Raw genomic sequence first — 144,179 nt, 5'->3', positions numbered from 1 at the left:
TGAGAAAAATAGATTCACATTAGTTAGCAGGCTGACTAGAGAAATGTAACTGGCACTAATTCATTAAAAATACTATATGAGTGTCTACTCTATGCCAAGCTCTTTGATAATCCCATGATACCATTAGAGAATGATTTATTTGAGCTTAAATGCTAGTTGTTCCAAAATGTACTATTAGCTTATAACAACTGTATGAGAGCAAGAGCAATGGACCATGGTGACTATAGTTTCTTGGAGGATGAATATTGGATTATTAGAAAAGGGTCTACCTTGGGGCACCTGGGTGGCTCAGTCATTAAGAAAAGGGCCTACCAGTAGGAAGGGTGTGTGTTTGTATGTGTGTACATGCATCCAAAAGAGAGGGAAAGAGACAGAGACAGACACACACACACAGAGTGTATACAAAGAATGGGCTTATGCAATTGTGGGGGTTGGCTACGCAAATACGAAATCCATAGGACAGGTAGTCAGGAAGAGAAAATCATGAGCAGACTGTACCTCATGGGCAAAAGCTAAATAAAGTCTCCAAATACAGGAAAGGTCTGTCATCTTCAGTAGGACTCACCTGATTAGGTCAGGTCCATGTAGGATAACATCCTAATTAGAGAACTTAATCACATTTGCAGAATCCCTCCACAACAGCACCTAAGTTGTTTTCTTTTTTTTTTTTTTGAATAAGTGGGGCCCTAGTGGTGCCTAGCCACATTAACATGCCATAAAGTTGTCACAGTATTATAGACTTCTTCTGTCAGTTTAGTTATTTGAGGACTATTCCACAAAAATGTAATTATTCTAAAGTAGAATGGGCATCTCAGAAAATTTATTATTATTTTAAAGTTTCGCTGATAGGGACACTTGGGTGGCTCAGTCATTTAAGCAGCTGCCTTTGGCTCAGGTCATGATCCCAGAGTCCTGAGATCGAGCCCCCCATGGGGCTCCATTCTCAGTGGGGAACCAGTTTCTCCTTCTCCCTGTGCCTGCTGCTCTCCCTGCTTGTGCACGTCTCTCTCTCTCTCTGTGTCAAATAAAGAAATAAAATCTTTAAATAAATAAAGTTTCACTTGTAATATTAAAAGTTCGTATTTATTGAATACTTAATATATGTTAGGTAATTACCAAAGTATTTTACATAAATCAATTACTTAATACAAGAACAACTTTATGAGGAAGTATTATTAAATTTCCATTTGAAGAAATCAGGACTCAGAAAAATTAATTGCTTATTTTTAAGTAGCATAGCCATGTTTCATAATGAATACCCTGTATGACACAAAGAATGGGTACATATGAAGAAAGAAAAAGATCTGATCTAATAGCTTTGAGGCAGTGACATAAACAGAATTAGAGACATGAATATGAAAAAAATATATATTTGGATAAATATAATGGGTAAACAAGAGAAATGGATCAAAATCAATTCAAAATAGAGAAATAGGGAAACTATACAGTGTTAGTATCAATATAAGCAAGAGATTTTCTGAAGAAGATTAAAGAATGATGAGTGTTTATAGTTAGTTGAGATGAATCTTTCTAAAAATAGATTATAAAATTATAACAAGAAGTATTGGTAATTGTTTACAATTTAAGAATAGAGGAGTGGGGTGCCTGGGTGACTAAGTGGGTTAAGCCTCTGCCTTTGGCTCGTCTCTGCTCTGCAGGGGGCTTCTCCCCCTCTCTCTCTGCCTGCCTCTCTGCCTACTTGTGAGCTCTGTCAAATAAATAAATAAAATCTTAAAAAAAAAAAAAAGAATAGAGGAGTAACATAGACAAGTAAACAAGAGAAATAAGGTAAGGACTTAGTAAGATAAAATACATAGTATGAAGAAGGAGGGATGATTAATATTGTTAAATAAATTTGAGAGTTTGAGTAGGATTCTCTTTGAATTTAGCTAGGAGAAAATCATTAGTGATATTTAAGAAGAGGAACTCAATAATGTAGGTTAGAATGCTGGCCACAGAAGATAAACAAGGGGCGGTGATATGAGGAGATGAGAATATTAGATGAGTTACTTACTCATGTGAGGATTACTGCTCTAAGAACAGAGAAATGACTGAGTTATAATCAGGGGAATATTGGATCAATTGAATGCTATGCCTGAAATATAATTTAAAGACAGAAGAAGAAGGGGGTCTATAAAGAGTATATGTGACAGAAAGAGGTATGAGAACAAACAACATGTAATACTAAATATATTCATGGGATATGTCTCTAACATAGCTTTTTTTTTTTTTTTTTTTAAAGTAAGCTCCAATACTGCCATGGGGCTTTAACTTATGACCCTGAGATTAAAAATTACATCCTCTACCAACTGAGCCTCTAATACATCCCTTGGATTATATCTCTAAGCACTATTCTGATATCAGACCCATACTAAAGTCTTAAGTATTAATTAATTCAGAGACCATCAGATTTAATCTGGCACATTGAAATTTCACAATAAACTGAGAACTTAGAACATTTATGAAAATGATTTTGTGATACAACAGAGAAATTTAAAAGAAGGATTTAAGGAAAATCATTTGAAGAAAGGCCCAGGGAAATTTTTTAAATTGCCAGTGTTAAAATACTCAAAGTTGGAGAAAGGATACAATCTCTTTTATAGATGCAGAATACAAAGGAAAAGAATTTTCTAAATCTGACTTCTTTCTCTTCCAAGTGCTAAGTCATTAGAGTTTGCATACCAGTACTGAAATGGAAGGTTTATGCTGTTAAAAATCACATTAAAGGACTTTCTTTTCTTAATCAATTGCTAACTTTCAGCTTGGACTGCAATGCCATGCCTTTTTATTTTCTTCACCCGTTGCAGTTCAGGTCCAATTCGAACTTTAATAACATAAGGACTACAAAATAAATAATGCATATTTTATACACACTAAAGTCTTCAGATATTTAAATGTGTATAGCTCCAATTTGCATTAAGAAGATTTGCTCACATGGAAATAGGTTAGTTCATGATGGAAAAGCCTCAAAAAAATACATTTTCCAGAGACAGACTAATTATTTTCAAGACAATACCTTACTATCTTCTCTAGCCTTGTATTCAGTGACATTTATTTTGATTTGGTAATGGGTTATTTGTTAGACAGCTATGTCTTTTATTTCAAATCACCTTAACATAGAATCTATCTATATCAATAGACATCACTGAACATGAACCTGCATCAAAGAAAAAGATGGAGAAAATAATAAATAAAAGAAAATAGGAAACCTGGAGTTGGAATATGATGAGACCATGTGAGATATGGGATTTCATCTGATAATGAAAAATGGAAAAAAATAAAGATATAAGTAGTTTATTGGTGACTAACCTCTTCTGTAATTTTAGTATTAACTTGTCATTTCTTTTTGCAAAATGATGAAGGCACTGAAGATACTGAATTAAAAAAAAAAAAAAGGAAACACATTATTAATTCCTGTGGAGGCCAAGAAAAACAAGGCTGTACCCACCTCGATTCTAGCCCTAACATTGCCCTCCCCTCCATAAAACTGAAGGAAGCTGAGGCTGAGGCGGAAGAAAATGGAAACAAAGTTAAACCTAAAGCTCACTAACAAGAACACTTGATAGGAGAAATGTGACATTCCGCCAGGAAACTCCCAACTCTCATCATGTTAGTACCTCATCAGAGGGAGAAACGGCCTTGACTTGATAACAACCAGGCCTCCAATATCCTGATAGTCTTTTTTTACCCTGATAGCACGTCTGAACTTCCCCTTTGTCCTCACCTACTCCAGAGCCAGCAGTCATGGCCCAATTATCTACTGCCAAGTCCACCTCTACTCTGCCTTTAAAAATTCTGACTGTAATCTGGTTTGGGGCCCAAGTCCCTACTCCGCTGTGTCGGGTATACTTGGGCTCAAGCTTAAGCTTGTCAAATAAACCCTTGTGTGGTTGCATCGGTGTTGGCTCCTTGGTGGTCTCTCGGACACGAAAATTTGGGCATAATAATTCCCACTAAAAATACCAATTCTTACAAACTAGAATATTAACATTACTTAAATAGTACAATGCTAATTAATCCTTCTTTCTTTCATGTGCTTTACTCACTGAACTGCTAATAAAATGATCTAGTTTTCAGATGTTTCCTCCTGAAACTTCACTATAAATTATTTCATAGGCTGTGCATGTCAATAATTTTTTAAGAAAAAGAAACAGTAAATGTATAAATGCATTTGGATTATTCAATGCCATTCGTGCGCATTGTAGCAATGCTCAACCCTATGAGCTAGATGGATGTTTGAATTCTAGACCAAAATGTTTAGGAAGCAGAGATCTGGTGATACCTTACTAATCAAATCACATAGAATTCCATCCAGACCTGCACACCTGCATCTGCCAACGGCTTTTATCTTACTGGAACAGAGGTCTACTGACATGACAGAAATTGTCCTTTAGGCTCTCCTTTTTATGTTATGAAGAATCTTTTGTAGTTAGCATTCTGTTCTTCCATATTTCTTCTGTCCCTCTACAAAATTATGTTAATTCTTCCTATGTTATAAAAGGTAAAGATGCATGTCAGAAATGCACCTGAATACTGTTTGAAAATAAATCTTGCTTTCCTATATTTATTATCACCAGAGTCTAATTGAAGAATAGAATAGAAGTGCCTGTCTCAGTACAACTGGCTACAAGTAACTAAATCATGTACTGGAGTAAAGCTTTAGAGGCATCAGTCATGTACCCATGTTATAAAAAGGACTGATAGCCATCCAATCCAATCCTAACTGGATATTGCTGTGGAATTAATCTCACTTATTCCCTGATAATGTTCTCTCCTCTGTTTGCAGTTTATTTTTAATTCCTCATTAACCTCTCCATATACTCCAGTGTACTCTAGAAAAATTATGTTTTCCAGGCTACATTATGTAATTTGATCCGAGACAAACCCATACCTGTCACACTAGGAAATAAATGACATTCCCAAACTGCAAACTGACACAAATTTTAAGTCTATTCTATTATAAATATGCTTTCTCTCTTACCTTCACAAGAGCTACACTACAGCAAACCCCATCTTTCTTGCCTCATTTTTATATAGTTATCACATACATGCTTGTTTATAGTTTTATATTAATATACTCCTTATAAAACTTGATTTTTGCCTCTGATACTATGAAAAACTGAGAACATATGGGAAATATCTTTTTTTGAGAGAATTAATGCATTATTTGATAATTATGGAAATTGTCTTATTATGTCACTTTATTCACTTAGAAAATACAAATAAAGACATAAAATCCACAGTATCTTCATAATAAAATCCTCTGAATAAAATCCCTTGCCATTTATTTATGTTAAGTCTTCACTTACTGGTTAGTTTATAAATTGCATAATACTTTTATATTAATTTTTATTAGTTATTACTTGTTAATTACAGGGGAAACTAAAGAAGCACAAAAATGAGGGTGATAATAAAATTTAAAGCATTTTTGCTATTATAAGAAGAGTTGAAATTAATTTTTTAACATGAAGATTGGAATTTTCTACCTGGATGCAGTTCAAGTGTCCAATAATGGGAAATATTCATAAAATACTTATATTCAGAAAATATAACACTCTGTAGGAATTAGCCATAATGATATAATTCACATTTATTGACACTAAATCTTATTGAAATAAAAATTACAGCTATGTTACAGGAAAAAAAATGCATGTGCATGTATGTGTGTTTTTTTAAACAGTAATGTACTGAAGTATTCATTTAAGGGATAATTTCCTTTCTATCTTTTAAGTATTTCCTAAATTAATTAATTAATTAATTTTAAAATTTTAAATAAACATATAATGTAAGTATTTTCTAAATTTCTAACATGAGTATCATTTTTTAAATTATTTTTATTAACATATAATGTATTATTTGCCCCAGCAGTACAGGTCTGTGAAATATTAGGCTTACACATTTCATAGCACTCACCATAGCACATACTCAATGGCCATAACACAACCACCCTCTCCCTACCCCCACCACCCCCCCAGCAACCCTAAGTTTGTTTTCTGAGATTAAGAGTCTCTTATGGTTTGTCTCCCTCCTAATCTCATCTTGTTTCATTTTTTCCTTCCCTATTTCCCAAACCCTCACCGGGCCTCTCAAATTCCTCATATCAGAGATCATATGGTAACTGTCTTTCTCTGATTGACTTAGTTCCCTCAGCATAATACCCTCTAGTTCCATCCATATCATTGCAAATGGCAAGATTTCATTTATTTTGATGGCTGCATAGTATTCCATTGTCTATATATACCACATCTTCTTTATCCATTCATCTGTTAATGGGCATCTAGGTTCTTTCCATAGTTTAGCTATTGTGGACATTGCTGCTATAAACATTTAGGTGCATGTGCCCCTTTGGATCACTACGTTTGTATCTTTAGGGTAAATACCCGGTAGTGGATTGCTGGGTCGTAGGGGAGCTCTATTTTCAACTTTTTGAGGAAACTCCATGCTGTTTTCCAGAGTGGCTGCACCAGCTTGCATTCCCACAAACAGTGCACATCCTCGTCAACAATAATAAAATAATAAAACAAAATTAAATTGAATTGACTAAAATATTTCTGCTAGTCTATTATAGTATTTAATTTTTTGTTTTTATTATTAATGATTTAGTATTTTGTCATAATTGATGTGATATTTATGACAATGTATATCTATTATGCCTATTTATAATATAAACTTAATTTAATAGGCATAGCCATTTCTCAGGACCCCCAAAGGCATGTCCTGTTTCACTACAGCAACACAGAGAATAAGCATGCTTTGGGCTGGGATGGAGATACTTGTAGAAAGAAATGAAGCCAAAAGCAGTCGCAGATCTTATAAGGACTTAGAAAGACTTAGAAGGACTGTGACAATGTATTATCCAAAGAAATGTGCTAATAAGCAATATTTATATTGGAGTACAAAGACACAATGCTACAAAATTGTAAAACGGTATTAAAAAGTATGCTAATAGCAATAGAACAGGCTGATAGATAAAAGAAGAAAAAGTCATCTAGGAGATTTTAATATATGGAAATATTATCAGCAAGTTTTGACATTTTAGAAGTCTGTTTAGAAATGAAGGAGTCTTGCAAATATAATTTGAAATAAAGAACCAGATAACACTTTTTGAGTGGAACATTTTATGAGTGAAACGGATATCAGAATGCTAACTAGAATGATGCTCAGATGCAGAGACATAATGGATGTTAGAAAAATGACCCAAAACATGTTACAGAAGCAGGTGAAGTAAAGCCAGACTAGAAGTAACTGTAACAAAGTAAACAAAATATAATTACTATATACAAAAACAAAAAAATAAAAGTAACATTTGTTAAATCCATAAATGTATTTTGGGAAATATAAATTAAAATTTATGCCTATATGATATTCTGTTACAGCTACAAAAATTAAAATTTGAGACTTCATTTTTAAATTTGGGAAACTTTTAACACAAATAGAAACTAAATTTGATCACAAAAAAAAGTGAAGTCAAAGTAACATAGTGCTATTATTATTAAATTTGCTGTTTAATTTACTGTTTAATTGCAGGATTACATAGTGCCAGGTGGGAGAAATAAATTTAGCCCAAAATTATTGCTTGAATTATTCCAAACTGTTATAAAGTTTCTTTTTAAATAAGCATGTATAGCTAAGTAAACATGTGTTTACTATATAATTGGAAATTTAACAAATAAACTTCCAAGTAAAGTACAATGTTTACTAAAGAATAAGAATATTGTGCTAATTTATGGTGCCTAGCTGAATCAGTTGGTTAAGTGGCTGACTCTTGATTTTGGCTCAGATCATGATCTCAGGGTTGTGAAATCAAGCCTGGTGTGGAGCTTCATGCTCAGCAAGGAGTCTACTTGAGAGCTTTCCTCTAACTCTTTCTGTCACTACCCCCAATTTTCTCTCTCAAATAAGTAAACAAATCTTTAAAAATATGATATTGTGCTACTTCGATAGGTGTGTGTAAAGTTGGTCGTCCCTTTGCATAGTAGTCTAGACAGAAAAATAACTGTACAAGTTAAAATCGTGAAGTGATTTTAATTATCAGCTGGAAAATTTATAATTATTCCATGACATTTAAAATTTTGTTTCAAAATGTTAATAACTCATTCACTATTGGTTATAAACGTATACGACAGTGCAAAATGGTAAAACTATTTTTTAACTATAATTTAGAACATTGAAATTAAAATATTGTATTTCTTAGTAAATATGTATCTTCTTGTTATATAATTAGTAATATAAAGCAAGCGTCTTTTCTATAGATTGAGGAATTATCATTCTCCATTCTAATTTTAAATCAGTTTTCAATATTTTAATTTCTTTCAATTATTTTCAATATCTCAAAGCATCCTCTAATGTAAAGGATTTTACTGGAGTTACTTCCTTTGGGAAATCTTTTTCATTGCAAACAATTTCTTGATTATGTCTTAAAATTTGGTTTCATTGAGATATTCTGGCATAATTACAGTACCAACCTTCACATGGTCAGTTATTTCTTCAAATATGCATTTGAATTTAATTCATATTTCACCTTTTTTCAGCATTACCTCTTTTCCTTTCTTGTTGCATTTTCATCTTTATTAGCCAATTGCTTCATTTTGTTATTTGATTTTGTAAATACCACTATGCCAATCCCTGTGAGACAAGAAAACAGCATAGCTAACAGGCTTTGCTGTCTGTGCCTAATCTGAATAACAGATGCAGTGACAAATCACTGTCAGACTTTGACAGAAATGAAAAGATTAGCCACTAATGATGATGTGCATTTGTTATTTAAATAATTTGTGGACTGAAAAATTAAGACTGAAGTTTATACTTTTCTACTCACACTTACCATAGTGTGATAACTAAAATTCGAGCCGTGTTGATGGACAGTGTTATGTTTTTAAGATGTGTCAACTGAATTTGTGTATAACAAAAACATGCATATGGAATACCGCCTTATTAAAAATCAGTAATTGCAGCAGTTGTTTAGAACTTAGGCCAAATATTTATGTTTCAGGGAGGAGTATTTGATTATGGATATTTTAGACTTGCCAATGCATAAACTGTATTTGGATTTTTTTTATTATTTTTAAATCCTTTACAGAAAATATATTCTTTTATTGGCAGCATCAGAAACAGATAGCTTTCCAGATAGCTTTCCAGATAGCTTTCACTGCCCCACCATTGGTTAGCCACTTAGGAAAGATCATTAAGATAATGATTCCATTGGAAACTAGAACACTCTAGAGCACTCACTTCTAACATTGCCATAAAAAAAAAAAAAAAAATGGCTGGATGGTGTGATTAAACAATAAAGTTAAGTAAGGTCCATTAAAGAGAATCTTGGACCAACTAAGGAAAGAAGCATGAAAGAATTTCTGGAATTGTGGGAAAAGCTATACAGAAACAATGAATGTCTCATTGTAAACCTTGTTTATTTCAAATAGCTAAATATCTCACAGATGACTCTGGGTGAAATTATCAGTTCCTTTAGTTTTTTTTTTTTTTTACATTTATTAAAAAGCAGTCTCAGCTAAATTAATTTTCTTAATATAGTACATTATTGGTATTGCTAAAATCTATTCAAAATTTTATGCCTCTTCTACCTAGAGTGAATTATGTTGTTAAAACCTTACTTAATAAAGAGTCTATTTAATTTTTTAAGGAAATTAAGCACATAATTGGTATACTTATTATTGGATTGATATTGCTTTAGTGCCATATCCATGTATGTATGTGTGTGTGTGTGTGTGTGTATAGATAGATAGATAGATAGATAGATGATGTCCATAGCCCATATATATATATATATATATATAGTTTTTCCTATTCACTTGGAGGGAAAAAAAGCCCAATTTAAAATATGCAGTGTTCAAATGATCTTCCCTTTCTTTTCCTAGAAAATTCTTTATACATTGGCTCTCATTCTGCTCTGATGCATTTACTTTTTCCTTGTACAAAGACTATCTGCACAGCTCCAAAACATGGCTCATTCTTTCACCCTAGTCATACCCTTATGTTAAGTTTTCCATCCTTGAATCTTAAACACTGAATAAATCTAAATATTCACTTTCTCTGTCCCATAATTAAACTGTTGAATGTTTTGGATAGAATCATCCAGATGGTTATAGTGACACTGCATGAAATTCACTGTTAGAAATCTCATCTAGTGACTAAACAATGCCCAGAAATCTTTTACTATTGTCCCACTTAAGCATTTTACAATTTTGATAATAATAATTTAAAAATATTTTCCCTTTCTGAAAACTTTTGCAAAGTCCCAACACCCACAATGGTTTTCAGCAAATGACCTTGACTTCTAATTCACAGAGAAAATATATCAACAGATGTTCACTAACATAACTTCCTGACATCAAATCTGAAAAAAAAAAAAAAGGATATTTGCACTATGTACATGTTTTATACGTTTTCTTTTCTCTTGCTATAAGGAAAATTTTATCACAATCTAAGTGCTGATCTTATAGTTGCATACTCAACCTCAGCTTCTATTTCTTTTCCAAGGATATTTCATTATCACTTATCCTCCTTCTCTTTTATATCTTCAACCCCTCCCTCTTATGTTAGCTTTTAAACAGGATCAAGTTTATTTCATATTTCAGGACATTTTGTTCTTCTCATCTTCTCCACTTACTGCCCTTTTTCTCCTCTTTGTAGCTTAATGTCATGTATGAGTTGTTTATACACTTTTCTTATAATACCCTCCACCCCATGAATCCTTAAACTGTTGTGATCTGGGGTTTGCCTGGACCAGCTAATCAATATGATGACAAAGGACAGACATATTACCCAATCTCCTAAGGTCTTGTGGACATCAATACTACATTTGGAACTGTTGGCAACAGTCTCTTCAAAGCATGCAATTGTCTTAAAATCTTGTATCATTATAGGTATCAAAGCCATATCCTCAAAAATAATATACATAAAGCAAAAATATTTAACAAATATACATACACATACACAGATTCAAAAGCTGAGCAAACTAAGAAAATAAATTCAAAGAAAACAACATTTAACTACATCTTAGTCAAATTCCTGATTATGAAAACAAACAAAAAATTCTTAAAAGTGTTCAGAGTTTTAAAAAAGACATATTTATTTAAAATTCTAGGAAATATTAAAACAGAGCTGATTTTTAATCTTTTCAAAAAAGATGGTGAAAGCCAAACAAAGTCAACAGAATGACAAATTTAACGTAATGAAAGAAACAAATAGACAGACAAAACCAACTTTCAATCTAGAATTTATACACAGAAAAATCACCTATCAAAACCTAGCAGTAAATAAATTAGTTTTCCATCATTGAAAATGTAAGGGAATTTGTCACCAAGGAGTATTGCACTAAAAGAAATCCTAAAGGAAACTGTTGAAGCAGAGGAAAAATATTCTTATTTCAAAACATAAAAATTTATGAGGGGATAGAAAAATACCTGGAAGGGCAAATATATGTTAAATTAAATGAATATTGACTGTAAGAATAATGAATTTTGTTCCCTTTTGAAGTTTAAGATATGTAAAATGAAATTGAATGCTAACAATACTGAAAAAGAAGTTATTAATGCTAACAATTTGTTACAATGCATTGATAAAGGTTCAGATTATAAACATTGAAATAAGAGTAAAATCATGTATGATTAATAGTTATTACCAAAAAAGGAAAAAAAAAAAAAAAAAACCTCCCCAAAAGGGAAAAGAGAAACATAATACTGGTGAGTCATATAAAACTCAAATAATTAGATGGTTAATTTTAAAGTCATATATATTAGCAATCATACTACATGTTAATGAATAAAATACTCTAAAAAATTATATTTTGATCCTGCTTAAAAAACAAACATAACTCTTATTAGAAATGAAGAGGAATATTTCACAGTGTTAATATATAATCTAACAGCAATGTATTATCTTCTAAATCTTAAATCCAAATAATCTAGCTGTATAATCTATAAAGATTATAAAAGACAAAATTATAAACATACAAATTCACAATAATACATTCAGATAGTGTGTTTAGCAAGGCAGAAATAAAATACCTCAGAGATAAAAATATTTGTAATACAGAACATTTAAAAAATCACAAATTTAACCTAATTGATGTATATTGAATCCTGGACCTCAGAATAATCCAATCCACCCAATATTATCAAATGCACTTACATATTTTCCAAAATATGTTGAGCCATGGAGAAATCCCATGTATAGGCATAACTGGGAGATATTTTAGATTCACTTTTGGACCACCATAATTAAGCAAATACCACAAAATAAAGTGAGTCAAATGAAAGATTTGGTTTCCCAGCACATATAAAATTTATGTTTGTACTACACTGTATAGGTTATTAAGTATGTGATAACATTATATCTACAAAAACAATGTACATAGCTTAATTAAAAATATTTTACTACTAAAAAATGCTAACTATAATATGAGCTTTCAGAAAGCTGTAATCACTGACCACAGATCAACATAACAAATAAAGATAAAGTTTGAAATATTTTGAGAATTACCAAAATGTGACAGAGACATGTGAAATGCTCTTGAAAAAAAGGTGCTGATTGACTTGCTCAAAACAAGGTTGCCACAAACTTTCAGTCTGTAAAAAAAGCAATTACCTGCAAAGCACAATGAAGTGAAGCACAAGAAAATGAGCTACATCTTTATTTCAAAAAGTTCAACTTACTCAGTTTATATGTTTGAAAACAATGCAATTATCCTAAAGATAAATAACAAGAGAATCACCAACCTGCTATTATTTAAGCATTACATTTTTTTTAAAATTTTGTTTATTCTATTACTATTTTTTATTAACATATAATGTATTATTTTTTCAGGGGTATAGGTCTGTGATTCATCAGTCTTACACAATTCACAGAGTTTATCATAGCAAATATCCTCCCCAAAGTCCATCACCCAACCACCCCATCTCTCCCGCCCTCTCCAGTGCAGCAACCCTCAGTTTGTTTCCTGAGATTAAGAGTCTCTTATGGTTAGTCTCCCTCTCTGGTTTCATCTTGTTTCATTTTTAACTCCTTTCCTCTATGATCCTCTGTCTTGTTTCTCAAATTCCACGTATCAGTGAGATCCTATGATAATTGTCTTTATCTGATTGACTTGTTTCACTTAGCATACTACCCTCTAGTTCCATCCGTGTCATCATTGCAAATGGCAAGATTTCATTTTTTGATGGTTTCATATTTTATTTTATACACACACACACACACACACACATATATATCTTCTTTATCCATTCTCCTGACGATGGACATCCAGGCTCTTTCCATAAAGACATTGCTGCTATAAACATTGGGGTGCATGTGCTCCTTCAGATCACTACATTTTTATCTTTGGGGTAAATACCCAGTAGCAATTCCTGGGTCATAGGGTAGGTCTATTTTCAACTTTTTGAGGAATCTCCATATGGTTTTCCAGAGTAGCTGCACCAGCTTTCATTCCCATCAACAGTGTAAGAAAGTTCCCCTTTCTCTGCATCCTCACCAACATCTGTTATTTCCTGATTTATTAATTTTAGCTATTCTTATTAGTGTGAGGTGGCATTTCATTGTGGTTTTGATTTGTATTTACCTGATGCCGAGTGTTGTTGGGCACTTTTTCATGTGTCTATTGGCCATTTGGATGTCTTTGCAGAGAGGTCTGTGCATGTCTTCTGCTCATTTCTTGATTTAATTATTTTTTCTTTGGGTGTTGAGCTTGATAAGTTAGTTTTAGATTTTTGGATACTAGACCTTTATTTAATACGTCATTTTCAAATATCTTCTCCCATTCTGTCGACTGTCTTTTGGTTTTGTTGACTGTTTATTTTGAAGCATTATGTTTTCAATCCAGAATTGAAAGAAAAAATTATCAAAGTGTGAAGACAAATGTATTTAGAACAAAAAAATAATAAAATATCCTCAGTTATATAATGCAAAAACATCTGTGTTTAAGGGAAAATGTTTAGATGTAAATACATATATTAGGAAAAATAAAAAGTGCATATAAAATAATTTACCCTCCCATCTAAATAACTAAAAAAAAAAAAAAAAGAAAAATCAAACAAAAGAAAATAGAACAGAAATAATATACACAACAGTAGAATTTAATAAGAGATAAAACAAATTGAATAGCAAAGAACAATAAAGATTTGGTTCTGAAATTATGTATAAAATTAATAAATCCCTCTCAAAACCAATCAATGAAAAGAAAAAATTTATATTTTTAGTTAAGAAAATGAAAAAGTATGTAAAAATAGAAGATATAAAATTGTCATTATTTGCACATGACAGGATTACATTAAAATTTCAAAAAAGATTTATAATCTATTCAATTAATAAATTATCATAGCAAGACACTTGAGGGAATACCTACATACAGAAATCAATTGTATTTCTGTACATTAGTAAAAAATAGGAAATAAACTTTAAAATCATATCAATTTCCTTTTTTTAAACATTTATTTATTTATTTGACAGAGATCACAGGTAGGCAGAGAGGCAGGCAGAAAGAGAGGAGGAAGCAGACTCCCCACTGGGCAGGGAGCCCGACCAGGGGCTCGATCCCAGGACCCTGAGATCATCACCTGAGCAGAAGGAAGAGGCTTTAACCCACTGAGCCACCCAGGTGCCCCCAAATCATAACAATTTCAATAGCATCAACAAATTATAAAATTCCCATGAACAAACCTAAAAAGTTCTACAAACCTCTACACTGAAAACTCCCTAAAAATATTAAAAGAAATTTTTAAAACCTTAAATAAATGTAATGTAAATACAGCAACTCATCTCAAATTAATCTGTATATTTACAGTAATATCAATCAACATCCTGGCATTATTTTCCAAAAATTAAAAGTCAATTTTGAAATTTGAATTCATAGGATTAAGTAACTAAATTAATATTGGAGGCAAAGTTGGCAGAATTATATTCCCTGGTATCAGGATCTATTCTAAACTGTAAACTATTAAGACAATGTGATATTATTTGGAGGAAAAATCAAATAAACCAACAGAGCAGAATGAAAGTCCAGAAGGAGACCCTCATATATACACTCTCCTATGTTATGATAGAGGTGACATGCAGTACAGTGAGAAAAGAATTTTTAATAATAATTTATTTGCAGCTCTTCTTGTTGAGGGTTTTATCTTTTTCCCCAGCCCTGAATCTGGCAGACCTTGTGACTTGCCTCGATCTCAATTGAAGTTGCCATGCAACTTCCCCTAGATAAAAGCATTCCAATGGTGGAAGCATTTGGAGACAACTATGTAAGAAAGCCAGTCACATTTACTATTGGATTCAAAGCAAAGTTGAGAAGTAGCATAATTGCTACATATGTCAGGGAAGCCATCTGAGACCTTCCAACCAGCTGAGTGGTGCTGCATGAATAGGATCAGCTGAAAACAAACAAAAAGCTGAACAGAATATGAGAAATAATAAATGATTATTATAGTATATATAACTTTTGCAGTGACTTGTAATGTAGTAATAGATATTTGATACAATTAACAATAAGGGAAATGACACTTAAAACACACCAAAAACAGAATGATTAATTTTTTAAAGATTTTTTTTTATTTGACAGAGACAGAGAGATCACAAGTAGGCAAAGAGGCAGGCAGAGAGAGAGGGGAGGAAGCTTGCTCCCTGCGGAGCAGAGAGCCCAACACGGGGCTCGTTCCCAGGACCCTGGGATCATGACCTGAGTCAAAGGCGGAGGCTTTAACCCACTGAGCCACCCAGGCGCCCCCAGAATGATTAAAATTTAAAGAAAGATACATACAAATGTTGGCTGGAAGAGTGTAAATAATTTCAGTCACTTTAGAAATGCCTTTGGTAGTATCTACTGAAGTCACTCTTATGTGTACATTGTAACCATTCATTCCATTCTCAGATATACACCTATCAGAAATGACATATATGTTCACAAATATATATGTACTATAATAATGTTCATACCAGCACTCCTCATGATTGTCAATAATTGGAAGCTATCCATCAATGATAGAATAAATAACTTTGATGTATTATACAATAGAGTACAGTAATAAAAAGAAAGCACTATAGGTACATAAAAAGAATGGATGAATCATTATAATGTTAAAGAAGCCAGTCACCAAAGAGTATATACTGCATGCTACTATTTATCAGAAGTAGAAATATAAAATTAACGTATGCTATTAGAAGTCAGAATAGTGGTTAACACCCTGACGTGGTATGAGTAGGAAATGGGCACGAAAGGGGATTTTAAGTTATAAGACATTTTGTTGTTTCTGGATATGGTCACTTTCTTAATCATAGACAACTTAATAAGTGTATGGTTTTAATTGACATTTTCATAATGATTATTTCAGTATTCTTTCAGTATTCTTTATGTGCAACTCTTTAGATCTACAAAGCTTATTTCCATTTTTTAGTGGGCTATTTGATTTCATATTACTGATACTTAAAATTTCATTAAATATTCTGGGTATAAGTTCCTTATCAGATAAAAGTTCCTTGTCAGGTATTATCTCCTAATCATTCTCCTGCTGGTGTCTTTCAAAGAGAAATTCTTAAACAAGACTGCCACCTGTTTTCAGAAATAAGGCTTTGTTTTACTAGAATAAAGCCACACGCATGTTACATATTATCTATAGCTGTTTTAGTGCTACAGTGAAACAGTTAAGGAATAGCAATGGAGAGACCATATGACTAAAATTACTCTCTGTCCTGATAGAAATAAAGTTTGCAACTCCCTGCCAAAATATACAGTACATTGTTAATATTGCTTTAAGTCTGTTATCTCTTAGAGGAGTTGAAATTAAAAGTTGAATTATTGTCATTTATCAAATTTTGAAATATTTTTATGTTGGAAACATCCAAGAATTTTTATTAATGTTATATCCCCTTTGCCTGAAGAACTTCTTTAAGAATTAGGCCTGCTCAGAGAACATTAATTTGTTTTTATCTGAGAGTCTTTAATTTTCATTCATTTTTGGGGATGATTTCTACAGTCACTGATACCGGGGTTTGACTTTTTTTTTTCAGCCATTGAAAAATACAATCATTTTGTTTTTACTTGTTCTTACTTACATTGTTTCCGAGATAAAAGCTACTTTAATTGTTTTCCTTCATGTTCTGTAGGTAATGTATCATTTTCCCCTGGTTGAAGATTTTGATTTCATCTTTGGTTTCAGCAATTTGAATGGAAAAGGTATGGGTGCATATATGTGTGTGTGGGCATGTATACGGACTATTTTGGTATGCCTCCTGATTGATGTTTTCAGAGGTTTGATTGATGTTTTCAGACCTATGAAAATCATTTGACTTATTATTACTCTTTCTTCTTTAGTAGCATAAATATTTAATGCAATTTTTTCTTATATTTTCATTTGTACCACATCCCACATATTTGGATATGTGATATTTCTAATGTTAAGTTTTTATCAAAATTCCATTATTAATTGATGTAAGTTTTAAAAAGTGATAGTTCTAAAATTTCAAAATGAATGAATATCTTAATTATTTTTATTATCAAATTCCAAATTAATATTGTATGGGATATATAATATCCATTATCTAAAATTTGTTATAAAATATCAAAATGTGGAGTAGGAAATAAATGTTATTATATTTCTGATGTGAAGGGCATAATTTCTTAAACTAGATCCAGAAATACCATCTCTACAAAATTTTATTAATTTTTGGTAAACAAAAATTAATATTTCTGTTTACCACTCTAAAATAAAAAGATAAAAAATGATCTTGGTGAATATATTTATAACCAATAAGAGGGAATAATGTCAAGAAGAGCACACTAACACACCCACCACACACACACACACACACACACACACACACACTTTCCTAAAAATCAATTAACAAAGACAAACAATCCCATAGAAATATGGACACACTCAAACCATTAATTTTACAAACATTTGATTACAACATGTTAGAGCGCTGATGATACCAAATGTTACAGTATACATCTATCAGTACTTTTCCTCATAAATCTCTGGTTGGAATGTTAATCAGCACAACCAAATTTTTGGTTTGTTTGTTTCAAGTTTTTATTTAAGGTCTAATTAATATATAGTCTAATATTAGTTTCAGGGATAGAATTTAGTGATTCAATACTTAATATAATACCCAGTGCTCATGAGAAGTGTCCTCCTTAATACCCATTACCCATTTAACCCATCCCCCTGCCTACCTCCCCTTTCAGAAACCCTCAGTGTGTTCTCTGTAGATAAGAGATGTTTTATGTTTTGCCTCTCTCTCTTTTCTCCTCACTATGTTCATCTGTTTTGTTTCCTAAATTCCACATATGAGTAAAATCATATGGTATTTGTCTTATTTCTTTTACCATAATAAAGTCTAGCTTCATCCTTGTTGCAAATGGCAAGATTTCATTCTCTCCTATGGCTGTATAATATTCCATTGTATATATATATATATATATCACTTCTTTACCCATTCACCAGACAATGAACAATTTGGGCTCTTTCCATAATTTGGCTATTGTTGATAATATTGTTATCATCAGTGTCCCTCTAAATCAGTAATTTTGAGTCCTTTGGGTGAATACTAATTTATCACAATCCTGGATTGTAGAAGTTCCATTTTTAACTTTTTGAGGAACCTCCATACTGTTTTACACATGGCTATACCAGTTTGCATTCCCACCAGCAGTGTAAGAGAGTTTTCCTTTCTCTTCATTCTCACCAACATCTGTTATTTCTTGTATTGTTCATTTCAGCCATTCTCACAGGTGTGAGATGATATATCATTGCAGTTTTGATTTGTATTTCCCTGATGATGAGTGATGTTGAGTAATTTTTCATATGTCTGTTAGCCATCTGGATGTCTTCTTGGGGAAAATGTCTGTTCATGTCTTCTGCCCATTTCTTATCTGAATTATTCGTTCTTTGGATGTTGAGTTTGACAAGTTCTTTATAGATTTTGCACACTAACGTTTTTCAATATGACCTTTGCAAAAATCTTCTCCCATTCCAAATCTGACTTTTAATTTTGTGGATTATTTCCTTCACTGTGCAGAAACATTTTATCTTGATGAAGTCCCAGGAGTTGATTTTTGCTTTTGTTTTCTTTGTTTCAGAAGACATGCCTAGTAAGAAGTTGCTATAGGCAAGATCAGAGAGGTTGGTGGCTGTGTTCTTTTCTAAGATTTTCATAGTTTCTGATGGTTTTAGGATATTTCATCCATTTTGAACACCATTTGTTGAAAAGATTATTGTGCTTTGTTTGCTTTTATTTTTTTTTTCTTCCATTGGATATTCTTTCCTGCTTTGTTGAAGACTAGTTGACCATAGAGTTGTTGGGTCCATTTTTGGGTTTTCTATTCTGTTCCATTGATCTATGTATCTGTTTTCATGCAAGTACCATATTGTCTTGATGACTACAGCTTTGTGATAGAGCATGACATCTTTGTGATGGAGCATGATGAATTGTGATGCTTCCAGCTTTGTTTTCTTTATCAAGTTTGCTTTGGCTATTCAGGTACTTTTCTAGTTTCATAAAAATTTTAGGATTGTTTTAGCTCTGTGAAAAATGCTGGTGGTATTTTGCTAGGGATTTCTTTAAATGTTTGGATTGCTTTGAGTAGTATATGTTAACAATATTCTTTCTTCCAGCGGATGAGCATGGAATGTTTTTCCATTTCCTTGTGTCATCCTCAATTACTTTCATATGTCTTCTATAGTTTTCAGAGTACAGATCTTTTACCTCTTTGGATAAGTTTATTTGTAGGTCCATTATGGTTTGGTGCAATGGTAAATGTAACCAATTCCTTGATTTCTTTTTCTGCTGCTTCATTATTGGTGTATAGAAAAGTAACAGAATTCTGTACATTAATTTTGTATCTTGCAACTTTGCTAAATTCATATATTAGTTCCATTAACTTTTTGATGGAGTCTTTCAAGTTTTCTACATGGCATATTGTCATGTCGTCTGCAAATAGTGAACATTTGGCTTACTCCATTCTGATGTGGATGCCTTTTATTTCTTTTGTTGTCTGATGACTGAAGCTAGATCTTCAATACGATGTTAAATAACAATGGTCAGAGTGAACATCCCTCTCCTATTCCTGGGCCATAGGGAAAAATCTCCAAGTTTTTCCACATTGAGAATGATATTAGCTGTGGGTCTTTTGTATACAGCCTTTATGATGTTGAGGTATGTTCCTTGTATCCCTACTTTGTTGAGCATTTTTAGAAAGGATGCTGTATTTTGTCAGATGCTTTTTTTTGCACCTATTGAGAGGATCATGTGGTTATCTTTTTTTCTATATTTTTTTGCAGATTTTTTATTAACATTTAATGTATTATTTGTGGAGGGGTACAGGTCTGTGATTCATCAGATTACACAATTCACAGTGCTCACCCTAACACATACCCTCCCCAATATCCATAACTAAGCCACCTCATTATCCTTTCTTATATTACTGTGATGTATCATGTTGATTGTTTTGTAAATATTGAACCACCTCTGTAGCCCAGAAATAATCCCACTTGATTTTGGTGAATGATTCTTTTAATGTACTGTAGGATTCAATTTCAAAACCCCTGAAAAAAGGGTTTTCAATTTTTTTTTAAATTTTTATTTCTTTCCAGTGTAACAGTATTCATTGTTTTTGCACCACACCCAGTGCTCCATGCAATACGTGCCTTCCCTAATACCCACCACATGGTTCCCCCAAACCCCCACCCCCCGCCCCTTCAAAATCCTCAGGTTGTTTTTCAGGATTCATAGTCTCTCATGGTTCACCTCCCCTTCCAATTTCCCTCAGCTCCCTTCTCCTCTCCATCTCCCCTTGTCCTCCATGCTATTTGTTATGCGCCACAAATAAGTGAAACCATATGATAATTGACTCTCTCTGCTTGACTTATTTCACTGAGCATAATCTCTTCCAGTCCCATCCATGTTGCCACAAAAGTTGGGTATTCATCCTCTCTGATGGAGGCATAATACTCCATAGTGTATATGGACCACATCTTCCTTATCCATTCATCTGTTGAAGGGCACCTTGGTTCTTTCCACAATTTGGCGACCGTGGCCATTGCTGCTATAAACATTGGGGTACAGAGGGCTCTTCTTTTCACTACATCTGCATCTTCAGGGTAAATATCCAGTAGTGCAATTGCGGGGTCATAGGGAAGCTCTATTTTTAATTTCTTGAGGAATCTCCACACTGTTCTCCAAAGTGGTTGCACCAACTTGCATTCCCACCAACAGTGTAAGAGGGTTCCCCTTTCTCCACATCCTCTCCAACACATGTTGTTTCCTGTCTTGCTAATTTTGGCCATTCTAACTAGTGTAAGGTGGTATCTCAATGTGGTTTTAATTTGAATCTCCTGATGGCTAGTGATGATGAACATTTTTTCATGTGTCTGATAGCCATTGGTATGTCTTCATTGGAGAAATGTCTGTTCATGTCTTCTGCCCATTTTTTGATATGATTGCCTGTTTTGTGTGTGTTGAGTTTGAGGAGTTCTTTATAGATCCTGGATATCAACCTTTTGTCTGTACTGTCATTTGCAAATATCTTTTCCCATTCCGTGGGTTGCCTCTTTGTTTTTTTGACTGTTTCCTTTGCTGTGCAGAAGCTTTTGATCTTGATGAGGTCCCAAAAGTTCATCTTTGCTTTTGTTTCCTTTGCCTTTGGAGACATATCTTGAAAGAAGTTGCTGTGGCTGATATTGAAGAGGTTACTGCCTATATGCTCCTCTAGGATTCTGACGGATTCCTGTCTCACGTTGAGGTCTTTTATCCATTTTGAGTTTATCCTTGTTTACGGTGTATTATTATCAATGACTTTCTCTATGTTTGTTATTAATTGATGTGTATATTCAAGTGTTCCCAAATTGGGGGCATAATTTTTTTTTTAAGATCTATTTATTTATTTGAGAAAGAGAGCATGTGCACATGTGAATGAGGGAGGGGCAGAGGTAGAGAAAATCTTCAAGCCGACTTCCCACTGAGCAGGAACTCTCCAACATGGGGCTCTATCTCAGGACCCATGAGATAATGATCTGAGCCAAAACCAAGAGTCAGAGGCTTAAATGAGGCTTAAATGATTGAGCTAACATGTGCCCTGGGAGGCATACATATTTACAATTGTTAGTTCTTCTTGTTGGGTGAACCCTTTTACTATGGTATAATACCCTTCTTCATTTCTTTTTACAGTCTTTGGTTTAAAATCTAGCTTTCCTAATATATGTATGGCTACATGGCTTTCTTTTAATGTCCATTAGCATGATAAAGTTTTCTCCATCCCCTCATTTCCAATTTACAAGTGTGTTTAAGTTTAAAATGAGTCTCTTCTGGGCAGCATATAGACAGGTTTTGTATTTTTATCCATGGTGAAAACCTATATCTTTTGAGCGCAGCATTTAGTCCATTTACTTTCAGAATTATTATTGCTACACATGAATTGAGTGACATAGCATTACCTGTTAAGTCATTATTTCTGGAGATTTTCTCTGTACCTTTCTAGTCTTTGTTGCTGTTGGTCTTCCCATTCAAAGAGTTTTCTTTAGTGTTTCCTGCAAGGGTGGTTCAGTAGTCACAAACTCCTTTCATTTTTGTTTGTCTGGGAAATTCTATCTTTCCTTCTATTCTGACAGCCTTGATGGAAAGAATATTTTTTTGGCGCAGATTTTTCCCATTCATCATGCTAAATATATCAGGCCACTGTCTTCTGACCTGTCAAGTTTCTGTGGGTAGATCTGCTGCTAAACTTATTTTTTTTTTTTAATCTTTATTTTGAAAAGGGGATCAGTAGGCCAATACCACAAATCACATGGATCACTATCTTTCCCATTAGTGAAAATCAGACTTTTACTCTTCAGAGTAGACTCTGGCTGTATATGGAGGGCAGCCTGAATTAAAGGCCCCCCTGCTAGAGCTGGGACTTATATAACATGAATTATATCTTAATATTAAAATTCAATCACTGTAAAACTCCAAACAATTAAATTTGGATGACCAATGACAAAAGGTTTTTGCATCTACTAATATAACAGAATTGGAATAATTTAGGAGTCTTATTTGCAATCATCAGTTTGACTTGAAAGCCAAAACTGATGGTGAAGAGTTTAGGAAGAGGAGTAAACTAATGCATTATACAGACTCATCTGGTTTTTATCCTTTTTCTCACGATTTTGATCTTTAGTGGGCCCTGCATGAATACAGATATAAGAGATGGTGAGGAAGAGAATTTACTACATTGTGATAATTACATATAAGTCCTATTCATCTTCCTTATGGAATCCATTAATATCACAGATATTTATATTCCATGAATTAATATATTTGAGAGCATAAACATATTTATTTATTAAATTTTTGTTTAGAGATTGAAATACAAGATATATCAAATACAGCATGTATTAAGCACATTATTTGATTAAGCAACAATAGTGGAAAAATCATTCCAAACTGGTACATGTATATCTTTAAATCTGATCAAAATGAATATGTTGTACTTGTAATTTAGGCAGACAGTCAGTAGTCAGTACAGTTCTGTGTGATACCCTGAAGCCTCCTCTCCTTTGAATCTTTCTCACTGAATTCCAGTTACTTGAGTGTCCTATCATTCCCTTGAACACAGTATACCATTTCTCATCACACAACATTCATGTTTTTTGTTTGTTTATCTTATAACTGAAACAAAGAGCTCAAATTTTTGTAATAACATTTAACATTTAACATTAGGACATCATATTTATTTTTATTTTCTTTAATAACAATCTCTAATTATTGTTTTTAGTTATTTCTTATATTTTATGTTGGTTCTTTTATCCTCTACCATAATATGTGGTTCAGAGTGCAGGAACTTGCCTGTCATGTTTTCTCTTTTGTAACCATGTCAGAGAAACAAACAGCACAGTTTATCTTCTCCTTTGTATTTGTTGAATGAATAAATATGTTACCATAACCATTGATGGTGTTTATATTTCTGATCACATTACATTTCACAAGCTCTCATCTGATTTCCAGAAAAGGTAATCTAACTTGCTCTAATATTGGATTTTGGATCAGTCTGTGGACCTTAAAATTTTTTTCATATTTACCATTCTACTCTTATTCTCTCTTCTCTATTACATTTTGAACATTGTTTCTTGTGTGAAAAATTACTATTTTTCAAATCCTGGGTATTTTTAGAAATTTTCTTTATTTATTTTTTAAATGATAATAGTTATTCATTGTTCTTAAAATTGCCTGACATATTACTCTAACATTTTATGCCAAATAATAGTCTATTCATAAATTAAACTTAAAACTTTTGAATATCTTATCTGTATCTAAAATGTAGCAATGATACAAAGAGTGACATAATTTGCACCATCTCTAATTATTTACTATGCTTTTAAAGTGTTTTTTTGTTTGTTTGTTTGCTGCTAATTAGCTTTTCACTATTAGAAACTATGTTTCTAAGCTGCTGTTCTCTTCTTGAGGAATTGAGTGATTGAGGTTGAAATTAGAAATATGTGGGTTCTTACCATGATGCACAATATGAAGGGTTTTAGAAATCCATTTTAGGCCAGATTTCTGGCATAACTAACTAAATACTTTATATATAAAACCTAATATACTGAAAAATACCCAAGATATGTACTATTTATGTAAATGATTACACATCAAAGTCTTGATATTTTAAATATTACAAGAGTTTCAGTATGATTCATTAAGGCATTGAGCAATTTGTTTGGAGTATTTTAGAAAAAAAAATTAGATTGTCCTTTCAGGATTATAATATTAATAAAATGCTGCATTTAATAAGGAATAAGTTTAGTGAAAAGTATTAACTTTAGGAGTGGAATGACTCCCTGTATAATCACTAAAAAAGCCTAGTAAAAATAGTTACTACTCTGAGTTACAATTCTGAGAAATCTATTCTCTGTATGATATACCTCAATAGAAATAATATCTAAATAATTTTCATTCAAGTAATAGCTTATTTTAACTCAAGACAGTACTGAATATTCTTTTTTTTACTTTTTTTTTTTTATTTTCCAAAATTCATTGTTTATGCACTTCACCCAGTGTTCCAGGCAATACATACCCTCCTTAATATCCACGACTATTCTCACCTAACTCCCCACTCCCTTCCCCTCCAAAACCCTCAGTTTGTTTCTCAGAGTCCACAGTCCCTCATGGTCGGTCGCCCCTCTGATATCCCCCCACTCGCTTCTCCTCGCCTTCTCCCAATGTCCTCTGTGTTATTCCTTATGCTCCACAAGTAAGTGAAATTATATGATAATTGACTTTCTCTGCTTAATTTATTTCATTCAGCCTAATCTCCTCCAGTCCCATCCACATTGATACAAAAGTTGGGTATTCATCCTTTCTGATGGAGGCGTAATACTCCACTGTATATATGGATCATATCTTCTTTATCCATTTGTCTGTTGAAGGGCATCTTGGTTCTTTCCACAGTTTGGAGACAGTGGTCATTACTGCTATGAACATTGGAGTACAGATGGCCCTTCTTTTCACTACATCTATATCTTTTCACTACATCTATATCAGCAGTGTAATTGCAGAGTCATACGGTAGCTCTGTTTTTAATTTATTAAGGAATCTCCACACTGTTCTCCAAAGTGGCTGCACCAACTTGCATTCCCAAAAATAGTGTAAGAGGGTTCCCCTTTCTCCACATCCTCTCCAACACTTGTTGTTTACTGTCTTGTTGGTTTGGCCATTCTAAAAGGTATAAGGTTATATCTCAATGTGGTTTTGATTTGAATCTCCCTGATGGCTAATGATGATGAGCATTTTTTCATGTGTCTGATAGCCATTGGTATGTCTTCATTGGATAAGTGTCTGTTCATGTCTTCTGCCCATTTTTTTTAATGTGATTATCTGTTTTGTGTGTGTTGGGTTTGAGAAGTTCTTTATAGATCTTGGATATCAGACCTTAGTCTGTAGTGTCATTGCAAATATCTTCTCCCATTCCATGGGTTGCTTCTTTTTTTGTTGTTGTTGACTGTTTCCTTTGCAGTGCAGAAACTTTTGACCTTGATGAAGCAGTAATCAAAAACCTCCCACAAAATAAAAGCACAGGACCTGACAGATTCCTTATTCTATCAAACATTTAAAGAAGAAATAATGCTTATTCTCCTGAAGCTGTTCCAAAAAAAATAGAAACAGAAGGAAAACTTTCAGACTCTTTATGAACCTAGAATTACCTTGATTCCCAAATCAGACAAAGACCCCACCAAAAAGGAGAATTTTAGAACAATATCTCTGATGAATATGGATGCCAAGATTCTCAATAAGATCCTAGCTAATAGGATCCAACAGTACATTAAAAAGGTTATCCACCATGACCAGGTGAGATTTACCCATGGGATGCAAGGGTGGTTCAACATTAGCAAATCAGTCAATGTGGTAGAACAAATCAGTAAGAGAAAAGAGAAGAACAACATGGTCCTTTCAATTGATACAGAAAAAAGATTTGACAAGATACAGCATCCATTGCTGGTTAAAACCCTTCAAAGTATAGAGATAGAGGGAATATTCCTCAACTTAATAAGATCCATCCATGAAAAACCCACAGCGAATATCATCCTCAATGGGGAAAAGCTGACAGCCTTCCCGTTGAGATCAGGAACATTAAAAGGATATCCACTCTCTCCACTGTTGTTCCTAGTACTAGAAGTCCTAGCAACAGCAATCAGACAACAAAAAGAAATAAAAGCTATTCAAATTGACAAAGAAGTAGTCAAACTCTCTTCAAAGATGACATAATACCTTATATGGAAAACCCAAAAGACTCCACCCCCAAACTACTAGAACTCATATTCAATTCAGTAATGTGGCAGGATACAAAATCAATGTACAGGAATCAGTTGCTTTCTTATACACTAACACTGAAAATATAGAAAGGGAAATTAGAGAATCTATTCCACTTACTATAGCACCAAAAACTATAAGATACCTGGGAATAAACCTAAGAGGTATAAGATCTTTTACAAAAAGATCCTCTTTTACCAAAGAGATAGAGGATCTGTACTTGAGGAACTACAGAACACTTATGAAAGAAATTGAAGAAGACACAAAAAGATGGAAGACTATTCCATGCTCATGGATTGGAAGAATAAATATTGTTAAAATGTCTATACTGCCTAGAGCAATCTATACTTTCAATGCCATCCTGATCAAAATTCCACTGGCATTTTTCAAAGAGTTGGAACAAATAATCATAAAATTTATATGGAAACAGAAGAGACCCAGAATTGCTAAGGACATGTTGAACAAGAAAAACAAAACTGGGGGTATCACGTTGCCTAATTTCAAGCTTTACTACAAAGCTGTGATCACCAAGACAGCATGGTACTGACACAAAAACAGACATATAAACCAGTGGAACACAGTAGAGAGCCCAGATACGGACTCTCAACTATGGTCAAATAATCTTCAGCAAAGTAGGAAAAAATACACAGTGGAAAAAAGACAGTCTCTTCAATAAATGGTGCTGGGAAAATTGCACAGCTATGTATAGGAGAATGGAACTTGACCATTCTCTTAGACAATACACAAAGATAAACTCAAAATGGATAAAAGACCTCAAAGTGAGGCAGGAATCTATCAAAATCGTAGAGAACATAGGCAGTAACATCTTTGACATTGGCCACAGCAACTTCTTTCAAGACATGTCCCCAAAGGCAAAGGAAACAAAAGTAAAAATGTACTTTTGGGACTTCATCAAGTACTGAATTTTCTTCTCTTATTTCACGTGTATGTCAAGGAGTCAATAACAAAGAAGTAGCTGAGAAATCATAAGGTACTTGGAGATTAAACAACACACTACTAAATAACACATGAGTCAAACAAGAAATCTCATGAGAAATTAATGTTTTGAAAAAATAAAACAAAACACTACTTATAAAATTTGTGGGTGTAATGTAAGAAGTATTTACAGGGAATTTTTCACCACTGGATTCATATATTAGAAACAAAGGTATCAAAACTTAAAAAAAAAAAAAAATCCAAGCTTCTAGGTTTGTCAAATAGAGAAAAAAATGAAAAGAAAAATCCATTCAAGCAGAAGAAAATTAATGATATAAAATAGAGCAGAAATAAATTAAACTGAAAATGGGACAACCACAGAGAAGAGTCAACAAATCAAAAGCTGAGAGAAGGCACAAATTACTAATATCAGAAATAAAAGAGGGATCATCACTAGTGATCTTTAGGAGATCAAAAGGGTTATAAAGGAACATTATAAAAACTCTATACTCACAAAATTGATAATTAAGATGAAATAGGCCAATTCCTTGAAAGACATAATCTAGCAAAGCTCACACAAATGGAAACAGATAATCAGAATAAAATTATATCTATTTTAAAAATTAAATAATCAACAATTTTCCAAAACAGAAAGCATCAGACCCACATGGATCCACTGATAAATTTACTAAATATTTAAGGAATAAATGATACCAATTCCCTAAATCACTTCCAGATAATAAAAGCAGAGAAAATAGTACTTATCTCATTCCATGGTATCTAATACCAAAATAAGTAAACATATTACAAGAAGGAAAAATACACACCAGTATCTTTCATGAACATAACTGCAAAAATCCTCAATAAAATATTAACAAGGCAAATCCAGCACTGCATAAAAATAATAATATACCACATTCAAGTGAGATTTATTCTAGGTACATAAGGCCGAATCAATATTCAAAAATCAATAAATGTAATTCATTAAAGGAACAGGATAATGGAGAGAAGTCATATAATCATATCATTAGCTACAAAGAAATCATTGTATAAAACCCAATACTCATTCATAATAATAATAAAAATAACTAAACAAGTTAGAAATGGAACATCCACAACTTGACACACAACATCTATGAAAAACCTACACCTACCATCATACTTAATGGAGAGAAACTTAAAGCTTTCCCCTAAAAATGGAAACAAGACCAGTAGGTCCCTTTCACAACTCCTATTGAACATCATATCAGAAGCTTAGGTGATGTAATTTTAAAAATAAATAAAAGATATACTGATTAAGAAAGAAGAAATAAAGCTATCTTTGCAGATAGCATCCTTATGTAGAAAATTTCAAAGAATGAAAATAATTTTTGTAGCTAATCAGTGAGTTGAGCAAGACTGCAAGACACAATGTTAGCATACAAAAGTTCAGTGTTTTCTTATGTACCAGCAATGAATAATTGGAATTTTAAATTAATACTATATATATGAAAAACCCCCAATGAAATACTTGGGTGTAAATCTACCAATGTATATGCTAAAACTGTAGAGGAAAACTAGAAACCTCTGATCAAAGAAATCAAGGAAGAGCTAAATCAGTGGAGGGATATTCCTTATTGGTGGATAGTGAATAGTTACTCAACAAGCAATGATGACAATTCTTCCCAAATTGTTTTATAGATTCAGTACAATCCCATTCAAAATCCCAGCATGTTACTTTCTGGTTATTGAATAACTGATTTTGAAGATTACGTTTAAAGTCATAAAACTCAGAGTAGCCAAAACAAAATTGAAAACAAACAAATAAAGCTTTAGAACTGACCCTACTGAACTTTGAGACTTGCTATAATAATCAAGACAGACAGGTATTGGCAAAAGAATAGAGAAATAAATTACTGCAACAGACACAGAGTGCCCAGAAATAGACCCACACAATATAGTCGACTGACTTTGACAAAGGAGTAAAGGCATTTTTATCAGGAAAAGGTATTCTTCTGAAAAAATGGTAATAGGATACCTGGATAGCCACACGTATTAAAAAAGAAAATCTAGACACAGAATTTACATCTTTTATAAAATTAAATCCATTTTAGTATACATTTTATAGCATATCTAAATGGAAAATACAAAATTATAAAATTCATAGAAGATAACATAGGAGAAATCTAGGTGACCTTGTTTTGGTGATGACATTTTTTCCAAAATAGACTTTACTTTTGGAACAATTTTAATTTCACAGTAAAGTGTGTATAAAGTACAGAGAGTTTCCATAAACTCCCTGGTCCCATACATGTCTCGCCCACTATCAACATCTTGTTTCAGACTGGTACACTTATCACAATTGGTGAAACTGCTTTGACAAATCATTATCAAAGTCTTTAGTTTTCATTAATGTTCAGACTTGGTGTGTTGTACATTCTATGTACATAGACAAAAGTGAAAATAGCATGTTTCATTGCCCTAAAAATCCTCTGTACTCTGTCTGTACACCTGTCCTTCACTCTAACCCTTACAACCATTGATCTTTTTGTTGTGCCTATAGTTTTGCTTTTTCCAGAATACTATAGAGTTGGACTATATATAATACTATAGAGTTGACTTCTTTCACTTAGTAATACACATTTAATGTCCCTCCCTGTCTTTTCCTGACTTGTCAGCTCATTTCATTTTAACACTGAGTAACATTCTATTTTATGGATGTACTACTAGTTTATGTATATGCTTACTTAGAAGATAGCGAGCTTGGTTTTTTGCCCCACATTTTTGCAATTATAAATGAGGCTGATATAAAACAGACACATAGACTAGTGGAACAGAGTAGAGAGCCCATATAGGGACCCTCAACTCTATGGTCAAATAATCTTCGACAAAACAGGAAAAAATATACAGTGGAAAAAAGACAGTCTCTTTAATAAATGGTGCTGGGAAAACTGGACAGCTATATGTAGAATGAAACTCAACCATTCTCTTACACCGTACACAATGGATATTAAATGGATAAAAGACCTCAACATGAGACAGTAATCTGTCAGAATCCTAGAGGAGAACATAGGCAGTAACCTCTTCAATATCAGCCACAGCAACTTCTTTCAAGATATGTCTCCAAAGGCAAAGGAAACAAAAGCAAAGATGAACTTTTGGGACCTCATCAAGATCAAAGCTTCTGCACAGCAAAGGAAACAGTCAAAAAAACAAAGAGGCAACCCACGGAATGGGAAAAGATATTTGCAAATGACAGTACAGACAAAAGGTTGATATCCAGGATCTATAAAGAACTCCTCAAACTCAACACACACAAAACAGGCAATCATATCAAAAAATGGGCAGAAGACATGAACAGACATTTCTCCAATGAAGACATACCAATGGCTATCAGACACATGAAAAAATGTTCATCATCACTAGCCATCAGGAGATTCAAATTAAAACCACATTGAGATACCACCTTACACTAGTTAGAATGGCCAAAATTAGCAAGACAGGAAACAACATGTGTTGGAGAGGATGTGGAGAAAGGGGAACCCTCTTACACTGTTGGTGGGAATGCAAGTTGGTGCAACCACTTTGGAGAACAGTGTGGAGATTCCTCAAGAAATTAAAAATAGAGCTTCCCTATGACCCCGCAATTGCACTACTGGATATTTACCCTGAAGATGCAGATGTAGTGAAAAGAAGAGCCCTCTGTACCCCAATGTTTATAGCAGCAATGGCCACGGTCGCCAAATTGTGGAAAGAACCAAGGTGCCCTTCAACAGATGAATGGATAAGGAAGATGTGGTCCATATACACTATGGAGTATTATGCCTCCATCAGAGAGGATGAATACCCAACTTTTGTGGCAACATGGATGGGACTGGAAGAGATTATGCTCAGTGAAATAAGTCAAGCAGAGAGAGTCAATTATCATATGGTTTCACTTATTTGTGGCGCATAACAAATAGCATGGAGGACAAGGGGAGATGGAGAGGAGAAGGGAGCTGAGGGAAATTGGAAGGGGAGGTGAACCATGAGAGACTATGAATCCTGAAAAACAACCTGAGGATTTTGAAGTGGCGGGGGGTGGGGGTTTGGGGGAACCATGTGGTGGGTATTAGGGAAGGCACGTATTGCGTGGAGCACTGGGTGTGGTGCAAAAACAATGAATACTGTGACGCTGAAAATAAATAAATAAATAAATAAATAAATAAATAAATAAATAAATGAGGCTGATAAAAACATTTGTGGGCAGGTTTTTGGAAGGTAGCTATGCTCACAAATATGCCACCAATACTGTCTGCAGGTATTTGGCTAAACAAATTTTTCTGCTTATCTGGGTAAATATAAAAGAGTGTAATTGCTGGGTCAACAGTAAGAAAATGGTTAATTTTGAAAGAAATTGCCAAACTGTCTTCCAAAGTGACTGCATCATTTTGGATTCCCATAATCAATTAATGTGTAAAGGTATCTCCTTGCCGTTTTAATTTGCAGTTTCCTAATGATGATGATGATTTCTTTAGATACAACAAAAGCATGATCCATGAAAGAAAAATACTGGTAAGTAGGACTAGTACTTTGGTACTAGTACTACTTTGGGTAATACAAAACTAAAAATTGTCACATAAAGTTAATACAAAACTTTGGGTGCCTGGGTGGTTCAGTGGTTTAAGTCGTTGCCTTCAGCTTGGTCATGATCCCAGAGTCCTGGGATCGAGTCCCACTCGGATTCTCTGCCCAGAGCCTGCTTCTCCCCCCACCACACACCCTTCTCTGCCTGCTTCTCTGACTATTAGTGATCTCTGCCTGTCAAATAAATAAATAAATAAAATCTTTTAAAGAAATAAAACCAAATTAAATACAAAACTTCTGCTCTGCAAAAGTCACTGTTAAGAGAATAAAAAGTGTCACAAACTAGAACTATTTGCAAAATACATATCTAATAAAAGATTAGTATCCAAAATATACAAAGAACTCTGAAAACTCAATAATAATGTAAAATGTTAACAAGAGATTTGAACAATCACCTCACCAAAGAAAATACATATGTGGTAAATATGCATAGAAAAGATGCTCCACATTACACATATAGGGCTAATATCTGAAAATAACAAATACTAGCAATGATGTGGAGCAATAAGAACTCTCACTCTGCTGGTGGAATGCAAAATGTAACAACCACTTTGGAAGATGTTAGTTTCTTATAGAGCCAAGCATAGTTTTTTTATATCACCTAGCAGTCATGCTCCTAGGTGTTTACCCAAATGATTTGAAAACTATGTCCACACAAAATGGATAGGTGATTGTTCATACTATATTAATGATAAAAAAATTTATGTTATACGCTTGAGACAGAATTCCTTTATATCTAGGAAAACTTGTTTTTTACTATTAAAGCCTTCAATTGATTGAATGAGGAACACACATATTATGGAGGATAATTTGTTTTACTCTAAGTCAAAAGATTGTACATATTAATCACATCCACAGACTATGTTCATAGTAATATCTAGACTAATGTTTGACCAAAGAACTAGGTGTTATAGACTAAAAATTGTCACATAAAGTTAACTACCACAACCAGTGAGGAATGTACAGGAACTCCCTGTAATATCTGGAATTTTTCTAAGTCTAAATTGTTCCAAAATGAAAGTTTCTTTTTAAAGAATAAACATAACATGTATTTCCATATAATAAAAGCAACATTAAAATAGCTTAATATTGATTATCTGAATAATAGAAATTAACACATGAAAATAATTGCTTTGAGTATTTTTTGAGGTAATTTAATTCATTTCTTAAACATCTCTCTCTGATACTAAGTTACAGCTTTTTTTTGTTGTTGTTAAAAGAATGTACTTTAAAAAATACACTCTTGCATTTTTAATCTTTTCACAAAAGTGCTTACAATTCTTTAAAGGTATATCTAACAATTAATTAATTTGAAATTGTTGGCATTGTCAGCTGATGCTTAAACATACTACATTAACCATATTACCCTTTTCTTAAGATTTTATTTATTCATTTAAGAGAGAGAAACAGAGAGAGCACAAGCAGGCACAAAGGGAGAGGGAAAAGCAGACTTCTCACTGAGCCAGGTGCCTGACATTGGGCTTGATCCCTGGACCCTGGGATCATAACTTGAGCCACAAAGGCTGATGCTTAACCATCCGAGCCACTCAGGTGCCCCCACAATATCATGTTCTAACTCTAAAGTATACTATTACATCCAAACTTTTTAAGTTCCTTTTACTTCCATTTCTTGAGGTAGAAATATTCATGGGGAATATGATATAAAATTTGTTTCCTTGGCTTTAATTTTATTACCAAAGATTGTTGCCATATTTTCTCCTTCACTTCTGATTGTCTTTTGCTTTAGTTCCCTACTCTTTAACACCCACCCAAAAAAGCAAGGAATAAAAGGAGATTAAATTCATCAGAAAATGTTACTTTATTTTTCTAACCCTCAAACTATACTTTAAAAATCTATTACTCATGTCATATCCTTGTTTCCTCTCCTCACCTCCAATGGACTCCAACCATATCAAGTACAGAAAGGGAAGCTAACTGAATGGCCCATGTTTGGACACTACTAAATTGCTATCTCATATACTAAGAGTGGTGGGCAGAGATTTGTTTTTCCACTTTACAATTAATATTTTCTAAGGACTTTGGAAAAATCATAAAAATATGAATGTCATTTCCAAATTAGAATAGAATTCCAGCAGTAGTCCTTTTCTTTTCTATTTTTTAGATTTTTATTTTATTTATTTGACAGAGAGAGACATGGAAAGAGAGGGAACACAAGCAAGGGGAGTGGGAAAAAGGGAAGCAGGCTTCCCACTGAGCAGGGAGCTCAAAATGCAGGACTCCATCCCAGGATCCTGGGATCATGACCTGAGCCAAAGGCAGATGCTTAACTATAGAACCACTCAGGAGCCCCAACAGTAGTCCTTTTCAGACAAATTTTTTTTTAATTTCAAATGAAACAATAAAATCTCCACATGGACTAAGTTGATTATATTTTAGTCTTTGTCTATTGTTCTGCACTGAGCAGCCCAATCTTTATATACATTGTATTGCTTTAAATAAAATAAACATTTAAAATCATTATAATGTTAATTTCATAATTAATTGTGACATTGAAATATTCATGATAGTCATATAAATCAATTTGTTAGGTAATTTTTTTCAGAGATTTAAACAAATTTTTTCCAGCATTTTTAATCTCTAAAATTGAAATTAATAGAACGAGTCTTAGAATAATTACCAGATACTTCAGAATATACAAAGTGCAATCACATTTTATGTTTTAAGAGCAAGTGCAATGTCAAGAGACAACTAAAACCAGAAGATGAGAGAAACTTTAGTAAATGAATAAAAAGGTTGCAGTTTGCACTTACTACTTTGTTATGTGCTACTAATTACTGGAAACTTCATTAAATACATATAATGTGAAAGATATCACTAGCTACTGAAATTAATTTATTCTAGAATAAAAATATATTTTTAAGTCCTATGCCTAATTTTAATAAGGAAAAGGCATTTATATTCACCCCTTTAGGGAAAATGACAGGAAAGCAACTACAGAGGGGTATGCTATGGAAATTTATGCAAATCTATTGAATATGTGAAAAGCATGCTATTAATCTTAGGTAATGAAAAGACAGGTAAAAGTTAAAATTCTCAATGATTTGTGCATTGGGAATTGTACACCTTCCTGATTACATTAATTGAGGACTAGATGAGGTAGCAATTGTGCAAATGTCACTATGAATACTGCACAGATATGCATAACTGTCAGCAGCAGGTATACCACTATTGTGTTTAATTTCTATATTATAGGGATGTGACAGTTTCAGTAATGAGGTACTAGTGTGAGGTGGACAAACAATAAAATCTACTCTTGTCCTAAAAAAATTAAATAGGTTCTAAAACACCTGAATGAAGCCCATAAAAAACAATTCTACATCTGCAACATGGGTTTATAGTAAAGTAAGAATTTTCTAGATTAAAAAACAAGAGATTAAATCTCATATTTAAAAAATAATTTTACACTAAAATAGGTGGCTGGTATTTTAAAGTCATATCACAATTATACTTGAGATAATTCATTATCCTGATAAGAAAAAAATTCGTAATATGTTAGCTTGGAACATTTATAACAATAGAGAATTTTGTAAGAAACTTTAATTTAAAAACTAGTAGTATGGATCATCTCCTTTCAAGGGCTTAAAATCATTCAATGACAAAAATTTCTTTTGTGCTCCTGTTATTCCCTGCTTTCTCTTAAAAGGTCAGTAGGAGAAAAGTTATTTTTTAAGTTACAATTTGGATACTTTTTTAAACTTTAGATCGGATATAATTCATGAGTTGCTACTTAAATACTGATTTTCAATAGTCATAACAAAATGGACATAACAGCATTTTGTTACCATGAGATATAATTGAATGACAAAGAAAATTTGGCAACACAATTATAAAACTGATTCTGATATAAAATTTGCATTATTTGAACTTATGCCTTTTACCAAGTCTTAAGGATAATATGAAAATTCTAAGTAATAAAAATGAATATTAAGTACTTTACTTTCTTGCAAGAAAAATATAGCATTTTTATTTACTTAATAAATATATACTTCAGGGACTCCTGGGTGACTCAGTTGGTTAAGCGTCTACCTTCAGCTCAGGTCATGATCCCAGCGTCCTGGGATAGAGTCCCACATTGGGCTCTTTGCTCCGCAGGGAGACTGCTTCTCTCTCTTCCACTCTGTCTGCCTGTGCGCTTGCTCTCTCTTTCTCTCTCTCTCTCTCTCTCTCTCGATCTCTGACAAATAAATAAATAAAATCTTAAAATAATATATGTATATATATACTTCAAAATGTTTTTTCAAAGATAACAGGATATTTCTATTGATCAATTTGTATCATCTTTTCCAACTTATTATTGTCCAGGCTGTTGCACATTTGTAAGGTATTTGCCGGGGGGAGAGGGATGGCTAGTGATGTCATCAGTGGCTATGGACGAGAAGGAAATTCCCTGACCAATATTACCCACAAACCCCAAGTTTACTATTTGTTGTTCAAATCAGTTAATTACTTCATAAACTACTGGTGTTAAGAAAGGGCATATATCCAACAGAAATCACAGTTCTGTACAAGTCCACTATGGGATTTGTGACCAGAATAATGGCAGAATGGGTAGAGTACTTTGAAGGTCTTACAAAATTTTTCCATATCATGAGGATAAATGCTTATTCTCTACTCTTCAAACTTTAAAAGAGTGAAACAAAAGTATTACACATCAATTATTTTGTCTGATCCATTCAGTCGTGCTATTTGAATGTGATAGATAGATGATCATATTAGAAGGATAGATAGATGATAGGTTAGATAGGTAAATGGGCTTTCAATCAGTAAGGATATTTTATAAGAATAAGTGCATTTATGTAAGAGTTTATTGCAGGATAATAATGAAAGGTCAAATACACTTATTCATAATACTTTTAGGCAATAATGATATTTTAGATTTGTTTACATTATTATGCATGTATATAGTTAACTTACATATTGTAAATATAAGATATCTTATAGATCTTAAAAAGATATATAAAAAGATTTAGATTTTTAATACTTATGGAAATTGGGTATTGGAGTACAATGTGTCATTTGTCTTAATTTCGTGTGTTTTGAAGGAGAAAAAGTTGCAATACAATTTTTTCCTAATTTAGACACTTGACAAACTTCTTTAGAAAAAAATTAAGTGTTCTTAAAAGATGGTTTTTAAAGCCATGAGCTCAAAATAAATTAAAATTATGACTTCATAAAGGCACAAAACAAAATTATGAGTCATGGAGTGGTCCTAAATCAAGGTTCTCCTGTTTCCCTTTTTGTCTTTTTTTTTTTTTATTGTTTTGCTTTGTTTTATGGAAACTCCAATATTGTCTAAAAAAGGACAATAAACCAGAGTTAAATATCCAAAAATACAGGGTTGAGAGGAAGTCCTTTCAATGAAAAAGGAATATCCAGTGGCTTATAAAATCTGAACTCAGTATTGTATTCCAGCATTTTTCTCTAAAGTTGGAAGCAAAAATTAAAAAGGAATAAAACTTTCTTAATGTCAGGATCACATAGATAGGCTGTCAGAGATCTTACAAACTGAAATTTATTATTTTGTTAAATTAACACAGCTCGGATTCTTGTCATTCTAGCTTGCACATTCAGAAAAGTCTGGCATTGTAAGTGCAGTCAGATAGACTCACATAACTAACATTCATGAAATTGTTTAATTAATAGACATGTTAATTTATTAATTTTTATTGTAAATATAACAAATCTATCAGAATATTCTTCTCATTATAGTCGTTGTAATCTCTTCCTATACCTAGATTAGATGAGAAGCCAATCCCTGTTCCTAAAGCTTTATGTGGGCATGTCATAAAAATAAAGCAAGCTAAGTAGATCAATGTATGTTTGATAGTATGCACACAAATATACTTTGGCTTAGAATAATGGACCTGCATAATTTGAAGACAGTTGGTCAAGACCTCATTTTCACTGGTCAGGGCTTGGGTGGATAGTGTTAAAGTTTCTGTGGGTGAGAATACTTTTGAAGTTATCTTTTATATCTTTTATATCTGAATACTGTTTCTACAGTAATGTAAATGTATTCAATCTGGCTATCATCAAATCCAGTAAGCTGTGCCTTTCTGGTGGCTTTCCTGGTCTCCTTACTCACAACCTTTGGAAAGGTCACATTGCAACATTCAAGTACTGACAATACTCATATTTCTTATTTGAAAAAGTATCTATAAATTTTCCTTAAGTCCAATTTTCCTTAATCTAATTATATGAAAGCAAAGGTAATAGGCATATTGGAACATTTAATGCAGATTTTCTCCATCAAATATAAATTTCCCAGCTAAAAAATTCTTGATAACTATTTATAAAATTGAATGTTAATTAAGTCTGTACTTGATTCCATTATCTTGGAGGTAGAAAAACTGGAATTTAGTAATATAGTTTTATCTATCTGCAGTCCATCACTACTACTTACCTTTTGTCTAGTATCCTCCACTATATGTTATTAAGAAATGTGTTTCATCCCAGGATCCTTTGTTAAAATAATATCGGATTTAAACTAACATAATCCACAGACTATACATACAGTAATCATATATTCAAAGGATTCTGATATTTACCTCAGCAAATAATTCAGGGCAATTTAATTTACACTCCTGAAGAATAACTTCGCTATTCTCTAGTGGTTATTTTCTGCTTCAGAATCTTTTTTAAATCCTCAATGCCCCACAACAGGGGTCTCTTCTTCCTCACTCACTTTTTTCGCTGTCATTTATCACCCTAAAATTAGAACAACCACCAAGCAAAGATTCTATTCCTTGAAATCCCTTTCTCCAATCGGCTTATTTCTGCGATGTAAAGTTAAACAAAGGACAGCTGTTTCTTAAGATTTACTGAAAATTATTATTTAAAACTACTCTGCCAAATTGGTTGGCATAATTAAAGTAATCCCCCCCATCATTTTTTAGTCGTTCTCCCAGAACTGAAAATCCTAATTCTACCAGGTAAATATTTACTTCTAGGGAAAAAGAATGTGTTTCTATATCCAAATAGTTCTATAAAAATATCATAAAATAAATTTTGTTTGCAAGGAAAATTTTGACTTAGAAGACACATCTCAAAGTAGATATGACTATAGTAAAGCACTTGATTTTGGATATTGCTTCCCAAAATTATACAAAAATTGTTTAAAAATTAGAATAATTTGAATTAGAATAATTTCTGGTATACTAAACTTTACATCTAATACTAAATGACAGTTCTAATTTGATGTGAAAAGTAAAACTGCTAATTTAACATTTTAGACAATAAAACTGGACTAATGTTGCTAAGTTTTAAAACATACAAGGTAGGTACTGAAATCCATTCAGTCATCATTGGTTATGAAAAGCAGAGTAGTGTTTTGGTGTCAAAATACAGAGAAAACTGACACTTCCGTTTATAGAAAAAAATTAATAACACCAAAAAAAGCTATACAAAATAGACAGTGAGTAGGTTTTTATTCAGCATTAATTTTTTGTTTCATTATGAATTAAATTCTATGATTTAAAAAAATAAAACATGGACTTTAAAAAGTTTTTTAAATCTAATATTGAGTCAAGCTTGTCACTTTTTTAATTTGAGGAATAACTGATATTTTATTTTTATAATATATTAAAACTATTGTATTAGTTGTAGGTATACAATATAGTGATTTGAATTTATACATTATGAAATGGTAATGACAATAAATCTAATTACCATGCCACCATACAAAGTTATAATATTATTGACAATATTCCCCATGTCACATTCCCTATTTTACATTCCTTTGTCTTATTTATTTTATAATGGGAAGATTACACTTCTTAGTACCTTTCATCTATTTTGTTTATCCTCCCACCCCTCTCTCTTCTGGTAACCATTAGCTCTTTCTCTGTATACGAATCTATTTCTGTTTTGTTTGTTTGTTTGTTCATTTGTTTTGTTTGTTTAGATTCCACATATAAGTGAAATCATATGGTATTTGTCTCTAATTTATTTCACTTAGCATAATACCATCTAGGTCCATCCATGTGCTGGCAAGTGGCCAGATTTCATTCTTTTTATGGCTGAGTAATATTCCATTCCATCTTTGTCCCTTCACTTGGTGAAGAGGTGTTTTGTTTTGTTTTTAAGATTTTTATTTATTTGACAGAGAGACACAGCGAGAGAGGGAACACAAGCAGGAGGAGTGGGAGAGGGAGAAGGGTGCTTCCTGCTGAGGAGAGAGCCCAATGTGGGGCTTGATCCCAGGACCCTGGGATCATGACCTGAGCCTAAGGCAGACACTAATGACTGAGCCACCCAGGTGCCCAGTGGTATTCCATTTCAAAGAAGATACACAGATGGTCACAAGACACACAGAAAGATGTTCAGCACCATGGAAATGATAGTCAAGACATACAATGAGGTATTACCTCACAACTGTCAGAAAGGCTATTATCAAAAAGATAAGAAATGACAAGTATTGTTGAGGATGTGGAGAAAAAGGAAACCTCACATACTGCTGTGGAAATGTAAATCCATGCAGCCAATATGGAAAACAGTACGGAGATTCCTCAAAAAATTAAAAATAGAACTACCATAAAATCCACTGATTCATTCCACTACAGATACTTATCTGAAAAAAACAAGAACATTAATTCAAAAAGAATATATACCCCTATATTCATTGCAACATCATTTACAATGACAAAGATGTGGAACCAATCTAAATGTCCATAGATAGATTTGCAATAGTGTCTATTCATGTCCTCTGCCCATTTTTTAAATTGGATTTTGGTATTGAGTTGTATAAATTCTTCATTTACAAATATCTTCTCCCATTTCATTTTGATAATGGTTTCCTTCACAGTGCATTTTTTTTTTAAATTCGATCCAGTCCTATTATTTATTTTTGCCTTTCTTGTCCTTGCCTAAAGAGACAGATCTAAACAAATATAGCTGGGACTGATGTCGAAGAGCTTACTGCCTATCTTTTGTTCCAGAAATTTATGGTTTCAGGTTTTATTTCAGTCTTAAATCTATTTTGAGTTTATTTTTTAAATGGTATAAGAAAATGATCCAATTTTATCCCTTTGCATGTAGTTGTCCAATTTTCCCAGCACCATTTATTGACAAGACTATCTTTTATCCATTGCACATTATAGCCTCCATTATTATGGGTTTACTTCTTTGATCTCTATTCTGTCCCACTGACCTATTTCTATTATTGTTTGAATACCAAATTATTTTGATTACTATAGCTTTGTAATATAGTTTGATATCTGGGAGCATGATACCTCCAGCTTTATCTTTCTTTCTCTAGATCTCTTTGCCTGGTCAGGGTCTTTTGTGGATCTGTACAAATTTTAGGATATTTTTGTTTCAGTTCTGTGAAAAATACCATTTGTATATTTTTTTTCTAATAAAAGTATAATTGACATACAATGTTATATTAGTTTCAAGTGCATAACATAGTTATTCAACAATTCTATACATTAAGCGATGCTCACCATAAGTTTAGTTACCACCATACAATCTTACTACAATATTAATGAATGTATTCTCCGTGCTGTACTTTCCATGCTGGTGATGCCATTGGTATTTTGATAAGGATTGCATTGAATCTGTAGATTGCTTTGTAGTATGGATATTTTTTAAATATTTTATTTATTTATTTATTTATTTATTTATTTGACAGAGGGAGAGAAAGCAAGCAGAAGCAGGGGGAATGACAGAGAAAGAGAGAGAGGCAGATGCCACACTGAGCAGGGAGCCTGATGCAGGGCTGGATCCCAGGACTCTGAGATCATGACCTGAGGTGAAGGCAGATGCTTCACTGACTAACCCATGCAGGTGCCCGTGGGTAGTATGGACATATTTAGGATATACTGGAAGTTCAAAATAGCAAAAATATAAAAACTGTGTGTCATCTAGTTCTATCTGCTAGAATTTTTTAATCAACACATTTATAGAAAATCCTTTCTAGTAAGCAATTTTAAAAATGTTAATTATTTATCATCAAGTATAATTTTATAAGCTCTTAAATTATTATTTCTTTCTTCATCCCCTTAATATAGCATAATTTTCTATCTCTTATATTTTGGACATATGGATGAGCACAGGAACAGCACTCCATCTTATCACCCATAAGAGATTATGTATTCTTCATACAATGGAATATAATGGGTTTCCTCCAGATTAGACCTCCAAATGTACTTCTTCTTGTCTTCCAGTGACTCCCATGGACTCCATCATAGGATCAACATCAATTCTTTGCATATTTTTTTGAAATGATGAATACAGATGATCCTTATCAATAGGACCAATGCAAAGGGTCATATTTTAATAGCTGTTATTTAGATAAGAAATTTAGAGTAGCAAATAACTTAGGTTTCTATTATCTTGGGAGCTATAAGAAGCAAAAATCATAAGTTTATTTAAAGTTAAAGGTTTATACACATCAATAAAAAAAATACATGAAAGAGATTTGGAAAAGAGCATGGAAGATGATTGGTTCATCCTTTAATGTTGATTTGAGAAATTTTAGGGACTCTAAAAGTGGAGTCTCAAAGATCTGTTGATATCAATCTGGAGGTCAGAAGTTCACAAGTGGCACTTCAAACAAGAGCTGGATTAACTTAAAAAAAATACCAATTTAGAATGAAAATAGCACAAGACCAACAGGATAGAGTAAAAATCAACATATTTAGATGATTGGAAGAGGAAAATTATAAGAAGCGAGACGCAATGAGAGAAAAGCAAAAGAGAAGAAAGTTCAAGAAAAAACTACTAATAATAAATACCAAAGAGAAGTAATATGAGAAGCAAAATGAAAATTTACTTTCAATTTATTCTTTGTTGTGGTTGATTGTTCAGAGTAGTTTTGGTGAAACTGTGAGGGTAGAAACTGAATAGCAATGAGATGAGGGAAAAATGGGAAAGAGATGACCAATTGGATTAGTAGGCATAGACCTTCCTTACTTTTAAGGACCCCAGCTGTTAAGAATGGCAGAGATGATAGGACTATGGCCTGTAAATAACTTGAGGTAAAGAACTTTAAAAAAGTAATCAAGAAAATGCTAAAATGCATAAAATTTATAAAGAAAAATTTGAAGATTAAAAAAAAAGCATAGTTGAGTGATACAGTCAAAGTTACTGTGAAGATAGTAAGAGTAGAGACAATTTATCAATGTCCTAGGAAAAAAAGGAAACAATGGTATTTTAGGGAATGGAGGATTGGATTAAAACATTTCTTCTTTTATATTTTCTAATACTCAGTGCCTCAGAATGCAACTTTATTTGGACATAAGTTCTTTGCAGAGGAAATCAAATAAAGTGAGATCATTAAAATAGTTATAATACAGAGTGCCTGGTATCTTTATAAAAAGGGTAAATCTGGACACAGAAACATACATATAGGAGAGAGAAGCTGTAAAGAGACACAGGAAGAAAACAGCCATCGACAAGACAAAGACAGAGTCATACAACAAATCTTAGTCGTCAGTCCTCAAAAGGAACCAAATCTGCCAATACCTTGATTTTGGACTTCTGGCCTCCAAAACTGTGAGGGAATAATATTCTGCCATTTAGCCACCTATACTTTGTTGCAACAGTCCCAGCAAACCATTACAGAGGGATAATAATATACAGATAAAGAAAAATAAAAGATTCTGTTTAAATAATTTATGAAGATGACCAACACATTTTCTCTCCTCCTACTCCCAAAAGGCTAAAATTTTTCTATGTATATGAAAAATTGCTCCAAATTTTTCATTTTATTTATTTTATGAATATATAATATAATAAATGTGCTTTCAATTGAATTTATATAATGTCAGGAAAGTGTAATATGATGTACTCTGAACTATATTGGAAAGATTCTGGGAAATAGTTCTGGCTCTACCACTCAATGTCTAAACAATAATAACAAACTAAAAATAAATAGAATTTTTTTTTCTCATGAATTTGCTGTATATAATTGTATCTGGTTCTCCATTTCATCTGACTGCCACCACAATAATGCAAACATGATTTATTTGTCAAAACTGTAGATTGCAAAGTTGTAATAAATATTGATTACATTGTAAAGAATTTGACAAATAAAAAACAGAAAATATAACTTGGTATATTAAAAATATAGACTACTAGTGACATCTGTAATCATTTAAAGTGCTATCTAAAAGGGAAAAGTTTTAAATGGTAAATTTTAGTTTTATTTTCATATTCATTCCACTTAAATGGCTATAAATAGAAAATAAATGTCATTTAAATTCTGTACACTCTTAAAGCAGAGAGCATCTGTCAGCGTAATAGACCCTTTAGCCTCCTGCTGGGCAAGCTCAGCTAGCAGACATTTTAAAATTGACTGAATTTGAGAAGAAGCAATTTTTCATACAAAAGCTGGCAGTTAAGGAGGAAAATGTTTTTATCCTAATTGGATTGGATTTGGCCACTGGGATCTTTTCTATTCACCACAATAAATTTAGATACCTTTTGTAAATTTATACCACTCAGGACTTTCCTAGTTACCTGATAAGTTGCCCAACTCAGCTGCTGATGCTGAGTCGGCTTTTTGCTTTCTAATAATTGCCTGCACTTCTTTCTTTGTGGATTCCTGAAGAATATAAGGAGGGATCTAGGTTTATTTACCAGCTGATTGTCTCCTACTAATGGCTGATGAATGAGCACCTCTTGAAAATACTATTTGTTTTGCTTCTCTCTTAACTCATCCTGTTTATTTGAAGGTGTGGTTTGTTCCTTGAAGCTCTCAGGAAAATAACACACAATCTCAAAGAGTTACAATTAACATCCATTATAATGTTATGTCAATTGCATATTCTTAAATTTACATTTTTTAAAGCAACTGGAATAATGTGTTGCAAACATTATAGGCTGATTAAATTAGTACTAGTATGTAAACTTATTCATTTTTAAGCTGGCACTGAAAATGATCATACTTGTATCTACACTTGGTTTTATAGTTACCATTACTTGATTTCCCTTAAAGTGCAAACATACTTATGCACAAACAAGATCACATAGACAAATACATGATTATTTCCATTAGTTTCATTTTCTAATTAAAATAATTACTGTAGAATACATTTGAATGCATTTAATGTTGATTTCTCATTTGTTACTAATTATATTTTAAATTTTAAGTTTCTTATATACCCTCAAAAATAATGCTAAGTTATCTAAAAAATCCATACTCTAATAACTAATGTATTTCATATAATTTTAAAGGATATTTTTCTATTAATTTGGATTGGAAATCAGCACTTGAATCGGGCAAAAAATGCTGTATCTACCAAAAAGACACACAATCCCCTGAAGCTGAATATATAGAATTCTAGAGAAGGAGGGAGAGAAAACTTTCAGAATTCTCCAAAGGATAGGTTACCACCAAAACAAAACAATAAAGACAAAAACAACAAAAAACTACCAAAAACATTACAGAGACAGACACGAAGGAATAGCCGTAAATCGTTCTTGAATTAGATATCAGCCTACTTAGGGAACAAAATTGCTGACCAGACTGTACCTATCTGATGAAGGAAATGGAGAGAAGACAGGGTGAGAGTAAGAGCCTCCAGGGATCTGAGTCCATCCCCAGCATCTGCTTTGGCAAGACTATGTATTTTCTGTGAATCAAGTAGGCAGAGTGGCTAGTAGCAAGGGATCAGCAATGTTGCTGATACTGTGGATGGCTATATAATTTATTGTCCTACATGGGGCAGTTTTGAGAGCAAAATGGGTCACCACTAATAATTACTCAGACAAAAGACACAAGCTGGGAGAGAACTAAGTGAACTACCATGTATGGTTCCCTGACTACTAGCCCACCTGACCAGTGTTCATAATTGCCCATTTTTAATCTGCTTTCTCTAGACAAAACTTTTAGTCGGGCCTCTGTCCTCCCTGGAGTCCCCTGAAGTCTGCTTACCCTGAAGCCTGAGCTAGCATAAAAAAGCTGAACTTGCCAGCTTATCAGCTATCCTGAGAACTGCCTTATAGAGCCAGATGCTAGTCCTACCATACCTGCTTGTAATTTCCCCTTAATTGCTCATCTTCCCCTTACTTACTGCTTACTGTTTCCCATTAAAGGAAATACCTTTTTCTGTTTGATTTTGAGATACTTCCTATATCCAAAGGATTCTCCCTATTGCAATAGTCTTTCCAAATAAACTCTTTTTATCTAAATCTGGATTTGTTTTCATTTGACATGACCAACAATAGCCTCCAAAAAAGCTGCTTCCTCTTATAATGGAGTGCAGTAGCTTTAGCGCACTCAGTAGAACACATTTCCTTGCTCTTATAGGGAACACTAGCGGAAAGATGGTAGCCTAAATGGTTGTAGGTTCATATTTAAAACCAAACTATGTGAAAAATACCTCTGCCCTTTTAACAAAGTTGGCCCAGGCCTTACCTCCAGGCTTGTTGGAAGGAAAGATGGAGGAATAAAGGACAAGTCCGGGGCGCCTGGGTGACTCGGTGGATTAAAGCCTCTGCCTTTGGCTCAGGTCATGATCCCAGGGTCCTGGGATCCAGCCCAGCATTGGGCTCTCTGCTCAGCGGGGAGCCTGCCTCCTCCTCCCTCTCTGTCTGCCTCTCTGCCTATTTGTGATCTCTGTCTGTCAAACAAACAAATAAATAAATAAATAAATAAAATCTTTAAGAGAAAAAAAAAAAGACAAGTCCACACCTTCCAACTCCATGGAACTAGTATTCATTCTTGAAATTTGGCCTCTATTTGGGGAGATAGGTGAGGGAAATAAGAGCTGCAATAAATAAGAACATGAGCTTTTAAATTGAACTAAAATGAATTGGACTTCATAAATATTCAAAGTGGCAACAGAGCTATGGGTCTGCCCAAGATACTCCTAAGAGATTTGGAATGTAAATTCAACATCATTCGGTTCAATGCAGTATTTAGAAATCATTAAAATTATTTTTTGTTTTTACTCCACTAAGTTAAGACTCTTTGGTAGTTATATTTACTTGCTATATTAACTAGAATGCTTCCAGCACAAAGTAGAAGAATGCCTGACTCATACAGAGTGGCTTAGATAAGAATGACATTTAGTTAACTGATGTAAGAAGTCTGTAGGAAGATAATTGTAAGGTTGGATCAGAGGCTCAATGTTATTACCAAGGATAGAGTTCTTTCTTCTTTTTGTTTTGCCATTCATAGCCTGGTGTCCATAACTTCACTTTTGATCTTACTAGGGCTACAAAACCTACAAATAATGCACTTCTATAACGATATACAAAAAATAAAAGAGAAAGGACTAATTGTTGGGAGTATACTTTTTAGGTACCTATGTATTTTTATCTGGGAAAAAACCTTTTACCAGAAGTCTCCCTACTTGATTCGGTTTTTTCTTCTCAAAATCTTTTCTCAAGATTTGTCCCAAATTTCATGACTAATGAAAAAGAAATTTCTAGCTTCTGACTTTGGAGGCAGTATTTGCCAGCTTAGAAGAGGCAAGAGGTAGTAATGTTTGTTATTAATAAACTAATAACTAATAAGCTAATAGTGTTTGTCTTACAAACTTTTCAATTTTGCCAAAAACAATCTAATCTATTCAAGAATAAGTGAGACACAGTGGCATCAATTTTTAGGAGATTCCATGTGAAAAGAATTGGGTATATCTACATTTATTGATTTAAATAAAAATAATATTTTACCTGAGCAAAATATCTTTAATGATGACTGGTTATACTTTTCTTTACAATCTTGGTCTACTTGCAGTAGACATTACTACTGCGCAACTACCTAAAATTTCTTCAATGATAGTAATTACATTATTCAGATACTCAAGCCAAAAATCATCATGGACTCTTCTTATATTGCCTTTATAGGCAATCAGATGTTTCTGCAAAATTTATTCCAACTAGTTCTATAATACCTGTGCCTTCTCCTCAAAGCACTTTTTTTTTTTTTTTAATCTTGATTTGGGATCTTACATTCTTTTACCAGAATTATTGCAAAAAGTGCTCACAACAAGCTTCAGACTCAAGTCAGACAACTTTCATTCTACCTTTCTTGCAATTCCAATTTTAGTTTATCTCAAATCAAATATAGGCCATTCAGTCTTAACCCCTAAATTTTGAAGTCTCTTAATTGACCATCATATACAACCCAAGATCAAAAAAAAAAAAAAAAAAAAAATCCCAAGCTCCTTGTCATAGCAATCCTTAATGCTAACTCCAGCAATTACAGATTTTGACTCACTTAATGCTATTTATTATCTTGTAAGTTTGCTGTGCCTTTAATCATTTGCCTAATTTTTTTTTCACTTGAAATGAATGCATTTTACTACTCTCTTCACTCATTTGATTGCTTCTACAAGTTGTCTAAGCTTTAGACTGGGTTAACTGACACATATTTCTATATTTCTATCATTACATTACTGCATTTTATTGTAAATATGTGTTAATAAACTTTTAGTTCCCATAACAGATGATAGCCTATTAGAGTAGACATTCTTCTTTTATTCAGTAAAGGGTCAACACAGAGCTTAATACCTTCCCATGAAAGAATGAATGATGAAAATTTTCTAGAATCCTCACATGCACAGCTAGTTTGACTGTAAAGATAATTAATTTAATCAAAATGATTTGCAATCAATAGCTATGAAATGGTTTAATAATTAATCATATATTTTTCTTTTCTTTCTTCTCCTTTTTTTAATAAGAAAGCTTCTGTGAGGTCACAGTATAATATTATGGTCTATTTTTTTTTTCAAATTTACCTTCTTTGAATCAGTTTCCTCTATTCTGACCTTAATATTGAAGTGTTCTGGAGCTTGCACTCCCCTGCACTTATCAATCAAACATTGTCCTTACATAATCACAACCCATCTAATGCCATTACATCATTATGTGCCATATGTGTATATGTGTAAGTCATTCACTGATATTTAAGCCTTGTCCAGAATCCTACTTTAAGTTCCAATTTTTTTTCCTATTGATATTTCAGTTTGATTTCTAATAAATGTCAAACTTAACTCATGCAAAATGTTATCAGTTCTCACACACTAGAAATGTTCTTCATTCAATGGACCCCACCTAAGAAACAAACCACCAATCGCATTGACTTAAATAAATTATTGTTTTTAGCCTTGATTCTTCTATTTCCCTTATAGTCCATATTCAGTAAATCACTATATTAAGTCGATCTTCACAGTCTATTTTAATCTACTCACTTTAATTTGTTTTTATCTCCACTCTATCATGCTAAACTTGTTACTTTATCTCTTTTCATAGCTAATAAAATAGCTCATCTCCTTGATTCCAATTTTACTTCTACTTTTCAAATCCATTCTATATACAACAGTAGAATGATCTCTTTTAAACTATAAAGCAAATCACATAATTCCCTCACCTAGAACTGTTTAATAGCTTTCTAATGCACATTTAGTAACACTGAATCTTGTTATCATAGCTTTTACACCCTACATTATTTTTACTACCTACATATTTGATCTCTTCTCCCGATACCTTGTTCTCTCATACACCAAGCATCTGGGTGTTCTTTGGGTTCTTCAAACTAGCCAAGTTAGCTCCTTTCTCAGGACCTCTGGAATTCTTTATCCAGCTAAAACATCACCTCTATAAATAGGGTCTCCCTTTGTTATCATGACTTATCTCTCTCAAGCCATTTTCACATTACAGATTTTTTGCTTTCATCTCTTTTCTGTCTAGAAAAGTCTTTTTAAATATTATATTTCTAATTCTTCCTACTTTTATGTAAGTTCCCTGTCAATTAGATACTGTATGACATATTCACCTCTTCACCTCCTAATGCCCAGTGTCTAAGAATGCCTTTTCCACATTAAATAGATAACAGTTTATAGTAGAGTAACCCCTGAAAATGGAATTAAGTATATAAAAACCCTGAGTATATCTACCCTCTAACATTTAACCTGTGAGTGATGTTTAAAAATACTTGTTTTTCTAGAGTAATTAACATATTTGTAAACTAGTAGCAAAATTCTTGTTTACCTGAAATGATTGCTATGAAAATCTTATAAATTATATATGAAAGAAAGTAATCTACAGAGTTTAAAATACTATATAAATGCAAGTTTTTTGTAGTTATTTTCTACCTGGATACATCTACTGAAGCTACAAAGATCCAAAACAGATCTCCACCATTTACATAACTACTATGTATTTACCCCAAAGATACAAATGCAGTGATCTGAATGCACCCCTATGTTCATAGCAGCAATGTCCACAACAGCCAAAGTGTGGAAGGAGCCAAGATGCCCTTCCACAGATGAATGGATAAAGATGATGTGGTACATACATATAATGGACTATTACTCAGTCATCAGAAAGGATGAATACCCACCATTTCATAAACATCATGGAACTGGAGGAATTAAGGAAGTGGAAATAAATTAAACAGAGAAAGACAATTATATCGTTTCACTTTTTGTGGAACATAAGGAATAGTGAGGAAGACCATAGGGGAAAGGGAGGGAAAATTGAATGGGAAGAAATCAAAGAAGGAGACAAACCATGAGATACTCTGGACTCTGGGAAACAAACAGAGGGTTACAGAAGGGGTGGAGGAATAGGATAACTTTTTTTTTTTAAGATTTTATTTATTTGACACAGAGAGAGAGAGAGAGAGCTAGAGCAGGAACACACGTAGGGGGAATAGGAGAGGGAGAAGCAGGCTTCCTGCTGAGCAGGGAGCCCAATGGAGTGCTGGATCCCAGGACCCTGGGATCATGACCTGAGGACTAATGCAGATGCTTAACCATGACCTGAGGCCGAAGACAGACGCTTAACAACTGAGCCACCCAGGCACCCCAAGAATTTGATCTTTCCTAAACAAATTGAACTCAGAATCTTGGTCATCCAGACTTTCAGTGACAATTTTCCAGAAGTTGTAGAATAGTAAACAATGCACATTCTGCATTTTAAGTCTGATTTTTAATAATCAATTTTACTGTAATGAAGGAGAATATTATCTGATCAGGAGGATTGTTTAAATGACTAAACTTTAAAAAGCATTGTCTTTAAAGGTTGGCAACCATTTATACAGTTGCACACAGGTAGGTGTATATATAATTATTTTATGGGCTGAGAAAAAGTAGCAAGATATTAGAAATCAATGGCCATTGAAAATAGCTAGAAAATAAAAATAAAGTGATTTTAAAATTGGTATACAAATCAATGTGAACATGAGTCAACTGACAGAAATTGAATTTTTAGAATGCATCTGTTCCAGAAAGTGTGCTGCAGTTGTGGATATTTGGCTAATGATCTAGAGTACTAAAAGAAATGTCGTAGCCAAATTCAGGGTAGAAAATTTTAGCTCTGCCCACAAAACTTATGCTGTGTGTGTATGAGTGTGCTTGCTTACTTAATCGGTTGTGAACAAAGGGAATAATTATTTTACAAGAGGATAAAAAGGAGGTATAGATACAACAGCTCCTTCACTTATCAAATAAAGTTTTATTTTTAAATCATATATTTTGTTGGTATTAAGCTATTCCAAGGGTTAATCATTCAAAAACTATTAACCAAGGACCTTATGTACTGAGAGTTATAAAAATAAACTGGGTAGAAATAATCCCTGCCCTCTCTGATTTTAAAATCCATTGGAAGGGAGGGTAAGAATATAAAATATAATGAAAAATATATGGTAAGTCATGATGGGTATTATAATGGAAAAGTTTAAGGTATAGAAGAATACTGTAAGTGAAGCACTTAACTAACACCTGGTATCATGGGGAAAAAGACTACATTTTCCTCACAGAAAAGAGCATCAGCAGAGTTTTTAGAACCTATTACATTAGGAGGTTATGCAGTGAAGACAGTGAAGGTTAAGTGACGAGAGATGAGGCCATGCAGTAGGCAGTGGCCATAGTCAGGGATTTGGACTTTGTCTGAAGGTCACAGGAATGATATGAAGAGTTTTAGCAGGAGAATGTCATTAACTTGATTTTTGTTTATGAAACAAAATATTGATAATAGGGTAGAGAATGACCTGAAGGCTGGGAACACTAAATGAATGGTTTGCTGTTGTTAGGGGTGTGTGTGTTTTGCGGGGGAAGGGTTGTTAACAGTAATCTAATCTGAGCAAGGAATAATCACTATTTGGTATAGAGTTTAGAAGTTGCTGGAGATAAGTGAAGGATCAAATAAATGTTTATGAGGTAAGCTTTGGAAAATGGTTGGCTATTAAGTGTGAAGGAGAGATGAGAGGTAGACCCCAAGATCCTAATCCTAGTCACTGTAAACACAAGAAAAAAAATTCAGATTCAGAAAATTCAGATACATTCAGTTTCAACATCATTAATCTGTGTGATATTCTGAAAATTATTTTGTGGGAAAAATCTTTAAAAAGAATTTAAAACCATTTGTATTGGGTAGGATATAATCAGTCTCAGAAGTTCACGGAAACCACCACTGTGTGCTAGGTTCTGAACTCTATTTAATTGTCTAAAGTGGTCCACAGCCTATGAGTCAATTTACTAGCAGAGGAAATAAAAAATTCCTAGGGATAGTTTGCTCAGGGACAATAGAGTGTTAATGTGTTGAAATTATTCCAAGAAACAAAGCTGAATAAATATTTCTCTAATACAGAGTACGAAGAGGAAACAAGGGCAGTTTCACACAATCTGTTGCTATGTTTGGAGAGTGGCTTAGTGAAATAGGAATCAAAACAAGGGCTTTGGAAGCTTCTGCTCTAGTTACAGATCTACCCTTCATTAGCGAAGTGATCTTGGACAAGCTTTGGAAATTGGAAATTATTTATCTTCTCTGGCTTTTATTTTCTTTATTCCTTTAGCTAGTTTCTAGGCTGGCCCTTAGACATACCAAAGAAAAATATATAGATATTTAGAAAACAATTAAAATATTTACCTGAGTCCCTAGAAGAAATTATAGGAAACAAGAATAATTTCATAAAAATCTCCCCTACCCTGGTCGTCTTAGAACCATTTCCAAGTCTGGAAATGATTTTCTCAAATCCATTTCCCTTTTTCTCTTCTCAAATCCATTTTACTTTTTTATAAACTGCTTCTCAATTCTATAAAGTCCATAGTTTTAGACAATTCAGTCTCTAATCACCTAACCTTCTCTTCTGTGAAATATGTTCATCTTTTTGTAATCACTGGTCTTCTTTTATAATGTAAATCCTTCTAGTTTATTTAATTATTTTATTTACCCTTTTTGATTTCCCTGATCTATATAAAAAGTCCAATAAAGGTTGAGATAGAAACCGTAACAACAACACTCCTGAATTCTCATATGATAATCTATGTCTGCACTGCAAGGCAGGGGTACTATAGGAGTGAGGAGGTCAGGGAGGTTAGGTTAGGGAGGAAACAGGGGCTGGAGGTCCGGATGGACAGCAGCAAAAATGAACACTAAGGATACCTACAAGTCTTCCACTTTAAACAATATTTCCTATGACTATGCTAAAGAGTATATATTTATAGGGAGCATTAACTGAATTCCGTAGTCCTTCTGTCCAAGCATAAATAATTGATTTTACATACTGACATTTTCTTTATCTCAACTGTAGGTTCATTTTGTTCATTGTGTCAGATTTATTTAGACTCTGTCTTGATTTCTTCCAACTACCAAGGTATTTAATGGATATTTTGTGGCTGCTCAACATATTAAATTTAAGGGTTTTTTTTAAAAAATCTGACAGTAGAAGAAGAGATATCAGTGTATTTGCTGATGTTTAAAATAGTAAAAATCTCCTGTAAGTAAAAAAAGCTAATCACCTATAATATTTGTGTGTGAGAGAGATTTGTATGTGACTCATTAGTCTCCCTTCTTTCCTTCCTTCCTTCCTTCCTTCCTTCCTTCCTTCCTTCCTTCCTTCCTTCCTTCCCAGAGAAAGAGCTACAGAGCAAACACGAGCTGGGGGAGAGGGAAAAGCAGGCTTCCCACTGGGCAGGAAACCCGATGCAGAACTTGATCCCAGAACACTATGTTCATGACCTGAGCTGAAGGCAGACGCTTAATGACTGAGCCACCCAGGCACCCCTATTAGTGTTTCTTTAGAACACACTGCCATATCAAAAGCTAAAATACAAAAGGAGAATGTATCTAGGTTTAAAACAATGGGCTAAAAATTTCAAACCATGGTTGATAATGAATAAATAAACATTAAACATAAACTTGAGTATAGTAATAAAATGTTTTGTAACCAGACCTTAATATAAACTATGTGAGATATATGGCAAGAGTTGCATAAAATATGATTATATGTAAACTTTTTCATCTAAGTCCTATTCCAGAGACTCTTCCAGCACAAATGACCTAAAGGACAGATAAACTAACTGTAGTCAAAGTCAAAGTCACTCTTGTAAATACTTACCAGTTAGTCTTTCCCTTAAAGTCCTCTGAGGCTTATTGTCTTCACAGGCAGGGAAAATTTTGCCTGCTCATCTGTTTCATCTGCCTGCAGTATTAACCTCATGCCAAAGCTGTTATTGCTGCATAAATTAATGAGTACAAGTTATTGCACAAAGTTCTCAAAACTATAATTGCACACACTGGGGAAAATTATCACGAAATATGTTTTATATTAGTTGCTTTTCAAACACAACCTGAATGTTGTTGAATATATTTCTGAAAATAGCTAGATCTAATCCTAAGCTTTATTTATTGTGTTAGTTTATTTTATCATTAGAACAAAATAGCAGTGCTTCATTATCATTAAAGGAACTGTGAATCAACTTTGTTTATATCTGTATCATAAATTTTTAGATAATACATAGATAATATATAGATTAGATAATACATAGATCAATAAAATAACACCTTCTACCTTTGCATTTTAACAATATAGGAATGAAATAATACATATATGATATGAATTATCATAATACATACCAACATCTTAATAAATGTAACAGAATTCTAATTTCTAAAGCCCAGTAAGATACAAATTGAAATTAATCTGGTCTACGGCCATACCACCCTGAACGTGCCCGATCTCGTCTGAAATTAATCTGAAAAATTCCAAAATGATGATAAACTCATTAGTATTTTAGAAGAAATTAAGAGCTACCCAAAACTGCAGCACCAACTTTCTTTTCTTTTTTTCCAGCTTTATTGAAATATAATTGACACATAACATTTGTAAATTTAAGATATACAATCTGATAAATTAGGATGTTACAAAATTATTAAAACATTTAAGATCTACTCTCTTAGCAATAGTCAAGTATATGATACAGTATTTTTAAGCTATAATCATCTTGCTAATCACCATGTACCAAATTTATTAATCATAGCTGGAAGTTTGTACCCTTTGATCAATATCTCCCTGTTTCCCCCATTCACCCTCAAACCCCACCCCTATACTCTGTTTTTTTGAGTTTGGCTTTTTTAGATTCCACAGATAAGTGAGATAAGTGATATCACATAATATTTGTTTTTCTCTGTCTGGCTTATTTCACTTAGGATAATGCCCTCAAAGTAGAACCCACTGACTTTTATTCCACAATTCAAGATCATACAATAACTTTTTATTCAGTTCAAGTTAAAAGCATTTTAGCTCTCTCATTTACTATATCAAGGAAATTTCTTTAAAAACCATGTTTTCTCTTCTTCCTTGGCCATGCAAGATATTGTTAAGTTTACAACTGGATAATTATGTTACTTTTTATATTACAAATAGTCTTTTGAGTATAGTGTGCTTTACCTTTAGTCTACCAACTTGTGACTATTCAGTGATCATTGTCTTGTCTCTTTCTCATTCTTACTTCTCTTTCTGGAATTTTCATTAGTTAGAAGCTAGAGCCTTTCACTCTGTATTTTGTTTCCCTTACGTCTTTCTATATTTCATTTCTTTATGTTTTTGTGCTGCATTTTAACATCTACTTTCAGTTTATCAGTTCCCAACTGAGTGTATTATTGAATCCAGAATTAGAAATATCTATTGTTTTGTTTTCCTATTGTAGATGTTCCAATCTTTTCTATATTTTATATAGTATATATGTTATATAGAGGTCATATCTAAATGGATTATATAGTTATATATCTATTTAGCTATTTTTCAGCATTCTTGGTTAATTTATTATATCCTCATAATGCTTATTAACTAGACCATTTCTTTTATGTTTATTCTTTATTTTTAAAAATAGTGAATTCACTGTTATTTTTTGTATCTGAAATTCTAACATATAAAATAATTGTGGAGCTACAGTTAAGACTCTTTCTGATGTTTCTTGTTCATATGCCTTATTTTCTTGTATTACCTTTAATTGTACACCCTGAGATGCTCCTTTTCCTTGAAAAATTATTCGAGGTCCTTTTAAGTATATCATGAATGTTTCTTCAGAATTTATTTTGTTTATTTTTGCTAGAGACTTAAGGAATCTACCAGTCCTGCCAACTTTAAAACAAAATTCACAATTTGAGAATTTGGGGGCAGGAGATCATGTAAGGGATTTAAACTTAACAAGTCTGGGTTAAGGCTGGCTTAATTCTCAGGAATGAGTTAGTTTCTTCCTTCCTCTATTTAGTGATACAATAACTTTTGTTCCTTTCTTCTGGTGGAAAAGGGGCTTTTTCTGTCTTACTTTTTTCTTGAGAGTGATCTTTTTTGTGTTCTCCATTTAATGAACTGGGGACACTTGTATTACTTTTCCAAGTTGGCCATAGTCTTGCTTGCATTTTTCTTCTTTCTTCTTAAGGAAGTCCATTAAACAAAAGATCAATTGCAAGATAGTAAACAAATACCCCTACAGCAGAATAAATTTATATTTCTCCTTTATTTCTAGTTAATTTCTCATTGTTTCTGATTTCATGTAGATTTTGGCCTTATAATTCCTTAAAATTGTGGTACATGGTGCTTTTAGAGTAGTTGTGTCTTTTATATTTGAGGTTTAATCAATCAATTAATTTTAAAGAGACAGTCAAGGTGTGTGGGTGGTCTTATAGTTAACAATTAAATTCTACTTCAATTTATTTAAAAAAAAAGTCTTGGTTAATTCTATGTAAAGGAAGAGGTAAGGATTATACTTTTGGGTTTCAGAAAGCCCAGTCATGACACACAGCAATGCATGATACAGAAAATAAGACAATAATGCCTTAATAATATTCATGTATTTTTAATTTTCTTAAGTTTGTGTTTTTAAAATCAAAATTCTTATTTTAGATATTAATAAATTTAACCTTATGGTTATTTTGTTGTAATCTCTAAAGACAGCAATTCTCACTCTCTTTTTTTCCTTTTCACTTTTATACAATTTTAAATTACTTTCTTAATACATCAGATGAAGGGATAGGAAAGTCACATAAGCAAGATTTTTTATACCTTTTCCTTTTTTTAGGTAAGCAGCAATACCTGGGAAGAAATATATATTCCTTTATTTCTTCAGGGTCTCGAGGTTATTTGATTTTTTAAAATTTCTTCTTTTTGAATGTTTGAAATGGGAAAACAATTAAACGGCATTTATTTTATGAATAGTCAATAAATAAAAATAATGTAATTAACATGTAGTGATGAGTGTTGCCATTATAGAAATAGTAATACTGGTGAACATGTATAAGAGAAAATAAATGTTTCAGTTTAATAGATAAATCAATAACTTAAATATATATATATATATATATAAGCTCTCATATTTTAATTTCTGTAATAATATAATCGTAAACATAAAATATAAATTGGATAATGTTGAAGGTGGTTCAAGGGACTTTTTTTAAATTAGTAGTGTAGAATAATAGGTTGTAAAGATGTCATTACTTAAACTGTTTAATAATATTTGTGTGTTTTTAGTATTTTTTTTCTGAAAATATAAACATACAGACTTTTAGGTTTTGTGCTTTTATTATTATTTTTAAGGGATTTTTATTTTTAAGTAATCTCAAAATTCAAAGTGGTGCTCCAACTCACAACCCGAGATCAACAGCCACATGTCTCACTGACAGAGCCAGCTAGGCATCCCAAGTTTTTTGCTTTTAAATATCAAAACATTTATTTTAGATTATAATAAGTACCTCTATGTTCATTTTTATGTAATCTCTGAAGACAGCAGATCACTTCAGGGGTTTCAATAATGTCTGAAATTGACCCAGAAAGCTTACTCAGGGTTGCCTGGACAATTTCATTTGAACTCAGGTTTTCACATACACATCCCCTGGGTGCTGGGTACCTAATGTTTTTCAAACAACTACTATAAACAGTTGGTATCTAAACCTATATTGCCTGATACCCAAGTAAGCTATTCTCTCCCCACTGGCTATATTGTTCTCATGAATACCCTATTTAAGTATCTGAGTACCCTGTAAGAGAGTGAGAAAGATAACACAGAATCTGCCACTAGAACATATGTCCTTTCATTGTGTGCCCCATCACACTCTGTGGGATGCTGGAAGGATTGAAAAGTGCCTGTGTGGAAGATATCAGTGCTCAGGACACTACTTTTGCCTTGTGACTACTATTTACCTATTAAGTATATTCATCATTTTTGTGTCACATTCTAGGTATATTATATCATATTATATCATATTATATCATAATTTATTAAAATAGTAAAAGAAAGATAAATTAAAGTACTATTAAGTATTTATTTCAATATAGAGGGGCTAATTTTTTTATATTATATCATATAATATATTATATCATAATTTATTAAAATAGTAAAAGAAAGATCAATTAAAGTACTATTAAGTATTTATTTCAGAGAGGGGCTAATTTTTTTTTTCTCCTTACACCTTGCCTCTCACATCTTTGATAACATCTACATAATTATAGCAACTACTTTATAAAAAGATAGATTCTATCAAGGTACCACTTAGTTTTTCCACAGAGATGCCAAGAACTCTATTTTGTTTTATTTTGATTTTCTGCTTTCTACTTATTGGCAAATTGTTTGATATTGTATGGGATATAGTTCAAGTTATCATTAGTGTGTCAAGTAATAAGTTCTGTGTTTTAGATGGTAAACATGATTGAAAATATTAAAAAGAAGTTTAAAAACATGAAACAATTCTGTATAAGCTAATTCTATTTTCCCTCAGAAATAGGTACAGTCACTGCTATTTCCCAAACTGCTAAATATAAGCTACAGTTTCATTCACTGCAACAGTAACACATGAATTCCTCTGTTTTAAAGACCTATTATTTGTGAAGAATTGAAGCACTACAGATAGGAGTGGAGAGCTAGAGAGAAGAAGTTTATTTAAAGATGTAGTATTTGTATGAAAGTTATAGAGCAATTTTTTTTTCATATGGCATTTTATTATAGCTTAGCCAACTTTTTTTTTTTTTAACAGTTGACATAACTTTAAGGTGAATTACTAGTGGGTAAGAATCTGAGAGTACATATTAATTAGTCAGGCTTATACCATTTGTAGCTATTTGAGGTGTACATTATCCCTCTGCCTCCACAGGAAGCATTATTGCTTTAAGGGCTGGAGCCTACACAAGGCAGCCAAGAGTGTGACAGAGACAGCAGGGGCCCACTCTGAAGCTGCTGAGTCCATCTGTCATAGCAAGGATTTTAGCATTTACTTTAAAATCAAATTTCCATTCCAAAATTTGATTTCTCCAACCACTAAGTCTTGCAACATTATATATTTTTACTCTGTTGCTATTTCTGGAGCTAGTCATGACTAGCTCTGCATTAAAATTTGAAGATATGTGTATGTACTAAATCTTCATTTTGAACTTCATTTTATTTAGAAAGATTGGGGAATAAGATGTTTTAAGGAATTAAATAAATATGTAATTGTCACACATATTCCCAAGTGATATTAATAACATATCTCTTCCTTAAAATTTTTAAAATTTATACAGTTGATTTTCAATGTTCAGAGAAAATGCCAGCTATGGATTTTACAATGCTTAAAATAATCTTAAAAATAATAATACTATTTATATGTAAATGCCAGTTAACAGCAATTTTCAATTGACTGGAAAATAAAATTTAACTAATACTATTTCTGAATACATGTAAGTGTGTGTATAAAGCCTGTGAATTGTGTATGTATGTACATATACATAAATATGCACTAAATATATACACACACATATATATGGTGCATATATATGCACATATATTGTGCACTATATGTGTCTGTACATACATACGTACTAGTTCATATATGCATAAATCTTTACATACATGCATATTTTTGCAATATGTTATTATAAAATCTGTAGTGCTCACTATGTCAGTCACTGTGCTCTTAGCTAAATGCAAATGATTTTAACTGATGACTTTCCTCTCTCATATATTCACTACCTTTTAACTCATTCCAATATGGTATAAAGAAGTTAAAGTGTTTGAGTGAATGAAATGATAGTTGATACATGATTGAGAGCATTAAATGTGTAATGGAATTATATATTCAATCAATGCCTCTTAGTTGAAGGTAGTTTTTTTTATACAATTTTTTCCCACCTTATCACTCAACAATATATTATTTCTACTAAGAATGAAATGAAAAGTGATGCAATCATTTGATAGAATGTTTGTTCACTCTGACAGGTAAATAGCTATGAAGAGAAAATTACTGTTGATTTCATCAAAGAAAATCTGTTTGTTGAAAATCAATCAGCTCTCCTACACAGCTAAGAAAATAGTCCCTGCTTTTCAAGCCACAAAATCCTTCTGTAAACGTCTAAAACTACAAGATAATTAAAATGTCAGCTAGCACTTTTATTAATCATTTTTGTGTATTTAAAAAGAGAAAGAAATCACAGCATATTTTCACTTCTAGATTTACATACCTATGTTCAAAATCAAGAGTAAGCAAGTTACCTCAGCTGCATCTGTAAAGCCCCATGTACCTGCTCTTCCTTGACACCCCCCCACACAAATGCTTAATATTAACAAAAGACTTTGTTGAGTCAGCAAGAATTGGTCTGAATCAGAATTTGCCTTATCTTATTAAACAATGGAGAAAATTATCATTTTCAAACTATAATGTTCCTGATTCCACACTTAAGGTTTTTTACATGATGGAACTATAAAATGCTGACTGACCCGTGAAAAATAACCTATCTATTCATTAGCACCTATTTCTCCATGTAATTCAGAGTTCCTTCCATCTGACACATATTGCATACTGTATCTCAGTGTACACAAATTCTGGCCTAGGCATAGAGATTTGTATTTAATTATTTTTATTGAGATATAATTAACATAAAATGAAATGCAACAGGGTTCTTTTCAATGAAGTCTGACAGTTGATTAAACCTCTGTACCTATTACCCTCGTGGTTGCATAAAAACTTCTACAAGATTGTCAGTGTGGCTGAAATTGTTTATAAATTCCTGAAATTCCTGAAAATGTTTATAAAATATAATCTGTAATTCATATTCTTTATAATTATTTTGTCTGATAGGATTAATTCATGCTACTTATATTTTTGGAACTCCTACTACGTGCCAGAAAAACACCAAAAAAAAAAAAAAAGCTAAATGTGAAACAAACATCTTCTTGAAGATTTCAGTAAAGGTGGCAGATATGCCAACCTTTTCTTTTTTTTTTTTCTTTGAGAGAGAGAAAAAGAGAGAAAGATAGTGGGGGAAGGGTAGAGAGAAAGAGACAGAATCCAAGCAGATAGCCCATCCATATAGGGGGCTCAGTATCACTACCCTGAGGTCAGGACCTGAGTCAGGTGCTTAACTGACTGAGCCACCCAGGTGCTCCTATAATTCTCTTTTCTATTTGAGGCAGAAAACACTTAAAAGGAACACCTTGGGCATAATGGCTAGACAGAGAAGTTGATGTTTCTATTCATTCTTGGACTAATCAGAGTTTTGCTCAATGAAGTTTCTTGAAATTGCCATGTTTTCACAGGTTTCAGTGAATTTGCATGTAGTTTATTGCATCGACTCTTGTTTAATATTTTATATTTATTTTATGTTTCAAATGCTCAATTAAGAAGCTATGGTTTTTAAGTCTATTTTGTCATCACGTTTTATATGTGAGCTGAACTGGCATACATCATTTCTGGTTTTGCCACTAAAAATGTCCCATGAATGATTCTCCATGCTCTTTTCATTTCTGTGAATGTGATATAGATAAGAACAGTCACCCTGAAAGCCAGCTGTACATGATGGAAAGGAAAAATATAAGGAACTTAGAAACTCAAATGAGAGTTTTGAGAAATATGTGTTAATCCAGAATAACTATTTTAATTTTTTATCTAAGAAAGAAAAATTTTTTATTTATTTTTTACGTATTTATTTACTTTGTGCACAAAGGTATCCTTCATAAAGCACAGGAATAAGTACTCATGGGCAGAAAGACCTGCACTGATTGTAGGAGCAATTGATTATATACTTTTAAGTAGGGAGAGTAGAGATAAAAGAAATTTTCAAAAGGATTTTTTTATCTTCAGTTAGTCACCGTATAGTAAATCATTAGTTTTTGATGTAGTGTTCAATGATTCATTAGTTGCATATAACACTCAATGTTCAATGATTCAATGTTTCATTAGTTGCGTATAACACCCAACTTGTGCCCTCCTTAATACCCATCACCTGACTACCCAATCCTCCTCCCTTTTGAAACCCTTAGTTTGTTTCTTGGACTCCAGAGTCTCTCATTGTTTGTCTCCCTCTCTGATTTCTTCCTAAACTGTGGAAGGAGCCCAGATGCCTTTCAAAAGGTTTTTTTAAATGTTAAAGAAGACACAAGATCCTGAAGGTCTGGCTATTGTCAGGCTAAGGTTGCTTTTTTGTCACTAGCAAAACATTAACATTGAGGCAATTAAAAGTTCCTTTAGGAATCTCAGACTCTGCTGGTATCAGTTCTTTTATCAATGGGCTGCAAACTGTAAGGGAATTTCATTTTATCTACATTTCTTTTGCCTTTATTCTCCTCTTCATTTCCCCCTAGAACAATTTTCACCCTAAAATCTTTAAGGTTGTTGAGAGTAAAGGGTCTTATCTTTGGCAACTTCTTATTAAATAGGGGCATAGAGATGTTATTACCTATGGGTCAACCTTATACACTTTGGACTTTGTAATTAATAAAAACTTTTAGAGAAAGGGTAAATAATAAAGTGGTAGTTACTACAGAAAAAGTGATAAAATTGAGAGCAAAAGATGAGCCAAAATAAAAAAAGATAATGTTTATTGAATAAAGTGATATAAGTGAATCAAGTGTAGAATTATTCTCAGATCTGATCTGGGTAATTTAAGTATTCTACCAAGGGACAAAGCATACTAATAAGGGTTTATATGACCATCATTACTTCTGTAGGATTAAATGGTGAGTTAATTTTTTTTTTAAAGATTTTATTTATTTGTCAGAGACAGAAGGAGAGAGAGCGAGCGAGCACAGGCAGGCAGAGAGGCAGGCAGAGGCAGAGGGAGAAGCAGGCTCTCTGCCGAGCAAGGAGCCTGATGTGGGACTCGATCCCAGGACCCTGGGATCATGACCTGAGCGGAAGGCAGCTGCTTAACCAACTGAGCCACTCAGGCGTCCCAATGGTGAGTTAATTTTTAACAAATAAGTTTAGATTATCTAGGTATGCAATTAGAAAAATTAATACAAAACTCAGGGCTAGAGAATACATTTTAGATCCACCAATATAATACAAATTCTTCTACGACCACTACAACCATAAGTCTGAGACAACCAAATAGTCTGTGGAGAAGGTTCTAAACTATTAAGCTTTACAAGAATAAAAATCTCAATAGAAGAGAAAAGTAAGAGAACTAGAATGGATAAATAAAGATGAAATTAGAATCAGCTAAGGTATTATTTTCAACAAGTGGTAATACAATAATAACGATAAAAAGAATAGAAGAGAAGACAATCCTGTATAAGAACCCTTTGTTCTAAACACAGATTATGGCAAAATTTATATAGGTTAGATGTATAAGTAAATTTCCCATTTTGTTCTTAATTTTAATTTCAGGATCTTTAGTATTTCTGGTACTTTTGAGTAAACAAAAAAAATTTTTTAAGATTTTATTTATTTGACAGAGAGACACTTATAGTGAGAGAGGGAACACTAGCAGGGTGAGTGGGAAAGGGAGAAGCAGGCTTCCCACTGAGCAGAGAGGCTGATGCCGTGCCCAATCCCAGGACCCCAGGATCATGACCTAAGCTGAAGGCAGATGGTTAACAACTGAGCCACCCAGGCACCCTGAGTAAACAAATTTTTAAAATATGATGGGATTGAATATGGACAATGCCCAGGATTAATTACTCATATGTAAAGAATGTCCAAAAATGAACAGAGACTTAGCTATAGCTTAGTTTATGAGTACTGATTATGGCATAACTAAGAATTGCAGTAGAGAGATAGAATTCCAATAGAGAGATAGGTGCACTAGTTGTTAACTCTGCAATATTGTGAAATATTAATTAAATGTTGTACATTAAGAAATAGTTTTCAAAAATCCTATTCTGGTCAAACAGGAAGAAAATTAAAGAATCATCAGCTTCTTGGGCCCACTGATTATCCCAGGTTCCCCACTCCAATGCCTGGGAAATCTACCACACTCAGGCACCCCTATTCTTTCTGTGGCCCCAGGGATCCTGACCTACACTGTCCTATCTAGGATTTCACCACCTGAGCGCCTTTCAGGCAGGGATGCCCCTCACTGGGGCAGACTTCTAAAAGTTCTGATTTTGCATTTCACTGCTATATTACTTCCTGGTAGCCAGCTTATAGAGTTCTCCTCAAAATTGATAAAAATAGATCAACACCCTGACATATAATAGTGAAACATGCAAATCTTAGAAACAAAAATAAAATCCTGAAAACAGGTCAAGATAAGAGGTCAGTAACCTACAAAGGTAGAAACATTATACTGGCAGCAGACCTATCTGCAGAGATATGACAAGCCAGAAAAGACTGGCATGACATATTCAGGGTGTTAAATGAGAAAAAGATGCAGCCAAGAATATTTTATCCAGCTAAGATGTCATTCAAAATACAAGGAGACATTAAAAGCTTCCAAGACAAATAGAAACTAAAAAAAAATTCTGATCAGTAAAACAGACCTGTAAGAAATATTAAAGCAGATCCTGTAAGTGAACAAGAGGCCTGAAAGTAACATAGACGAGAAAGGAACAGAGACAGCATACAGAAACAGGGACTTCACAGGTAATACAATGACACTAAATTCATACCTTTCAAGAGTTACTCAGAATGTAAATGGGCTAAATGTCCCAATCAAAAGACACAGGGTATCAGATTGGATAAAAAAGGAAGACCCATTGATACGTTATCTGCTAGAGCTTTATTTTAGACCCAAAGACACCTCCAGACTGAAAGAAGACAAAGACCCCATCAAAAAGGAAAATTACTGACCAATATCTTTGATGAACATGGATGCAAAAATTCTCACCAAAAAAGTAGCCAATAGGACCCAACAATATATCAAAAGGATTATTCACCATGACCAAGTGGGATTTATTCTTGGGCTGCAAGGGTGGTTCAATATTTGCAAATCAAATAATGTGGTACATTACATTAATACAAGCAAGGACAAAAACAATATGATCCTTTAAATAGATGCAGAAAAAGCATTTGACAAAGTACAGCATCTTTATTTGATTAAAACTCTTCACCGTATAGGGATAGAGGGAACATACCTCAAAATCATAAAAAACATATGTGGAAAGCCCACAGAGAATATTATTCTCAATAGGGAAAAGCTGAGCGCTTTTCCCCTAAGGTCTGGAACATGGCAGGGATGTCCACTCTCATGATTGTTGATCAATATAGTACTAGGAGTCCTAGCCTCAGGAATCAGATAGCAAAAAGAAATACAGGTATTCAAATTGGCAAAGAAGAAGTCAAAGTCTCACTTTTGAAGACAACATGATACTCTATGTGGAAAACCCAAAAGACTCCACCTAAAAATTACTAGAACTCGTACAGAAATTCAGCGACATGGCAGGATATAAAATGAATGCATGGAGAAATTAGTTGCATTTCTATATATTAATAATGACACAGAAGAAAGAGAAATTAAGAAGTGGGTCCCACTTATGATCATACTGAAAACCATAAGATACCTAGGAATAAACCTAACAAAAGAGACAAAGGATCTGTACTCAAAAAACTATAGAATACTCATGAAAAAAATTGAGGAAGATACAAAGAAATGGAAAAACAGTCCATGCTTATGGATTGGAAGAACAAATATTTTGAAAACATTCATGTTACCTAGAGCAATCTATACATTCAATGCAATTCCTATCAAAATACCATCAACTTTTTTCACAGAGTGGAAACAAATAATCCCAAAATTTGTATGGAACCAGAAAAGACCACAAATAGCCAGAGGAATGTTGAAAAAGAAAACCAGAGCTGATGGCATCACAATCCCGGACTTCAAACTCTATTACAAAGCCGCAATCATCAAGACAGTATGGTACCAGCACAAAAACAGATGCATAGATCAATGGAACAGAGAACCCAGAAATAGACCCTCAACTCTATGGTCAACTAATTTGCAACAAGGCAGGAAGGACTCTCCAATGGAAAAAAGACAGTCTATTCAACAAATGGTGTTTGGGAAATTGGACAGCCACATGCAGAAGAATGAAACTGGACATTTCTATACCTCATACACAAAAATAGACTCAAAATGGATGACAGACCTAAATGTGAGAAAGGAATCCATCAAAATCCTAGAGAAGAACATAGGCAGCAACTTCTTCAACCTCAGCTGCCACAACTGCTTGCTAGACATGTCTCCAAAGGCAAGGGAACCAAAAACAAAAAAAAAAAAAAATAACTATTGGGACCTCACCAAGATAAAAAGCTTTTGCACAGTAAAAGAAATAGTCCACAAAACCAAAAATAACAGAATGGGAGAAGATATTTGCAAATGTCTTATCAGATAAAACGCTAGAATCTAAAATCTATAAAGACCTTAACAACCTCAACACCCAAAGAACAAATAATCCAATCAAGAAAAGGGCAGAAGACATGAACAGACATTTCTGCAAAGAAGACATACAAATGGTCAACAGACATATGAAAAAATTCTCCATATCACTTGGCATCAGGGAAATACAAATTAAAACCACAATGAGATATCATCTCATACCAGTCAGAATGGTTATAATAAACAAGTCAGGAAATGACAGATGTTGGTGCAGATGTGGAGAAAGAGTAACCTTCTTACACTTTTGGTGGGAATGTAAGGTATCAAATCCTCTCTGGAAAACAGTGTGGGGGTTCATCAAGGAGTTGAAGATGGAGCTACTCTACAACCCAGAAACTACACTACCGGATATTTACTCCACAAATAACAAATGTAGTGATCTAAAGGGGCACCTGCACCCCAATGTTTATAACAGCAATATCCACAATAGCCATACTATGGAGAGAGCCCAGTTGTCCATCAACAGAAGAATGGATAAAGAAGTTGTGAGATATACTACTCAGCCATCAAAAAATTGAAATCTTGTCATTTGCAATGATGTGGTTGGAACTAGAGGGCATTATACTAAGCAAAATAAGTCAATCAAAGAAAGACAATTATATGATCTCATGCATATGTGCAATTTAAGAAACAAAATAGGATCATAGGGGAAGGGAGGGAAAAATAAAACATGATGAAATCAGAGATGGAGATAAACCATAAGAGACTCTTAATCATAGGAAACTAACTGGGGATTGCTGGAGGGGAGAGGTAGATGGGGTAACTGGGTGATGGACATTATTAGGATGGCATGTGATGTTAAGAGAACTGGGTATTATATAAGACTGATGGATCACTGAACTCTACATTTGAAGCTAATAATACACTATATGTTAAATAATTGAATTCAAATAAAAATATATACATAAAATAAAATAAAATCTCTTTCCAATGGGGCTATCTCTGACGACTGCCTATCCCAGCTTCTCTCTACCCACAACCACATATAGCTCCCTGCCTTGTCCAGAGCTCAGCTAAGTTATGCTTAGTATTGCTTCCTCAGCATCTATTTTGTTTGGCTAAGCAGCCTGCAGTGACCTTAAACTGACAATAGCCCCTCAGCAAATGCACGCCCTGGATAGCAGCTGACAGTCTCAAATATATAAGTTCCTGATTTGATTTCCCCAATCACCCTTGTGTTCAATAGCCTTCCCTGCCTCCCAGGGCCATCCCCTTACACACCCTAAGATAAGACCCCCATGGAGCTAACCAAAATCACACTCTGTTCATTAGCCCAGGAACCCAAAAGCACTCTACCCACAGAACCTAATAAAGGTATGTGCTCTGTGTCTTCTCTCTTTCTCTGTCTGTCTGAACTCTGCTTTGTTTTCCTCTTATGGCCCCTCCAAGCATCGCAGGTACTTGTTCAGGATCTCTAAGTAAGAAACATCTCTATTTGAATTTATCTTATGGTCTGTTGTTGAACTGTGGTTCACCGCCCAGCACCTTAATGACTGTTAATTAGACAAAGTCATAACAGCCCTTCAACACCCATTCCTTAGTTCAGACTACCACCATCTCAACCTGAACCAAGGCATAGCATCCTTGCAAATCTCCCTTTACTTCTAATCTGTCCTGCCATTCTGTCCTCTATACCTCCAGGAGGGAAGGTTATTTTAATTTTGAATTTTATTAATAATAAAATTATTAATTTCAGTAGCTCCCATCATGTGCAGACTTAAATTCAACTCCTTTACCTCTTTTCATTACTTATTCAGTCTATTCGGCCATTCCAATCACTTAATATCTAGAGTGCAGTCACAAATTGCAAGATCAGCTTTTAGTCTACTAGAGAGTAAAGACTGAGGTTTAGTTCTGAGGTTTAGAGTCCTGGGCACTGATGATGTCCCCACATTTTCTTATCCTCTCAAACATGAAGGTGTTGCTTTGATAAACCAGCAGAAGTTCATGTTGGTAGAGAAAGTCCAAAGAGGAATTTTGTAAAGTATTTCAGTGGTAAATTACCCAGAGTTTAAAGAGCAAGACAAAGCATGAAATTAGCGTCCTTTTCCACTTTAGCAGGAAAGTGTTATCTACAGGACAGTGATACGGAAAACAGGCTTAGAAAGTTTCACAGATATGTGCTGCATCAGTCTCTGTTCTGTATAGCGACTCAGGATCGTGCATTCTGTACCCTTGCCATAATTAACCTGAAACTTTGTAACTGGGTGTGTTGCAAGGAGGATGGGAGAAGACACCTTTAAATCTAAGATGTCCTAATATATTTCTTATCCCTTTATGATTTTATGTGTTATTTCTCATATCATGATTCCTCCCTGAAGTTGTTTTTTGACTACATGTCTAAATGAAATCTTCCCCTCTATAAATTTCTCTACACAAATATATACATATATACATAATATCATATGCATGAGCATGTACATATCTATATACTTACTGCACCTTTCCCAACCCCTGCAGATTCATATGCTCCTTATCCTTACTTCCCACTCTAACTTACACATGCCTATTTTATAGTATTGGTGATAATAGTAATAAGCAATAGTATTTATTGGCATTTAATACTAGTTAGTACTTAATCGGTATAAGAAGAAAGTAAATAGTTAATGACTGCTAATAATTACATCAAAACAACTTGGATTAAAATGAAACTGCCTACAGGAATCTATATAGAAAGAAAAGAAAGAATTGAAAAATTTGAAGGTTCAGATATGCTATCACAAAAGCAAATGATATAAATGAAATCTTTACATTTGGTTTCTGACATTTAAGACATTTGCTATATGAAATAGACAACCAGTTTTGTCTTTTTTTCTTTAAAAATAATATTTTGCTGGGTCTACACACTTAAAATTAATTTCCCAAATTATATTAGACTCTTCAAAAACTCCCACTCCCCTCACTTTTGTTGTCCCTAAGCTAATTTTCGTAGATGATCACATATTATTACTTTTCACCATAATAATATTTTACTAATGTTTAAGTTGTCTTAAATAGTACAAAATTTAAAATTAATAGTATTTTGCAGTTTTCAATCTACTTTTCTTCTTTTGTTTAAAATATTTTCCTTTATGATAACCATATTTTAAAAATAACTATATAGGACAATTATTTTCATTGTCTTACTGCCTGTTAGTAATTTATTGATGCTTTATGAATTGTAAAATAAGTTTTGATAATTATTAAAATGTGGGTTATTCCATGAAATACTATATAAAGTATAATATGATTATTTATGTATATCTAAATGTATATATGTTTGTATATCTTTATTTTAAAACAGGATTCTGCAGGCAAAATATGCTCATTTACACTCAAAGGTTATCTCTAATTTAGAGTGATATACAATATACCTTGAAGTATATTACCTTGAAGATAACACCTAAAGTATGACTCCCTTGACAGAATGACTTTAATTATTGCCATTAATAATTTTACTACATATACAAGGTCTCCAATCTCCTTGTCGTATTCTATTTAGTAATCTCTAAAGCCAAGTCTTACTTATGTCCATATTTAGAAGGTAAATTTTGAAGAATGTTGAACTAAAATATCTCACTTCAAAATATGTCTTTTCTAGAAACATTTATGCTTTTAACTAGCCTCAGTGCTCTTGTCTGGCACCCCTGCTGATTTTGCTGACAGCAAAGAAACTACTGGTGCTCTGGAGTTATCCTAGTCATCTTTTATACTTGGAAAATATGGCACTTTGCTCTAATTTTATTCTCTATATGGAAAATGGTGTCTGTTAATGCCTAGAATAGAACAGTGGTATTTTGTTAGTGAAGGATATTTCTTTTTTAGCATTTCCTTATTGAGAAGAAAATATCGCAAGCCACTATATTTTACAACTTTACTGCAATATACAATCTAGTTCAGCTCTCTCTCTCTCTCTTTCTCTCTATATATGTATGTGTATGTATGTATATATACACACATATACAGAGTATATAATAAACATATATAAAATATATATGCCATATAAAAGCATATATAATTATATTTCTACTCATTATTATATTTCTATTCATCATCAACCTGAATACTTCTTTTAAGAAATAAAACAAATATTTGACAAGCTTAAACATTTTTAAAAAGCTGGAATTATGATCATACATGAATTTTTTTCCTGTAAAATGAGATATAGTTCATTAAATAAAGGAGTGTTGGAGGAATACCTCTTCCAATCATTCAAAATAGTACATATATTGAGGGACTGTCATATTTTATCTTCTTTGTAAAACATCGTAATTCTCTTTATTATATTCCATATTTATCTTTCTTGTGTTTCTTATGATGTGCTTTAAATTCTGTCTTCTATTTCACAGTATCTTTCTACTTCTCCCCTTTGTTTCATTTCTATAATGTACCGTTATTACTCCTATCTTATTTCTCTGGTATGTGACCCAGAGGTTTTTTTCAATACTATTCTTTTGTTGGATAGATGATAGACAGACACCTCAAAGATATTCTATCTACCTGAAATTTTGTATAAATTAGGATGCATTTAATAGTAAAAACCTAGCCAAAAATATTTTAACCCTAAAAAAATATATTACAACTCTGAGGGGCACCTGGGTGGCTCAGTCAGTTAAGCGGTTGTCTTCAGCTCAGGTCATGATTCCAGGGTCCTGGATTTGGGCTCCCTGCTCAATGGGGTGCAAAGCCTCCTTCTCCCTCTCCCTCTGCCCACACCACCTTCTTCCCCCACTTGTGTTCCTGCACAGGCACTTGCATGCACTCTCTCTCAAATAAATAAAATCTTAAAAAAAAAAAAAAGACATTAAAAGCTGTGAAAATTATACAGGAGGGTGATCTGGAAAGTTCTGATATAGCTGTTAAAAGATACTAATGAGGAAGAATTTCTCTCCTCTTCACTGTTGTCTATGATTTCTTTCTTTTTTTATTTTTTAAAGATTTTATTTATTTATTTGACAGAGAGAGATCACAAGTAGACAGAGAGGCAGGCACAGAGAGAGAGGGAAGCAGGTTCCCTATTGAGCAGAGAGCCCGATGCGGGACTCGACCCCAGGACCTTGAGATCATGACCTGAGCCAAAGGCAGCGGCTTAACCCACTGAGCCATCCAGGTGCCCTTGTCTATGATTTCTGATTTTATCTTAAGTTTGCCTCAGTTAATAAGCATATTTTTTCTTTCACATCCAAATGATAAAAGATAATATTTCTTGTATCTTCTGTGCAAACAGTGGGATTGTTACTTTCATTGGCTTGAATTGTGTCACCTGTCTTGAAATGAAGTGACTATTATGGCCAAAGAGTTGAAGAATTTATTTTCTTTTCCCAATTGAGACTAACCAAGGGAACTCTGAGTGAGCTCAATAGCAATTCTTACCCCCATCCAAACTTATACTTTGAATTCTACACAGCAGAAAATGATTGACTTTCCTAAAGGGAAACTGATGGTATTTTGGTGGAAATAAATGTTGAGGAAACTTAACAAATGCCCATATTTTATGGCCTTTCTCATAAATCAGGGTTTTTTCTTCTATTTATACTACTTCTTTCCAACCAATTTGGTTCTTCAATTTTAATGAGAAATCTGGTTTGCATTGCTCTCAAAAATTTGTTTCCACATTTGTTCTACTTCATATTCTTAGCTATTTTCCAACATACAATGTTATTGATTTTTTTTATGAAATCATGGGGAAAAATGCCAACATGTTATACTAAATAACAGTTTGGTCTTCCCCAGTTATCTAAATTTAAATATACTAATAATAAAGAAATAAGCCACCCACTTATAAGTTAATTTATTTTCACAAGGGATGTCTCTGAAAACTGCTTCTTTAAAAAAATACAGGGAAAATATCAGAGTAATTATTATATATAAAAACAAATACAAAAGAGAAACATAATCCATCAAAGTAGTTTCATGGTGCCTGGGTGGCTCAGTCAGTTAAGCATCTCACTCATCGTTTTGGCCCAGGTCATGATCTCATGAGTCATGAGATGAAGCCCCACATTGAGGCTCCCATATAGCAGGGAGTCTGCTAGTGGATTCTGTCTCTCTGCCCCTTTCCTGTCCCCCCTTCAAAAAAAATGACTAAATCTTTTTTTTTTTTTTTTTGAAAAGTGGTTTCATAGTCTAAACTTCATACAGCAAAACTTTAAAGTTAATAAAGAAGATAGCTGATGTAATTTTGGGAGAGAAAAGAAAACAAAGAACATACCACTATAAACTTCTACTTACTACTTCCAGGGAAAGTGTTCCTTGAGAACTCTTCCAGGGAACTATAATTTTAAACTCCAAAACAAGTATTTCCAAAATCTCTAAAATACATATGAAGTTACAAGATCCCATAAAAATTCATCATTTTTATATGGGTATTTTTTTCCATGGTCTTCATTTACTGAATAAGATCTTACTAATTTTGGTAATCTTCAACATATTAATATGATAATAGAGAGAGAGTTTGATTTTTATATGTGTATTTTTATGTATCAAAATACTTAAAATACAGGGTGCCTGGGTGGCTCAATGGATTAAGCCCCTGCTTTCGACTCAGGTCATGATCTCAGGGTACTGGGATCAAATCCCGCATAAGGCTCTCTGCTCAGCTGAGAGCCTGCTTTCTCCTCTCTCTCTCTGCCTGCTCTCCACCTATTGTGATCTCTGACTGTCAAATAAATAAATAAAATCTTTTTAAAAAATACTTAAGATACACATGTAAAAATAAATCCTGTGAATTAAGATAACTTTCTCATTGTTTATCATTTATTTGCAGTTTAATAAACATATATTTATAAATTTATTTCTTCAAGTAATAATAAATCCTAATTTGTTCAGTTATTCTGGTATTAGTTGAAAATTTTCTGTTCTTGTTATCCATAATTTATGGAATAAACTACTTTCAGATATGAGTCTTCTAGTTCATAGGTTCTGTTTAGTTCCAGACAGGATTGCTGTGGAAAGTTTTAAAAATAGCCAGATCCTGATAAAATTCATGAACTTAGGGAAAAATCTTAGGAGCTTTCATTGAAGAGAACAAATTATCTCTATACTAAAATAAATAGCCTTTCAGTTCCAATATCTCCCATTCTGGAAATCGGAAGACAATGGAATAGCAGTCACACTCTAAAAGATGAAAGGGTTGCACAAGAGCCCTGTATTCTTCTTAGTAAATGGCATCATCACTCACATAGTTTTTCAGGTCCCAAACCTAGGAATTATTGTTGAATTATCTTTTTCTTCATTATCTATATCTAAATACTTGTTCATTTTACAAATCTTTATAAACTGATATGTTTTCACTTTTATGGAGCCTATGTATTTTTATGTATGTGCAAATTTTAATGACTTTATGACCAAAATTTCAATTCACTCCTCTTACAGAGCTACCATTTCTCTTAAGTCAAAACTCTCTGATCAACAATAGTAGACTACTAAATCCTTTCCTTTTTCCATTCTTACTCTGTGATAAAAATTTTCCCAAACTGTTTCTGGATTATGACACTTAATTGCTCAAAGTACATTGATAACTTCCCATTTTACTTAAAATAAAATTTAAACTCCTTACTTTGCTCTGCCATGACCTTTGTAGTCTCACCTTTTACCTTCTCAAACACATTTCCTACCCCCAACTCTCAAATTCAGTCACTGACCTGAAACCTCACAGGCCTTTCTGTTTCTAGAACACTGCAATTATTTTCTGCCTTAGGGCCTTTGCATAGACAGTTCCCTCTGCACAGGAGGTCTTGTTATGGCTGGTCCCTTTCTGTATTTCCATCTAAGCTCAGATGTCATGGATTCAGTGAAACCTTCCCTGTCTAATTATTAGGGCTTCCAGTCTCTCATATGTACTTAAAGAAAAATGTAATATTAAACTTAATTTAAAATTATATGTGCATTAAATATCTCCTTATCTCCACCTCCTACTATAATTCCTATAAGATCAAAACTTTTTTTCCCCCCTAATGTATAGCTAGGACCTAGGAAAATATGTGACAGAAGTGTTGGAAGAAGAAACATGATTTCATTCTTTAGAATGGATATTAAATTGACTCAGAAGCTGAGAATCACAAGGATAGTTTCAAGAGTACCTTGAACTATACTGTTTTCTTTTCAATCTGAACTGAAACAAAAAAGAATTCTAAAAGAACCTGACTTATAAATTTCATAATAGTAATTACTTTTTAACCACATGAGTCTCATTTCACCTAATGGCTCTTTGTCTTTGAACTTTCTTGTAATTTCATCTCTCTTGAGGTCACTAGAAGGCTTCAAGCAAGGATATTAAGCTAATCCCAATGAAGACCTCATGATTTCATGTGGAAGTATCCAACCAAGTAATAAAATATTGAGCTAGAGAGAAACAAGCTTGAATTCACTGTGAGATGGTATTTATTCTGGCTCAGGGATGCATTTTTTTAATAAGTTTAAGAATGAAAAGAATGTCAAAGTTATCACTTACATATCAAAAGTGATCACTTTTTAAAATTCATTTATGTATTTTTAAATATTTTATTTATTTATTTACATATAGAGAGAGAGAACAAGCAGGAGAAGGATCAGGCAGAAGGAGAAGGATAATCAGGGTACCTACAGAGGAGCCCAATGTGGGGCTATATCTCACAGCCCTGAGGTCATGACCCAAGCCAAAGACAGATGGTTAACCAACTGAGCCACCTAGGGGCCCTCAAAGTTGATAACTTTTATTATCAACCAAAATTATTTCATTCATTAGAGAGGATTTAATTGAAGAAGCCTACCTAGCAAACTATGCATGATTTTAAGTTAGTAAACTCTATGATACTGTCATGTTTCTAATATATAAAACATTATAATTAAGTATTTATTTCACAAATGCTACAAAGAAAGTGAATAAACTTCAAATAAATGAATAGATGAAATGAGAAGAGACCTAATACCAGAAAGTTTCAGGAAACTGAGCATACAATAAGATAAAATATTTTGTGAGGCCTCATTATAATTGAATATTAGAAGATCACTTATTGTTTTTCATTGATGGACCAATTTATTGGGTAAAGAATTCAAACTATAATCAGTTCTGTGTAACTATAGAAAAATAATCTATTAAATATATACATATAGAATGATGGAACATAGAAACCCATCTTTTTTTTTTTTTAATTCCACCAATCCCATTCATTTTAGAGTAGCCTAGATAGAATCTGATTTACTTTAAAATAATTAAAACAGGGGTGCCTGGGTGGCGCAGTGGGTTAAAGCCTCTGCCTTTGACCCAGGTCATGATCTCAGGGTCCTGGGATGGAGCCCCACATCGGGCTCTCTACTCAGCAGGGAGCTTGCTTCCTCCTCTCTCTCTGACTGCCTCTCTGTCTGTCAAATAAATAAATAAAATCTTAAAAAATAATAATAATAATTAAAACATTGAAAAATGAAATTCAGAAATGATATAACATTTTCAATCTGTGTGCATATGTCAGTGGGTAAGTATATGATTCTTCGACTATACTATAAAGAAAACTAAAATAAGAGTATTTTAAAATAAAATAATGCTATATTAGAAGAAACAGACTTTTGCTTCTAATAAAAAATGAGAGTGAATATGACAGTTATGAATGTAGCCCGATTCAAGTGTGTTTTATTGTAATTCAGTTTCTACGTGCAGAGTTTCTGATGAACAATTTTTAGTAATGACTCCCAACAGCCACAACAAAATGAGTTATTCTTCTTTTTTAATATACTAGTTTTATTCTTAGACATTCTAGTAAATATTAAAATCTCTAAAAGTAATTTCTATTTATTTGTAGGATGAAGCTACATTTTAGACCCAGGTCATTAGGATGAAGTATTTCATGTGTATGATGAGCAGCAAAGCATTCAAATGACTTACTGGACACACAGGATTAATCTTCAGTTTTTCACACTAACTACATGTAGGATGTCTTCTATGTTTGACCCTTTCCTGGTAAGTGTCACAGTCTTTACAATTACAACCAAAACAACAACTGAGATAGCACTGAACTGAAGCAGAAGTTGGTAAACTGTAGCCTGATGTGCCAGATTGGACCTACAGTCTCTTTTGTATGGCCCATGAGCTTATTTACATTTGCAATGAGTTTAAAGAAAACAAAACAAACACAAAAACCCCAAAGACTATGAGGCAGATATATTTACTATCTGGCACTTACAGAAAACGATATTATGAACCCCTGCACATTTATCTATCTTATTCATCACTGTAACAGGACTAAAATGTTCCCCAAACATAGAAGACCTATAATAACTATTTGCGTAATGGAAGGGAGAAACTGTGATTAGAGTCACATGACTATTAAATAAACACTGAAAGGAAAGTAGAAATCATACCAAAGATGTCAAAAAGAATAAGAATAGTTAAATTAATCCATCAAAGGAATTCAGAACTGAAATGCCATTATCTGTTTTACCTATGACTTCAGGTAAATTTTCTAGCTCAATATATAAGTATGTTTATAAAATAACAAAATTTTATGTGTTACGGTGTGCAAAATGTTATGTCCTGTTTTTTATTTTTCCCTCAAAGAATTTTCCTCTATCATTAAATTATTTTCAGGAATGGATATATATATTTTCAGGAATATATATAGAGAGAATATAAATATATAGAGAATATATATATATTCTAATAATATATATAATGTATATATTCTATATATATATAAAGAATTATTTCTATGTAGTGCATTGGTTTGATTTGATTTTTTCTTCCATTTCTATTTGTTACTATAAAAGATTTTTTTGAGATTTTATTTATTTATTTGACAGAGAGAGAGAGAGGTCACAGGAAGGCAGAGAGGCAGGCAGAGAGAAAGGGGGGGGATGTAGGCTCCCCACTGAGCAGAGAGCCCAAGGAGGGCCTTGATCCCAGGACCCTGAGATCATGAACTGAGCAGAAAGCAGAGGCTTAACCCACTGAGCTACTCAGGTGCCCTTAAAAAATTTTTACTATAAAAATATTATTATAAGTATCTTTTCAATTGACACATTGTTAAATTTCCATTTACTAAGAAATCATCTTTAACAGGTTTACTACTGGCTTAAAGGATCAAAAGTTTTAATTATCTGGTTACATTATGCCAAATTGCTTTCATCATATATTGCATTTGTTTATACTATTACCAGCAGTACACTAATGTGTCTCTTATGAAAACTTCAGCCACTCATTTAAGTGACTTCATTAATGACTTCATTTATTCATAATAAGTTAATATGCCCTTTAGACATGGCATCACTCTTAAAGCAAGATGTCTATAAACTTGCTAATTTTATGACAGGGACAAGTAAGTAAATTTTGTCCAGAAATACAATGTTGTAAAAAATCATTTGTTGTAAGGTTCCAAGATCTTTCTTCTTGTCTTGCCTGCTTTAATCTGTTTACTGCTGTATCTTGCAAACAATCTGATTTTCTTTTTATTTTTATTTATTTTTTTTAAAGATTTTATTTATTTATTTGACAGAGAGAGATCACAAGTAGGCAGAGAGGCAGGCAGAGAGAGAGAGAGAGAGAAGGAAGCAGGCTCCCTGCTGAGCAGAGAGCCCGATGCGGAACTCGATCCCAGGACCGTGAGATCATGACCTGAGCTGAAGGCAGCGGCTTAACCCACTGAGCCACCCAGGCGCCCTGATTTTCTTTTTAACATTGGTTTTCTCTATTATTACTCCAACCCCACCCCCCAAAAGAAATTACTTTGCCCTCTATCCTAAAATCCTCCCTCAGATTGTCAGACATATCTTAACTTAATATTATTATATTTACCTGATACCCCTTATACATAATCACACAAAACTGTGAGTAATAGCTTTGTAATTTTGCAGTGAATTTCAGTACAGAGGGGATAAGAATAAATATATTTTATAAACATATTAATTAGGCTCAGAATAGGAGTCTATCAGTATTTCCATATCTATCTATACATATGTACATATAGTGAACAAAATATTAGATGCATTGAAGTAGACTAAGAAAGTTGTAAAACATTATATAAAATCTGAACTTAAATGATAACACTTACAATATTGAGTAACATGAAATTAGAAAAACTATAGAAGTAATCATTGCCAGATAAAATTTATTAATTCATTTTCCCTTAGTCAAGCTCTGAAAACATTACATTATATTGATTAATGGGTGGTTATACCTAGTTGAGTATGGTTCACTGAATTACATGCAAATGTAACATATTTCACCAATTGAATTTAATAGTCCTAACACCATATTTAATAGGTATTGGTGTTGGCGTAACACTTTAAGGGTAGAAATCTCCATGACACTGTGAATATAATTCCTGTTGGAATTGATTAAAATTTGAAATAAAAAATGAGACAGAGTGTTTATTCCAATTCTAATCCAACTTGCTGTTTTAAGAACCAGATAGTTGATGGGGCACCTGGGTGGCTCAGTGGGTTAAAGCCTCTGCCTTCAGCTCAGGTCATGATCCCAGGGTCCTGTGATCCAACCCCCATGTTGGGGGGTGGGTGTCTCTGCTCAGCAGGGAGCCTGCTTCCTCCTCTCTCTCTGCATGCCTCTCTGCCTATGTGTGATCTCTCTCTGTCAAATAAATAAATACAATCTTTTTAAAATTTTTTTAAAAAAAGAACCAGACAGTTGATGAAGTTTGCCATTTTTTATATCTTAGGATATTAGGTACATAGAAACTGCACAAAAGGTGGCATTATATCTAAATCGCTTTAGTGATCTCTGCTCATCTAAATTTCCAGACCATGTATTATATTATTATTACTTAATCGATACACTTTCTCTCTTGCTTTATTTTTTATTGCATATGTAAGACTGCATATGTAATTAGTATTTCATTTTGCCTTTCCCAGTTGACCATGTGATGCTTTGAGATGCAGTTTAATTAAAAATCATGTGGACAAATGGAAAGCAGATTCACATTCAAATATTCATTTCTTTAATATTGGTAAACTCTTTACCAATGTCAATATAACTAAAATATCTCTACAAATCTTGCATTTATTCAACTGTGTGATCTAAAAATTGGTACTTTCCATCTAAAAGATGTACATTAGTCAATAAATATTCAAAATTTTATTTAAAGTTTATGTGCAAGAAGGATACATTAATTGTGTATGTGTGTGCATGTGTATTTGTCTACAAAAGGCAAACCCGTATGTTTGTGTGGATCTGGTGTGTCTTTTGATTAAGACAGGTGTATTTCTTCTCCTTTCTTTATTATTTTGAGTATAGTTGACACAGAATGTTACATATGCACTGTTACTTAATCCATAAATGGATTAAGGAGTACACTTGTGATGAGCACCAGGAGTATTAAGAAAGTGTTGAATCATCATATTGAACACCAGAATCTAATATACCCTGTATATTAACCAACTGGGATTAAAATAAAAACTTAAAACAAAAAACATTGAAACTAAAAATACCCACAACTATATTTTAAATAAAGTTTCAACAAATAATGTGCCTGTTTTGATGTTATTGAGCTCCACATGATCCAAATCAGTATAATAATTTTGCATATAGGCTTTAATAATTCTCACATATTCAGTGTAATGAAATGTGTATAGTGAGTTTATCTGGTGGATTTATAATACCTACATTCTCTGGAAGATGGAAATATGAATACTTGACTTTCTGGAATTATAAATTTATTTGGACATTACAATTGAGTGTATAAATCAACAATATACTTAGTAAAAATGTGTTTTTGAAATTGGTTTTTCTGGCACCTGGGTGGCTCAGTCAGTTAAGCGACTACCTCCAGCTCAAGTCATGATCCCAGGGTCCTGGGAGCCAGTCCCGCATCAGGCTCCCTGCTCAGTGGGAAGCCTACTTCTCCCTCTCCCTTTGCTGTTCCCCCTGCTTGTACTCTCCCTCTCTGTCAAATAAATAAAACCTTAAAAAAAAAAAAAAAAGGAAATTGGTTTTTCCCAGTGAATGCCAAAGCATCCATTTAATTCTTTCAAAAATGTACTGTCTTTGATAACTAGCCAACAAATACAGTATCGATTTTGTCATTTACTAAAATGGCTAATCTTTAATGGTGTTGTTCTTCTAGGAATAACCTTTATCAAGGACTGTTTGCCTGAAGCAAACATTCCTATACTGTTGTTCTTTCAAAATACATTCATACATAATTCTTCATTTCTACTTTCCTGAGAAATGTTGCATATTCAATACCACTTTCCAAAGACTACACTATTATGATTTAAGTTCCCACAAAATAAAGTTGAACCTTTTCTTACAGTGAAGGTTATTAATTTGATCTGAAACATATTCTTTAATTTATTATTTAATGCCAAAGTCTGCTCAAACAAGCTTAAATTTTAGCATTATTTCATAAAAAATAAGCAGTCTTCCTTATATTTGTTTTTAATATTAACATGATATTACTATTAATAACAATCATATTATTAATTGTCACTATTAGTAACATTAACCTTGAGGTAATTTTAACAAGGTAATTTCAGTAATATTACTACAAAATTTAAATTATTAATTTTTAAAAAGGAATAATTTAATTAATTAATTAAATTATTGATTTAAAAAGGAATTTAAAAAATTTAAATTATTAATTTAAAAAAGGAATAATATATTATTGACATTTAATGGCAACTCAGAAGAAACTTAATTTTCTATGCAACTATAAGAATGTTGGAAGAACCTTGCATAATCAAAATAAAAAAATGTTCAACTATCACGAAACATGTTTTTCATAACTCAGACTAATAATAGTATGCAGGTTGAAAAAAAACTGTTATTATATATTCCACAAAAGAAAAATTGGCAAAGATTTCAATAGTGAAAAAAATCTACTTGAAAATATTGTAAATAGATTTTCAATAGTGAAAAATTTTTGGAAATATTGCAAATAGATTTTTTTCACTATTGCATTATTTGATTCTATAGTTACCTTTGACATTTTTTGAATTATGGTAAGTGAAATCAAGGACTTAGTATTCATCTCTAGAAATTCTGGACAATTTAATAAAAATATCTTTCTCTGATGAAAAAAAATTACATTGCAATTATTTTTAGTCATATTTTAATGAAATGTAAATTGAAATTCTTCTTATAGCTAATATTATTTTAAGAAAATAAAGTACAGCTGACCCTTGAACAACATGAGAGTTAGAAGCACCAACCCCCCACACACAGTCAGAAACTCTTATATAACCTTTGGCTCTCCCCAAAATCAATTACTAATAGTGGACTGTTGATTAGAAGCCTTATCAATAACATAGACAATTGACATATTTTGAATGTACTGTATTCTTTCAATAAAGTACACTAAAGAAAAAAAGTGTTAAGAAAATCATAAGGAAGAGAAAATACATTCACTGTACTGTATTTATTGAAAAAAATCCATGTATAAGTGAGCCTACATAGTTCAAACCCATATTGTTCAAGGGTCACTGAATTTAAAATAAACATTAAACAGTCATGCCTGGGTGGCTCAGTCAGTTAAGCATCTGCCTTTAGCCCAGGTCATGATCCCAGGGTCCTGGCATTGAGCCCTGTGTCAGGCTCTCTGCTCAGTGGGAAGTCTGCTTTTCCCTCTCCTTCAGCTGTTCCCCCTGCTTATACTCTCTCACTATCTCTGTCAAACCAAATAAATAAAATTTTTTAAAAAATAAAATAAACATTAAATATCTATATGAGTAAAAGAGTAAACAACTTTAATATCACATGAATTTTTTCATACTTAAGACTTTTATCCCGGAAAAATAAATACATAGAGTGATTTAGAATGACTCACATAGCTGACATTCTTTCTTTCTGTATTTCATTTTGAATATGATCTGTCAATTGATTAGCATCCTATATCTCACTGGATTGATTTCATTCTCATTTCTAAGAATAATACTAGAAAATGCTGACTAGTGTCTAGATTAGGGGTGGGAAGCAGGCAAAAGGAGAGCAAGGGAACAAAAAATGTATTTTTCACTTACCCACTCATATTTTATTTTATTATTTTTTAAATTATTTATTTATTTGAGAGACAGAGTGTGAGCAGGGGTAGGAGTAGAAGGAGAGGGACAAGCAAACTCTCACTGAGTGCAGAGCCTTACAGGGGACTCCATGTCATGTCATGAGATCATGATCTGAAGGGAAACTAAGAGTCAACACTTAACCAACTGAGCCACCCAGGTGCCCCTACCGACTTATATTTTAGATGTATACTTTTATTAATTTAATTTCTACATTCTTACTCATTTTATTTATTGTCAGGGAATTATCTAGTTATCAGTTCAGGCATCCTTTGTCTTCTTTCTTTCTCTGTGGAGCATATTTATTCCACACACCGCCCCGCTCCCCCATCATTTTGACAACAAAGGGAAAAAAATTCTGCTTATTTCTAGTTTCCTTTGACATATAGGAACCTTTAAGTTCTCACAAAAATGTATCACCTTTCATTATAAAAATCTAAGTATTATAGGTTTCATTTATGATATTAAATTATTGTTCATACTTAGGAAAATAGTTCATACTATTTTATTATGACTATCAGTGGTTAGTTCTAAATTGCATTTAATGTTCTAAAATAGAACACTGACAACTAAAATAAAAGACAAAATCTTCCAATATAAGTCTTTACTTACATAATTTAATTTATAAATTATAATTTATATAGTTATATAAATTATAAACTATATAAAGTATAAACTATAATTATAAATTAGTTATAAATTTATAAATTATAAATAATTTACTTGACTTAAGTTACACAATATAACTACTTAGTTTCATGTTTAAATATATTTAATATACATATAATTAATATATGATATAATTTTTTATTCTAGACTTTGTCAAAATGGAATACTATTTCCTACAGAGTTATTTTACATTAGAATTAATTTATAAATAAATAATAAGTAGACTCATGGAGAAAAGAGATTATATGTACAGCTGCTCTTGTCTTATGAGACTTTTTCTAAAGGAAATGTGTTGGTGTTTTCTTGACCTTCTGCAGAACAATTGTATTCCATCATTGTAATTACTGAAATCATTACTGAACATGTGATTTGATGCTTAACAACTGAAATAAATATTTAAATTATAGGAATACACTATTTTGTTGATAAAATAATTCATTTGACAACCATTTGACTTCCAATGGGTATTATTTCAAGAAGCATATCATTCATTTGATATCTGGCATTCACACTTAATATGAGTAGGATTCTATTATAAAGAACTGGAAAGTTGTTTAAAATAACATGCACCTACAAAAAAAATGGAGCAATCTAACTGAATAGAACAAAAAATAAGAAAATCATTGAGTATTTCTAATGAAAATTTAACAACAACAACAAAAACAATATGACAAATCACCTGCCCCACATTCTCACCTGACACAGATACCAATCAGTGTACAGGCCTACATTTTCTTTCAGAGATTGGCAAGGACAAATAGTTCCTTTCTTTTTCTTTCTGCCTGTGTTAACTAACAAAACAAACCAGCAACTACATCAAAGAAGACATATTGTAAATAACCCAAGACTGGCAGTCCAATTCCACCACATTCATTTTTCAAAGCTATTTTCATAATGCTTAAATCTGAAAAAGCCAGTCCAGATTTACTCTGTTCCCCTTGTGCTAAAAGTAAGCCATGTTCTGAAGGAGGAGCAAAAGGAGAGTATATATCATTCCTTTTTAATGCTTATTTGTCACTGATAGAGGTGAGACTACTGGGATTGATTAATAGACTTAATAAAAGGGTTGAAAACTACTTCCTTCATGACATGAATTTTTGGCCATATTTTTAAGTATTTGAAAGTATTTGTTGTATTGAAGTATTGAAAAGTATTGAAGTATTTGATGTAGGAGATGATTAACATGAGCCCAGGCAAAGTGTACAGAGTATTACCCAAATATGCCATGTATTTTCACATCTTCATATTTTATGCATGGTGACACTTCTGCTGAAATTGAACTTTCTTTTATTTACCCTAGGAAAAAAGTCCAACTTTCAAAGCCCAAGTTAGATGCCTAATGAGATAATATTCTGACATATCAGCCATCAAGCTTCTTTCTCTACACACTTAAAATTACTGCTATTTAGCCAGATAGATTGGAGTTGTTCATTGATTTGAGGAGTTGCCAGAGTGAAACCAAGGTTGGACTCTGTAGTACTGGTCTTATACTAAGAGATATATTTAAAAACAAGTTTCTGAGACTGTTTTTGTCCTTTCCCAAAGGACATACTAACAACGCGTAACTGGAAGAGAATAACAAAGTTGGAGCAGTAGAGTTTGAATGTTGTACCTACTCACCCACCATCACTAGTTCTAGAATGAGGAAGGGGCCTGGAGGTGAAATTCTCAGGAGGATCTACAAATAGGTTCCACTGGTGTTAAGTGTCTTATCTGGAACACTGGCTGGCAAGAGCCTAACATACTGCTTTGAACTCTTGGCACAAGCAGAGCCAATATCAAAGAGAAGTTTCATGGAAGGGGAAGCCAGCTGTACTGATTTCTGCAAACCCAAAAAATGCATAATAATAGATGAGAGAACTTATAAGAAAGAATAGGAAAACTAAAAGACTTTTACCAATCTAAATAATTGGATGCAATAGCAGATGCAACATGGGTACAGGGGGAACATAACTATCTCAGCAGATGCCTTCTTGGAGGGAGAAAAGTTACTGTAGACTACATGGCGATAACGTAAACCTTACTGGATATCCTATAATGACTTTTGGTGGGATTTTTTTTTTCCTATTCATCACATCTTGCCCACTTATTACTTGAAAATAGTTGGGGCATCAGGGTGACTCAGTTGTTAAGCATCTGTATTCAGCTCAGTTCATGATCCTTGGGTCCTGGGATTGAGCCCCACATCAGGCTCCCTGCTCAATGGGAGGCCTGCTTCTCCCTCTTCCACTCCCCCGATTGTGTTCCCTCTCTCTCTTTCTCTTTCTATATCAAATTAAAATCTTTTAAAAAATGAAATTAGTAAGTATCTCCAACAAAAACAACAAAAATCCAAAAAACTAAAAGGAAAATTTTTAAAATAATCCAAGAAGTACTGAAGTAACTTAGTTTATTCTAAAATTATCAATTTAAAATATCCACTATTGGGAATCCTGGATGGTATACTGGGGCTTTGGAAAGGTCTTAGGTATAATTATTTCAAAAGTTTTTTCATATGGAGTATGTATGGCATATTATATCATACTCATTACACACGACATCTCAGAATGAAGCCTTCCATGTTTCTCTTCAAAATCAATTAACCCTTCTGCTCAATTAACAACTTTGTTTACAGCTGTTTTATAGCACTCACAAAGATTTTCATATATTAGAGTTGTTTATGTATAGTATCCCAGTATTATGGTAAATTTTTAGGTGTACTGAAAACGTCTTTTCAAATATGGATCTCTCAGTTCCTAACAGAGGACTTAGTATCTAGCAAATGTACTATAAATGTAAACATAACTATATTTAGTTTAACTGGACTGAATTGAAAACATGGAGGAAGATGTGCTAAGTACAGTGAATATTGAAGATATTTGTGAAGATAAAGTGTTGGAACTGGTTTTGGAGTTCAAAGAATAAAAGAGATTTATACCAGGGAGAAATAAGAGTTTTTCACAAGAGAGATGTTGAAGCACAAAGAAAAGATTGGACCATGAGTGAGAATAATTGTTTCCTGGGATTGTTTGTGAAAATGGTAGTTCTATGATCATGAACAAGTGAAAAAATATGTTCTATTCTTTTGAATTACTAATAATATTTATCTTGTAAATCTATAGAACTAATAGTGTAAAAATTAATATATGTGAACATATTTCCTGTAATACAAAGGATATTATAGTATATAGAGCTATTGTTGCATTTATCAATATAATGAATAATAATGAATAGTTATGATGATTTATATTGAAAAAGATATTTGTTCAAAAAACATATGGAAGACAACATTCAGGTGATGAAGATTTAGAGGGGAAGAAACAGACAAATATATTTCACTCATAATTTTTTTCTTTAATAAATTATGTAAATAGTATTCTTGTCAGGTTTTTTAAAAAAGATTTTATTTATTTGACAGAGAGAGAGAGATCACAAGTAGGCAGAGAAGCAGGCAGAGAGAGAGGGGAAAGCAGGCTCCTTGCTGAGCAAAGAGCTCAATATGGGACTTGATCCCAGGACCCTGAGATCATGACCCAAGCCAAAGGCAGAGGCTTAACCTACAGAGCCACCCAGGCACCCCGATTCTAGTCAGTTTTTGAGAAGACAGGGAAAAATTTCAAATTTAGCTTTACAACAGTTTAGTTTTTTTTTTTTTTTTTTTTTTAAAGATTTTATTTATTTATTTGACAGAGAGAGAGATCACAAGTAGGCAGAGAGGCAGGCAGAGAGAGAGAGAGAGAGGAGGAAGCAGGCTCCCTGCTGAGCAGAGAGCCCGATGCGGGACTCGATCCCAGGACCCTGAGATCATGACCTGAGCCGAAGGCAGCGGCTTAACCCACTGAGCCACCCAGGCGCCCTACAACAGTTTAGTTTTATACATCTATTGAGGGACATTCCTTAGAGATATTGCTGTAATAATAGATGGCCAGAAAAGAAGTTCAATATTAATTATTTTTAAGTATCTTCTTTCTTTTTTTAATTTAATTTAATTTAATTTTTCAGTGTTCCAAAATTCATTGTTTATGCACCACACCCAGTGCTCCATACAATACGTGCCCTCAATAATACCCACCACCAGACTCACACAACTCCCTCCCTCTCTCCCCTCCAAAACCCTCAGAGTCCACAGTCTCTCATGGTTTGTCCTCCTCTTATTTCCCACATCTCACTTCTCTCAATCTCCCAATGTCCACCATGGTATTCCTTATGCTCCACAAGTAAGTGAAAACATATGATACTTGACTCTCTGCTTGATTTATTTCACTCAACATAATCTCTTCTAGTCCCATCCATTTGATATAAAAGTTGGGTATTCATCCTTTCTGATGGAGGCATAATACTCCATTGTATATATGGACCATATCTTCTTTATCCATTCGTCCATTGAGGGGCTTCTTGGTTCTTTCCAGTTTGGCAACTGTGGCCATTCCTGTTATGAACATTGGAGTACAAGTGGCCCTTCTTTTCACTACATCTGTCTCTTTGGGGTAAATACCCAGTAGTGCAATTGCAGAGGCACAGGGTAGCTCTATTTTTAATTTTTTAAGGAATCTCCACACTGTTTTTTCTTAAGCAGCTCATCAACTTGGTTTCCCCTTTGAGAGGGTTCCCCTTTCTACACATCCTCCCCAACACTTGTCTTATTGGTTTTGGCCATTCTAACTGGTATAAGGTGATATCTCATTGTGCTTTTGATTTGAATCTCCCTGATGACTAATGATGATGAACATTTTTTCATGTGTTTATTAGCCATTTGTATGCCTTCTTTGGAGAAGTCTGTTTAAGTATCTTCTTGAAAAGAAGATTTCTCTGTAGGCTAACTCACATTGAAGTTTCTCAATTCTGAGTTATTAAACATTCTATTTGATCTTTCTCCAAATAATCATCCATATTCTTTGTTTAAGAAGGAATCAATTCTAACCTAGGTAAACACTGTCTCCACACTGCTATCTGATAATGCAATGTGGCATGCAGATGAATATATATATACTGAATATACATAGTAATTAATATCTGTGTAAAAGCAACTAGCCATGTAAGCAAGTCATGGTCAAGAAAAAAAAATACAAGAATACAGTAACTAATGAATGCTGAACTCCAAATACAACTAAAAAACAATTTAAGGTAGTCAAATATTGTAAGGTAATTCATCAATGTGAATTACTTGTTGAATTATCATTATAAAATAAATTTCAACAGTTATATTAAATATTCTAAATATTTTGATAAATATATGGAAGTCTATTTAATGAATAAATGAATAAATGGAAAATTCAAGAATTAAGTTAGCTTCTATGCCATTAACCAGGGATTGTACTTTAATAAGATCATATATAAATAAGAAAAAGCAAAATAGCAAGTTGACCTATTAATTCATCCCCAAAACATATGGCCAAAATCAGCGAGGCACTTATAGCAAAAGGAGAAAATATTTGCTTTTTAGATTCAAAGACCCATAAGTTGATTCTAGTACTGTAGTAGAACAATTTTGGGCTCTTGTTTGCAGATATCTGCAAAGTGTAGGTATATATGTAAGGATTGATTGATTGATTGATTACAAAGTAGTTTTATCTCTCCATCTGTATCATTAAGAAGGGTTAAGAGAAAAATTAATCTCTGTTGCCACGTAGATGAGGCCTTCTCATCAGCAGTCATTTCATTCTCGTACATTTTGAGAAACCCCATATAAATATATGGAGATCCTCCAATAATATTCAAAATTACTCTGAGAAATGTTAAGTCTGTTTCAACCACTACTATGCACCAAGACGACTAAGTTGACTATGGTGCTCTATCTTCTCCTTCTTAGAAATAAGCCCAATGGACTAGTTCAAAATTCATAAAGCTTGTACATAAAATTTAATGTAACAAAGATTGACCATATTACCCAAAAGAAGAGAAGATGGTTGTTGGTAGTGGTGGGTTGTGAGAGACTGATAACTTTGGAAGGCTATTTATTTTTTTCTAAAGCATTTTCCTCACTAGTATTTCAAAACTTTGGAGACTCACTTTTATCTTTCATTAAAATTGTACCTTAGAAAGTTATGGCACAGAAAATTGCCCTTTGAGTAACACAAAATCTAAGATAAATGTGGTTCAAGCCACACAGAAACAGCAGATGTGCTAAAAAATGGACTTTCCGGTCATAAAATATGGATTTGAAAATGTTGGATATGTCCAAAAGGAACAAGTTGCACAATTCAAATTTGTTCCCTCACCCTCCCCCCCAAAAAAACACAAAACAACTCAAATTCATTCCCTATGATATATTTTGACTGGAAAATATTGAGTGAAGTGGTGAGAGTTTCTTTACTGAAAACTATAATGTCAAGATACTGCATATTTATTTAGTGTTTTTACATAAATTACACAAAGAAGAGTACTCATTACCCAGAAGGAGGCATTGTTTTTTGTGGACTATCATAGTGCAGTTACAACAGAGCAGTCTCTGTGTGATGAAAGTGTGTAGGACACTTAACTGCCTGAGCCTCCAGGCACCCTTCTTTAACTATTTTGTTCATTTTTTTTAGTTTGGTTTTTTCCTTCCTTTTGACTTGTAGAATGATTTTTTATTTTTTTTAAAATTATTATTTGTATATTTAAAGGAGGTTTTCTGTCCTTTGTCAGGGATGATAAATGAATAATGTATACTTGAAGATAACATATTTAGTGGATTAGATGTAGGTCAAGGTAATAAATACTATTGTTCAGTTATCTGCATTTTCTAATTTATGTTTACTGCTTCTATCAATTAATGAAACTATTATATTAAAATTTCCAAATATGACAATAATTTGCCCATTTCCTTTTCTATTTTTGTTTTATGTGTTTTGAATATTAATCTACTTCTGTTTATCTCATCATTTTAAATGTCCTCCTTAATGTGCAGTTATATTTCTTGCATTTATTTGATATTACTATAGCCAACTTTACTATTCATATTATATTAATTACATATTTTCTTTTATTTATTCACTTTCAGCCTGTGACTTTTTTTAAGGTTTTATTTATTTATTTGAGAGAGAGACAGTGAGAGAGAGCATTAGAGGGAGAAGGTCAGAGGGAGAAGCAGACTCCCCATGGAGCTGGGAGCCCAATGTGGGACTTGATCCTGGGAATCCAGGATCATGATCTGAGCCAAAGGCAGTTGCTTAACCAACCGAGCCACCCAAATGCCCATCCTGTGACTTTATTTTTAAAGTATACCTTTGGCATATATCTGGGTTTTGTTATTTTATGCATTCTCCCCCATGGCAATCTTTACCTTTTGATTAATGAGATCATCCCATCTTTAGTTATGGTAATGGCTGATAAAGTTGGGTTTAAGTCTACAATTTCACTATTTGTTTTGTATTGTTCCAACTGTTGGTTACTGTTGTTTTCCTTTTTTCTGTCTTTCTTTTTCATGAATCATATTTTTAAAAATCCAATTTGGAGACAGCATATATCCAGTTCCACATGTAGAGAGCTTGGAAGTCACCACTCCATCCAAACAAGAACTAAAAATCTGAATAGACTGGAAAAATTAACAACTCTTCTTGGATCCATAAGAGGAGAAAAGACAGGAAGACGGGGGGGGGGGGAGTCTTGCTGCCCATAAGACTGCAGAGACAGGTGAATACAGAAAGTAATGGTGGAGCAGAGATTCGCCAGATGAAACTGCCATAAAAACCAGTTCCAAGTTAGGAAAACCTAAAGTTTACTTGATAAATTGCTAGATGCTCAATGTGGAGAGTTTAAAATCCCAGAAGGACCCAGTCATGGGGGACCCTCACAGTATTGTGAGATTTACCTCTAAAGCTTAACCAGATTTATACAGTAAACATTCGAGGAAAATGCCCTCAGGAAAATCTCCTCTTGGGGAGGAAAAATTGAATCATTTTGAAATACAACAAAACACTCTGTTCATGTTAATAAGGCTTGCCATCAGGGAAACTAATTAAGCAGAGACTATCTTGCTGGTATATTATCAGATTGTAACTGACTTGGGGAAGGGAAATACCCAGAGCCAGCTCCATACTTCCATGTAGGAGAAGGAAAATCCTTAAGCCCAGCTCTCTGCAGCTATCCAATCTTACCTAAGACGGAAATAGGTGATAGTGGTAGAAGGACTGAGAATCACTTGGGAACTTTTAATTCAGGGCACAGGCTTACTAAAAGACTTGAGACCTGACTTAATCACAGGGCTATAGAACAATTTCCCTCCCTCCATACCTCACTATCACATTACGAAATCCTTATTTATAGGAACTTCATTTACTCGGTATATGATGTCCAACTATCAAGAAAAATTATAAGGCATATCAATAGATAAAAATATAATTTTAGAGAGAAAGAACAAGCATCAAAACTTGTGACATATGGCAGAGATGGTGGAATTATCGAACAGGGAACTCAAAACAAGTATGGTTAATATGCTTAGTGTTCCATGAATAAACCAGACAGTGTTCAAGAACTAATGGGCAAGGAAAGCAGAGACTAAATTCCTAAGAAAAAATACACAGAAATGCTAAAGATTTAAAAAAATGAAGCTGAAATGAAGAATGCCTTATAGACAAATTTGTGGTCTGGATGTGACTGAAGAGTGAATTTCTGAGGTAGAGTATATATCAATAGAATTACCAAAAAGCCAAAAAGCAAAGAAAAGATAAAAGTTTATTTAAAATAATAATAGCAAAGAGGTATTAGATTATTATGTGTACATATATATCATATACATACACATATATAGGCTTAGGTGTGCTTATATGTAAATGAAACAATTGACAAAATTATACAGGGATGGGAGGCAGAAATTAGAATTATTTTCTTATAACATACTCATACTACCTGTGAAGTAGTATAGTGTTATTTGAAAGTGGATTTTGATTAGTTGAAAATGTATATTGCAAAATCAAGGTCAACAATTCCAAGAAGTATAACAGATAAGAGAAAAAATGGAATTACATAAAATGCTCTATTAAAACCACAAAAGCAGATAAGGAGTGGAAGAAAAAAAAGGAACAAAGAACAAGTGTAACAAATAGAAAACAGTAATTAATTCATCAATATCAATAACCATTTTGAATGTCAATGGCCTAAATGCACCAATGAGATTATCAGAGTGAATCAAAAAATATTTTCTGGTGTATGTCACCTACGAGAAACACACTTTCAATATAAAGATACATATAGTTTAAAGGTAAGTAAATGGAAAAAATTTAACTTTCTAACACTAATTAAAAAAGGCAGGAGTAACTATACTAACTTCAAACAGAGCAGATTTAGGAAAATTAAAAAGTCAATTAACATTCTCCAGAATAGATCACATCCTCGGTCCTAAATCAGGACTCAACCGGTATCAAAAGATTGGGATCATTCCCTGCTTATTTTCAGACCACAATGCTCTAAAGCTAGAACTCAACCACAAAAGGAAGTTTGGAAAGAACCCAAATACATGGAGACTAAACAGTATCCTTCTAAAGAATGAATGGGTCAACCGGGAAATTAAAGAAGAATTGAAAAAAATCATGGAAACAAATGATAATGAAAATACAACGGTTCAAAATCTGTGGGACACAACAAAGGCAGTCCTGAGAGGAAAATATATAGCGGTACAAGCCTTTCTCAAGAAACAAGAAAGGTCTCAGGTACACAACCTAACCCTACACCTAAAGGAGCTGGAGAAAGAACAAGAAAGAAACCCTAAGCCCAGCAGGAGAAGAGAAATCATAAAGATCAGAGCAGAAATCAATGAAATAGAAACCAAAAAAACAATAGAACAAATCAACGAAACTAGGAGCTGGTTCTTTGAAAGAATTAATAAAATTGATAAACCCCTGGCCCGACTTATCAAAAAGAAAAGAGAAAGGACCCAAATAAATAAAATCATGAATGAAAGAGGAGAGATCACAACTAACACCAAAGAAATACAAACTATTATAAGAACATACTATGAGCAACTCTACGGCAATAAATTTGACAATCTGGCAGAAATGGATGCATTCCTAGAAACATATAAACTACCACAACTGAGCCAGGAAGAAATAGAAAGCCTGAACAGACCCATAACCAGTAAGGAGATTGAAACAGTCATTAAAAATATCCAAACAAACAAAAGCCCAGGGCCAGACGGCTTCCCGGGGGAATTCTACCAAACATTTAAAGAAGAACTAATTCCTATTCTCCTGAAACTGTTCCAAAAAATAGAAATGGAAGGAAAACTTCCAAACTCATTTTATGAGGCCAGCATCACCTTGATCCCAAAACCAGACAAGGATCCCACCAAAAAAGAGAGCTATAGACCGATATCCTTGATGAACACAGATGCGAAAATACTCAACAAAATACTAGCCAATAGGATTCAACAGTACATTAAAAAGATTATTCACCACGACCAAGTGGGATTTATTCCAGGGCTGCAAGGTTGGTTCAACATCCACAAATCAGTCAATGTGATACAACACATCAATAAAAGAAAGAACAAGAACCATATGATACTCTCAATAGATGCTGAAAAAGCATTTGACAAAGTACAACATCCCTTCCTGATCAAAACTCTTCAAAGTGTAGGGATAGAGGGCACATACCTCAATATCATCAAAGCCATCTATGAAAAACCCACCGCAAATATCATTCTCAATGGAGAAAAACTGAAAGCTTTTCCGCTAAGGTCAAGAACACGGCAGGGATGTCCATTATCACCACTGCTATTCAACATCGTACTAGAGGTCCTAGCCTCAGCAATCAGACAACAAAAGGAAATTAAAGGCATCCAAATCAGCAAAGAAGAAGTCAAATTATCACTCTTCGCAGATGATATGATACTATATGTGGAAAACCCAAAAGACTCCACTCCAAAACTGCTAGAACTTATACAGGAATTCAGTAAAGTGTCAGGATATAAAATCAATGCACAGAAATCAGTTGCATTTCTCTACACCAACAGCAAGACAGAAGAAAGAGATATTAAGGAGTCAATCCCATTTACAATTGCATCCAAAACCATAAGATACCTAGGAATAAACCTAACCAAAGAGACACAGAATCTATACTCAGAAAACTATAAAGTACTCATGAAAGAAATTGAGGAAGACACAAAGAAATGGAAAAATGTTCCATGCTCCTGGATTGGAAGAATAAATATTGTGAAAATGTCTATGCTACCTAAAGCAATCTACACATTTAATGCAATTCCTATCAAAGTACCATCCATCTTTTTCAAAGAAATGGAACAAATAATGCTAAAATTTATATGGAACCAGAAAAGACCTCGAATAGCCAAAGGGATATTGAAAAAGAAAGCCAACGTTGGTGGCATCACAATTCCGGACTTCAGGCTCTATTACAAAGCTGTCATCATCAAGACAGCATGGTACTGGCACAAAAACAGACACATAGATCAATGGAACAGAATAGAGAGCCCAGAAGTAGACCCTCAAATCTATGGTCAACTAATCTTCGACAAAGCAGGAAAGAATGTCCAATGGAAAAAAGACAGCCTTTTCAATAAATGGTGCTGGGAAAATTGGACAGCCACATGCAGAAAAATGAAATTGGACCATTCCCTTACACCACACACAAAAATAGACTCAAAATGGATGAAGGACCTCAATGTACGAAAGGAATCCATCAAAATCCTTGAGGAGAACACGGCCTCTGCCGCAGCAACATCTTCCTAGGAACAACGCAAAAGGCAAGGGAAGCAAGGGAAAAAATGAACTACTGGGATTTCATCAAGATCAAAAGCTTTTGCACAGCAAAGGAAACAGTTAACAAAATCAAAAGACAACTGACAGAATGGGAGAAGATATTTGCAAACGACATGTCAGATAAAGGACTAGTGTCCAAAATCTATAAAGAACTTAGCAAACTCAACACCCAAAGAACAAATAATCCAATCAAGAAATGGGCAGAGGACATGAACAGACATTTCTGCAAAGAAGACATCCAGATGGCCAACAGACACATGAAAAAGTGCTCCATATCACTCGGCATCAGGGAAATACAAATCAAAACCACAATGAGATATCACCTCACACCAGTCAGAATGGCTAAAATCAACAAGTCAGGAAATGACAGATGCTGGCGAGGATGCGGAGAAAGGGGAACCCTCCTACACTGTTGGTGGGAATGCAAGCTGGTGCAGCCACTCTGGAAAACAGCATGGAGGTTCCTCAAAATGTTGAAAATAGAACTGCCCTATGACCCAGCAATTGCACTATTGGGTATTTACCCTAAAGATACAAATGTAGTGATCCAAAGGGGCACATGCACCCGAATGTTTATAGCAGCAATGTCCACAATAGCCAAACTATGGAAAGAACCTAGATATCCATCAACAGATGAATGGATCAAGAAGATGTGGTATATATACACAATGGAATACTATGCAGCCATGAAAAGAAATGAAATCTTGCCATTTGCAACAACATGGATGGAACTAGAGCGTATCATGCTTAGCAAAATAAGTCAAGCAGAGAAAGACAACTATCATATGATCTCCCTGATATGAGGAAGTGGTGATACAACATGGAGGCTTAAGTGAGTAGAAGAAGAATAAATGAAACAAGATGGGATTGGGAGGGAGACAAACCATAAGTGACTCTTAATCTCACAAAACAAACTGAGGGTTGCCGGGGGGAGGGGGTTTGGGAGAAGGGGGTGGGATTATGGACTTTGGGGAGGGTATGTGATTTGGTGAGTGCTGTGAAGTGTGTAAACCTGGTGATTCACAGACCTGTACCCCTGGGGATAAAAATATATGTTTATAAAAAATAAAAAATTAAAAAAAAAAGTCAATTAAAATCTAATTAATTAATTAATTAAAATTTTATATAGATATTATATATAAATTTAATTAATTAGATTTATTAATTAAATCAAATCAATTTAATTAAATTAATTGAATTAAATAAATCTAATTAAATTAATTAATTTTCAAAAACTCTCAGTGAACTAGGAATAAGGAGGAACTTTCTTTAGAATAGAGATTAAAAACAACAAAAACCCTACAACAAACATCATACTTAGAAGTAGGAAACTCAAAAAAACAAAAAACAAAAAAAAAAAGAAAAAAGAAATGAGAAACTGAAAGCTTTCCCACTATAATCAGCTATAAAGCAAGGATGGCCTTTCTCACCATACTTGTCAACACTGAGCTAGAAGTCCTTTCCACTACATCATAAAACTGTCTTTGTTTGCAAATGACATAATCATCTATGTAGAAAATCTGAAAGAATCAACTAAAAAACTCCTGAAACCAGTAAGTGATTATAGCAAGATTGTATGATACAGGTCAATATACAAAAGTTAATTGTTTTCATATATACCAACAATAAACAAGCAGACTTAAACTTAAAAATGCAATGCCATTTACATTAGCACCTCCAAAAATAAAATATTAAAGTATAAACCTAATAAATATGTATGATATCTGTATGAAGAAAATTAAAAAATTAAATAAAATCAATGACTAAATAAATTGTGAAATATTCTGTGTACATAGGAAGACTCATAGTGTCAAGATGTCTTCCCAAATTGATCTGTAGAATCGATCCCAATCTCAGCAATTTATTTTTTTTTAAAGGTTGAATGTCTTTTTTTTTTTTTTAAGATTTTATTTATTTATTTGACAGAGATTACAAGTAGCAGAGAGGCAGGCAGAGAGAGAAGCGGGGGGCGGGGCGGGGCGGGGAAGCAGTCTCACTGCTGAGCAGAGAGCCCAGGACCCTGGGATCATGACCTGAGCCGAAGGCAGCGAGCAGCTTAACCAACTGAGCCACCCAAGCGCCCTTAGCAATTTATTTTTTTAAGATTTTTTTTATTTATTTGACAGAGAGAGGGAGACTTCGAGAGAAAGAATATAAGCAGGAGGCAGAGAGGGAATACAAGCAGGGGGAGTGAGAGAGGGAGAAGCAGGTTTCCTGCTGAGCAGGGAGCCCAATGTGGGACTCCATCCCAGGAACCTGGGATTATGACCTGAGCCAAAGGTGGATGCTTAACAGCTGAGCCACCCAGGTGCCCCTCAAGAGTTAACTTTATATGGAGAGACAAAAGATGCAAAATAGACAAATATTTAAACAAAAAGAACAAAGTTGGAGTACTAACTCTACCAACTTCAAGACTTACTATAAAGCTACAGTAATCGAGACAGTGTGGTGAAAGAATAGACAAGTAGATCAATGGAACAAAAGACAGAACCCAGAAATAGACCCCTGCAAGTATAGTCAACTGATCTTTGAAAGAAGCAAAGGCAATATGATGAAGCAAAGGCAAAAAAATGGTGCTGAAATGACATAAACATACAAAACATGAATCTAACCACAGATTTATGTCCTTCATAAAAATAAAAAAATTAAAAAAATAAAAATACCTTCATGAAATATAACTCAAAATGGATCATAGCTCTAAATGTAAAATACAAGAGTATACAACTCTTACAGGATAACTTTGGAGAATACTTAGATGACCTTGTGTGTGGTGATGCCTTTTTGGATACAACACTAAAGACATGATCCATGAAAGAAATAATTGATAAGTTTGGCTTCATAAAATTAAAATTTTTTGCTCTGTGAAAGACAATGTCAAGATAACTGAAAGATAAGTCATAGACTGAGAGAAATATTTGCAAAAGACACAGCTGTTAAAGAACTCTTATCTATATACAAAAAAAAGTCTTAAAACTCAACAAGTACACTGGGTGTTATATGTAAGTGATGAATCACTAAATTCTATTTCTGACACTAACATTACACTATATCATAACTAACTGGCATTTAAATAAAAATTGAAACAAATTTTAAAAAACACAACAATAAATGATTGAATTAAAAAATGGACCCAAGACTTAAAAAAAAAAGAACTCGCCAAAGAAATATACGCAGATAGAAAATAAACATATAAAAAGATGTTTCACATCATGAGGAAAATGTAAATTAAAACAATGAAATACCACTACACACTTGCTAGAATGGCCAAAATCAGGGCATATATACTTATATGCATTTGTCAAAGCCTATTAAAATTGGTACATTTTATTATATACAAAATTTATCTCATCAAAAATATATAAACAATTTTGAATTCTAATTTTAATGAAATATGGGATAACATATTTAGATGTAAAGTATATTGATAGCTACAGCTTACTTAAAATGAAAGTGAATAAAATAGAATGAAGGAATTGATTGTTACATTTATAGATAAGTGAAGATAATGTAATAGATCATAACTGGTACAGTTAATAACAAATAACATTTGTCCGCAATGACTCTAAAACTATTTCTTCATATCACCATTATATTCAAATTTATTATATCCTAAAAGAATTATATTGTCACTGATATCAGTACATTCATCAACTTGCAATAAGAAATATTTCGCTAGTTTTGTTTCTTCTGTGAGATAACCTTCCATATAACTATCAAGCATGCACTGAGCATTTCCAATCATGGTATTATTGCTAAAAGTGATATTTGAATTACCTTGTTTGCCACTGATTCATCAATTATTTTCAAATAAATGTCTTCAATGAAATCTTCCAGTATAGTTTCAAAATTGTACGTGGTTATTTAGTCTTAGCAAACCAAAATGCCGTTTATAGAAGTCAAAACAAAGTACACTGATGTTTATTTATTTTTTTTTTAAGATTTTATTTATTTATTTGACAGAAAGAGATCACAAGTAGTCAGACAGGCAGGCAGAGAGAGAGAGAGGAGGAAGCAGGCTCCCTGCTGAGCAGAGAGCCCAATGTGGGACTCGATCCCAGGACCCTGAGACCATGACCTGAGCCGAAGGCAGCGGCTTAACCCACTGAGCCACCCAGGCGCCCACAAAGTACACTGATATTTAAATGTGAAATATCAAGCATATACTTTTATAATCATCTTAATGATTGAACACTAAATATAATGATAACATTTTTAATAATCTCAATACTGCCCAAATAAGGAAAGACTGCAAACTGTCTTTAAATACCAGAAAGCTTTGAAGGAAAAATGACAATAATAAACTTGGAAAAACAGAATGCTTGCAGATTATTTTCACATTTTCTATAATTTAAAAATTATGAATGAAGTAAGTTATAATATATATTACATATCTATGATTTTATAAGAAAATATATTGTTAATTTGACTGACAGTATTTTTTGACACTTGCCTTCCATCAAAAGAATATCAATATATGAGCTGGAATCCATTTTTTAATCAAAAGTTAATTCCAATATTCACAGGATAACCTGTTTGGCTACTGATACATTTTGAAAATATAACATCACTTGTTTCATTTAAATAAAAGAAAAATGATTATTATTAGCTTGATGAAAATTGCTATGAATATCTTTTGCCATTCCTAGCAATATAATTCCATGAGACCATTTTCTCAAGAATGAGTTATTCTGTATCAAGAAAAAAAAATAAAGCTTTAATAGTGATTCTTCATGTTAATCATCAGTATGCATGCTTTCAATGAACACAATGCATGTCAATATTTAAAGTTTTTAATATGCAAAGTAAAGTGCTTTTTCCTTCTTGACTAACTGTATCTTTATATCATTAAAAAAAAAAAAAGGAAGCCTAGTATGACACAAAGTTTTTAACTTGAACAAATGAAAGGATAAAATTCTAGATGAGATGAGACCATAGCAGAAAAGGCAGGTTTTCTCAGAGGAGAGATCAGAAGCTAATTTTGCTTATGCCCAGATTGGGATCACTAACACATACAGATATGACCACAGGCAGTTACCAGGAGTTCAGAGAAGTACAGGTTGGAGAAACAAATTTAGGTGTTGTCATCCTATGGAAGTAACTTAAAGGCATGAAGATGGAAAATTTTTCTAAGATAATATATATAGTTAGAAAACAAAAGAAGAAAGAAAGAAAGAAAGAAAAAAGGAGAGAGAAAGAGAGAAAGAGAGAGAGAGGGAGGGAGGAAGGGAAAGAGGGAGGGAGGTAGGAAGAAAGAGAGAGATTCACACCTTCAAGATCTGGGAAATAAAGATGAACCAGCAAATGAGATTGAGGGATAAATAATTTTGTAAGATATTAGGGAAATCAGGGGGAGTATAGTATCTTGCAAACCAAGGGACACATTAAGTGCTTTAAAGAAGAGGGAGTGACTTACTGTGACAAATGCTGATGATGATTTAAATGAAAAAAATATCTGAGAGTTAAGCAAAAGTAAGCTCATTGATGACTTTGGCAAAACAGTTTAAATGAAATACTGAAAGCAAAAGACAAAAGTTTTGATTGAGTTTTAAGGAGAATAGGATGAGAAAAAGACTAGCTGATTGCTCTTTCAAAAATCTTAGCTAAAAGTAAAGTGATAAAAGTGTTATTTGCAAAGAGTGAACAAGGTCCAGGGGAAAGAATACTTAATACAGGCTTGATTGCTATTTTCCTTATAAAACATTTCAAATTCTACAAAAAAACACATTAAAATATGTTTTAATAAATACTTAATGTCTTAAAAGATATATTTTCTAGTGTAATACCTATTTTTCTTAGTTGGTGCTGATAAAATAGTCCCAGGATAAAATTAGAATAATTTGAAATGACTATAATAAAAGAACACTAGATTTGCCCACATTTAATGAGATGACAATTTCTTAAAAGAGACTATAAGCATAGCATATGTTTAATTAGAGAAAAAATGCTGGCTCCATTACGAACAAGAATTTCTGTCTCTTAATGAAAATTTATTTCTTGTATGTAAAAATCACCATTCTTATCTTAGTCAAATATGCTTTCTCAAAAGATTTTTTTAGTTTAAAACGTGTGTGTGTGTGCTATATACCTATTCCATATATACATATATGGCATAGGAGTATATAGGTATACTGTATATCTATGGTATAGAAGTATATAAATTTTAAAAACCTCTATAACGTACATCATCTCACACAAATCAATAAAATATTATAACTTTCACCATCTTATCTATGTATAGAAACAACTATACTATTTTTCTCTTCAGGGCAGGTCTATATTGATTAAGTGTTTACAATGCTCTAAAACATACATCACAACTTTGGAAATTGAAAGGTCATATCTGTACTAAGTAAAGTGGTGGCATCTACAAACTCCTTATTCTACTTTTCTTTGATCTATTTCTGTTTAGAGGCTTTTAAATGTCTTAGATTCAATGATAAATGTCTTAGATTCACTTGATTAGTTGCCAGATGATAAATGAAAACCATTTAAGGAACTATTCTTTCAAAAAAATTTTTTCAGCTGAAAAATAAATAATTGTAAATATCCAGTATTTTTAAAATTTCAAAAGTGTCAGAGGGAATAAAAATTTAATCGAGGGTCTCAAAAAACACTTATTTATATTTATGAAAATCTTAATAGGACTGTAATACTAACTCTTACTACACTGATGAGAGATGATAGTCTATGGAGCTCTGTAACTGTAGTATAAAATGGATATGGTATTTAGCCATATTAGTCTCTACATTGCATTGATATACAACACCAAAAAGAAAAAATACCTTTTGAAAATGCATCTGAAACTTTGAGTTCAGAGTTGCAGTTCCCAATATAATTTAAATTTGTAATAAATTTCTGTGAAATTTTATTTCTTGAGGTTATAAAGGATCAAAAATAATACATGCAGTCACTTTCCACCTATAGTCTTCTTTTCTCCTATATATAGTCTTCCCAAATCAATAAATGGCACCATGGTTTATAAGTTACTGAGGTCAAAAACCTAGAAAACATTCTTGATTCCTCTCACTGCCAACTTCCTTTGGCAAGCCACATCATTTCTCATTTGGGTTATGGCAGGGGGTGTGGGATTCTCCTGGCTGGGATCTGTTCGATTCTTGAGACCATTCTGTACACCAACCAAAGTGATAACATAAAATTATAGATTTCACTATTCAAAACTTTTCACCTACAAATTTCCAGTCTGCATATTATGACCTACAGAGCCCTACACTATTGACTTTCCTTCCACATCTCTAACCACTAATCCAACTGCTTCTCATGCTGTAATCAGCCTCCTCCCACCTCCTTTAGTCTGTGAACTAAAGTAGTTCTACCTTTGGGGCCTTTCATTTTCTGTTTCCACTGCCTGAAACACTATCCCCATATTTCCAATTTGTAGAAGAGCTTGTATTATGATGTCAGTACTCTAGAGAGTTGTTAACCAACCAAGAGTCATTCTTAACCACATTCAAATGTGACTACATATCAGAATTCCCTTGTATATTTTTCTCTCATCTTCTAAAACAGGGTTTGGTGCATCATAGACAACAGAACATGTATTTTATAAATCAGCAAATATGATAGACTATTGACTGTAATTCTTAATTTATGAATTTCCAAATTAGTATAAGACGGGGAAAGGAAAGGAGACTGTTGTAGAGGAAGAGGCATAGATACTCCTATCAAAAACTGAAGTTCAAATCTCATCTCTTCCATTTATTCCCTGTACGGACAAAATGTAAAACACTCCCAGAGATTTTCTTTAGAAAATAAAGATAATAGATTCCTAAAAGTAGTATTTAATAAATGACCTAAAATTTAACTTCATATGTGTGTCACTACTTAAAATTTAATAAACATTAACTTATTTTCTTCCATGTGCATATCTTCTTGAGATATTTATTTTGTCTTCTTAAGATATCTATATCTTCCCATGCAATGGAAATTATTATATAGCAAGTACTTTCAGGAAAAATAAACATATACCTAATTGACTGAAGGATAAAGAATTGAAAAGTTCTAAAATGTTGTCCCAAGACATTTTTAGATATTAATATAGCAATATAAATAGATACAATTTAGAGATCTTCAAAACTCTTCAGTCAATGTATTTTTTTCAATTGTAAGTTATAAAATGTCTCTTTATCATTATATGTATGTTCACACATTAAGGATAATGTATGACATGTTTTATAAAAGGTATGGAATGAATAACTTTTCTCATTATCTAAGTGCAGATCAAACAACTTGCTAATTTCCTTTTGAATATCCTAGATTGTTTCCAAAGATATAGATATCACAATAGTTCTAGTTTTTTTAAATTATATAGAGAAATCTGATCTCTAAGAGCAGCTTTTGAATCTTCTTTCTCAGATGTATATCCTTTTTGTTCTGTACTGAACAATTAATGTCATTAGAGGCTAGAGAATTAAAAGCCCTCATTTAAAAACATCTGAAGAATTTTCAGCACCACCATAACTGCCTGCAACTTGTTCTGCGCAAATGGAAATCAAGGTTACATTCTTTATTCTTGCTTCTAAATTCCTTCAACAAGTTTATGATTATCTAAGTGAAAATTACTGTACCACATGAAGATTCTCATTTGGTTGCCATTCAGAGAAGTAGTATAACACACTAGATTATTAATAAAGTTTAAAGGATAATAAAATTTGTCTTGACATATGTCAATTATTATAGGAAAACCAATACTATTTTTTAAAATATTTTATTTATTTATTTGACACAGAGAGATCACAAGTAGGCAGAGAGGCAGGCAGAGAGAGAGAGAGGGGAAAGCAGGTTCCTTGCTCAGCAGAGAGCCCAATGCGGAACTCAATCCCGGGACCCTGGGATCATGACCAGAGCCAAAGGCAGAGGCTTTAACCCACTGAGCCACCCAGGTGCCCAAACCAATACTATTTTTATCTGCTGCAGTTAGGATGACAGAATGTTATATCCTTCTTGCTGTCATTATTCCTAAGTATGTCAAGAGAAGGTAACTGATTTTTCACTAACTACAGTGGATACAAAACCATATAGGATTAGAACTGTTACCTTGTATACAAAATCCTATAGTGGTGATCTAATTCAGTAAGACAAAAGAGATAATACTTAAATTATATGACATATAAATTGATTTTCAGTTCTTGAATTGTTAAAGACTTTATCATAGAAAACAAAGTATGTGAAAGGATGCTTAGACAATATATTTTTAATTCAATGCCAAGAAATTTATTTCATATTTTCCTTAATTCTGAAAGTGGAAATAATGGAGTTAATCTAGATAAAAAATATTTGATATATTTTAATAAGGGATAGGACAAACTGGAAATTTGAAGGGAGGCAAATAAAAATATATATGATGTGAAAGTAGTAGAGGTGTAGTTCTACCAACCTAGAAATTTGAGAGTTATAAACTATTAGCAAGTATAGTAAGATCTGTCTTATATTGTGGCAAAATTTTGTTTTTTTTCTTTTTCTATTTGTTGTTTTCTACAAAATCTCTAGGTTTTGACCAACAGTTTTCTTCAGAATTTTAATTCTTTTTCATTTATTTCACACAGTTCCTTTATCCCCAGCTTAAAATTTAGAGTATTTTTTCTGAAAAATCTATTTTCTGATACTTTGTACCTCAAACAACCTTTCATTATCCCAAGGATAAACATATATATATTTGGTATTTCATTAAACATATTGTTTGACTAATGACAAAATAAGCATAAGGAAAAATAACTGTGACCTAAAATCACTTAGTATATATTTAAAAAGATATAGACAAGTGTAATAGGTGGCATCATCAGTTTTGCTTATCAGTTCACCATGGAAGATTTCAGTGAGCTGACAGTTTGAAGAAAACCTTTGTAAATGATAATGTGCATTGTATTGATGTGGGTGTTTTCTCAAAGACCACACATTTCTTTTAAAATGAACATCTGTTTTCATAAGTAGTATTCAAGCAACAAACTTAAGTTGTCACTTTTAATGAGTTGATACCATTGTTTTTCTGTTAAATTTATAATTTAACTATACTTCTGATTAGTTTCTTAAGTAATTCAAATGTGAAGATGAGATCGTGTACAAATATCATTTTAACATCAGTGTTTGTATGAATTTTCCTCCTGAACTATCAAATATAATATGCTAAATGTCAAATGACAGCATAAAATAGTGGTAAACAAAATGGATTTTTAGTGTGTTTGTGGGTGAGGTCAAACAGCTTGAGCTGATTTCAACTGTGCCATGTAATAACTATATGATTTCAGTCATGATATCTTAATTGTCCTTCAGGGCTCTCTCTTTTAATTTGGGGGCAATAGCATTACCTTCTTCCTCATGATATTGATACAAGTAAAAATACAGGTAAAATAAACAAATTCAAGGAAAATATTAGGAAGTGTCTAGAAGTATATAGAGTGTTGGTCATTAATATTGTAAATTTAGTGCATTGCCTCCAAGTAATAGAAAGTTTTTTTCCTAGATTACACACATCAAGACACATTATATTATTCCTAAAGAAACATATATTACTTTCTCCTATAAAGCAGGATTTTACATGATTAATACAGAAAAGTAATCCATCATCTCAGACATGTTAACCCCACTGACTTAAAAGACTATTTCCCCAAATATGCTCTGCTAAATGCTTGTTTTTAAAAATGTTCTGGAAAAGGGTTTTTGTTTTGTTTTGTTTGAAAAAGGGGTTTTGTATTTATATTTTTAAAATATTACACACTTCATTTGGTGGAAGAATAACTAATCATATATACTATATATGTATATACAGTACATTCTGAGTAAAAACTATAGTCAGAAAAATTTAATTCCAGCCAGTCACAAAATTATATCACTATAGCATTCATTCATATATGTGTGAGAGAGTAATCTATAAATATACTCTAGAACTAGTGTTCTTTGGAAAACAGTTGGGGAAATTTTTTCTAAATCCACAGATGTCCTTTTACATAGGATCAAAAGATAACTATAAGATTTTGATAGCTATGACAAAAACAATGTGGTGTGAGTTTTATAAGAATCCAAAACTCTACTTATTAAAACTCTCCAAATATCTTCAATTTGCAAAAATTTCCTAGAAACCTAACCTCTTAAATACTAGCTTTATTATTAGATTGCTGGTGATTGCTGCTTTCCTTCAGGCTAGAAACATAGAACAACCTTCTAAAGATTTCACTTCTTTTTTGGAACCTACGAAATACAGACATATACAAAACATAAGAAACTTTAATTTTGTTAAAGTTAACAAATTTTCTTTGAAACTTCAAATTGTAGGAGAAGTTCAAGGAGTACAAGTATGAATACCAAATAATTTTCTCACTTTTAAACTGTCATTTCTAAAATTACTAAAAGCAGAATCAACCAAAGTCAGTTTTCAAGTCAGTGTATTATAATCAGTGAGTGTTTTCAATTGTAGTTCTCTTATTCTGTTAATTTAGCCAAGAAGAAACACAATTCATATTTAATCTTTAATTTATAATATACCTGTACATGTAAAACTGAGTTTATTAAGTATATAAACAGCAGTTCTGAGTGTGATAGGAATAGCAATTTGAGGAACAGATGATTTGTACATTGAGTTGCTCTTATAAAATCAGCACTCTAGTTTGCTTTGAGTTAGCAAACATTTTGCACTGCATGCAGTCCAAAATAGCTTGAGTAAGCAAGGTAGAAAATCCAGAATCAGAATAGAGGTCAAAATTTTTTAGGTCACCTCATAAAGATAACATGATAACAAAAGCCAAAGGCTAAGACTATGTTCACTAATTGATTTTAAATTCAACATACATATTGACATACAATAGATTCAATATTATCTTTTCTATATGCACTTGTGTCTGTTTTATTCTCTATAAATTTTAAAATCACTCTCTGGGTATCTAACTTAGAAATGAGCTAGAGGAATTCTATCATTCTAATATAAGAGAAATGCATTATCTCAAAATTACCTTTAATTTTGTTAAAAAGAGTTTAAAAAATTGACCAAAGATGCCATACTATAATTTAATCAGTACTCTGAATTTTTAGTTTACTCATAGGAATAAAATGGGTAGATATATAATTGCAGTTTAAAAGAAATTTTTTGCTCTCTATGGAGTTTTACTCCTTCCAAGTTTATCAGATGTTTCAAGATGGCACCCTTTACTATGAAATATCCATGTATGATAGGGTAAAGGAAAGAAAAGAATGGCTACAATTTTATTTCTGATTGATACTGTGATAACATAGTCACAATATTGGGTGTTTTTTTGTAATTTTATTTTATTTTTTTCAGTGTTCCAAGATTCATTGCTTATGCACCACACCCATGCTCCATGCAATATCTAGGTTTGACTGATGTTTAGAATTCACTATTTCTTTCCTGAGAAACACATTCAGAGTAAATAGGGCATATTTCTAGGGAGCATCTCCATGTTCACCAAAGAACCCCCACACACTGGGTTACTTCTGCTACATTTACTTTGACCTCAGTAACTCTCTATTTGATTAGGTGTTTACTTTTTCATAATTTCCCAACTATCTAATTTTCACAATTTATCTTCAATTTCATTTGGTCTCATTCTTTATCCATGTGGACAGAACACAAATAAAATGAAACAAAACTTATACTAGTTTTCTCTCTTATTCATGGCTTACAACTTCACATTCAGGACTACAATGGGCTGCAGAACTGAGGCTAATATGCTAAAAAAAATTAACAACAATAATAATAATAATAACAATGATACATTTTAGTTGTTAGCTACAATTTTATTTTATTTTTTACTTTGGGTTACATCTAGAATAGAAATATTTATGTAAAACCAAAAAGCTTAAAATGAGTAAATGATAGATCTTTGTCTTAGTCTATTTCTGATTCTCACATTGAATCCTTCCCAAAACAAGGCCCAGGCAGGTTTAGTGCAAGTGGCCCTTTCATGCAGGGAAGTAATTCTAGGAAACGTCCACAGGGGAGTAGCATTGTGAGACTGATAAGGGAAGTATATGGTATATGATTTTGCCAAAACCTAAATAACCCCTAGTCTTTGAATTTCTTGCTTGAGCCAGTTATTGATTTCTCTGTTTCTATTTTTCTTCTTTTTCTTCTTCTCCTTCTTCTTCTTTTAAGATTTTATTTATTTATTTGACAGACACAGCAAGAGAGGGAACACAAGCAGGGGGAGTGGGAGAAGGAAAAATCAGGCTTCCCATGGAGCAGGGAGCCCGAAGCGGGGCTCACTGTGGGGCTCCATGCAGGGCTTGATCCCAGGACCCTGGTATCATGACCTGAGCCAAAGGCAGCTGCTTAACGACTGAGCCACCCAGGTACCCCTTTGTTTTCCTTCTGAATGCACTCTCATCGGCATGCTCTGGATCCACATGTCATACACCTTATGCACAGAAACTGGGCCAACTTAGATTAGTTGCTGCCTCCAGAGTATTTTCTTGGCATGGTTATATAAGGTACCTACAAATGAGGTGTTTCCATCCCTGCCACCCACAGACCACATTTGTCACCATTAGTGTCAATTACTTTAAATTAGGCCCTCTCTTTGTTCATCAATAAATGAGTCTAAGGTCTTCTTTTAATAGCACAGTCACTTTAAAAGCAGTCTCCAACTTCTCCAGAGGCTCAAGGCTTGATCCCATGACCATGAGATCACAACCTGAACGAAAACCAAGTCAGACCCTCAATGGACTGAGCCACACAGCCCCCCAATATAACTAACTCTTATGTATCTTTTAATAACCCCATAGCCAATTCACAAACTAAGAGTAAAGGATACAGGCTCTCAGGGCGCCTGGGTGGCTCAGTAGGTTAAAGCCTCTGACTCCGGCTCAGGTCATGATCCCAGGGTCCTGGGATCGAGTCCTACATCAGGCTCTCTGCTCAGCAGGGAGCCTGCTTCCCTTCCGCTCTCTCTGCCTACTTGTGATCTCTCTGTCAAATAAATAAATAAAATCTTAAAAAAAAAAGAAAAAAGATACATGCTCTCATTGTTTCCTTGTGAGGTAAAGCATAGTTACTGTTCATCACATAATTATGTTACTTTCCTGCAAATAATAAAAATAAATACAACTGATGCTAAAATTTTATGTCTAAACCCAAAATCAATGCTCTGGGTACTTTTGCAGTCATTTATAGGCAATTGCAGAGAGGCAAATTTTTTAAGTTGCCCAATACACATATTCTAAGCTGAAAAAGATACCATTCTGCTTTCTAATTTTCAGCTCTCATCCTACAAATAAATGTCTTTTTCAAAGTTTATTGTCTTTTTTTTTGCATTTTTGTGGTTTTTGTTGGTGATTTTGCAATTTAATATGCCCTCAAGCATAGTGCCTGAGAGTTTCTAAACACAAAGTGCCATCAGAGTTTCTAAACACAAAGACTGTGATATATGGAAAAAATATGTGATTTAGATAAGCATTGTTCAGGCATGTGTTACAGTGTTGTTGGTTATAGATTCAATGTTAATGAATCAACAATATGGTACATATAGTAAAAGGAAGAAGAAATTTCCCAGACTCTACATGAGGCCACTCTAGAAATGCTAAGGTAACATCTACAGTTTGTGATGTTTTGGAAAATTTGGAAAATTTAAAAAAAAAATTGGAACTAAATTTGTGGATTCATGAGATGATAACTGATTCCAAAAAGCATAGTAGTGAGGCCAAAGCCAAAGAAAATTGTAGTCTTAGATATTCTGATTTAGTAGAACTGAGAAGGAAAAGGAATCTTTATATTTGGCTAGCAGAATGGTTAATTAATGTTGGTAGTCCACTCTTAGAGAAACAGTAGAAAACAACAGAAATGCAGCTATTTTCAATTTAAAGACTTTTTTGTTGTTACACATCAAACTTCCAAAATATATTAGAGCAACTTCATGAAGCATCAGTATTTCAACTATATCACTGGGGATCCAAAGCTAGTTGATCACAGGAAGATATTGATTTCTTCTTACTAAATCCCATAGCCTTTTATAGAAAAAGAAAAAAAAAAGTGTTGTTGGAAATAGACTGATTGATCATTTCATTTTTGAAGTAGTACTGAAAAAGCTTGATTATTCAGTTATATCTTCCTCTAAATTGGTATCCTCTTTTAAAATTTTTAAAAATTATTTATTCATTCACTTGCTTGCTTTACTTTTTCTTTTAGTATAATTGACAATGTTACATTAGTTTCAAGTGTACAACTTAGTGATTTGACAAGTTTATACATTATGCTATGTTCACCACAAGTATAGCTACCATCTGTCTCATTACATGCTATTATGCTTTCTTTTTTTTTTTTTTTAATTTTTTTATTTTTTATAAACATATATTTTTATCCCCAGGGGTACAGGTCTGTGAATCACCAGGTTTACACACTTCACAGCACTCACCAAATCACATGCCCTCCCCAATGTCCATAATCCCAACCCCTTCTCCCAAACCCCCTCCCCCCGGCAACCCTCAGTTTGTTTTGTGAGATTAAGAGTCACTTATGGTTTGTCTCCCTCCCAATCCCATCTTGTTTCATTTCTTCTTCTTCTACCCACTTAAGCCTCCATGTTGCATCACCACTTCCTCATATCAGGGAGATCATATGATAGTTGTCTTTCTCTGCTTGACTTATTTCGCTAAGCATGATACGCTCTAGTTCCATCCATGTTGTTGCAAATGGCAAGATTTCATTTCTTTTGATGGCTGCATAGTATTCCATTGTGTATATATACCACATCTTCTTGATCCATTCATCTGTTGATGGACATCTAGGTTCTTTCCATAGTTTGGCTATTGTGGACATTGCTGCTATAAACATTCGGGTGCATGTGCCCCTTTGGATCACTACATTTGTATCTTTAGGGTAAATACCCAATAGTGCAATTGCTGGGTCATAGGGCAGTTCTATTTTCAACATTTTGAGGAACCTCCATGCTGTTTTCCAGAGTGGCTGCACCAGCTTGCATTCCCACCAACAGTGTAGGAGGGTTCCCCTTTCTCCACATCCTCGCCAAAGCTTTTCCGCTAAGGTCAGGAACACGGCAGGGATGTCCATTATCACCACTGCTATTCAACATCGTACTAGAGGTCCTAGCCTCAGCAATCAGACAACAAAAGGAAATTAAAGGCATCCAAATCGGCAAAGAAGAAGTCAAATTATCACTCTTCGCAGATGATATGATACTATATGTGGAAAACCCAAAAGACTCCACTCCAAAACTGCTAGAACTTATACAGGAATTCAGTAAAGTGTCAGGATATAAAATCAATGCACAGAAATCAGTTGCATTTCTCTACACCAACAGCAAGACAGAAGAAAGAGATATTAAGGAGTCAATCCCATTTACAATTGCATCCAAAACCATAAGATACCTAGGAATAAACCTAACCAAAGAGACACAGAATCTATACTCAGAAAACTATAAAGTACTCATGAAAGAAATTAAGGAAGACACAAAGAAATGGAAAAATGTTCCATGCTCCTGGATTGGAAGAATAAATATTGTGAAAATGTCTATGCTACCTAAAGCAATCTACACATTTAATGCAATTCCTATCAAAGTACCATCCATCTTTTTCAAAGAAATGGAACAAATAATGCTAAAATTTATATGGAACCAGAAAAGACCTCGAATAGCCAAAGGGATATTGAAAAAGAAAGCCAACGTTGGTGGCATCAGAATTCCGGACTTCAGGCTCTATTACAAAGCTGTCATCATCAAGACAGCATGGTACTGGCACAAAAACAGACACATAGATCAATGGAACAGAATAGAGAGCCCAGAAGTAGACCCTCAAATCTATGGTCAACTAATCTTCGACAAAGCAGGAAAGAATGTCCAATGGAAAAAAGACAGCCTTTTCAATAAATGGTGCTGGGAAAATTGGACAGCCACATGCAGAAAAATGAAATTGGACCATTCCCTTACACCACACACAAAAATAGACTCAAAATGGATGAAGGACCTCAATGTACGAAAGGAATCCATCAAAATCCTTGAGGAGAACACGGGCAGCAACCTCTTCGACCTCTGCCGCAGCAACATCTTCCTAGGAACAACGCAAAAGGCAAGGGAAGCAAGGGAAAAAATGAACTACTGGGATTTCATCAAGATCAAAAGCTTTTGCACAGCAAAGGAAACAGTTAACAAAATCAAAAGACAACTGACAGAATGGGAGAAGATATTTGCAAACGACATGTCAGATAAAGGACTAGTGTCCAGAATCTATAAAGAACTTAGCCAACTCAACACCCAAAGAACAAATAATCCAATCAAGAAATGGGCAGAGGACATGAACAGACATTTCTGCAAAGAAGACATCCAGATGGCGAACAGACACATGAAAAAGTGCTCCATATCACTCGGCATCAGGGAAATACAAATCAAAACCACAATGCGATATCACCTCACACCAGTCAGAATGGCTAAAATCAACAAGTCAGGAAATGACAGATGCTATTATGCTTTCATTGATTGTATTCTGTATGTTCCACTTTTTGTTCCCGTAACTTACTCATTCCATAACTGGAGGCCTGAATCTCTCTCTCCTCTTCACCCATTTTGCTCAACATACCCCCTCTCCACCACACACTCCCAGGAACCATTAGTTTGTTCTCTGTATTAATAGTTCTATAAATACTATCTTTTAATGTTGGCAGGAACCTAACCAAGGGTTGGTTTTCAAGGTTAGGTATTATCTTCTTTCTATAAAATATAAAGGAGCCTGTGAACATCACATATTTTAAAAATATTTTAAATACTTTTAAAAAATTGGTATTCTTATTTGAGCAGTGTTTGCCTGTAACTAAAGTTCTGACCATGGTTGTAACAATTTTATGAGATTAAAATGGTTTTATAGATTAACAGTATTACAAGATTCTAATGTCAAAATAATGTTTAAAATGCTGTCATTTTTTAAAATAAATTTTCTAAATGTTTTTATTGTTAGTCATTTTTATGGATGAGGTAAGCATAGTACTTTAACATTGTAATTTATTTGAATATATAGATTATTATCTTTTTGTTTAACATAAACACTTAACAGTCACTAATAGTTAATGTTCAATACATACATATCCTGATTCCAATGATAAAACAAAATTGTGACTGTTTTGCTATATATATGTACATTATAGCACTTTATTATCTAGGGGAGGGAGTATTTCAGTATTTTTTTTTAACATGTGTTTTGAATACAACGTGTTCACACTTGCTGATTACATTTCTGCAAGGCCTTTCTACCATCTGTACTCTATAGTTGCTGAAAATGTTAAACCCAGAGGGAAATAAATGACAATAATCATTAGCATGAAGCAACAATAAAGAATCTAAACTTGCAAGCTCAGAATTTGCCTACAGTTTATGATTAATGAAGGCAAATACACACTGAAAGCTGATTATGTGTTTCATTTTATGTGATGCCTAAGGGTTTACAGCTTAAGAGAAACAGTATTGGAATCCCTCAAATCTTAGTACAAGTTCAATTTGTTTTCCCACTTGCATTGATTTTTGGATAGTATTTAGCAAACTGAATCAGCAATAATAACTCTTGTGCTGCAATAAATTTTAAGCAATTTAAATATATTTATCTCCCAGTCCCCAAAGTTAGCATCATTTCATCTAGTAAAATTATGACACTTTTATTCTTAGATTAATAAATACTTTTAAAGATAAATAAACATGTATTCCCATGTAATTCCTGAGTCTTTTTAAAGCTTTAATGCAATTCCTAAGGTGTTTTTCCCCACCAAGCTCAAATGTCTTTTCCTCTATTTCCTCTGGGTTTTATTTATTAAAGTAATTACAAAATTCATTTTATATAAACACCTCAAAATTTCTCTCACAGTGGTTCTGTCTTCTAAACTGCTGATCCATGACTTACTCATCAAGAAATAGAAGTAGCTTTATTTTTTAAATTCTATAAATCTAAAAATGGAATCATGACTGGATCAGAACTGTTACTTGTTCATTTTATTTCATCCTATCCAAAAGAAACCTAAACTTTTGTTTATATTTAATATTCATGTTAATTTTTGTTGTTAATTCACATTCTTTACCTATAGATGTTATAAAATTAAATATTTATATTTGATCCCATTTTTATGCTTATAAACTCATAAAAACCCATATTCTAATTCACAATTAAATGTTTCCTTTAATGGATGCCTGGGTGACTCAGCTGGTTAAGCATCTACCTTTGGCTCAGGTTATGATCCCATTCATAGGATCAAGTCCCATGTATGACTCCTTGCTCAGCAGGGAGCCTGCTTCTCCCTTTGCCTGCTGCTTCCCCCTGCTTGTGCATTTTATCTGACAAATAAACAAATAAAAGGTTTTAAAAAATAATAAATATTTCTTTTAATAGTTTTCTCAAATGGATTAGAGGACCCAAATTTTTAAATTTCTTTTTTTTTATTAAATTTTTTATTTTTTATAAACATTTATTTTTATCCCCAGGGGTACAGGTCTGTGAATCACCAGGTTTATACCTTCACAGCACTCGCCAAAGCACATACCCTCCCCAATGTCCATAATCCCACCCCCTTCTCCCAACCCCCCTCCCCCCAGCAACCCTCAGTTTGTTTTGTGAGATTAAGAGTCACTTATGGTTTGTCACCCTCCCAATTCCATCTTGTTTCATTGATTCTTCTTCTACCCACTTAAGCTCCCATGTTGCATCACCACTTCCTCATATTAGGGAGATCATATGATAGTTGTCTTTCTCTGCTTGAGTTATTTCGCTAAGCATGATACGCTCTAGTTCCATCCATGTTGTTGCAAATGGCAAGATTTCATTTCTTTTGATGACTGCATAGTATTCCATTGTGTATATATACCACATCTTCTTGATCCATTCATCTGTGGATGGACATCTAGGTTCTTTCCATAGTTTGGCTATTGTGGACATTGCTTCTATAAACATTCGGGTGCACGTGCCCCTTTGGATCACTACGTTTGTATCTTTAGGGTAAATACCCAATAGTGCAATTGCTGGGTCATAGGGCAGTTCTATTTTCAACATTTTGAGGAACCTCCAGGCTGTTTTCCAGAGTGGTTGCACCAGCTTGCATTCCCACCAACAGTGTAGGAGGGTTCCCCTTTCTCCACATCCTCGCCAGCATCTGTCATTTCCTGACTTGTTGATTTTAGCCATTCTGACTGGTGTGAGGTGATATGTCATTGTGGTTTTGATTTGTATTTCCCTGATGCCGAGTGATATGGAGCACTTTTTCATGTGTCTGTTGGCCATCTGGATGTCTTCTTTGCAGAAATGTCTGTTCATGTCCTCTGCCCTTAAATTTCTTTTTAACTTGGTAAAATATTTTAAAATGGAGAATTCAGATGAAAAATATATAAGAATTCCTTATATCACTTTATTTTTTTTTTCGTTGTTAAGTCATTTCAAAGTACATAAGTGAAATTACAAAAAAGTTTCAGGACTTGAGCATTTTAAGCAATTAAATTGGGAAGAAACCATTACAATAGATGCTAGAGGGCTGTGAAATAAGGCACTGATTATGTTATCCACATGGATTCTGAACACATGGAGATGATGAAACATATTTAATGGTGATGAAGACAGCAAGCCACATCCATTGTCTTTTATGAATGTGGGGAGATGAGCAGGAGTAGATAAAATAGAATGTGTCCGAGACTATTAGAAAGATATACATTGTTAAAAAAATGTAGATTTACAGTTTGGAAGTGAGAAAAAATATATTTACTCCTCTTCCCAACTGTAAATCAGTTTTTAATTAAAGTAAGAACACTCAGTAAAATGAAATATTATTGGAAATATTTTAGCAAACTCCTGATAAGTACCTTTCAACTCCTTGTACCATCTAAGATAAGATCATCAAAGCAACTTACTGGGTAATAGCCAGCATATATTTATATAATAGAATAGGATTTGTGTGTTTAAGATAAATATTGTTCAGGATTTTTCTAATTGTATTATTATTTAAACTGGTAATAATGTAATTCTTAATGTGGGTTGAGGCTTTAAAAATGTTTGAGTTAGAAGATTTAATGAAAGGAAATAAAAAGGCTAGGTATCATTTAAGTGAATGAATTAGTGCAGAGGAAGGGAAGAAAAGTATGTGGATGATAGTTTAAAAGAGGGCAAGGACTTAGATGACCTGTTTTTAAGTGCACTGTACAAAAAACAAAACAAAACAAAAACAGACATGTAGAAGTTAGATAACCTTAAGGTTCTATATGAATTTTGTATGAAGTTTATTTAGTGCCCATTTATGTGAATTCAGCTGGGATCTAATATCCTCTTATGTAGATGTGTCCACTAATTTTGCCATATTTTTCCACCAATGGTGCCATTTGGAAACACTCTCAGTAGTTCCAGAAAATTCAACTTATGTGTATAGTGACAGGCTCAGTAAATCACAAATGTAAATTTATTGCATTATTTTATTTCCTGAATTTGCTGTTTCCATGCTGTCATACCAGCCCACTGGCTGAGGAACATGATTAATATAACAAGTCAAAAGGACGATTTAAGTGTTTGAATGGCCTTGTAGTCACTTTATATAAAAATTCCTTAGAATCATCAGCGACATTTAATTATACTTATAAACTCTCAACATGGATGATTTGTATTTTTAATTGGAATAATTAATACACTATATTTCTACTGGGAAAGATTAAATATATATAAATAGGCAGAGTATGAAAAAAATAATTAAAATAGAATTAACATCCCAGGACTAGTATTTCTTATAATCTTTAAACAACTACTCCAGTATTTGGTGGTTGTATCGTCAATGAAATCAAGATATTCTTTAGGAACTTTGGACCAAGCTATTTCAAGATCCTTTATATATTTGACATCATTCAAGCTGATGTCAAATTTGTTTTATGTATTTGTTGTTTTATGTATTTATGTATTAATGTATTTATAAGTTGTTTTATGTATTTATAGGAATTGAGTCAATATCATACTTTAAAGTATCAAGGTGAAACACAATACATTTAAATCAGGATTTATGCTAAAATAATATATAACATTTGAAGAATGATGATGATTTTAGTCTGATTTTCCAAACTTCTACAGAAAGAAACAGGAAAATTAGATCATTGTTGTGTCCACAAAACAAATTATATTTATTTAATTTAAAACATCCTTCATGAGCACTGGGTGTTATACACAACTAATGAATAACTGAACAGTACAAAAAAAACTATGAAATACTATATGCTGGCTAACTGAACATAATAAAAAAATAAAAATAATAAACATCTTTCAATACTGCACAATAAAAATCACAAATCTTATATTTACTCAGATTGATTTTTACATATTATGCTTTTATGTAACTCACCCAACAAGATGCAAAATATATCCAACATTTCAGAAGGATCCCTCATGCCACTTCCTAGTGGCTCTCCTCCCCTGTCCAAAGATATCACTATTTTGATATCTATCACCATAGATTAGCTTTGCCTGTTCCTTAAACTTTAAATAAATGGAATTATACAATATCTGCTGCTTTCTATATGTATCTTTCATTCATCCATAGATCTTTAAGATTCATTGTACTTGCTTCATGTATCAAAAAGTAATTTTTTGTTTAGATTTTATTTATTTATTTGAGAGAGAGACAGTGAGGGAGAGCATGAAAGGGGAGAGAGGTCAGAGAGGGAAGCAGACTCCCTTTGGAGGTGGGAGCCCAATGTGGGTCTCCAGATCAGGACCTGAGCCTAAGGCAGTTGCTCAACCAACTGAGCCACACAGGCACCCAAAAAGCTATTCTTTTTTATTGGTATATAATATTCTACTGTTTGAATATTCTACAATTTATTCATATATTCAGACTTTAATGGATATTTACAGTGTTTCCAGATTTGGTACTTATGAATACTCTGGAATACTCATGTGTATATTCTTTTTATGGATATATATTTGGAAGTGGGTATATATTTAGAACTGGGATTTCTGGGTCATGTGATGAAATATTGCTAGGTTTAGAAGATATGGTCAATGAGTTTTTCAAAGGGAAATTTATCATAGCACCAGAAATATGTGAGTTACAGTTGATCCATATCCTCATCAACACTTTATTTTCACTTAATTGCAGAAAATTTATACATAATTGTAGACAATTTGGTGGGTGTTTAGTGGTATCACATTATGTTTAATATGTAATTCCTGATGAGAAAATGTACTGAGTAGCTTTTCACGTGTTCACTGAAAATTCCTATTCTTTTTTTTTTTTTCTTTTTGTGAGGTGCCTGCCCAAATTTGTAGATTAGTTAAGTTTTAGTTTGTTTCTTTTTTTTCTCTACAATTTATAGGATTTTTAAAAATATATTCAGGATACAACCCCTTTTTTTGATATATGTATTTTAATGTCTTCACTTTGTTCACCATTTTAATGGTGTCTTTCAATAAATGGATGTTCTTAATTTTAATGAAGTCTAATTTATCAATAATATCTTTTGTGGTTAGTTTTTTTTTGTATGCTGCTTTGTGAAGATATTCTCCTCTATTTTCTCATAATCTATTTATTGCTTTATCTATTATATTTAAATCTAAATTTCACATGTAATTTTTAACAAGTTATGAGGTAGTAGATATTATTTATTTTTCCAATTTTATATATAAAATTGATTCAGCATGACACTGAAAATAATCCTTCCCTTATGGATACACAGTTGTACTTTACTTGAAATAAAATTAAAAAGATCAACATTTGTGATATTTTTCTAGACACATGATTTAGTAACATGGTCTATATGTCTAATGTATTTGATATTATAATCTCTCCAACTTGGATCATCTTCTTCAATATTGTCTTACAGTTCTATATGAACTCTAGAATTAGTTTGTTAATTTATCCAAAAAATCCAATGGAATTTTGGTTGTGATTGTGTAGAAACTATAAATCAATTGAGGAAAAAGGTATATTTGAATACTCTTGAGACTTCAAATCTGGGAAGTGTCCTTTACTTTGGAATTGCATATATTTTGGTAGTTTAATTTTTAGGTATTTTAACTATTCTGATTGAATGAGAAATACTTTTTTAAAAGATGTATTTTCAAATTATTGTATAGAAATACTATTGATACTTGTATACTCAACGTGTATTCAGCCACCTTGTTAAATTTGATAACCTACTAGTTTATTATTTATGTACAGAATCATGCCATTTGAAAATAATGAAAGTGTAACTCTTTATTTTCCCTAATTTTATATATGCCACTTATAAGAACTCCAGTACAATGTTGAATATATATGTGGTTTGATTAACTTCCAATTTTTAGTTTTTATTTAATTTTTTGGATCAAAGCAAAGCCTTAAGAGGTAGAAAGCAGAAGGAAAAAAAGAAATTCAAAGCAGAACTAAGCATTTATAAATTTTCTTAACAAGGGAAATGGCTAAAATAACCTAAAAAGATTGAAGAGGTGTATATGAATTTCTGCATTGATCAGGCTCACTCTTCCTTGACCACCTCCAGTTGTATTCTGCTCACTGGTAGTCCAAAGGTTCACAAAGGGAGTAAAGTAATGGGTTGCTCAATTAGAAATCATGATGTGGCAGGCCAGACTTAATTCCCTAGCTCATTATGATTGTGAGACATATACAGCAATTGGATGAGTGTTTTATTATTTCCTATCAGTGTTCCTTCAGCTATAATGACTTAGACTACACAAGAATTCTATTGTTTCACACTCCTCAAATATTTAGTAGTTTAGCTAAAGCACTCTACTCATGCACATGTTTTCATATTGTGTAAGTTAAAACATGTCATAGTGGTTTATATCTAGTCACAGTATGTTATAAAACCAACTCTGTGGATAATATGCCTCTTAAGAAGCTCATTAGGGTAAATGTGCATATGTCATTCCTGTCCTTGAGGAGGAAAAAAAATTCAATAATCTCACCATTTAATAGCATGCTTCCCATAGGTATTTGTTACTTGTATAAAGAACAGTTTCTAGTTTCTTGAGAACATAATTCCTGTTATCATAAGCAAACATTTAATTTTTTTAAAAATATTTTATTTATTTATTTGACAGAGAGAGAGAGAGAGATCACAAGTAGGCAGAAAGAGAGGCAGAGAGAGAGGAAGGGACAGGCTCCCTGCCCAGCAGAGAGCCCGATCTGGGGCTCGATCCCAGGATCCTGGGATCATGCCCTGAGCTGAAGGCAGAGGCTTTAACCCACTGAGCCACCCAGGTGCCCCAAACATGGAATTTTATCAAAACTAACTCAAACTCATTTATCAAAACTACCATGCTTTGAAATAATTCTATGGTTTCTCTTAATTCTTTATGTGAAGGAATAAAATACATTGTTTTCTTTTGGAATTTTTAAATTTTATCTTTTTTTTTTTAAAATTGAGATATTTATTTATTTCTGGAACTCAGGCTTTTATTTTTTTTTACTTAAATTCAATTAGTTAACATATAACGTATTACTGGTTTCAGAGGTAGAGGTCAGTAATTCATCAGTCTTATATAATACCCAGTGCTCATAACACCATTCATCATACCTGTCCCTGATTTTTTTTCTTAATGTTAGACCAAATTTGAAGAGTTATAATACACACCCCAGATAATCAAATTTTAAATATGTTTTCCTCTAATTCTTTTTATAATCTTCACATATGCATCCATGACATATATTTGAATGTAGCTTTCCTTTCTTGTATAGTTCCTGTTGGTTTTGAGATCTGTTAGTTTCCTAATACAAATTGAGATGTGTCCCTTTATACCATAATCTCTAAATGAGTTTTGTAAGACTACTATCACTTTTTTTTTCTTAAAAGTTTGAAAAATTCACAGTGAAAGCTTCTGGGCCTGAAGTGTTCTTTGATTTTGATTTAATTTTAAAAATCAGATTTAGTGATATTAAAATGTTCTGTTTGTTTTATATTGAAAATCTGGAAATCAAATTTAAAAGAACATGTCTAGCTAAAAGTTGCTGCAGCCAAGGTCAAAGAGGTTGATCTCTGTGTTCTCTTCTAGGACACATAAAAGACAAGGGAAACAAAAGCAAAAATGAGCTATTGGGACTTCATCAGGATAAAAAACTTGCACATCAAAGGACAAAAACCAAAAGACAGCCAACTGAATGGAAGAAGATTTTTCCAAATGTCTTATCAGATAAAGGGCTAGTATCCAAAATCTATCAGGAATGTATAAATTCAACACCCCAAGAACAAGTAATCCAATCAAGAAATGGGCAAAAGACATGAACAGAAATTTCTCCAAAGAAGACATCCAGTTGGCCAAAAGACACATGAAAAAAATGCTCCACATCACTTGACACCAGAGAAATACAAATCAAAACCACAAATAGATACCACCTCACACCAGTCAGAATGGCCAAAATTAACAAGTGAGGAAATGACAGATGTTGGTGAGGATGTAGAAAAAGGGAAACCCTCTTACATTGCTGGTGGGAATGCAAGCTGGTATATCTATTCTGGAAAACAGTGGAGGTTCCTCAAGAAGTTAAAAATAGAGCTACCCTATGACCCAGCAATTGAACTACTAGGTATTTACCCTAAAGACATAAATGTGGTGATCTAAAGAGCCCCTACACTCCAATGTTTATAGGGGCAATGTCCACAACAGCCCAACTCTGGAAAGAGCCCAGATTTGTCCGACAGATGAATGGATAAAGAGGAAGTGGTAAATATATACAATGAAAAATTAGTCAGCCATCAAAAAATAAAATCTTGCCATTTTCAACGATGTGGATGAAACTAGAGGGTATTATGCTAAGTGAAATAAGTCACCCAGAGAAAGACAATTACAATACAATATCAATCATATGTGGAATTTAAGAAATAAAGTGGGGGATCATGGGAGGGCCAGAGGGAAAAACAAAACAAGACAAAATCAGAGAGAGAGACATTCTAAAAGATACTCTTAACCAGAGGAAAAACCTGAGGGTTGTTGAAGGAAGGGGATAGGGGATTGGGATAACTGGGAAATGGATGTTAAGGAGGGCATATGATGTAATGAGCACTGGGGGTTACATGCAACAGAAGAAATACTGAACTCTACGTCTGAAAATAATAATACACTATGTTAACTAAATAATGAAATTATTTTTGCAGTTAAATTACATTTAACTAAATGTAAATAATGAAATGAAATTGAATTTTAAAATAAATAAATAAGCAAATAAATAACAATTTTTTAAAAAGAACATATCCAAAATAAGTATTAGCAAATAGAAAATTCCAAGAAAATGAAAATTCAGAATGGACATTTCTAGTTTCTCCTGCTGACAAGTAAGGCTAAGATTGTGAAGGGCATATTGCTTTTAATCCCTAGTGAAAATTCTAGAAGATCAATTTGATTTTTCCCTATCAACCATGGAAAAATCTTTTCAGCCACATTTTTAACTCATGTTTTTAATAAGGTCAGCAGGATAACAATTTGATATGTTTTGTGTGATGGTATTAAAAATAGTCAACTTTAAGTTAAAATACTACTTTATGTCTGAATAATGAAATTAAAACTCTAAAACCCTAGGGTACGAAGTTATTTAAATGAGGATTTCAAACCTCACCTACAGTGTCCTTTAGTAAAGTTCTTCCAGAAAACTTTTAGCAGAACAGCTTATGAAATACAAATGTAGAGTATATTTAAATTTATTAATTAAACAATAGAATGTATGTATTATAAATTATTCCTAATATATAATATTTTAGTTTTAAAACATATTAATCTGGATATCAAACAGTGCCCTAGCCCCAAACCAACTGTAACAGCTTGGACAAGAGATCCAATATCATTAAATTTGACTCTACTCATCCAGATAAGGGTGATAATAAAAATTGCCTTAAAAAGTGATTGTGTAAATTCAATGAGAACATTCAATAATGCACTTGGCATTTTACCAGATACTCCTTTGCCACCCAGTAATTGTCAACTATCATAAATTTATAGGCCTCAGCTTGCTTTTAACTCTATTAATTAAAATATTATCTCTAACATAGTAGATACTTAATAAACATTAAGTATAGATTACACATTACATTTACATTACATTACATTTACATTAGAAGGATATTTTAAAAGGGACACTATCAGAATTGCCTAATAAGTACCTCAAAAATCCTCTCCTTCATAAAAGCAACAAAACACCGGTAAATGCTGTCCAAATCAACTTTGGATCACAAGAAATTAAACATTTAGACCTTTGGATCACTAGAAATTAAACATCTATAATGCTATGAATAGTGTTTATTCAAGAGAAACAGACAAATCTCAGTAAAAACAGCAAGTTTGATTGGTTTAGCTACTCTTATATCTGCCTTCCTTTACCTGATGTATGCATGAAAACGGTCTTTGAAAACAAGGTAAGATGACAAGGTTAATAGCAGTAACTTCCAGGGATAAAACAAATTTGGAGGTCCAGAGAAGTCCCATTCCCAAAGAACGGTCATCATTAGACATCTTTGCTCACTGAAAAGCTGCTCAACTCTCATGTTTTCTCTTGTGTGGCCTAACTTAGCACTTTACTCCAAACAAATAGCCTGTTTTTATAGCATTTGTCAGAATTAATCAGCAGCAACTGTCTTAAAGGGTCAGTACCTTAGCTGGTATTGTTAGTTATGCCTAAAAAGAAGCTAACCAAAGCAATAATAATAATAACAATAATAATTAATAATAATAATAGTGATAATAATACATTGGAGAATGAAATGTCCATAGAGAACTTTGGCAATAACTGACATAATGCTGGGAATCTAGGAGACAACAAAGATACACGAGGATATGTATATGCTCAAGAAAAACCAGGAAAGTCTCTTAATTCTAACCTTGGGCTGACTTTGAATCTCTGTGAAAGTAGAAAATGAAGGCTAAAGCAGAGTAAGTAAATGGATAATAAGAGACATGCCATGTAAACAGTATATAAAAGAGAATTAGAGAGGCTATATTAATATCAGACAAAAAGTATGACATAAAATTGTTAAAGACAAAGAGGGACACCTTATACTGATAAAATAGCCAATTATCAAGAAGATATAAGAATTATAAACATATCTGCACTGACAATAGAATCCCAAAATATGAAGCAAAAACTGACATAACTGGGAGGAAACAGACAATTTCAACAATACATGCTTTAATCCCTTGCTTTTGATAATGGACAGAATAAAAAGACAATTGGCAGTATACACCAATTAGGCTTAGCAGACATTTAATGAGTACTCCATTCAAGAGCAGATATAAATTCTTATCAGGTCCATTTTCCAGAATGGAGAGATCTGACAAACATCTATACAACACTATGCTCAATAACAGCAGGACAGACATTTTCCTTAAGTAAACATAGAAGAGTCTCCAGTACTGACCATATTTTACCCCATAAAGCAAATTCCAAAAAATTCAGAAGAATTTAAGTCACACATCGTATGTTTTCCAACCACAATGGATAAAATTAGAAATCAAGTCAGGAGAAAATTTTCAAAGTAACAAATATGTGGAAATTAAAATTATACTGCTAAGTAAGCAATGGGTTAAAAGAGAAATTGCAGGGATGCCTTGGTGGCTCAATCAGTTAAGCATCTGCCTTTGGCTCAGGTTATGAACCCAGGGTCCTGGATTTAGTCCCACGTGGGGAAATCCTAAGTGGGGAGCCTGCATTCTCCCTCTGCCTATGTTCCCTCTGCTTGCACTCTCCCTCTCTCTCTCTCTCTGACAAATAAATAAAATCCTACCAAAAAAAAAAAGTATCAACCTCAAAAGAAAAAAGAAATTATGACAGATATTGGAAAATACTTTCAGATGAAAGAAAAGAGAAACTCAACAAAACAAAACTTTAGGCTAAAGCAAAAGCAGTGCTTCAAAAGAAAATAAGGAAGACTATAGCAGAAATCAGTGAAATGGAGATTAGAAAAACAACAGAAAATCAAAGAAGCAAAAGTCAGATTTTGGAAACATCAACAAAAATTACAAAACTTAGTTGTACTAACCAAGAAAACAGAAGACTGAAGTTATTAAAATTAGGAATAAAAGAAGTGGCATTACTACCACATTACTGATATAAAAATTAATATAAATATTATGAACAACTGTATGCCCAAAAATAAGGTAACCTACTAGAATGGACAATTCCTAGAAAGACATAAATTACCAAAAACAATTAAGGAAAAGAGAAAATCTAGTTCATAACAAGTAACAAGATTAAATAATCAAAAAATTCCCACAAAGAAAAGCCCAGGCTCCTATGGCTTCTCAGGCAAATTGTACCAAATAGTAAAGAATTGACACCAATTTTTCACCAGCTTTTCAAAAGAATAAAACACTTTTAAACTCATTGTATGTTACATATGTTACCGTTGTACCAAAATCACATAAGGAAATCACAAAATCAAATTATGACCAAAATCCTTTATGAATATAAATATAAAATCCTCAACAAAATACTAGTAAACAAAATCCAGCAGCACATAAAAAGGATTATATATCATAATCAACTGGATTTACCTCAAGGAGTAAAGACTGGTTTAACACATAACATTCTACCAATTTAATACAATGTATTAGCAAGAAGAAAAAGACAAAAGCCACATGATCATCTGAACAGATTTTTTATGAACCTAATGTCATTTGATTAATGTCATTAATCATTAATCTAATCATTAAAAACTCATAAATTAGGATTATATGTGAACTTCCTTAACCCGTTGAATCATCCACAAAAAAAAAAAAAAAAAAAAACTACAGCTAACATTTAGATTTAATGGTGAAAAACTGAATGCTTTACTGCTAAAATTAGAAATAGCCAGTTCTTGCAAATTCTATTTAAAATTATAGTGCATGTTCTAGATAAGGCAATTAGTCAAGAAGATATCCAAAGGATCCATATTGGAAAGGAAGAAGTAAAACTGTATTTGTAAATTAATTGTTCTTGTGATTCTTTTTTTTTTTTAAGATTTTATTTATTTATTTGACAGACAGAGATCACAAGTAGGCAGAGAGGCAGGCTAAGAGAGAGGGGGGGGGAAGCAGGCTCCCTGCTGAGTAGAGAGCCCGATGCGGGACGCGATCCCAGGACCCTGAGATCATGACCTGAGCTGAAGGCAGTGGCTTAACCCACTGAGCCACCCAGACACCCTGTTCTTGTGATTCTAATCTGTGATTCCAATCAATCACAGAGAATAAGCTAACAGAAGCAATTCATGAATTAGCCACTGTTCCATGACAAATATCAAAACACATACATTAATCGTATTTCTAGACTCTAGCAATGAATAATCTCAAAATAAAACCAAGAAGATACCATTTACAATAGCACTGAAAAGAATAAACATTTATGAATACTTTGACAAAAAAAAAAGTATGACATATGTTGAAAACTACAAAACATTGTTTAAAGAAATTAAAGTAGATCTAAATAAATGAAAATGTATCCCATTTTAATGAACTGGAGTCTTAGTATTTCCAATATTCACTCATCAAATCTGTTTATAGATTCTACATAATCTATCTAAATCCATTTTTGCAGAAATTGGCAAGATTATCCCAAAATTTATATGGAAGTCCAAGAAGCCTATAATAACCAAAACACTCTTGAAATAGAACAAAGTTGGAAGGCTTGCACTTCCCAAATTAAAAATTTAATACAAAGTTACAGTTACAAAGACAGAGGTACTGACATGAAGATAGCAATACTGATCAATCAATAAAAGTGAGAATTCAAATATAAACCTGTACCTTTATGTTCAGCAATGATGTTAGCACAATGCAATGAGGATAGAATATTCTTTCAACAGATGGTGCTAGGACAACTGGCTATCCACATTAAAAAGAAAGAAAGGTTGGACCCCTCATACCATATATTAAATTAATTCAAAATGAGTACTAAATCTAAATTTAAGAGCTGAAATTATGAAACTCTTAGAAGAAAATATAAGGATAAATATTTTGGGTCTTGGATTAACTAATATTTTCTTAACATAAAACCAAAAGTATAGCAAAAAAAAAATACATAGATTATAAAATAAACTAATAATTCAAAGGACAATTATTTAATTGAGTTTGAGTATTTGTGTGCTATTAATTTTTATGACTCATAATGTATTTTAATTATTTTAAATAAAATAACATTTTACATATTTATCAGTAGTAGCATAATGTACTGGACTAATCATGGATGTAAAAATTTGCAGATTTTGAACTTTAGGTTAACCTATACAATCAATTTTCAATGTGTACTTAAGTAATTAAATTGCTCCATATTCCATTTTATTTTCCTTTGCAAAATATAGGAACAGGATTTCATGGCTGATTTGATTTGACTCAATAATAACATTCTAAGATTTTAAAACTTAAAAAATGATTTTCCAGGATGCCTGGGTCGCTCAGTGGGTTAAAGCCTCTGCCTTCGGCTCAGGTCCTGATCCCAGGGTTCTGGGATGGAGCCCCATGTCAGGTTCTCTGCTCAGCGGGGAGCCTGCTTCCCTTACTCTCTCTGTCTGCCTCTCTGTCTACTTGTGATGGCTGTCTGTCAAATAAATAAATAAATTCTTTAAAAAATAAAAGAAAATGTTTTTCCTTCTTTCACAAAAACATTTGTTGTAACAAAAAGCTAAAGTAACTTTTAAAAATCAGATATTTTTATGGACAATATCAAGTAGTCTAACAAATGTATACTATAACTACAATCCCAGAAGGAAAGAGGGGAAAGAAATTTTGAACAAAAAATAATGAAAATATAAAGGCCAAAACTTCAAAAATGATGAAAGACAAACATTTACAGATTCGAGAAATCCAAACACTTAAATACAATAAAAATCTTAGGTTTAACACATAACATGAAATCCAAATACAAAGAGAAAAATCTTGCAAGTAACCAATAATTTATAAATATATATGAGATAAAAAACACAAATAAAATTAACATCATCAGAAACAGTGGAGGCCAGATAAAGTGGGATAACAGTATTTTAAGTGCTGGAAAATAAAAAGGGTTAACGAGAATTTTATGTTAAGTAAAAATACATATTTTTAAATAAAGGTGGAATAAAGACATTTTTGAAATAAAAACTAAGAACACAATTCCAATAGACCTGTATGAAAACTAATATTAAAGAAAATTTTCATACTGAAGGAAATGTTAACAGATAGAATAATCAGATCTTCAGAAAGAAATAAAAAGTAGTGAAAATAATAAATATGTAGGTTAATATATTTTTAAAACTACCTTGTTTCCCCTTAATATATTTGTTTAGAGGATCTATGAATTTTTATATATTTTTTTTATTTTTTTAATAAACATATGATATATTTATAGCCCCAGGGGTACAGGTCTGTGAATCACCAGGATTATACACTTCATAGCACTCACCATAGCACATACCCTTCCTAATGTTCTAATGTTGAAGATCAGTTGACCATAGAGTTGAGGGTCTATTTCTGTGCTCTCTATTCTGTTCCATTGATCTTTCTGTTTATTTTTGTGCCAGTACTATACTGTCTTGATTATGACAGCTTTGTAATAGAGCTTGAAGTGTGGAATTGTGATGCCACCAACTTTGGCTTCCTTTATCAATATTCCTTTGGCTATTTGAGGTCTTTTCTGGTTCCATATAAATTTTAGAATTATTTGTTCCATTTCTTTGAAAAACATGGATGGGATTTTGATAGGGATTGCATTAAATGTACAGATTGCTTTAGGTTGCATGGACATTTTCACAATAGTTGTTCTTCCAATCCAGGAGCATGGAACATTTTTCCATTTCTTTGTGTCTTCCTCAATTTCTTTCATGAGCTCATTATAGTTTTCTGAGTATAGATTCTTTATTCCTTTGGTTAGGTTTATTCCTAGGTATCTTATGGTTTGGGGTGCAATTGTAAATAGGACTGACTCCTTAATTTCTCTTTTTTCTGCCTTGCTGTTGGTGTGAAGAAATGCAACTGATTTCTGTGCATTGATTTTATATTCTGACACTTTACTGAATTCCTGTATAAGTTCTAGCAGATTTGGAGTGGAGTCTTTTGCGTTTTCCACATATAGTATTATATCATCTGCAGAGAGTGATAGTTTGACTTCTTTGTTGCCGATTTGGATGCCTTTAATTTCTTTTTCTTGTCTGATTGCTGAGGGTAGGACTTCTAGTACTATGTTGAATAGCAGTGGTGATAATGAACATCCCTGCCATGTTCCTGACCTTAAGCGGAAAAGTTCGCAGTTTTTCTCCATTGAGAATGATATTTGCAATGGGTTTTTTATAAATGGCTTTGATGATATTGAGGTATGTCCCCTCTATTCCTACACTTTGAAGAGTTTTGTTGATCAGGAAGGGATGCTGTATGTACTTTGTCAAATGTTTCATCAGCATCTATTAAAAGTATCATGTAGTTCTTGTTCTTTTATTAATGTATTTTATCACATTGATTGATTTGCGGATGTTGAACCATACTTGCAGCCCTGGAATAAATCCCACTTGGTCATGGTGAATAATCCTTTTAATGCACTGTTGGATTCTATTGGCTAGTATTTTGGTGAGAATTTTCACATCTGTGTTCATCAAGGATATTGGTCTGTAATTCTCTTTTTTGATGGGATCCTTGTCTGGTTTGGGGATCAAGGTGATGCTGGCCTCATAAAATGAGTTTGGAAGTTTTCCTTCCATTTCTGTTTTTTGGTACAGTTTCAGGAGAATAGAAATTAATTCATCTTTAAATGTTTGGTAGAATTCCCCTGGAAAGCCATCTAGCCCTGGGCTTTTGTTTGTTTGGAGATTTTTGATGACTGTTTCAATCTCCTTACTGGTTATGGTTCTGTTCAGGTTTTCTCTTTCTCCTGGTTCAGTTGTGGTTGTTTATATGTCTCTAGGAATGCATCCATTTCTTCCAGATTTTCAAATTTGTTGGTGTAGAGTCCCTCATAATATATTCTTATAATACTTTGCATTTCTTTGGTGTTGGTTGTGATCTCTCCTCTTTCATTCATGATTTTATTTATTTGGGTTCTTTCTCTTTTTTTTTTGATAAGTCTGGTCAGGGGTTTATCAATTTTATGAATTCTTCCAAAGAACCAGCTCCTAGTTTCGTTGATTTGTTCTATTGGTTTTTGTTTTTGTTTTTTTGAGGTTTTTGTTTGTTTGTTTGTTTCTATTTCATTGATTTCTGCTCTGACCTTTATTATTTCTCTTCTCTTGCTGGGTTTAGGTTTTCTTTATTGTTCTTTCTCCAGCTCCTTCAGGTGTAGGTTAGACATTTAGGTTGTGTATTTGAGACCTTTCTTGTTTTTTGAGAAAGGCTTGTATCGCTATATATTTTCCTCTCAGGACTGCCTTTGCTTGTCCCACAGATTTTGAACGGTTGTGTTTTCATTTTCATTTGTTTCCATGAACTTCTTCAATTCTTCTTTAGTTTCCTGGTTGACCCATTCATTCTTTAGAAGGATGCTGTTTAGTCTCCATGTATTTGAGTTCTTTCCAAATTTCCTCTAGTGATTGAGTTCTAGCTTCAGAGCATTGTGGTCTGAAAATACGCAGGAAATGATCCCAATCTTTTGATACTGGTTGAGACCTGATTTATGACTTAGGATGTGATCTATTCTGGAGAATGTTCCATGTGCACTAGAGAAGAATGTGTATTCTGTTGCTTTGGGATGGAATGTTCTGAATATATCTGTGATGTCCATCTGCAGTGTGTCATTTAATACCTTTATTTCCTTGTTGATCTTTTGCTTGGATGAAATGTCCATTTCAGTGAGGGGAGTGTTAAAGTCTCTACTATTATTGTATTACTGTCTATGTGTTTCTTTGATTTTGTTATTAATTGGTTTATATAGTTGGTTGCTCCCATGTTAGGTCATAGATATTTTAAATTGTTAGATACTTTCTTATTGGACAGATGCTTTGGGTATGATATAGTGTCCTTCCTCATCTCTTATTATAGTCTTTGGCTTAAAATCTAATTGCTCTGATATAAGAATTGCCACCCTAGCTTTCTTTTGATGTCCATTAGCATGGTAAATTGTTTTCCATCCCCTCACTTAAAAACTGGAGGTGCTTTTGGGTCTAAAATGAGTTTCTTGTAGACAGCATATTGATGGGTTTTGTTTTTTTATCCATTCTGATACCCTGCATCTTTTGATTGGGGCATTTAGCCCATTTACATTCAGGGTAACTATTGAGAGATATGAATTTAGTGCCATTGTATTGCCTATAAGGTGACTGTTACTGTATATTCTCTCTGTTCTTTTCTGGTCTACAACTTTTAGGGTACCTCTTTGCTTAGAGGATCCCTTTCAATATTTCCTGTAGAGATGGTTTTGTGTTTGCAAATTTTTCAGTTTTTGTTTGTCCTGGAAGCTTTTTATCTCTCCTTCTATTTTCAATGATAGCCTAACTGGATATAGTATTTTTGGCAGCATGTTTTTCTCGTTTAGTGCTCTGAATATATCATGCCAGTTCTTTCTGGCCTGAGACCTGTGGATAAGTCTGCTGCCAATCTAATATTTTTACTATTTTATGTTATAGACTTCTTGTTCCAGGCTGCTTTCAGGATTTTCTCTTTGTCGCTAAGACTTGTAAATTCTACTATTAGATGATGGGGTGTGGACCTATTGTTATTGATTTTGAGGGGGGTTCTCTGCACCTCCTGGATTTTGATGCTTGTTCCCTTTGCCATATTAGGTAAATTCTCTACAATAATTCTCTTCTATATACCTTCTGCTCCACTCTCTCTTTCTTCTTCTTCTGGAATCCCAATTATTCTAATGTTGTTTTGTCTTATGGTATCACTTATCTCTTGAATGCTCCCCTCATGGTCCAGTAGTTGGTTGTCTCTCTTTTGCTCAGCTTCTTTATTCTCTGTCATTTGGTCTTCTATATCACTATTTCTCTCTTCAGCCTCATTTATCCTAACAGTAAGAGCCTCCAATTTTTATTCCACCTCATTAATAGCTTTTTAAATTTCAACTTGGTTAGATTTTAGTTCTTTTATTTCTCCAAAAAGGGCTTTTATTTCTACGGACATGGTTTCTCTAATATCATCCATACCTTTTTCAAGCCTGGCTAGCACCTCAAGAATCACCATTCTGAACTCTAGATATGACATATTACCAATGTCTGTATTGATTAGGTCCCTAGCCTTCAGTACTGCCTCTTGTTTTTTTTTTTTTTTTGTGATGATTTTTTCCACCTTTTCATTTTATCCAGATAAGAATATATGAAGGAGTGAATAAAATACTAAAAGGGTGGCAAAGACCCCAGGGAAATGTGCTTTAACCAAATCAGAAGAGACCCAAAATCGTGGAGGGGAGGGGAGGGAGGGGATAAAAAGAAGTTCAGAAAAAAAAATTTAAGAAAAGAAAACAAATTTAAAAATATATAAAAAAGAAAAAATATATATATACATATTAGACTGGTGACTAGAGCAGTGTCACCCACTTAATTTTTGGAGTACTTTTGGTCTCTTAGAACAAACTACCTCCCAAAATTTTAAAGAATAAAAAACATACATAAGGATAAACACAATGAAGGGATGGAATATGAGTATAAAGATGAAAAAAATTTTTCTTAATTTCTAAAAAAAGGAGTTGGTAAGACAAGTTGGTTGGGAGAATAGAGAAAAAGAAAGTGGAGAGATTTTGCCCAGGTTGAAGACAAGAGTAAGCATGGTGGTAGATTTGGGTGTTTTTTGATCTATTAAGAGAAGTTGCACCCCAAATATTTTAAAAGAAAAAACCCTATGTGTATACGAAAAATGGATACAATGGAGGGTAAAATATGACTATAATAATGAAGGTTCAAAAAAGATTTTTTTTCAATGAAAGTATTGTTAAGATAAACTAGTTAAAAAATGTTAAAAGAGGAGAGGGTAAAAGTCAAAATAAATAGCAGAAGAAATAAAATTTAAAAAAATTAATAAACCTTTGCAAAACTAAAATATCATCGGGAGAAAGCCATGAAGTCCATGCTTTGCTTTCTCCTTCTCTGGAATTCGGCTGTTCTCCTTGGTGAGTGAACTTGGTCTTGGCTGGATTTCTTGTTGCTCTTCCGGGGGAGGGGCCTGTTGTAGTGATTCTCAAGTGTCTTTGCCCGAGGTAGAATTGCACCACCCTTACCAGGGGCCAAGCTAAGTAATCCGCTAGGGTTTGCTTTCGGGAGCTTTTGTTTCCTGAACACTTTCTGTAGAGTTCCAGAGGACGGTAATGAAAATGGTGGCCTCCTAATCTCTGGCCTGGAGGAGCCAAGTGCTCAGGGCCCCACTCCTCAGTGCACCCTTGGAGAAAAGTGCTCAATCACTCCCACTTCCTGGCCTCTAGCTGCGCTCTGAGATCACCCAGCCTGTGACCAAAGATCTCTGTCTCTGGCACACAGCTCCACCTGGAGTCTTTGAACCCCACATATCCCTGAGCTATTCCGGGGGGGTTCTCCCTGGATCTTGTGGGGTCTCCGCTCACCAAACAGTGGTCTGTGCCACAGATTATGGTTCAAGGTAACCCTGAGTTGAGAGCTCACTCCTTGGCTCCATCTATGTAGCTGGCTTCCCTGCATGAATACCGTTGAGCTCTGCGACACTCAGACACCCCCAATCCTTCTGCGACCCTGCAGGATCTGAGGCCATGCTGTCCCTGTGTGGGCTTCACTGCAGTTAAGCTCTGGAGGGATGTCCCTCAGTGGAGCAGACACTTAAAAGTTCTGATTTTGTGCTCCATTGCTCCGCAGCTTGCTGGGAGCTGGCCCCTCCACCCATGGTCTATGTTCCCATTGCTTTGGATTCACTTCTCTGCCGGTCCTACCTTTCAGAAAGTGGTCGATTTTCTGTTTCCAGAATTGTTGCTCTTCTTCTCTTCAATCTCCTGTTGGATTTGTAGGTGTTTGGAATGGTTTGATAAGCTATCTAGCTGATCTCCTGCTACCTAATGTCATCTCAGCCTGCTACTTCACCATATTGACACCTCCACCCAGGACCTATGACTTTTTAATTTAATAATTATAACCTTGTATTGTGGTATCTACAGTGTGTATGTATGTGTGTGTGCATGTGTGTGTAAAATAACTATAGAATAAAACAGGCAGCAAGTAAATTGTACTGATATATGGTTTTTAGATATATATTTTTTGGTTTCTCTATTTTATATAAAATATTATAACTTATTAGCTCTAAGTACACATTGAAAAGTTAATATGTAATTTAACCTGTGGCGAAATGAGAAATAATGCAGTAACATAGCTAAAGTACCAACAGAGAAATTAAAATTAAATTCTAAAACAACACATTCACTTAACATAACAGAAGACAATGAAAAAAAAAAGGCAGAACAAAAGCAGAAGGAAAAACAGAAATGAAAAAGCCCCTATAAAACCAGCACATTACAGACTTTCATATACCATTTGTTCCATCATTACTAGCCAAGCAATAACCCTCTTTATTCTAGGAACTTCTGAGTAAACTGTATTTCATTATCTAAAATTCAATTCTACAAATACAGAGTAGTCAATTTTAAAGTCACATAGGAGTTAGATAGCTCTTATATCAAGGTTTATATTCATTACCTCCTAGTGAGCTTTGTATCAAAATATTCTACAGAAGTGCTCCCTGCCTTACTTAAGCTCTTCTTAGGGTTTCCTGACTCTACTTATATTTACAACTACTGGCTTCGCTTCACCTGACTTCCCATTCAGCTTTCCTAGTTTGTCTCAGGTGGATTTATGAAAGATCCTTTCTGACTAATTCTCATCCAGAAACTTAGGGAGTGCCTCTCAAATTTCTTTGATAAAGGACCCAGTCTAATTATTTATTTTCAAATTTCTAATCAGTTGCAAGATTGATACTTCTGTAAGGTACCTGAAAATTGTTCCTTTTTAAAAAAAAATCTTTTTGTAATATTTAATCAGTTACATGTAAATGCTGCTTAGAGTTTTATGATTGTTTCATTACTCAATGCATCTTTGCAAATGACAGACTATAGTATATACACATCATTATCACTTGTGGCTACAACCAAATTCAATATATCATAATACTATCCTACCAGTATCATAATACTTCCTATTAAAACTAGAAGCAGTCCCTTTGGTCTTTATTTCTTTAACATCATTTTCATTGTCATAATTTGGCTAATGTTACTGTCACATTCAAAAAGTTACATATTTTATCATCAAATAATTATAATGAAGCCTCTTTCACTTTCAATAAATGAGAATAAAAAACAAATAATATGAATTTACCATCCTTAATTTAGCTAATAATCTTAAATTCTATATGAAAAAGCCACATTGAAAAATATTATAATTTAGTAAAATAAATTTTGCATATTATGTAATTTTTATGTAATTTTGGAGTGAAATTGGCCAAAAAAAAAACCGACCTTAAAATATAACACAGTTCTTCTACCCATGACTAGAATGCAGCTTACATCATTTGCAGCTTACCTTATGAGTTTATTTACACCTGAACTGGTCTATATTCTGTTCACTAGGAAGTCTCCAGTAATTGTGTACTGAAATACACTGGTAACAGTTCACAGACTTAAAATACATAATCCGAGCCACATTTTGTGTAGTACTACCCTAAAGAAAGCGGTCATATGGTCAATCACAATATCCATTGAAATAAGTGTCCCTTCTGTTAACTGAGTTTCCTCTGGTCATCAGAGCTTTCAAATATCTCTATGCTGAGCTTGGTAAAACTTACGGTCTAGCCATCCAAAAGCACTGTATAAAAGTAAAACTATCTTACTCATAGCATTAATTAAAATTAACGAAAGCTGTCTGAAGAATAAAAAGGACTCTTTGCAATTTTTCTCTAATTCTAAAATTATTTCAAAATAAAACATTTAAAAATTATTGTCCAAAAAATTAATTTCCAAGAATAATACCTAAGTAGAGCACATAATACTACATAAGGAGTCTCCATTCGTTCCTGGTTTACAACCATCTCAGATGACATGAGATAATTGTTAAGAATCAAATTAAGAATTTCATTATAACATCCTAAACTCTATTCTCTTTCTAAGATTTTTCTAGTTGAATTTTCTTTAGCTACTTTTGAGTAGTTTGACTTTCCATTAGACAAACTTATTTTGATTGTCAGCTAATGGCAAATTACACATAAAAATTTTCCCTGCAGAAATTCATTGTCAATGAATGAACCAGCCAAAGTTGCATCAATTTGACTGATGTTCATTTTTAACAACTACTCAAGATAGTTTATCAAAGCCTTTGTAGTTAGAGTGTCTATGGTTGAGAACAACTCTTGCTTACTATGCTATAAATCATAGCAAATCAATATAGTCTTTCTACTACTTACACTCTCTCTGCAAATTTCTTATTATATATAAAGGAATACAATGATATATATAAAAAATCAAGTGTCTTCAAGTTAGCATTAGTAATGTACTACACTTGACACTGCACAGAAGCAAAATCCCGAGTTATAACTCTTACTGTGTCTTAGATTTATTAAACCATTTAGGCATTTTTAAGATTTGTATGGAGATTTGTAAGGAGAACTTTATTATATTTTTTACAAGACAAGTACTAAGTGCATATATTCTCAAGTAATTACTTGTAAATACAATGCATTGGTCTAATTTGTCAGGATCATGATTTTTTCCCTGCTCTATAACTTCCAATAAATTGAAGTCAGAAATTGAATGCTATTTTAAATGTTAATGCTGAGTCTAGAATTTTTTTGAGAAAATTAGAAAAGGAAGCTATCTGATCTGATGCATAACATATACATTTCCATTCCATTAGAGTCTTTTTCTTTTTCTCTACATTAATACTGAGCTCAAGACATGCCAGGTATTTGATATGAATATACAGATATTGGCCTAAATACTTTTATTACAAAAAAAAAAAATAGCAAAGTAATATAATGTTTCTTATAAAAGCTTGCATAAATCTATTACAATATATCCTTAGCTAGTTGGTCTCACAGGGCATATTATTGATGTTATGGTCCTTCATGAATACTCCTGTTTGAAATTTATTTTGCTATTCATTATAAAATGAATTCTGGGAAACAAATATTAAAAATGATATGATCTATGTTCTTAGAATCCCTTTTGTGTAGGAGAGGTGGAGAAGATGGTGGCAGAGTAGGAGAACCCTGGGTTCCCCTTTTTCCAGAAGTACAACTATATAACAATCAAATCATCCTAAATACCCCAGAAATTGACCAGAAGAGTGGCAGAAAAAACTCCACAACTAAAGGTAGACAAGAGGCCACATAAAAAGAATTAGAAAGAACAGAGGATATAGTGTCCAGGACAAAAAGGAAGAGCACAAGCAGTACACATCAGATACACTCCCAGAACTGTGAGGTCCTAAGACACAAAGGACTACCAAATGGCAGGGCACTACAGGATCTCTTCTTTATAAGGTCATTATACTCAAGAATAGGAATTGTAGCTGGCTTTCTTAAAACACAGAAATAAGAATATAGACTTAGACAAAATAGGAAGACAGAGAAATTTATCCCCAAATGAGAGAACAGGACAAGACCAAGGCTGGAGATCTAACTAAGTAAAACCAATATAAGTAACATACCTCACAGAAAATATAAAGTAATGATCATAAAGATTCTTATTAGAATTAAGGAAAGTGTGGAATACATGACTGAGACCCTTGAGACATACAGATAAGGAAAAATATAGCAAAGATAAAAAAGGATCAATAAATGAAATAAGAAACATACTCAATTGAATGAAATGCAGGCTACAAGATGCAGAGGAATGAATTAGTAACCTAGAACACAGAATAATGGAAAGAGAAAAAAGAATTATGGAAAATGATAATAGACTTAGGGAACTCAAGGACTCCATCAAACATTTTAGTATTCATATTAGAAGATAAAGAAATTGGAAAGGGAATTTATTTGAAGAAATAATACCTGAAACTTCAATAATCTGGGAAAGGAAACAGACAACTATATCCAGGAGGCACAGGAACTCCTCTCAAAATCAACAAAAGCTGGCCCACACCAAGATATATTGTAATTAATTGGGAAAATATAATGATAAGAAAAATATTAAAGCAGCAAGACAGAATAAGACAGTAACTTACAAGAGAAAATTCATAACACTAGCAGGGGATATTTCAGCAGAAACTTGCCAATTCAGAAAGAAGTGGCATGTTATATTCAAAGGGCTGAATAAGAAATATATACAGCAAGGCTATCATTCAAGTTTCACAGGCAAACAAAAACTAGGAGTTCTTGACCATAAACCAGTCCTATAAAAAATATTAAGGGGAATTCTTTGAGTAGAAAGGAAAAACTAACAATGATACTATTAAGGTAGGAAACACAAGCCTATAAAAATTAATATTTCTTTAAAAAGTCAGTCAAGGAGAAGGAATCCAATATGGTGGAGGAGTAGGAAACCTTAGTTTTGTCTGTTCCCAGGAATTCAGCTAGCTAGCTATCAAGTCATTCTGAACACCTGTGAACTCAACCAGAGATCTAAGAAAAGAATAGCAGCAACTCTACAAATAGAAAAATGCCTATTTTCTATAAGAATGACAAAACAGAAAAACTCACCTCTAAAAAGAGAACAAGAGGCAGGACTGACTGCCAGGGACCGATATGGACATAAGTAAGATGTCAGAATTAGGATTCAGAATAACGACTATAAAGGTATGAGTTGGGCCTGAAAAAGCATAAAAGACATTAAAACATCACTCTCTGAAGAAATAAAAGAATTAAAATCTAACCAAGTCAAAAACAAAGAGGCTATTAATGAGACGAAATAAAAAAATGGAGGCTCTAACTGCTAGGATAAATGAGGCAGAAGACAGAATTCATGATATAGGGGGGAAACTGATGAAAAATAAAGAAACTGACAAAAAGATAAACAACTACTGAATCAGGAGGGGAGAATTCGAGAGATAAGTGATACCATAAAGCAAAACAATATTAGAATAATAGGGATCCCGGAAGAAGAGGAAAGAGGGGGGACACAAAGTATATTGGAGTAAATTAAGGCTGAGGACTTCCTTAATCTGGGGATAGAAATAGGCATTCAAGTGCAGAAGGCAGAGAGAAGCCCCATCAAAATCAATAAAAATGGGACAACACCTTGATATAAAACAGTGAAGCTTGCAAATCTCAGAGACAAAGAGAAAATTCTGAAAGCAACTAGAGACAAATGGTATGTAACCTACAAGAGAAGAAACATTAGACTGGCAGAAGACCTATATTCACAGCGTTAAATAGGAAAAAGATGCAGCCAAGGATACTTTATCAAGCATAGTTTTCACTCAAAATAGGAGAGATAAAAAGCTTCCAGAACAAAGAGAAACTAAAAGAATTTGTGAACACTAAGCCAGCCCTGAAAGAAATATTAAAGGGGATCCTTTAAGTGAAAAGCGTATCCAAAAGTAACATAGAACAGAAAGGAACAGAGACAATATACAGAAACAGTGACTTTCAGGGAATACAATGGCACTATGTTCGTATCTGTCAGTAGTTACTCTGAAAGTAGATGGGCTAAATGCCCTAATCAAAAGACACAGGGTATCAGATTAGATAGAAAAGAAAGACTCATTGATATGCTGTCTGTAAGAGACACATTTTAGACCCAAAGACACCTCCAGATTGAAAGTGACGGGGTGGAAAACCACTTACCATGCTAATGGACATCAAAAGAAAGCTGGAGTATCAACCCTTATATCAAAGTAGATTTTTAAAACAAAGACTGGAAGAAGACACCAGGAAGGACACTAGATCAGAATTAAAGGGTTTATCCAACAGAAGATCTAACAATTGTAAATCTTTATATCCCTAACAAGGGAGCAATCAATTATATGAACCAATTAATAACAAAATTAAAGAAACACATTGATAATAATGCAATAATAGTAGGGGACTTTAACACCCCAGTCACTGCAATGGACAGATCATCTAAACAGAAGATCAACAAGGAAACAAGCACTTTGAATGACACACTGGACCAGATGGGACTTCATAGATATATTCAGAGCATTCCATCCTAAAGTAAAAGAATACACATTCTTCTTAAGTGCACATGCAACATTCTCCAGAATTGATCACATACTGGGTCATAAGTCAGGTCTCAACCAGTACCAAAAGATAGGGATCATTTTTTTTTTTTTCATATTTTCAGACCACAATGCTTTGAAATTTGAACTCAATCACAAGAGGAAGTTTAGAAACTCAAATACCTGGAGGCTAAAGAGCACCCTACTACAGAATAATGGATTAATCAGGAAATTAAAGAAGAATTTAAGAAAATCATTGAAACATATGAAAATGAAAACACAACAGTACAAAAATCGTTGGGATGCAGCAAAGGCAGTCCTAAGAGGGAAGTATATAGCAATACAAGCTTTTCTCAAGAAACAAGAAAGGTCTCAAATACACAACCTATCCTCATACCTAAAGGAACTGGAGAAAGAATAGCAAATAAAGCCTAAACCCAGCAGGAGAAAAGAATGAACAAAGATTAGAGCAGAAATCAATGAAATAGAAGCCAAAAGAACAGTAGAACAGATCAATGAAACCAGGAGCTGGTTCTTTGAAAGAATTAGTAAGATTGATAACCCCTAACTAGACTTATCAAAAAGAAAAGAGAAAGGACCCAAATAAAATCATGAATGAAAGAGGAGAGATCACAGCCAACACCCCATTTATGCAAATAATTAAAAGAACATAAGATGAACAATTATATGCCAACAAATTAGGCATCTGGAAGAAATGGATGCATTCTTAGAGACCTCTAAACTACCAAAACTGAAACAAGAAGATATAAAAAACCCAAACAGACCCATACCCAGTAAGGAAATTGAAGGAGTAACCAAAAATCACCCAATAAACAAGAGTCCAGGAAAGATGGCGTCTAAAGAGAATTCTATCAAATATTTAAGGAAAAATTAATATCATTCTTTTAAGGCTGCTTCAAAAAAATAGAAATGAAAGGAAAGCATCCAAACTCTTTCAATGAAGCCAGAATTATGTTGATGCCAAAATCAGATAAAGACCTCACCATAAAGGAAAACTATCGACCAATATTCCTGATTGACATGGATGCAAAAATTCTCACCAAGATACTAGCCAATAGGATCCAACAGTACATTAAAAGGATTATTCACCACAACCAAGTGAAATTTAGTCTTTGGATGCAAGCATTGTTCAACATTTGCAAATCAATCAATATGATATATTATATTAATAAAAGCAAGGACAAGAGCAATATGATCCTTTCAACAGATGCAGACAGAGCATTTGACAAAGTACAGCATCCTTTCTTGATTAAAACTCTTCACAGTGTAGGGATAGAAGGAACATACCTCAATATCATAAAATCATATATGAAAAGCCTACAATGAATATCATTCTCAATGGGGAAAACTGACAGCTTTGCCCTAAAGTCTGGAACACGGCAAAGATGTCCACTCTCACCATTGTTGATCAACGTAGTACTAGGAGTCCTAGCCTCAGGAATCAGACAATAAAGAGAAATACAGGTATTTGAATTGGCAAAGAAGAAATAAAAGTCTCACTGTTTGAAGAAAAGATGATACTCTATGTGGAAAACCCAAGAGACCAAAAATTACTGGAACACATACAGGAATTTAGCAAAATGGCACGATATAAAATCAATGCACAGAAATCAGTTGCATTTATTTATACTAACAATGACACAGAAGAAAGAGAAATTAAGGTGTGGATCCCATTTACAATTGCACCAAAAACCACAAGATACCTAGGAATAAACCTAACCAAAGGATCTGTACTCAGAAAACTATAGAACACTCATGAAAGAAATTGAGGAAGACACAAAGAAATGGAAAAACATTCCATGCTTATGGATTGGAAGAACAAATATTTTGAAAACGTCCATGCTACCTACAGTAATCTACACATTCAATGCAATCCCCATCAAATTACCATTAACTTTTTCAACAGAGTTGGGACAAATAATCCTAAAATTTGTATGGAACCAGAAAGAAGAATGTTGAAAATGAAAACCAAACCTGATGGAATCATATTCCCGGACTTCAAACTCTATTACAAAGCTGTGATCATCAAGCCAGTATGGTATTGGCAGAAAAAACAGTTGCATAGATCAATGGAACAGAACAGAGAACCCAAAAATTGACCCTCAACTCTACAGTCCACTAATCTGAAACAAAGAAGGCAGTAATCGCCAAAGACAGTCTCTTTAACAAATGGTGTTGGGAAAATTGGAGAGCCACATGTAGAAGAATGAAACTGGACCATTTCTTTATCTCATACACAAAAATAGACTCAAAATAGAAGAAGGACCTAAATGTGAGACAGGAATCCATCAGAATCTTAGAGCAGAACACAGGCAGCACCTCTGTGACCTCAGCTGCCACAACTTCTTACTAGATATGTCTCCAAAGGCAAAGGCAAAAATTAACTATTGGGACTTCATTGAGATAAAAAGCTTTTGCACACTAAAGGAAACAGTGGACAAAACCAAAAGACAACCAACAGAATGGGAGAAGATATTTGCAAATATCTTATCAGATGTAGGGCTAGTATCCAAAATCCATAATGAATATATCAAACTGAACAACCAAAAACAAATACTTCAGCCAAGAAATGGGCAGAAGACATGAACAGACATTTCCCCAAAGAAGACATCCAATGGCCAAAAGACACATGAAAAATGTTCCACATCACTTGGCATCAGGGAAATACAAATCAAAAGCACAATGAGATACCATCTCACACTGGTCAGAATGGTTAAAACTAACAAGTCAGGAAATGACAGATGTTGGCAAGGATGTGGAGAAAGGGGAACCCTCTTATACTGCTGGTGGAAGTGCAAGCTGGTTTAGCCATTCTGTAAAAAAGAATCGAGTTTTATCATGAAGTTAAAAATGGAGCTACTCTATGACCCAGCAATTGCATACTAGGTATTTACCCGAAAGATACAAATGTAGTAATTTGAAGGGCACCTGCACCTTATTGTGTATAGCAGCAATGTTCACAGTAGCCAAACTATGGAAAGAGCCCAGATTTGTTTATTGACGGATGGATGAAGAGGTGGTGTGATATATATATATATATATATATATATATATATATATATATATAGAATAATACACAACCATCAAAAAATGAAATCTTGCTATTTGTAATGACATGGATGGAACTAGAGGATATTATGCCAAGTTAATAAGTCAATCGGAGAAAGATAACTATATGATGTCACTCATATGTGGAATTTAAGAAACAAAACAGAGGTTTACAGGAGAAGAAAGGGAAAAATAAAACAAGATGAAATCAGAGAGAAAGACAAACCACAAGGGATTCTTAATCACAAGAAACAAAATGAGAGTTGCTGGAGGGGAAAGAGGTAGGGGGATGGGGTAACAGAGTGATGGACATTAAGGAGGGTATATGATAGAATGAGCACTGGGTATTATATAAGACTCATGAATTACTGAACTCTACCTCTGAAATTAATAGTACATTGTGTTAATTAATTGAATTTATATAAAAATAAATAAATAAAGGATATTTAAGGCCAGATACCAAATAGAATAGATACAGTAAGATTACAAAAAAAAATTAATTTAATTTAAAAAACAAAAAATCAGTTAAGGAATTCACAAAAACAGGATATAAAAACTTATACCTAAAACATGAAAGGGAGAGGAGAAAAATATGGATACAAACTTAAATGACCATCAACTTAATATAGACTGCTATATGCAGAACATATAGGTTTGGATTCAAACCTAATGGTAACCACAAATCAAAACACACTAATACATATGCAAAGAACAAATGAATGAAATCCC

At 33.2% G+C, this 144,179-nt stretch overlaps 1 long non-coding RNA gene across 1 annotated transcript; it reads left to right on the top strand.

Moving 5' to 3' along the window:
* Positions 1-68,379: 68,379 nt before the first annotated feature.
* LOC131827002 (uncharacterized) lies at positions 68,380-122,145 on the top strand. The gene is made up of 3 exons (XR_009351847.1): positions 68,380-68,467; positions 76,909-77,066; positions 121,414-122,145. It is a non-coding gene; the product is annotated as an uncharacterized LOC131827002 (long non-coding RNA).
* The last annotated feature ends 22,034 nt before the right edge of the window (positions 122,146-144,179 follow it).

The sequence above is a fragment of the Mustela lutreola genome, chromosome 3 (genome assembly GCF_030435805.1).
Source record: "Mustela lutreola isolate mMusLut2 chromosome 3, mMusLut2.pri, whole genome shotgun sequence".
Lineage (NCBI taxonomy): Eukaryota > Metazoa > Chordata > Mammalia > Carnivora > Mustelidae > Mustela > Mustela lutreola.
The sequence above is the reverse complement of the archived record's forward strand: the minus strand, read 5'-3'. Positions and strand labels throughout refer to the sequence as shown.